The following is a 115,158-nucleotide window of genomic DNA, read 5'->3' on the forward strand; positions in this document are numbered from 1 at the left end:
TGAGGGCCTGTGCGATGTACACAAGGCGGCGAGGGTGGTCTCCGGATCTCAGCGGTTTGCTTCTCAAACTCATGTAGTCAAGGCCTTGTGCCCTGGCTCCCGTGCTGGCCCTGCCCTGCTCTCCACCCACCCCGCCTCTGCTCTTGATTTGTCTGGGTGGACTACAGTTTATCTTGCTCCTTGCAAGTCTTTCTTCCTTTCCAGCTCACTCAGCTGCTCAGCTAGGATTTGAGCCCCTTCCTTGTGTCAGACAGGGGTCAAAAGGCCCATTACTGGGCAAACCAGGTCCTTGCTCCTCCACGGTTTACAGTGTAGTTGGGAGACTGACTAGTGGTAACATCAAAGCCTGATGCGAGTTGCAGTGGGGAAGAACAGAGTGCTAGCTCAGGGGCTGGTTGCAAGGACCCCTAACTTAGTCTGGGGAGTGGGTCCAGGGAACGCTTTTGGAAGAAAATAACTTTTAACGATAGGAAAGTGAGCCTGGCCTTATGAGAGGAAAGGAATGAGAATCAGATGGCTGGAACAGAGGTTTGGGAGATGGTGGATTGAGATGGGAGGAGAGCCATGTAGGCTCATTAAAGATAATGGAGATTATCCTGAGGGTACTAGGAAGCTAATTAGAGGATTTTAAGCAGAGGAGATACATAATAAGATCTGAATTTTAAAAATGGGCATCCTGTGGAGAAAAGATAGATGGTAGGGGAGATAAGAGATAAGACAGAAGCAGGGGCGCCAGTTTGGAGACTGCTGCAATAATGCAGGGGAGAGATGATGATGGTTTGGACTCTGGTGGTATAGAGACGGGGGTATAGAGGTATAGACGTGGTGGACGTGGTATAGAGACAGTGAGCACAGGCTGAATTGCTGCCCTGTCCAAAGGGGGCTCCTTCCCTGGGGCCCCATTTATTTATTTGTTTATTCTCTCAGTCAACAAATATTTGAGCACCACTCTGGGCCAGAAGTTATGCCTAGTCTCCCAAGGAGAGGGGCTGCTGTCTGACCCAGTCAGAGGGTGGGAGGGAAGGGGTGACGGCTGCGGAGAGCTTGGTGCGGACCTCACCGTGACTCCACAACTGCATACCATTTGGACACTGACGAGGGGGTTCCTACATGTTCTTCCTTTCACCAGGGCTTCGCCTCATCTCTGCTGCTCGCCAGCCAGAGATTATTCTTCCTACTTGGCGGATGGAGAAACTGATGCTCAGAGAAGAGACTGACCTGCCCAGGGTCCCTCGCCTGAGCTAGAGGCCGACTGGGAACCTGGGTATCCAGATTCTCCCTGGCTTCTCTTCCTACTGCAGTCTAGCTGCCCACATTTGGCTTGTTTCAGGCTTGGACAGCCCTTCTGCCACTGTCAGGCAGGAGGAGAAGCTGCAGACAGAGGGGCGCCTGCTGCCTGTCTCTCTGAGTCCCACTCCTGCCCCGAGATTGCTGTATTATTAGCAACAGCCACGGCTGCGCAGAGCTGTAAAGCCTCTAGCTTGCCAGGGGACTTTGCATGCACTATCTCATTTGATCCATCTGGCCGCACTAGGAAGTGAAAATTATTATCCCCACTCTACAAGTGAAGAGACTGAGGCTTAAAGACATGAACTATTATGCATCTGTTGAGCTCCATTGAGGTTCAAAGACACACAGCTAATATGTATCCATTGAGCTATGATCCCCTGCTACTGTGCTGGGCTCTGGAAGATGCAAAGATGAATGGGACCTGGGCTCTGCCACAAAGAGGAGACACTCTATAGAGATAGAATGTATATACATTCCCCGCTCTTGTATAAGACCCCAGTGTGTGGGGCTTTGGAGAAGAAGTGTCACGGGCTTAGAGGCAGAAGAAGAAATCACTCCTAGTAGTTCTGGGGATGGGGCTGGCCCAGTGGTGCAGCAGTTAAGTCGCACGTTCCGCTTCGGCGGCCTGGGGTTTGCTGGTTTGGATCCCAGGTATGGACATGGCACCGCTTGGCAAGCCATGCTGTGGTAGGTGTCCCACATATAGGGTAGAGGAGGATGGGCATGGATGTTAGGTCAGGGCCAGTCTTCCTCAGCAAAAAGAGGAGGATTGGCAGCAGATGTTAGCTCAGGGCTAATCTTCCTCAAAAAAAACAAGTTCTGGGAAGCCTTCTGGAAGAGGGAGTGTTTAAGCTGGAGTTGAAGACCACAAATTTGGAAAGGTGGGGATAGGGTGATGGGTCCGTTCTACGTCCTCTCCCAGCATCCTGGGCTCACCTCTCTCATCACATGTCATTATTTGTCTCACCTACGAGCTTTTATGCATTTGTAGGCACTCAATGTTTGAATGAATGAAGGGGTAAATGATGGGCAGAGAGGCAGGATGAGGCCAGTTTGCAGGTGGCCTTCGTGATCAGGAGGGTCTCTTGCAGCCCCATTGTGGAGGGCCACCATCTGGGTCAGAACCCTTAGACACTGAGGACAGAGCGATGGAATATGTCCTTTCCTCCTGGTGCGGCAGGGCTCGGCACACAGCATAAGGGCTCAGTGTTGAGGTTTGGGGGAGAGGGGAGGTGGATAGGACTCCTTAATTGGTGGGACCTTTATCACTGGGGTCACAACCTACTCTCCTGACTTACCGCTCTCAGCCCAAACAGCTTGGCCGGATTTTTGGAATTGTCCCAAAGGGTGCTGGGAACAGAAGGCATCTGTTACCTCCAAGTTCTTGTTGGACCTGAAGGGCACCCTTAATGCCGGGTTATCCAGGTCCCTGTCTCTGTGGAGAGGGGAAAAGATCAGGATCACTGAGGACTGGGGTGGTTCTTCCCATTTGAAAGCATGAGAATGACGACTCTGCGGAGCTCAGTGGCTGCCAAACCTCACAGCTAGTGAGAGGCAGAGGGGCGGGGGAGGGAGTCCATGCCTTCAAAGCAGCCCCCTTCTCCGACCTCCTGCTGCCCTTGAGGAAGCCACTCCTCAGTCTGGCTGTGGGCAGACAGGGTTAGCTGGCTGAGCTTCCCGCAGCAGGTGGTGCAGATGGAAGAGAGGCCCCAGCTGCCTGGCCTGGAAGCCACTGCCTTCCCAGAGCAGCGATCCATCTTGCACTGATTGGGTCCAGCCCAGCAGCTCTGGGATGAGCCATGGGCACCTGGCCAGGCTGCTCAGCACCTTCTTTCCCCATCTCTGTCTCAGGCAGTCTGTCTTCCTGTCTGTCCCTCTGTTGGATCCTTGTCTCTCTCTCTCTCTGTCTGTGTCTCCACCACTGTGTATCTGTCTCTCCACCATTACTCTTTTCTCCTCTGTTCTCTTTGTCTGCCTCAGGGCCTCCTCCCTGGCCTTTCCCCTGCGCCAGGAGTAACGCTAGGCATCTAGTCCCTCAGGAATCCCGGTTGCCCCACTCCGTCTGATGCCTCTCCTCAGCCACCTGCATGACCCAGTGGATAAAAAATGACAAAGCAGGGGAATACCGTGGTCAGGCCCTAATCTGTTCAAGTCCTTGGCTTCCTCTTCCCTCGTTATGAAGCTCGAGAGGCCTGAGTTGTCCCCGTCTTAGAGGTGGAAGGCTGGGCCAGAGATCACAGTTAGGGGAGCAAGATGTGATGGTGGCAGGGCCACTGTGCCAGACAGAACTGAAAGATGTGAAGGTCCAAGCCACTTGGTGCCCTGCCACCACGCTGCTTCTTCCAGACGCCTTGGGCAAACCCCGCCCTTGGGGCTCCAGCCTTGCCCTTTGCCTAAACCGCCGTTTCTGGTTGGCATTCCTGAGGACTTCAGCCCCTGCTTGTAGACTGTCTCCTTCCCAAGGCCCTGCTCATTCTGGGGGATTCCAGCATCCACAGGACACAGCATCTGCCGCCGGAGCCTCTCAGGGGAACCTCCTCAAATTGGGCCTCACCCTAGCCCATGTCTACTCCCCAGAATTTTCTGCGGGTCTTGGTGGGCCTCCCAGAATGATGCCCTACTCTCCTGATCCTCTGGCACCCCCACTTCACTGCACCCCTCTACTGTTCTGCTGTGTCCCCAAGGCCTCCAGCCCCTGCTCCCCTCCTGGCCTCTGTTTCCCCCAGCTCACCTGGTCCTTGGCCAATCCCAGCGCTCATTCCTTTGATATACTGGACTCCCTGTCCCCTGGTTCCTTGGCCATAGCTGACCACTGCCTGCTCTGGGTCGTCTGACTTCAACCTTCTCAGTTCACAGCCCACCCTGCTGAGGGCTGCTGGAGAAAACCACAGGGCCGGGCAGATGGGGGTCCCTGTGTACATGGCCTCCAGGCCCAGCTGGTTCTCAAATGGCTGGCCTTTCCCCAGCTCACTCCCCCACCCTCCCTAGAAGCTCCTTCAAACCTTCCGCCTGTTCGCCAGCCTCCCCCCCTCCTCCTCCCATGACTCAGCAGATGACTTCAGCTTCTCCTCCTCAGAGAAAGAGGTTCCCAGGAACCTCCCTACTCTCCACTCACAAGTCCATCTCGCCCGCCTTGCATCCCAGCTGACCCCTCCTCCAGGGCTCCTGACCTCCCCTACCTCAATTCACCCACGTGTCCCTTCCAGCCCCCATCTTTCCAGCCTCTCTCTCTCCAGACTCTTTCCCCTGAGTATTTAAACAACCCCCAGCCTTTTCCAGACAAATGAAACCCTCCCTTTGCCCTGAGTTGCCAGCAATATCAGCTTCTTCGCCTTTAAATTACTGATGAAAACAGTCTTCTCCAAATCCTAATTTGTCGCCTCTCTACCCCCTGCCATCCTGAACCACTATAGTTGGGCTCCACAAAAATTGCACTTGCCAAGGTCAACAAAGACGCCCTAACTCATGAAAAGGCCTCCTTTTCTGTCCTTACAGGAGTTTTCCAGAGTCATTTGGCACCGTGGAGCACCACGAGCGTTGGATGGTCACTTCCTTCTGTGATCTCTGAGTCACATGGACTCCTGGTTTTCCCAGTGCTTCCTCCAAGTTTCCTTCTGAGCCCATCTTTGCTAGCCCACCTCCACACCTCACCCCCTTCCCATTTATACTCTTCTAAGACCCACGGGGCCGCCTCCCACTGAAAACTCAAATTTCTGTGTCCAGACCCAACCTGGGCACCTCACTTGGATATATCCTTTCACTCTCATTACTTTCCAAACTGAACCCATAATTTTTCCCTTAAACCTGCTCTGTGTAGGAGAATGGGACTGTCCCTGTCCACCAACTTTCTTAGGAGTCATGCTGGGCATCTCCCTCCTCCCCCAGCTACCACTGCTGCCCTAACCCAACCCCCACCACCTCTCCAGGGGCTGTTACAGGAACCTCCCAAATGGTCTCCCTTCCTCTGGTCTCCCCATCCAATCCACCCTCTACTCCAGCTGCAAAAGTGACTGCTCTAAAATGCAGATCTGACCCCGTCTCTCCCTTGCTGACATCCTTCCTAGCTGAAGAATCTAAAGGGCGGCATCTGGTCCATTCTGAGATTCCCAGCCTTGGTGTCTCTCACTACCCATTTTATTTATCCTCCCTTCCCCCATCCCTAGAACCCAGGAAATGCCCATGATGTCACTGATAGCCAGGAAACCCCCCTGATATCATTGAGCACTTCTGATTTGCACAGAATAACTGGAGTTTATATCATTTCAGTGAAGGCCAGAGAATGTGAAGATCTTAGTACTAACCCAAGTGGCTTGTTTTGAGCTGATGGATCATTGTTTCCTCATTTTGCAAAGGAGGAAATTTGTTTAAGTTATTCAGCAAATCACTCATGGAACCAGGCCTCCAGTAGTCTGTTTGCTGTCCCAGGCCCCTGAATCCAGCATGGATGGCCATGGCCTTGGGCGGGACACTTGGAAACTGCTCTGTCCCTCCAGCTTCTCCAGGAGGGCCTTGGCTTTACCTCATCCCCCTAGAGACCACACTCCTTCCCACTCACATGAGTGAGCGGGTCATTCACTTCCTCTCTCTGTCCCCGTCTCTTACCCAGCTTTATCTGCATCCTCCCACAGGAGAGGTTAGAAATAAACCCAGCTGTGTGTAGGGAGTCAGGCCTGCCTTCATTGGCTCTGAAAAGAGGCCAAGAAAGAAGAAGAAATTCCCTCTACTGAGGTGGTGCTTCTGGATGGTGGGATGAGGGATGGGAGACTCATGAACCTCCTTTATGACCTAGCCCTTCCACTTACTAGAGGTGTGACCTGGACAGGTTACTTAACCTCTCTGTGCTTTGGATTCCTCATCCGATGTTTGGCTTCTCTACTGTCTATGGGGGCATGGGGCAAATGCATTTGTCCTGCTGTTGTTTCTCGCTTATTGGCCTTTCCTTGCCATCTGAGTTGTAGAAACCGAGATATGGACTGAGGAGGAGGATAAAGCATTGATTATAGACCCTGAGGCAGCCAGTGATATAGGCATCTAGCCCAGCCTAGGTTGGGGGTGTGTACCCAGGGATTGGAGGCCAAACCTCCACTTGTCATGAAATGCTCCTAGGCCTTATAGAACCCTCTGGGCACATATTTCTGAAGTGGCAGTGGGGGGTGGGAGGGGTGGGGAGGTGGTTTGTCAAGAGCTCAGTAGCGCATATCTTGGCCATCTCTCCATTCCCTCCTGCACCAGGCATTATGGATGGAGAAAAGCACATGCTAAAACCCCCTCTCTGCTCCTGGGGAAGCTTGTCCAACGTGGACACAAAAGGGCTTCGCATGTGCTGGCCTCAAATGGAAAAGGCTGTTGGGGAGAAGAGTTCTGTAATACCAGAAGGTAGAATGAGGAACAAAGGGCAGAAGGGTCTGGGAACGGGGGTGCTGTCCCACAGAGGAAGGGGGACCTCAGGGAATGGTAACTGCCTGTGGCTGGAGGTGTGCTCGCAAGGACTGACACCCAGGAGATGGGGTGCTGCATAAGGGATTCCTCTGCTAGATGCACAGGAGTCCTTCTGCTGTCCCCTCTAAGTACCCGCCCCAAACTCCAAGAAGACAGGGAGGGATTCGGCTGGCTCTGAAACCTGGAAGACAGTGCAGGCCCCATGCTCTTGAGTCATTTTGATTCGCTCAAGGCTTGGCGTGGAGCGGGTGCCTTTTGCCCCTGCCTGTCCCCAGGCTCTGAGCAAGGAGTTGGTGCTGAGTGTCTGTGTCCACCGCTTGTCCCCTGGTGCAGCCTGAGCTCCCGTCTGCCTGCTGTGTCAGCACCAGCGTTCCTATTACATGACCAAGTGGGATTCACACTCTGGAAGCGTTAGAGCTGGGCTCACTCGGCAGAATGGCCAGCAGAAGAAAATGCCAGTTCCCCAGCTCTTCCAGCCAGCTCTCAGAAGGCCTCATGGCCATTCCACTTCCTCTCTAGGCAACCCCACCTAGCCTGCTTCAGAGTTGCTAGAGTCTTTTGAGGTCACCCTGGCAGACCACTGTCGGTGGAAGACTCCTCCAGAGAGCTTTGAAAACATACAGGTTCTTAGACCCCACTGCTGGAGATTCTGACCCAGCATGTTGGTCCTAGGACTCTGTTTTCTAGACAAGCTTTCCTCAGGAACTGGAGGACTGCGACGCACAGCCAAGTTGAGAACCACTGCTCAGCATCGCCTATGAGTAGCTGGTCTTGTGGCCCTTCTTATCTGCTGGTTCCTGACCCCTGATTCCTATCCCATCCCCTCCAGACTCAGTCCATGCCATCCCTGGATAGCTCCGGCTGATGGAGAAATTGCTTCCTTCAAATGAGCTGAAACTGGTGGGCTCTCTGCAGCTTGCACCTACCTCCCTCTTTGTGATCAGCAGGCTGCCACCATCCCCATCACTGGGGGTCTCCCATGAGTCATTTGCTCTGTGTTGGAGTTCAAGCATCAAAACATTGGTTTCAGGGGCCGGTGCGGTGGCGCAGCGGTTAAGCGCACACATTCTGCTTCGGCGACCCAAGGTTCACCGGTTTGGCTCCCAGGTGCAGACATGGCACCGCTCGGCAAGCCATGCTGTGGCAGGCGTCCCACATATAAAATAGAGGAAGGTGGGCATGGATGTTAGCTCAGGGCTAATCTTCCTCAAAAAAAAAAACAAAACAAAAATTTGCTTCAGACCCTTCCTCTACTAAGTCAAAGAATGCATTCATTTCACAGTCCAGTTCAGAGGACAGGGTAGAGATTTTTCTTTAAGATTCAATGGGGAATCCAGTCCAGATTGGGGAAGCAGTTGGCCGCAGTTCACGCAGCTGAGTTTTAAAAGGGAGAAGATTCTAGCCCAGGCTCTTCTGGCCTGCAACGTTGAGTCTCTTGAGAATGGGGATAGTTTTTTTTTTTGTGAGACAATGGCCCATTTTTTATGGTGACAGACATTCCCTTGGTGTGATAAATTTTGAAGTTGGCTCTTTTTCAGGGAATGCAAAACTTATAGTGTAAAGCTGTAGTAGACTTTTCAATCTCTCCCTCTTTCCAGCCCAGTCAGTTTTAGGGAGTCTGAGAGTTAGGCCCTAGATTCAGGGAAGCTGGCTTGGTAGGGGTGGTCAGCCCCAGGTACTCGGAACGGAGAATTTCTGTGGGTCGTCAGCCCCATGTCAACAGGCCCTTCTTTAAAATCCTCTTGAAGGCCATCCTGTGTGGCTGGTCTGTTTACTCCTGGGATTGTGTATAGTTCTGCCTTCCTGAGTTTTCGCCACAACTTGGCCGTGGCTGCTTGTTTTGGGACAAAACCTGTCAAGTCCTCCTCAAGAGGAAAGACCGTCACCAGGTTGATCCTTTCTCGAAGCAGAATCTTTTTCATTGAATAAAACTTCCCTAAGAACTCAGGTGACTCTGATGGATCTCTGTCTTCAAGGAATCCATTTGTAGGACCCTAGGGGAAGACAGACTCATACACACAGGTGCATTAGGAAAGTGTAGACGCCATGCTGTAAGCACGTAGCATGAGAGCGTGTGGGGTGGGGGCACTGAGGGGGAGTGATCAGTTCAATTCACAGTGTCTGAGTCTGAAAGATGACGAGGGCAGTGTTGAATGGGGGTGGGAGTAGGAGTTCCCCGCAGAAGGAACAGCTTTTGAAAAGGCCCAGAGTCGGAAGAGTGGTTGGGAAATGCCAGTTGAATGCCCTGTGTGAGATGCAGCTGGACAGGTAGACTGGAGCCCTCAGGAATGGCCTTGAATTCCAGCCTAAGGAGCAGGGACTTTGGCGCATATATGATGGGAGTGGCATTAATGGCGGACCCAAGGCAAAGGAGGGAGAAGATGGGATGTACATTTGGAAAGATCTTTCACACCTTTTACTGGGGAGGCTGGGAAGACACTGAGGCGGGGCAGTTGAAAGGCTGTTGCTACAAGCTGGAAGATCTTAAGAAGGATATAGCCAATTCTTTTATTTTGTAGATGCACAGTCTGAGGCCCAGAGAGGTAAAGTGACTAACTCAAGGTCACCCAGCAAGATCAATAGCAAAGTCCAGGCTTTAACCTATGGGTCCTACCTCCCAGCAAAGTCTTCCTTCACTGCCCCAGTATCCTCAGGAGGAGAAGCACCCTACTGGGATTTCTCTGTTGTCCTTTGCCTCTGAATCTCTTATGTGCTCTGTCCTACTGCAGCCCAGCCTGCTAGGGCAGTGATGAGGGAGTGTTCCCAGAGGACAGGGTGGGGAGCATTGCTGGTCTGCTTTGGAAGATGCTGCAGTTGCTGCTGCTGCTGCTGCCTCCACACCAATCAGGGAGCTTTCTAGCCGCAGGAGGAAGCCAGGAGCCAGGGGATGGGGCTGCAGTGATTTACGACTGTACAGAAACAGCAGGACACTAATGTGTCTGGCTGGCCTGCTTGTCTGCCAACTCAGCCAGAGAGGATGCATCTAAAGGTCACGTCCTCCATCACTGGAGATGGGGCGGAGGGTTAGCCATACAGGGTGCCTGCCCAGTGCCCTTGTGTGAGGCCAGTCACCAGAGGTCATCTCTTTTCCTGAACAGATGCCAAGGGGTAGATCCTCATAGCCTGGGCTGGAAAGGGTGCCCCAGCTCCTGGGAGTCCGGAAGATCTGCCTGGGTTTGAATTCAGCCTCTATCAGTCACTAGTGTGTGAACTTTAGCTGGTCACACAGCCTCTCTGTGTCTCAGCTTCATGGTCTGAAAAACAGGGACAATTCTGAGCCTCTGAATCCTTGGGACGGAAGCATCTCCCAGGTCTGCAGATACAGATTCCCTGTTTCCACAGCTAAAGAATGCCAGTAACCTTCCATTTCAGAAGATGAACATACTGAATCTAGAACTCTGACTGTCACAGCTGGGCGGACCACTTACTGCTCATTTTGTGTAATTTCTCACTTTAAAGGTGGGGGAATTAAGACCCAGAGAGGGGACAGGCCTTGAACACAGAGCTGGGAGCGAGGCAGAAGCCAGAATGCTGGTTCTCCGCCTCCCTGCTCCAGGTTTCTTTCAGCAGTACCAAGCAGTGGAGGAGGAAGCCAGAATATTAAGCCATTTGCTCTGTGTAATGTCACCATGCCTCTGAAGCAGCCCTCTAAGCAGCCAGGGGCTGCTGGGCAGCTGCAGCTTTAAGCCTAGAGTCTTAAAAAAAACCAAAAAGGGAACGGAGGGCAGGGCCAGCTCTCCCCTGCACCATTGGAGGGGAGCCTCCATGTGGAGACTGCAGGTCAGAGAGGCAGCCTGAAATGTGCCAGGAAGTTCCCGAGATTTAGCATCTGGGGCCTGAATCGTTAACACACTTAATCTACATGTGGACAGCCAGGGTTGGCTGTAAAGGGCTCATTCCCACGGACCCGTGATGCCCAGGCCAGAATGGTTTAAGCCTGGCCTGCAGGGATCAAGAGAAAGGAAGAGGAATGACTTGGCGAACACTCATGTAAGAGACAGAAGGAAGTGGGAGGGTTTATTCACCAGCACGGTTGCATTTGGCTGGGTGGTGTAGTAAGAGAAAAGGGGCTACAGCCTATGTTGGAGGAGGGGGAGAAGATAGCTATTTCTAGACTTTCTCCTCCCTCAGTCCATCTCTTCCTCTCTTGCCAAAGTAGTCTCCCTAAGGTGCATGCATTCATTTGTTTATTTCCATTTCTTTGTTTCATATGTTCTGCATATTTACTGTGTGCCAGGCACTGTCCTAAGCACTGAGGAGGCAATGATGAATGATGATGATGAAGACAAAATGCACATCTCCTCATTTTCTGCCCTGGTTAAAATCTCTCACAGGCTTTCTATTTATTTCAGAAGACTTCACTCCCTTGCCTGCCATTCAGGGCTCCTCATGTTCTGGCTGCAGCCCCATTACACATCCCTTCAGGCAACAAACACATTGGATTCTTTGCCTATCAATAAATATTGATAGGAACCTGCCTCTGAGTCTCGTTGTCTGTGCCCTCTGCTTGCTCTCAAATCCTACACGTCTTTTCAGGGCTGGGCTGGAAATGTCACCAATCTCCCTGGAGAAGCTTTTCAGAACCTCTTCCTATCCAGCCTGAAAGAATTTTAAAAAATACTTAACACGTTCTAAATTCCTCGAGGGCAGGGTTCCGTCCCCTCTTCCCCCAGCACCCAGCGCAGAGCCTGGAATATTCCCTCACAGAAACGCCTTCATTCTGGGTTCTCATACACAGCACTTCATCTCCTTTATTTTTTCACTCCTTATCACTTTCTAACGTACTCGACATATTCACCTTTATCTTGCCTCTTTTCTTGGGTAGGGATTCTTTGTTTTGTTCGCTGCTGTACCCCATTGCTTAGAACATAGGGCTCAATAGATAATTGCCGAATAAATGAAGTAAATAAAATGTGCATTCAAAACTACAGTGTGAGTGAGCTACATGGAACGTCAAAAAGGGAAGCATGTGAGCAAGAATTTGTCAGTCTGACCTCAGTGTGTATGTTCTAAGGCAGAGGAGGGTTGGTCAACCCTCAAATACAACCCAGTGTTAGGCATACGGTAGGCTCCTGATAACTGAATTGAATCTTTAACACTCCACCCTGGAGAGGAAGAAGAGGCTCCCCAGGGGTCAGCCTGCAGGGAGCTACATCCTTTCTGCAAATTAATCAGTACCCCGGTGGTATCTATCCTTTCACGTCCTCAGGTCCAAGAATCTCAAGCTAGGGATGGGGAGCTGGAAGCTTGTATGGGAGGGTGACAGTCCCCCAGGGTTTAGCTCCTTAATTCAACCATCCTGCGGGCGGGCACCACCCTGACAGTTTGGATCTACAGCGGTCGCGCCCCCCTCCCCAATCCCCTCATGGCCTGCTACTATATCTGGGGAAGGGGGTCCAGGGCGGACGCCCAGGCCCCTTCCCCGGGTAATTTCTCAAAGAATATGGGGCGCGGCAGTGAATCAGCACTCGCCCGGACTGACGCAGCCTTGGTCCCCGCCAGGGGTCCCCAGCGGCTGCGAAGTTAGACGCCCCCCGCCCCCCCGCATCCTCCTCCGCCTGCGCGCTATGACCACTGGGAGATGTAGTCTTGACCGCCCCTTTGTCCTTGATCTTTTCAACGTATCACCCCACCCGAGGATGAACTACAACTCCCAAAGGCCCACGCGCCGGGGCCTAGCAGGGTGGGGGTCTGCAGCGGGACAGGTCGGGGGCGCGTCTGGAGAAGCTGGGGCGCAGCCACTGGGATGAAATGAAGAAGGAGAAGTGCTGAGGGGCAGCGGCGGAAGAAGGGACGCCCAGAAGGCGGTGGCGAGCTGTGCTGGGGAGGGGAGGCCGGAGAAGCGGAAGGGCCGGGGCGGGGCCTGGGCGGGGTGCGCAGGCGGGGGGCGGGGCCGGCTGCGTCACGCGGCGTGGGCGGGGCCGCAGGGGGTTGTCCGCCCGCTGCACGCACAGCAGCCGCAGCCGCCTCGCGCACGGTCCCGCGGTCGCAGCTCGAGCCGTAGCCTTCGCGTCCCCGCCGTCGCCTCAGCCGCTCGCTTCGTGGGTCGGTGTCTCCGGCACACGGGCTCCAGCCGCGCCGCAGCTGCCCTCTAAGCCCTTCAGGCCGCCCAGGTCTCCTCGCCCGGCCCGACCCAGCCCGCGAAGATGGTGGACCGCGAGCAACTGGTGCAGAAAGCCCGGCTGGCCGAGCAGGCGGAGCGCTACGACGACATGGCCGCGGCCATGAAGAACGTGAGTCTCTCTTCCCCTCCCCCCGCCTTGCCCCAGCCCCTTCGCGGACGCGGGCCTTCGCTGGGACGGCCCGGGGACGAGTCGCCCGTCGCGACTGCAGGGTGGGCCGCCCTTGCTTACCCACCGAGGGGGCTGGGGAGGATCCCGAGAGCGCTAGAGCCTTTCCCCGAGCGTCCCCCGGGGCGGCGCCGCTGCCGCCTCGGCCCTTCCCGGGCTCGGGCTGGGGCGGGGTCTGGCAGGGCTGGGCTGGGCTCGGGAGCCGGGTCTCCGGCCGCCGCGTCTCCGGGCGTGCCAGGGACCTGAGCGGGGGCCGTGCGCATCCTTTGTGCCCCACTTCCCCTCCTCCCAGCCTGGGCGTGGGGGCGGGGGACCGCATGGATGCGGTTCCTCTTTCTCTCCCTGGTGTCTGGGCGGCGCCTTTCCCATTCACTCAGCAGGTCTCCGGTTTACTAATACTCCCCCCCACCTCCCCATTTTCTTCCCCACTGCCTCTCCTGACAGATCCTTTAGGACCTCCCCGGGAAAAATGTAGGGTCTCCCGAAAACCTGGGCTCAATGGTGCAAAATCGAAACCTCCTCGCTCACGTTTTTCTTAACAAAAGGCTTCCCTTTCTCCGTTCTCCAAAAGAAGTTCTCTTGCTTTTGGAAAGGGGGAACGTTCGTCTCGCTAGCGTTTGCATTGATTGTTCTCAACGTGTCATCCCTATTTTCTCCCCCGTTTTTGTATTGAAAAGGGTAAGGTATTGTCTTTAAAATAAAGGTGGTGAATTTAGCTGACTGGTTCAATTTGTGACATATGCTGTTTCTTTTTAAAATACAGGCACACATCTGTTGAAATTCCTATAAGTTGAAAAAATATTCTCTCTGTTCTGATATTGCAAACAAAGCGGTGGTGGGAGGCAGTATCAAGTCATTCCAGAAGATTCTGCATTTGTCATATTGCAGAGAGCCTAGACTGGGTGGAGGCTGGGAGGAGTTATTTTAAAGGGGCAAAAGTCTTTTTTTTTTTTTTTTAATTTGTTTTGTTAGATACATCTGAGGCTTTAAAGAAAAAAAAAGCTAGCGCATCCTCATTCTGATGAAAAGCGAATACTGATCTCCAGGTGTCGCATTTTGTCCAGGATGCAGATTCCTGCCTGTATTGCACCATTTTGTCAGTAACACTACATTTATCTGATGGGCTGTCAACCAGTTTGATATTCGAGGAGGGGGGACTTTTTGAGCATTATTCAGTTAAACGTGGAAAATTAATTAATGATTTAGGTCTCCCACTATCTTAATATTTAACTTTCTGCCTTATGTAACAAAGGTTTTAAAATGCATCTCCAGTGTGAAGTGGGTGTAGGAGTGTACCTTGCATGTTAAATCTTTTTAATGAAGCAATATAGATGTTTTGTAATTATTAATTGTAGAATAACTTTTTACAAAATAACTAATTACAGAATAACTTGAATAACTTTACTGGTTCCCAAAAGATGATGATGCCGATGCCTTTATATTTAAGCCAGCTACATTAACAAAAAAGGTTTTTATCTCATTAAGGAAGAGAATTGGTTCTGAAATTAGGAGTACTGCTGTATTATCATATTGCCACAGTCACTATCTTTAAGGCTCAAATGATGTAAGTTGCACTTTTAATATCAGTATTGAAAATATCTTTGGTTTGTGTTATTTAGACTATTCTAATTTTTCCATATTTCTAGGTTCACAGGAAAGCGAGTGACCTCGCACCTATAACCATAGCAACCCAGTGATGTCACACACAATGACACAGAGGCTGCAATGCACCTAAGGGCTGGTAGGGAGTATGCAAATGGCATTTGTCCAAGGTAATGCAGAAATTAACAGATTAGCTGGGTGGAATTAAGCGCTTCATCTTCCACCAGATAAGAATTGGTCCAAAAAATAAGAATTGCATTTAACGTTAGACTTGCAAATCAGTGACCTTTAGATATGTCTATTTGCCTTCTTATTTCTAGTTTTCTCACGAAAGTTTATAAGATACATTCCTATTTTTAAGCATTAATCTCACTATTAAAATTGGGCAATGACGGAATAAAGATAGACGTTTTAAATAAGAATGTTGTATGATAGTGCAGGGGTGGGCTGTATGCTTAGGTTTATTGCAAATTGGCAATTTGGCAAGTTTTAATAAAAACCTTTAAAAATTAGGACTTCCTACTTGGTCGTTTTCAGTAAATGTTAGAGAATGAGAATCTGTTACAGAACACTTTAGGTGGGGATTTGGAAAAGGTCTCTTTTGCTATATTTATGCTTCTGCTCCCTGACAGAGTATAGAGGAAAGAACAGTTTATAAAATAAAGCAGACCTTTTTCAAACCTATTTACTGTGACTTTGAGGAGTTAGGCTCCCCTCTGGCCCTCATTATCCTCATCTGTAAAATGGATCAATATCTACTTGAAAAAGTTATGCGGATTAAATAAGAAATGTGTAGGTGCCCCCAAATGGTAACAACTTACAGAACTTTGTTTCTTCCTCTGTTGGAGAATTTCGAAAATACAGGCAGATACAAAGAAAATACTCAGTCCTACCACTCAAGTGAGCTCTTTTCTCAGGCTGAAATCATCCTGATGATAGAGGGATTAAATTTATTTGCATTCAATGAAGTTATCCTAGTAATAACACTGTTGGGACTTGTGCCGGGTGGTAGTTGTATGTGGATGACCAGCATAGAAATAATATGCAGTATTTTGAAAAGGAAGAAAGAGGGAAGTTTAGTCTTTTAAGACAAATATGTCATCTTGCATTTAAGGAGAGAGTGAACACCTAGAGGTCTCCTACTTGTTAAGATAGTACTGTCTTGTCCTTTGGATTTTAATAACCTCTTAAGTTACTATTCTAAGTAGGCTACTGGTACTTGCCATCCGGGGGAAAGGTTCTGGGCTGCTAATTTTGTTGAAGTTACTGGGTTAAGCAATTTAACTGAGGGGTGTATGGGGGGCATTGGTGCCAAAAGGCTATCTTAATTATGTAAAAAAGTCTTTCTAGTGGAATCTATAGACTTTAAAATTCTTGCTATCTTAAATACTCTGTTTTTCCTATTAGCTCTTCCAGGAGGCCAGATCAATAGCCATTATCACTAATGGAGTAATGACACCTCTGTAGACTCTTCAGAGGTGGAGTTCTGCCAGCCATTATTCTGGGTCATGTGGTTTCAATTGTTCTCTTCTCTGGAGTGGAAAGGATACAGATAACAGTTTGCTTTTTGTGTGTTATCTTTTGCAAGAACTGTAGTGACTATTTAAGTGTTTTTTCTAATTATTTAAAAAAAATCTCCTGTGTATCTTTTGAATTACATTGAGATGAAAGATGTTAAATGTGCATCCTCATTACAGTCCTTTGGATTAACTGCAGAGGATTTCATCCCATAGCACTTGGGGGAAGTCTTATTTGTTTATTAAATTAAACTCTAAATTATTGAAGAGTGGAGAAATGATTTTGTTTTTATTGACGTAAAAGTCATATAACGTAAACTAACCATTTTCAAGTGATGATGGTCTGGCTGCAGCTGGCTAGATTTCAAAACCTGATTACTGATTCAGGAATGTGTCAGTAATGAAGTGCCCTACAGCTCACAGCCAATGGGAATCGCTGTCCCTTTGTCTTTGTTTTCTAACATCTGAACCTTTTCAGCATAGATTTAAAAAAGGGATTATTTTAGCTAGGTTTATATTTCCATTTAAAAAGTTATAGAGCTTACAAAACATGATGCTCATCCAAATAAGTAAGAACAATTTACCTGAAACTAGCGGATTATTAACTATTTGGAGATTATGGAAATTTTGCTGGTGTCTGTATTATGACTCGCTTTCCACCCCAAGGCTGACTTTGTTATAAGTGATTTCCCTGCGGTGGCAGCTGTCCCCTGGTGGACACTGCGGCACTGGGTGGTGAGCTATTCAAGCATGACATTCTAAACTGATGGGATTCCCGTAAATAAGATGTGTTAAATACGTTGTTTGGGTTACCAGAGTGCTTCTGAGGCTGCCAGGAGCTGCTGCTCACCTCTGCTATCACCAACCCTAATCCTTTTATCTGGCAGGACGGCTGTTATTCCTGTGTCCTACCACAGTCCAGGGGATGTGGAAGAAAAGCAAAGACCACTTTGTATGTTTAATAGTCAAAGGGAAGAAATCACGTATAGACCACTATCTTTTCTTTTGTCTTGTTTTCTAAGTTGTTTCTTAGTGCTTAACCCAATACTTAAAACTATAGCTTTGGGAAGCTATATTTATTGTCTTCTTAGGTGATAAAGGCTACCACTGCCAGCTGCTTTGTGGCCTTTCCTCTCATTCATTTTCCTGTTGTCTTCCCCAAATTCCATTTTAGAGATCAGCTGTCATTTTGGTTCACCACCAAACTGTATTATCTTTAAACTGGCACTTGTAGAGACCCTTGAAATTTTAACTTTGCTAATTTATGAATTTGAATAGTAGAAAAATAGTTACATGAAAAGTGATCAATAAAAACTCCCAAAAGAAAGCTTTAATTTTAAGATAAGTGGTTAAATAAGTGGTTTGGTCCCATGATTTTGCAGAAACAATAAAAATTGTAAATCTTAAAGACTTTGCATGAGTCTTTTTTCTTCCTTTTTAAAGAACTGGTGAAGTCTAAGCCAAATTTTCATCAGCATTTCACTTGTAAGGGTGTGTCCCACAGAGGGAGATTTTTCTTTACCTAAGTTGACTGCTGTTACTGTGCCACTTAGCATTAATTGGGTTGTGAATTAGTAAATAGAAATGAGAGTGCTCTTACATATACAGATTTTTAACATAATGTTAATAAATAAATTTCTAGATAAACTCGTTGGTCTTGTCCTCTTAACCTTTGGAGCGATATCTTATTTTTGGAGAGCTCTAAAGCCAGACTTAGTGAGTAGGACCCAGTGTAGTGTCAGCTTTCCCCTCTTAATAATTCTGTTAGTAGAACAGTGCTGTCGGAGCTGGGAATGACAGTGACAGCAGCGGGCAGCTGAACGTATAATGACAGTAGCTCCAGAGGAATCCCTTCTCCAGCCTCCCCCACGAGCTGAGTGTGAAGAGCAGCTGCGGTGTGTAGAGAAGTGAGAGAGGGCTGAGAGGTAACGAGACGAAGGCTTTAAAAGTGCAGGTTTATTTTGAAGAGATATTTAAATTTCCTTAGCTTTCTGAAAGGAATTGTTAATATTACGCTTAAGCTGCCATATTTAAATAACCTAGGTGTAGGAAATAAGGTTGCCCATGGTGCCAGGATTTTAAGGACGGAGAAGTAGGCTTTACTTTTTTTTCTTGGCAGGATTGCTTCATTGTTTCACGTTAGTTCAGTACAGTGCTCCTTTTGTGGCAGTCTAACTTGAAGTAGTGAGTGTGTCTGCAGTGAAGACTCAGCATGGGTAGTAGCCATGCAGACAATCCCTGTTCCCTGCCGGTATCCTTTCCATGAGGGCCTGCCGGCATGGGTAGACTAGTGGACAGATGTTTTCGAGTCATCCTCCGCTCGCACGTATGACCTACGTCTGGTCTTCCTAATTACATCTGTGTGATAGAAACAGACTTTAAAGGTTAGACACTAGGGTTTTTTTTACACTAGGTTTTTTTTTTTTTTTTGCGAGGTTGAAAATGTCCCAATCCAGAACGGCAAGAATTAGGATAGGAGGATGAGAACAGCAGAAAAGGACGTTCTGATGCAAGGAAGGCTAGTAGGGACAAGTGAGCAGAGAGGGAATATTCTAGAATATTTTGAGTTTTGGGATGCTGTGATTTGCTAAGAGTCTGGTTTTGGGAAGGCTGAGACTGCTGATGACAAAAATGCCTGGCCTTTCAGAGGCTAGAAAAATTGGGGGGAAAATGACAAAAATCATTGCCATAGTCATTCCCCATGTAGGGATATTTCCATCATGTCTTTTTCTACAGAGTTTAGGCTTTTAACCTTGCCTTTTTCACTTGACATTATTTCAAGGATATTTTCTTCTGTCATTAGTATTTTCAATGGCGGAATAATCCTGTGGCTGTGTCGTAATTTAATTATACTTTTATTTAGCCTTTAGGCTCTTTTCCAAATTTATATTTATAAATAATAGTGTCGTAAATATCTTTGGCTAAAGCTCAAACACAGTTTATACATTAGGACACAGACCCAAAAGTGGAGCTGCTGAAAGAATAGCTAAGAATAAGTTTTAAGGATCTTGAAACTATCACTAGTACTGGGTATTGTCTCTTAAAAGTTTTGAAAAATGTAATTATTTGACTAGGTATTACATAAACATGGTTCAAAATTCAGCATACCGTATTGCCCTTTCTACTCCAAGAAGAAAAACAAAAAGAGGTTGAAATGGGGGAAAGCTTGCCTGTTAGCTTACTTGCGGCAGATGTCCCTTTTGCTGGTTTTCTTGTTGGAATGTTTACCCTAAAACCCAAAAACTGATATGGAGACTTTCAAATATACACAACATAGAGATGAATAGTAAAATAGACCCCCATGTAAGCAGCTTCACCATTTGTCGGCATGTTGACCAACCTTGTATCTGTGTACTTTCCTACTCTTCTGGCCCCTTTGGGATATACTTTCTTGGAAGATGGCTTTTTGTGGACCTAAAATTACCCTTTATTTGCCACAAATGCTCAGATTATGAACAAGATCTCTTTACGTTCAGATTTGGCGACTTTGAAGTGTAGTTTTCTTCCTTAAAGCATTTAATCCAGATGGCAGGTAATTTCATTTTTCTTTGATTTTAAGGGGAGTGCTTATTTTTTTTTTAAGATTGGCACCTAAGCTAACAACTGTTGCCAGTCTTTTTCTTTCTTTCTTTCTGCTTTTTCTGCCCAAATCCCCCCAGTACATAGTTGTATATTTTAGTTGGGGGTCCTTCCAGTTGTGGCACGTGGGACGCTACCTCAGCATGGTCCTATGAGCGGTGTCACGTCCACGCCCAGGATCCAAACCAGCGAAACCATCATGGGCCTGCAAAGCGGAGCGTGTGAACTTAACCATTCGGCCACGGGGCTGGTCCCTGGAGTGCTTTTTTTCAGTTGACATCCACGTGCTGCCTCCCATCAGCCTTTACTCTCATGAGGGCGTGAAAGGCTGGGTGGGTCATGAGTGGGCACAGGAAGGATGATACAGTGTCTGTAGGTTAAGAGACAAGTTGTATCATTACAGGACTGTTTTCGCTTCCTTTTTTACTGCCTTTTTTTCCTGAAAAGGACAACAAAGTTGGATTCTTCTCTCAGTTCTTGTGACTTTTATCACTAATCTGATAGACGAACTAAAAGCCAATTGATTTGTGGAGGACGATGTAAGTAAACAAGTTTTGCTTTTATTGGCTTTGTTGCTTGCCAAACATTTTTTAAAAATGATTTTTGCCTTAAAGTCTGAGTATACTTATACTCTTATACTGCTGAGTGTGTGTATGTACAGATAGGTAGGAAGTATATAAACCAGCCATCTGGGCCTGGACAGCCTGGATCTGAATCCACGCTCAGGAGTGTGCAGCTGACCAGTTTAGCATCAGGAGTTTAGGTGGGGATGCTGCTGTTTCATTTACTTTTTTAACACTTGAAGGGTCTGCAGAAAAGAACTTTAGATTTTTGGAACTGGATCCATTTATTGAGGAAGGGAAAACAATATGGTAAACTTCAAGCTTTAGTAACGGATTGAATTTTATTTAAAACTTGCATAAGATACAGTTCTATTCACATTACTTATTTAGAACTCTGTCTAGCATGTAGATTCTCAAAAATAATTATAACTACTTCTTACTTTGGACTTACGGTACTCATACATTTTGATCCTGTTTTTGTCTGTTAATCTGACTGGATATATATACACATACGCACTCATTTTTTAATAAAGAATGATTAAAGACTAACTTTTTATTTAGCAAGTGTTTCCATCTCTTGTGAAAATCAAGTCAGTACTGTTAGTGAGTTGCAGCGTAGCATTACTGTGCAATGTTAATGAGTTAAACTCAGCATTTGGAACACAATGGAAAACCTAGGCTACTGGTTTTTTTTTTTTTTTTTAGAGATTGGCACCTGAGCTAACGTCTGTTGCCAATCTTTTCTTTTTCCTTTTCTCCAAGCCCCCAAGTACATAGTTGTATATTCTAGTTGTGAGTGCATCTGGTTGTGCTGTGTGGGATGCCACCTCAGCCTGGCTTGATGAGCGGTGCCATGTCCGCGCCCAGGATCCGAACTGGCAAAATCCCGGGCTGCTGAAGCAGAGCGCAGGAACCCAACCACTCTGCCACAGGGCTGGCCCCCCTATGGTGCTTTTTGGTATGACTTTTTTGACATCTGTTTATAGATTTCTGCACTGACAAAAATCTTTTTGGGAAGAGAAGATTTTAAGTTACACACTCTTAGATAAAATATGGAATATAGTTTGACATTTACTGTCATTTGGGAAGCATTTTTCTATACTTTTCTCATTTAATTTCACAGCAGTTTTATTAAGTGATGCTCCCATTTTACAGGTGGAAACGTTTAAGTGATTTGCCTAAGGCTTGAGCTGAAAAGCTAAATCTAAGCTCTCTTATAGGGGCTGGCACCATGATGTAGTGGTTAAAGTTCTGCATGCTCAGATTCAGTAGCCTGGGTTCGTGGGTTTGGATCCCAGGTGCAGACTTACACCGCTCATCAAGCCATGCTGTGGTGGTGACCCACATACAAAATAAAGGAAGATTGGTGCAGATGTTAGGTCAGGGCTGATCTTCCTCAGCAAAAGAAAAAAAAGGAGTAAAGTGTATATCTGGGTACTCTTGATCTTTTTTTTTTTTTTTTTTCCTTTTTCTCCCCAAAGCCCCGTGGTACATAGTTGTATATTTTTAGTTGTGGGTCCTTCTAGTTATGGCATGTGGGACACTGCCTCAGCATGGCCTGATGAGCAGTGCCATGTCCTTGCCCAAGATTTGAACCGGTGAAACCCTGGGCTGCCAAAGGGGAGCCCGTGAACTTAACCACTCGGCCACCGGGCCAGCCTCTGATCTTTTAACTGTTGTCTTATTAATTGATCTATTTTGGCTAGTTTTAGTAAATGTCCCATTGTTTGCAGAAGCACTGAAAATCATTCAGACTACTGCATGTTTAATATTTTCCCACTTAGTTGTCTTTGAGAGGATCATTGTGTAGCCTAGGTTTAAATACAGAACAAATTTCTGTTAGGACAGTCCTAAGATATCTTACCCAATACGAGTGTAATCTGGTTTCTTTTATAAAACATTTGACTCCCGTGATTGTGGTATATTTTATCAAGGGAGAACTTCAGATTTTTAACATCAGGAGGTAAGTACTGTACTTCTGCCATTGGAGTCTTATGGGTATTGCCAAGAGGTGAAAGGATGCCACTCAGAACTGAATGGAAAAGTATACCACGCTTGAAAGAAATAGGGGGAAGCTGTGACCTTTCTGTACATCAAAAATAATGTAGTCTTGTGTGGATTTCACAAACTGGAGTGTGGAAACAGTGTTTTGATGGGATTTGGTTGAAACAAAGGAAGAAAAAAGATGCTCATTTGAATATTTTGTGTACGATCTAGGCAGGTGAAAGAAGTGAATGATACTGATCCACAGTCACAAAGGGAAGATAGAGTTGTGATGGGGTATTATTGAACACTTGTGAGAATATTCATTCCACGCATAAAAATTGAAGTAAGCTCAGTGCTGTGGGATCAAAAGAGGGCACTGATGTCACACTGGGCATGAGGGGAGATTTCCTAGAGAAAGCGATGCTGGAGCAGTGTCTTTGGAGTCTGGAGGGGAGGGAGAACTGTTGGAGGAAGGACTGTCCAGGCAGAAGGAACAGCATGTTTAGCTTCAAGATGTGCAAGGAGCAGAATCTGTTGCCTGGTTCGTTTATTTGCTCACCATTGGCTGTGCTCGGAATGCTGCAGTAGCGTGTGCATTTGAGGGACTAGTTGGAAATGAGTCAAAAGATGGAAATGGGGGCCAGTTCATGAAGGGCCTTGGGAGTTTGGGCTCCTGCATAACCTATGGAGAGTCATTGAAGTATTTTAGGCAGAAGAGGATCATAATCATAATCTGATTTTTGGTCTGGAGAGATCATTGGCAGCAATGTGGAGATTGAATGGGGCAGTGAGGTAGAGGGAGGGACACCGATTAGTAGGGGTCTAGTCTCAAGGGATGAGTACCTGGGCAAGGATAGTGAGGGCAGGTGTGAGAGAGAATTTGAAGGCTGGAGCTAGAGCAAGAAAGGGGAGGAAGGAAAAATGATGGAAGAGATGATTTCAGTTGTGGCGTGCTGAGTTTGAGGAAACATTTAAGTGAAGGTTAATAGAGATGTCATGGTTACAATTTAACATGTGAAAAGCACTTAGAACAGTCCTGGCAGAGTGTAAGCGCTCAGTGTTCCCTATTATTAATTCATTAAGTAAACAAATATTTACTTAGGACCTGCTAAGGGCCAGGGTATGGTCTAAGATCTGGAGAAAGTAATATCCCCTGTCCTCATAGAACTGACCTTCTAGGGGAGTCTTCTATATACCCATGCAAGTTAAAACCAGGCATAGTGAAGTCACCCAGGGAAAATGGAGAGTTGAAGACAAAATGTGAAACCCTGGGAATAGCGCTTATGTGGTAACTGAGGAAGAAAACACTAAGTAGATAGTGATATATGCAGAAAACCGGAAAAGAGTGCTAATAAAAAGAGTGTCAAGAAAGGGAGTGTAGGGGCCAGCTCTGTGGCATGGTGGTTAAGTTTGGTGCGCTTCACTTTGACGGCCTGGGTTTACGGGTTTGGATCCTGGGTGTGGACCTACACCACTCGTCAGCCATGCTGTGGTGGCATGCCACATACAAAATAGAGGAAGATTGGCTCACATGTTACCAGAGGGCTAATCTTTCTTAAGCAAATAAAAAAAGATTGGCAACAGATGTTAGCTCAGGGCAAATCTTCCTCAGCAAAAAAAAAAAAGGGGGGGGTGTAGTCAACAGTGTTAGATTACTTTATGAATTAAGATTTAAGATGAAGACATAAGAGAGCAGTGGATATATGAAATAGGAAGACGTTTACAGCTTTTTAGAGTGGTTAGAGTGGTCTTGGGGTAAAAGAGTGAGTGAAATGTGAAGAAATGGTAACAAATATAAACTTATTTTCAGAAACTTAATTTTGAAGGAAATAAGAAAGATGAGATTAAAAGGCATCATTTATTTATATTAATCCTTTAGTTGGACTGTATGTAGATGGGAAGGAGCAGGAGAGTAGAAGGGAAAATACAGGAAAGAGAACGACTGATGGGAATATATTGAGGGGAAGAAACGCCTTGTTTGGTCTACAGGGAGGAGGCAGTGATGGGTGCCGTTGTTTGTTAAGTAAGGGCCTTGAAATTGGCTCATCTCATGGTCACTTGCTTCTGTAAAGAGGCGGTAGAAGCGAGACTTGCCAGGCAGTGAGTGCCAAGGGCCCAACTGAGGTTAAGAAATGCTTAATTTGTAGTGGCTGTAATCTGTAGTTTTTTGTTAGTGTCTCCCTCTGTCTCTCTCCCTCCTTGCCTAAATTTTGGGTATGAGAGTAGAAAGCCTGGGTAGTTGGCTTGATTGTGCATTTGTGTGTTTTAGAAATGGTGGAGGAGAAGGACAAAACGTAGGACAGTTTATACTAAGGCAGAAATAATTGAAGTGATGAATCTTGACGAACCTTGGAAAGAAGGAATAAAGCCTCCAGGGACAGGGCTGAGAGAAAAAGCATGGGGCTCAAGAGCAAGGCCAGTAGGTGAGAGTGAAGACTGGTAAAATGGGAGGTTATAGGAGTTTGATTTTTTTTTTTTTAAGATTTTATTTTTTCCTTTTTCTTCCCAAAGCCCCCCGGTACATAGTTGTGTATTCTTCGTTGTGGGTCCTTCTAGTTGTGGCATGCGGGACGCTGCCTCAGCATGGTTTGATGAGCAGTGCCGTGTCTGCGCCCAGGATTCGAACCAACGAAACACTGGGCCACTTGGCCACGGGGCCAGCCCCTGTAGGAGTTTGATTTTAAAAGTAAATGGTTCTGAATGAGGTCAAGGTGTGGTTTGGGAATAAGTTGTCAAAATCAAGATAACTGAACTATTTATAATTAATTTGGGGGAATAACCTTGGATAATGGAAGTGGAACCAGAGGTCTGGACCCAGGTAACAATCCCAAAGAAGGTGAACATGACATTGATTCCAGGAGAAATTGTAGAAGCAGAGAAAAGCTGTGGAAGAGGAGATTATTATGAAGGAGTTGATATGGGTTTGTATAAGAACCTGTGTAATTTGAATTTAACTAATTTTTTAGGCTAATAAAGTGTCCTTATTTTTGCTTAAAGTCCTGTACCCTGGCCCCCAAATTCAACTGTTTTTTGTGTTTGGTGCAGATGGCACTTCACAATAGCACATATGGGGAAAAAGAGATACAGGGTTTTAACTGAAAGCTCAGTAGAATTTGAGTATAATTTGATTTTCGTAAGTTAATGTAACACTGCAAATAAGGTTTTTTTTTTTTTTTGAGGAAGAGTAGCCCTGAGCTAACTGCTGCCAATCCTCCTCTTTTTGCTGAGGAACACTGGCCCTGAGCTAGCATCCATGCCCATCTTCCTTTACTTTATATGTGGGACGCCTGCCACAGCATGGCTTTTGCCAAATGGTGCCATGTCCGCACCTGGGATCCGAACCAGCAAACCCCAGGCTGCTGAGAAGCAGAACGTGTGAACTTAACTGCTGCACCACTGGGCCGGCCCCAAGAAAAAATATGGAATAGATGGATACTTTCTTAACATGAGATGTATCTTTTAAACCAAGAGTCAGTATTTAAGAATGAAATGCTGAAAATATTCCGTTAAATTCAAAACAAAACAAAGATGCTCATTATGAGCATTAACATTGTCCTTGTCCAGGCAGTATGATACAAGTGAAAGAAGTATACCTGGGACAGGATAAGTGATGTTTGGAAACTTATGATTATGTTGGGAATAAACTGGAAAAGTATTAGAATTAGTATTTGGTACGATGAAAGAGGGCCGTAATCTATAGTATATATTCTGTATAGCAACTCTAATCTATATAAAGATAAAATGAAAGATTTTTTTACAACTAAAATAAGGGAAAAAAGGCATTCTTGGTATAGTTGGGGTGGTAAGCACAAAGCATCAGATGTGGGTTTGAGTTATTCACATTAGTAAACTTGTTTATGTAAAACTATTCGTCTGGGGCTCTTTTTGAAAACCTGCTTTTCAAAACAGCTTTAAACTTTAATTGTGGATAAGGTTAATGGTAAATTATGGAGAGGATTTGTTTGAATAGGTACTACCGGTAACAGGTACAAATTTGACCACCTCAACATTGAGTACCTCCCAGTCATTCTGTTTTTCAGACCCTTCTAGAAATACACAGAGAATATACAAATTCTTTTTCTCTTTTTTTCTTTTTCTTTCTTTCTTTTTTTTTTTGGCGAGGAAGATTGGCCCTGAGCTAACATCTGTGCCAGTCTTCCTCTATTTATGTGGGATGGTGCCACAGCATGGCTTAATGAGCAGTGTGTAGGCCTGCACCTGGGATCCGAACCTGTGGACCCTAGGCTGCTGAAGCAGAGCATGCAAACTTAACCATTATGCAACTGGGCCGGCCCCTACAAATACTCTTTTAATGGCAATCTAGGATTCCTATTGTATGGATGTATCATAATCTAACCAGTCTCCCATCAAAGACCATTTAGGTGGTTCCAGACTTTAGCTGTTAGAAATAATGCAGTGAATCAATTTCTAAAAATGGAATTGCAGAATCAAAGTTTTTGAGTATTTGTAATTTTGACCGTCATTTCCAAATTGCTCTCCATAAAGGTCCTATCAGTTTAGTTTCCACCGTGGATGAGAGTGCCTGTTTAGCCACACCAGTTTCACAGTGAGTCATCAAATTTGAAGTTTTGCCAGTCTGATTGGAGAAAAATTAACATTTATAACGAATGACGTTGTGTGCTCTACCTATGTTTTCCTTTCCTTCAACCGTCCATTCGTTTTGCTCATTTTTGTTTTTTTTCCCTTTTCCTTCTCCCCAAAGCCCCCAGTACGTAGTTGTATGTTCTAGTTGTAGGTCCTTCTGGTTGAGCTGTGTGGGACGCTGCCTCAGCATGGCCTGACGAGCAGTGCTAGGTCCACACCCAGGATCCTAACCGGCGAAACCCTGGGCTGCTGAAGTAGAGTGCATGGACTTGAGCACTCGGCCACGGGGCTGGCCCCTGCTCCTTTTTCTGTTACTGGTTGATCTTAAATTCTTTTTATGTCGTCTTTATGTATTAGAGAAAGTAGCCATTTCTCTGTGATGTGTGCAATGTTTACATCATCAGAGACTCAGCATGGAAGAAAGAGCACAGAATTTGAAGCCAGAGGGCCCCAGTTTGTGTCCCTACTCTGCTGTATGTTAGTGGTCTGATTTTTGAGAAAAAGTCATTTCATTTCTCTACATCACACCTGTAAAATAAATATAATGTCCACCTTGTAGGGTAGTTGTGAAAAGAACTGGACTTGGGTGGCTGTCAGAAAAACCCAGGTTCTCAGCCAGCTCTCCTCTCATCTCTCAGACCTTGAGTTTGGCCCTGAATATGCCGTGGAAGTTTCATGACTCTTCTGGGATGTTCGTCTTCCTGGCATGTTCCCCTCCTGCACAGTTTTTATCCAGGTGATTGCTGCTGGTTTTTAAAAACCTGCCTAATCTTGTTACTTCCTAGTTAAAGTCTCCTCTAAGCTTCCTGGGCGGTTTTGCTACCTTAAGAACATCTGTGTTACTGATAATGTGAATAAGTTTGTGTTTCCTTCCCGTGAACTAGCACCTTGGGGATGTCTCTCTAAATTTTCTATCATCCATACAGTGTGGTGCAGTGTGGCACATGCTAGATGCTCAGTGAACACTTGACCGAGTGTCTGATGAATGGCCTTTAAGTATATTTTCCTTGTCATTTCGCCTTACGGGACATGTTATAATCCAGTTTTCTAGAGTGAATACGTGTTGGTGGTCCCCAAGACAAACCCCAGGTTCAGTGATTTGCTAGGACTCAGCATATAATTTTACTCATGGCTATAATTTATTACAGTGTAAGAAAGCCACATGAACCAAGGGACAAGTTGCTTGGGCTGAAGGTCTGAGTAGACCAGGCGTAAGCTTCCAAGGGTCCTCGCCCAGGGGACTCTCAGGATGCAAGTGTGCAATGTGGCCTCCCAGAGAGGCTCGTTAGGGACTTGGGGCCCAAGGGTTTTATTGGGGCCTGCTCCTATAGGCACTTTCTGCTTAGCACGTACCAAACTCAAGACTCCTAGAAGGAAAACAGGTGTTTAGCATAAACCACATTGTTTGCACAAACAGTTTGAGGGACACTGAGCCATTCTTAGCTGGGAATGGTGGGAACCCTTCCAAAACCCAAGTTCTCAGATGCCAGCCAAGGGTCAGCTTTGCAAGCAGACCTCTCTAAAGATAGCAGTCTCAAGCTTGTTCTGTTAACTCTTTTCTGCACAGACTATAGTTCAGGTTTAAGGCATTTTTCTCTGATGTGCAAGGCCTAACTTCATATTTAAAAATTGTTTAGTTATTTAGTGGACAGGTCATCTCTAGAATACACGATTAATTATACTCAGGCAGAACAGTGTCACATATATTTGTAGTGGTTTATTCTGTTGCCTGCACTGTATATAGACACCGTCCGTTATGTGGACACTGATGCCCATCTTGCACCTTGTCATCTTATTTCTTATTCTTATGTTTTTGGTGTAGGGTGTTCATATATAGCAATCACTGCATTTTTTTTTTTTTTCATGGCCTCTTGGCCCTTTCAGGTAATAGTATTCCAAACCTAGGAGGACAAAAAATGCATGGTGGGGCCAAATGTTATACTTAATGTCTGCTAGTTTTGTTTTTGTTTTTTGTGTTTTTTTGAGAAAGATTAGCCTTGAGCTAACATCTGCCGCCAATCCTCCTCTTTTTGCTGAGGAAGATTGGCCCTGAGCTAACGTCTGTGCCCATCTTCCTCCATTTTATATGTGGGATGCTGCCTCGGCATGGCTTGACAAGTGGTGCATAAGTCCACGCTCAGGATCCAAACTGGCGAACCCCAGGCCGCTGAAGCAGAGACCGCAAACTTAACCACTACACCACTGGGCCAGCCCCATCTGCTAGTTTTTGTTTGTTTGTTTTTTAATAGACTATTTTTTAGAGCAGTTTTAGGATCATAGCAAAATTGAGCGGAAAGCACAGTTTCCATACACTGCTTGCCCCTACACATGTACAGCCTCCCCCACTATGAATATCCCACAGTGGTACCTTTGTTAGAACAATCGATGGACCTACATTGGCACGTCATTATCACCCAAAGTCCATACTTAATATTAGGGTTCACTTTTGGTGGTGTACATTCTCTGGGTTTTGACAAGTGTGTAATGACAAGTATCCATCATTAGAGTATCCTGGAGTATAATTTCACTGCCCTAAAAATCCTTTTTTCCGCCTATTCATCCCTCTTGTTTTTTGGATGTGAACTTAAATTCTTTGGCGATTTTCAGCTTTCTTAAATCAATGTGTCCTTTGTTCACCACCATAACTGTTACTTTGTAACTTGTACGCAAGATTCTGCAAGATAGAAATACCTTTAAATAAAGTAAACTTAGTTTAAGTTTTATCTTATTTAAGACAATTAAACATTTGAAGTTGCATTCATTACAATTTAAGGTTCTTGATAGATAAGTTGAGGAAATTGTGAATGAGTTGGTACTCCAAGACTTAGGGTCAGAAAGTCACATAAATAGCTCTCCAAGAATCTCAAGGGTTTCTAATCTTAGGTAGGAAGGATTTTTCTCTTCAACTCTTAGGGGAGAGCAGTTGATGCTGGTTAAGATCTGATTCCTTAGCAGCTGGGCTTTGGGGAGTTTTGTTTCTTAACCTGTGGCTGAGAATAACAGATTTTTCTAACCTTTTTTCTAATAGCTCTCTGGCTAAAAGAAATTTGGCCTTGAGCTGTTAGCATAGGAGTTGATTAGTTTTGTTTTTAAGGAGACCACAATGCTAGAGAAGACAAACTACACGTTTTTATTTATATACCTTATAAGTGCAGTGCCGGAGAATACAAACTATACGTTTTCCAACAGACATGACAGTGAATTTGGGGGATTTTATTTGTGAGTGTTGCATTCTTAGAAGCCATTCAGTGACTGTTTTGAAAATGTTCCCTCCCTTCCAAAGTGAGACATTTCTCACATCTTCCCACATTGAATAACCATTCTATCTTGCTTAAATCTTTTTTGGACACTGGAGGAATAATTCTTTTCCTTTTAAAAAATTATCCTTTGACCTTTTAAAACTACTATAGTTGGGATCTCTACTTTATTTTAATGTAAAAATCACAGATTAATTCTTATGCAAGCCATTTTGATCTTAAGGATTTTTAAAAATTCTGATTTACAGTTCTTAGAGAAACCTCACTTTCCTTTGAGCAGACTTTTTAAAGTTTTTCCCTCTAACTTAGTTTTTCGGTGGCAGAGAACATCTGGGTATGTTCCGAATGTGCTTGAGTTACTATATCTAAAGGTGACATTGGCATTTCATAATCTGCAGGTTCCAGTTGGTGTGAGGCAACTAGGCAAACTTTACACGAGCACAGCTTGCTACCTTTGGGCTCTGCCACCGAACTTCTTTTGCAGCGGGAGGAGACCTCACCCTATAGCATACTGGTGAGGTAATTTGAACCTTAAATAGTTGCTGGCTCTTGAAAGAAGGATAACATGATTTAGGGGACAGGCCAGAACTCAGTCTCAGTGGCCTCAGGCACTCTGGCTTCTTGCACTGGAGACAGTTGCCAAGTTGCACCAGAGGCGGCTGTCTTCACTGTCTGCACAGGCAGTGAGTGCGGGCTCCAGTTCTATGGTGTGCGTGCCCAAGGCCTGCAGAGGCCTCAGCTTGTTTGAAAGCCAGTCTGGGGAGTATTTTCAGGCTATATGATACTAAGGCTTATGGAAGGGAAGTGATGTAAGGTAGCTAAGGAAGTTTCAGCGTAGAATAGAGAACAGGATGAAATGGAGAAGAGATACTTGAAATAGGAAGATAAGCTAGTAGATTGTTACTGTAAGAAATTTAGAGGCCTCCTGTGTGAGAATTAAAATGAAGGAAAATTGTTCAAGATATTCTCAAGAGTAATTGCCCACCTCCCTACAGCACTTTACCTTGTCAGGAGTGCTTTATCATTTGTGTGATATATACTTAGAATGTTATGAAAGAGGCAGAGATCTCTGTTTTGCAGATAAGAAAATCAAGACCCAGAGAGATGAACTGGTTTGCCCCCAAGGTTACTTTGCAAATGGTGAGACTGGGGAAACCCCAGTCTTCTGGGTTATTTGAATATACATCAGAAATCAATAGAAGTGACAGCGGTCTCAGGGCTGAGAATAGTGTCTTAAAGCCTAGAATATATGAAAAATTGGCTATGAGATAATAAGCCTCGTTATTTAGGAGAAGCAGTTTCCACAGGGGAGTGGGGTAGGGGGTCATGGAGCAGAAAGCACCTCTGTCCTGGTTTCCTTCTGCTCTGAAGCCCGGCGGTACCAAACCCCCGTTCTGCCACGCTGCAGTCTATTTCACTAGCCTGTGTCTGGTAGAGGTACTGTTGTCCTCTAGCATTATAGTGGGAAATCGGTAAGCATAGTGAAAGGTTAACATAAGAAAAACGACTCATTTAGGAAACTACTAGTTTAGGAGATACTTGACTGTCTATCATTTACTGGCTATTGTGAGCATTAGTAAGCAATGCATGATCAGTTCAAAGACTGAATTGCTTGCAGTAAACTAATAAGTATGATTTGGTTTACATTGTGATTTAATTATTTCTGAGAGATGCTATTTGAATTACACAACCAGTTTCACTAAGTATAACCCTCCTCTTCCCCCTCGATTATAAAAGTGGAGTATAGGGGCCAGCACTGTGGCTGAGTGGTTAAGTTTGTGGGCTCTGCTTTGGTGGCCCGGAGTTCTCCAGTTTGGATCCTGGGGGTGGATCTGTACACCCCTCATCAAACCATGCTGTGGTGGTGTCCCATGTAAGAACTAGAATGACTTAGACTAGGATATACAATTATGTACTGGAGCTTTTGGGGGGAAAAAAAGAAGAGGAAGATTGACAACAGTTGTTACCTGCAAGGCCAATCTTCCTTACCAAAAAAAAAAAAAGTGTTAAAAAAAAAGATCCTTTAGGCTTAAAAAAATGGGGTACGTACTGGATGGAAATGGGGTACTACGTACAGAGTCTCTTGGTATCCTAACCCACCCCAAAAGGGTTTGATATGGTTTGATATGTCTTTTTGGATTATATCTCCGCCTTTCACATCTATAAATAATATAATGTTATGTTGATGCTATGGTTCATCTACACGGGGAGAGTGAGGACTTTAGCCAATTTGACTGGGAGTAGGAGGAGGAGAAATGGGAAAGATTTCATAGAGGACATGAATATTAACTTGGTTTTTGACCAGTGTGAAAGTATTTTCCAGGCAGGAACACTGACACGTATTCTAGGCAGGGGCAGAAGAACAAAGGGCAGAAGTATGCAGTTTTGGCAGTTAACACGTTATGACTGGGTACATGTGGGGATGAGGTGAGGAAGTGTCTAGTCTTATGTAAGACTTAGGAAATAGTGAATGGTCTGGGATTCCCGATGTTGTAACTGAGCCGTGGACTTAGCATACAGCGGCGTGGATATGAGAGTTTACCAGACACGTAAAATTGTGGCCTCACAATAGGAATGAAGAGTCAGAGCTCTTGCCTTCTTGTACAATTTTCTGTTTCCTGTGGTTATCAGACAATGGTATATGACGGATATCACAGAAATCAGGTAAAATAAATCAAATGTAGCGTTGTGATGACTTAATTTCTTTATTATAAGCAGTTGTTTGGTAGTCATAAAAATGTAGAACCTTGGTGTGGTGGTGCTTGTTTCCTCGAGGTGATTAGTCTTTGGGATGATGAAGATAGAAACCTTTAGAAATGCCCTTATTGAAAGAAGGTTAATCCCTGTTGGCTGCCTCAGCTCCGAAGTACTAGCTCATCCCTCCATCTTTTGTATTGCTAATTGTGTTCATTCAGACACTAAGGAATACGAGTTCCCCAAGTGGCGAAAACATCTCAGTGGGCAGACTCAATCCCATGGTCCCAATTTTGACTTTCTTTCTGAGGTTTATAATTCATATGATCAAACACGAGCACAAAAGCCTCCTAGTTTCTTAAAAGTCATCCTGAAGTTGACTCAATATATTCTCACCCAGAAGGAGTGGGACTCAAGCTTAGCAGACAGGGCAAGATTAGAAGGCAACTGTCGTTCTGTTTTCTTAAAAAACTGTTGAGGTTTATAAGCCATCTAGACTTAAAATACCCAGGATTGGTATGTATGTAATGTTACACGATAGAACTGTGGACTTTTTGCCATTTAGATCAAAATTTGATTTCTCATGTAAGAGCTAGACTTGCTAGTTCTTTCATGGGACAGCTATGTGGTAAGCATGTGTCCTCTTCTAGGGAGGAACCAGGGGTTCAGGCACCATTGATCTGGCTGCAGTTTTTTCCTTCTTTGTTGCTTGTTCCACCTCCATCCGCCTTCCATACAACCCCATAGCCTGACTTCTCTATCTGTTAATCACTGTAATCAACTGATAGATCTGTTTGTGTTTTAGTGGCATAAACATGATTAACCCAACTGACATCATCTGTACCGTAACAACTCTTTATTCTGTCTCTAATAGGTGACAGAGCTGAATGAGCCGCTGTCCAATGAAGAAAGAAACCTCCTTTCTGTGGCCTACAAGAATGTGGTTGGGGCACGCCGTTCTTCCTGGAGGGTCATTAGTAGCATTGAGCAGAAGACCTCTGCAGATGGCAATGAGAAGAAGATAGAGATGGTCCGTGCTTACCGTGAAAAAATAGAGAAGGAGTTGGAAGCGGTCTGTCAGGATGTGCTGAGCCTGCTGGATAACTACCTGATCAAGAATTGCAGTGAGACCCAGTATGAGAGCAAAGTGTTTTACCTGAAGATGAAAGGGGACTATTATCGCTACCTGGCTGAAGTAGCCACTGGAGAGAAAAGGGCAACTGTCGTGGAGTCATCTGAGAAGGCCTATAGCGAAGCCCATGAGATCAGCAAGGAGCACATGCAGCCTACTCACCCCATTAGATTAGGCCTGGCTCTTAACTACTCCGTTTTCTACTACGAGATCCAGAATGCCCCAGAGCAAGCATGCCACTTGGCCAAGACCGCTTTCGATGACGCCATCGCTGAGCTCGACACTCTCAACGAGGACTCCTACAAGGACTCCACTCTCATCATGCAGCTCCTCCGTGACAACCTAACGCTCTGGACAAGCGATCAGCAAGACGACGATGGTGGAGAAGGCAACAATTAAGGCCCCCAGGTGGACTGGCAGCGCACGCTGATGCTACTACTGCAGTCTTTATTTTTTTCCCATGAGTTGGGGTCGGGTGGGGGAGGGAAAGGGAGGGCTGACCTTCCTAGGGAGAAACCCACGACCTGTCCTGTCTTTGATCGCCTCTTTGACATTTTTGCCAAAATACCACTAGTGGAAAGTCAGGCTAGCTGTGCTGGTATTGGAATAGCAGCCTCACACTGGCATATGGACTGTTCTGTAGATTCATGCAAGTGGAGCTGTCTGTCTTTAATTTAACTTATTGCTAGGTAATAGGGTTTAAGATGAAAAGAAAACTTAAATGGAATGGCCCTCATTCAATAAGTTCTGTGGTTCCAGTAAGGATTTTTATGTACATATGCTCTTGTCTTAAGTTTTGGGTACTTTCTATCTCATCTGTTTTAGCTGTGCAGTTTTTTTAGGGCGTACTCTACCAGACATGGAATAGTTTAAATCCCAAACTGACAGACTTAGAACATAAGGTGTATTTATCCTTGTGATTTAGGCCTTGCCAGTTTTCTGAAGTCTCTGATTAGTTGACAGTATTAACACTAAATTGCAGTTTACAGTATTTCTACATTACAGCCATATGTAACATCAAGCCATCGATTGTGTATTTTTCTTTGCTAGTTATTTTGGCTTTACATCCTTATTCAGCCTTATCCAGGTTGGTTTTGCTGTTATCTGTCTCCTAGGCCAAAAGGCTTGCCTGAGGAGAATCAGAGCTACTTTAGGTTTTGGTTAATAGGTGCTTGGCAGGTGGCTGTGGGATTTTTGTCCTTCTTTCCTCTCAACTTAAATCACCACAAAAATTAGTAATCACTTTAATAGAAACGTTAAACACCACAAAAATAGAGAAAATTCAGGTCTGTATGTCATTTATTGTGTTGATATTTTCAGAGAAATCCTGATTTTTAAGCTGCCACAGCTCCTTCCTCAGGGATTACGCTGCCATCTCACTCTTCACTTGGGTCTTCCCCACTGTACCTTATGCTGATGGCTCTCAGTTGGGTGTACCTTAAGGTGCCCCACTGTACCTTGTGCTCATGGCTCTCAGAGAAGCTAATGGGTTGTAGAAGCTGGGAGATCATTTTGAGAAAGTTGGTGGTGCAGTGTGTGAAAATTCAGGTGCTAGAAGCTTACTGGTGGAAAAATCCAGAAGGAAGAGCTCTATTCATAAACATTCTGTCCAATTTCGGGAGCCTTGTAAGTGTGTCAGTTTTTCCTCCCTGAAGACACTCCTTCCCCAAGTAATTGTTGTAGGAAGATAAACTAAAATCAGCAGATAATAAATACTTAAGTCCTATTTGACCAAAACTTTTTCTATATGTTTTTTTCTTTTTAATGGAAGCATAGACGTTGGAGATTCATTTGTCTCTTGTGCAGTCAGTGCATATTTTGGAATTGAAGGAAAGAAACTACATTGCTATTTCCACAAATTTGTTTTCAGTTAGCCTTCGTTCTTGTTTTGGATAAATCTGTCTGAAAACATGACCTATTGAGTGTGTTCAGCCGTTTTTATAAGATCAGTAACTGTGAACTCCCGAGATAGGTAACGACACCAGACTTGTTTTGTTTGTTTTATTCAGGCAAGGAGAGATATGAATGATAATTGAGGAAAAACTGACAGTTGCTTTTGCTGATTCTAAAATTGAGCTTACAAGTATGAAGTGAATACATTTAACAGGATCCAGGTGACAGTGAAGATAGAAGAATGATGGTGATACTCTGTAATATTGCACAGTTTACCCAGCATGACTTTCCTTAGAAGGTTCCCTCCACATGCTAGAGCAGAAGTCCCAATTACCTGAACCTACCAGAAGAACTAACAGAGGAAAGCTTACCAGCTTTTGTGCCGTTATCGGGGCCTACAGTCAATGCCATGGATGGGAATAGATTTGGGGGGGTAGGTGGGGCTTTCCTTAACTTCTCTTCATGTCCCGTGAGCAGTGTTGTGTCCTTCCTTGTAGCATTTGGAAATGATTTACTGGAATTACAAAACCTATTTTTCTTTTAAATTTCAGCTTTGGCTCTGGCTGCTTTTTAGAATAATGCAAGATAAAATCATACCTGAGGGCTGAAAATGAAGAGGGAGTGGGAGACTTGATATTTAAGCAGCTTGAATGGTTTCTTTCCTTTCTTTATTTTTAAAGAAATGCACTTGCCTATGATACTGTCTCCCCAGTGAAATGGTTACTCCTCCATTACTCTATTGATACAATATTGTGCATGCTAGTGTTGTATTTCTATACAGTAGCTTGAAATTTATTAACTTATACTGTAGGTGTTATGTATTCCTATGACAAAAAATTAAGTCTTCAAATTTTTTAAAGTTTTTTTAATTTAATTTTTTCTTTTGGGGGTAAAGTTTGCTCTACCAAATAGTGATCGTAACAAATTGATCTGTTTTGGATGTTGCTATAGTGACATGCAGTTATATATTTTGTTTTTAAAGGGTGGGGGGGGAGCAAAAGAAACACCAGTGTTAGCTTAATCTTAATGTCTGGTGTTTGTCATGGTGAAATTATAACTATTACAGTGTAGGAGAACAATGACTATGTTCTCTGAATGAGCCTTTGTGCTTTTTGTCATGTTATGCAGTGAACTATTTTTAAGGTCTAATCAGTGATTATTTTTCCAACTCCGTGTTTCTCTAAGGAATTATTTCACACACGGACCATTCTTAGCAGTTTTCCTCAGTGATGGAATATCATGAATGTGAGTCATTATGTAGCTGTCGTACATTGAGCAAATAAACTTACAGATCTGATGTCAGTGCTACTTAGTTTTATTTAATGACTTTAATTTTTGCTTTGCTTTCACAGTTTCGATTGGACATTGGTATTCCTCCTCCCCCACTCAAAGAATGAGTTTGGATTCGAGGGAAGAAGGGGCAAGACAGTATATATTGGAAAGCACCCGAATCTGGGAACTACACCTGGGTTTACTGACCTGGAAAACTCACTGCCCCTTTTGGGCCTCCAGTCTTTCTCACAGAATGAGCGCTTTCAGCTAGATCTCTGAAGGCCTCTCTGGAGGCCCGAGTTTGAACCATGGCTCCTTTTGGTCCTTGGGCAGATTACTGAGCCTTGGAGGTGTGGGTCTGAATCTGGCTGGGTCCCGTGCCTGCTTTGGCATCTCAGTTAGGTGCGCCGTATTGTTGGAGATCTCACTAAGTCTTAGATGAGCTGGTTCTTTGCACTTAAAAGTGTTCTTAAACAAATTGTCTTGGGTCTTTTAGTCCTTCTGAGGTGGTCAGCAGCCTTAGTTGGGATGGGCCGAGCTCTCAACAGCCTGTCGTTGCGGATGACAGCTGTCAGGATGTGCCCACCTCGTGAACGCCTCCCTAGGTGTGGGGGGTTCTGCCATGACCAGCTGTGAGGAGAGATTTGTCTACAGGAAGGAATGCCTGGACAAAAAGTTTTCCTCCGCCATCAGCTTGGGCATGTTCCAGCAAATGGGAGGGAGCATTGGTTCGCGCAGTAGAAGAGGATGGCTTTTTAATTTGGGGGGTAATTTTAATTCACATTTTAGGAACAACACTTGGTGTGACTAGGTTTTTGCCATGTACTGAATGAATCCGCCTGTGTTGGCTCACTTGTCACTCTGAAGCACCCTAAGCATGCTGCTACAAGTACACCTGTGGAAGTGGAAGTGACAGGTGTGCCTAAGGTCCTGCAGCTCCCTGGGACCCACATCGGAGCCCCAGGCTTCGGTCCTTCTGAGTTTTGCCTGCTCACACCAGGCTGCTTCTGCCCGACTGAGCAGCAGGCAACCTGCAGCCCAAGTGGACTGAGCTGTTTTACTGTGGGTGTTACGGAGGGCACAGAGACAAATCAGATGTCTTGCCAACAGGAAAGTACGGGTATGGGCAAGGTCAGAACAGTCAAGTTTATTTAAAATACAGGCTCACCAGAGCTCTTCAGAGAGAAGGGTAGCTCCTGGAAGTTGCCATGATTACTCTTGTTCCTTGGTGTAACTTCCCATTACGAATGCCTGGAATTTGACATAAGACTGGAATTTGGAGAAAAAAGCTGGGGGCTGGGGTAGCCCCAAGACCAAGTAGTTAAGTTTGGCACACACTGCTTTGGCAGCCCAGATTTGGTTCCTGGGCACAGACCTACACCACTCAGTGGCACCCATGCGGTGGCAGCAGCCCCCATACAAAAGAGAGGGAAATTGGCCCCGATGTTAGGGTGAATCTTCCTCAGCAAAAAAAAAAAAAAAAAAAAAAGGACGACTGGAACTTGCCCAGAGGATTTCCACAGACACTTAAGTTTCTCTTGAGATAAAATGCTGTCGCTGCGTTTCTACCCAGTTTTAAGAGTTCCTGAATGCAGTGGTTCTCAAACTTTTTCATCTCAGGACCCCTTTACACAACTCTTAAAGAGCTTTTGTTTACATGGGGTGTATCAAAAACCAGAAATTAAAAATAGTTGTTTAACTCATTACATGTTAAGATACAGAAGAATTTCATGGAAACTGATTGTTTTCCAAAACAAAAAATAGAAGAGTAGCATTGTTTGACAGTTTTGCAGATCTCTTAGCAGAAATCATCTGGACTCCCATCGCTGCTTCTGCATTCACTTTGTTGTGGTCTGGTGTTTGAGCCGAAGTATTTGAAAAAACATCTGTCATCACAAGGACAGGTAGTTAGGAAAGAATAGCCCTAAAGAGCTGAGGTTAAGGAAGTTGTCTGGGGGCTGGCCCAGTGGCACAGTGGTTAAGTGTGCACATTCCGCTTCGGCGGCCCAGGGTTTCGCTGGTTCAGATCCCAGGTGCGGACATGGCACCGCTTGTCAAGCCATGCTGTGGCAGGCGTCCCGCATATAAACTAGAGGAAGATGGGCACGGATGTTAGCTCAGGGCCAGTCTTCCTCAGCAAAAAGAGGAGGATTGGCAGCAGATGTTAGCTCAGGGCTAATCTTCCTCAAAAAAAAAAAAGTTCTCCTAATTCAGGAACTGAATGGTGCCCTGGATTAGGCACCAATGACAGAGGTCCTCGCCCTCAACGCACTCTAGAACTTAAAAAATAACTGAGTGGAGCAATTAAATAAAGGTGATTGGTAGGGCACGAGAGTAATTATAAAAGAGTGAATAATCCCCTCTGCTCTGGGCATCCACACAGAGCAGAGCTCTCCATTCCTAGCACTTTGTGGGTGGAATCGAATGAGATTTAGTGGCAGGGGACCATCTGTAGCAGATAATGTGCAGTGCAGACAAGTGCAGTTTCCCCTACTCTATTTGTGTGTAATTACCACATGCATTGGCCTCTGCGCTGGTCAGCTGAACCTGCGTGTTGACTCACCAGCTGATCTGATAGCTAAGAATGGCAGCTCCCTCCTGGGTGCACAGTCCTCAAAGCAAGCTTGGAGAAACAACCTGAAAACCGCTGGGTAACACTGTTTTCTGTTTCTAGGAGGTGACATAAGTCGTCACCAGCCTAATCAGAACGTTTGAATGTGGTAGACCAGCTTGCTAATTAGCCTGCTGGTTTGAATTTTCCAGTTCTGGTGTGCATAAATGTGGTTGAAGCTGAATGGCCACAAACCCTGCCCCCAATGAACCAGATACCTGTGGTGGGGCAGGAGTTGTGGCGAGAGTGGCTGGGTCACTGACAAGAGTCCTCAGTACCAGGTCAAGGATTGTTGGTATCTCATCTTCATGCTTAATCTACACCTGGCAAGACAGATGGACCAGGATTTCCCAGTTTAAGTAATATTCTGAAATGGCACTCAATTATCCATAGTATGGGAGAGGAAAATCAATAGGAATAACTTTGGGGAACATTATGATTTTTTGGTTTTTATTTGAGTAGGTAGTGCATGCATGTTAAAAATACAAAAGGGCGGGCCAGCCCTGGTGGCCTAGTGGTTAAGTTCCACGCTCTGTTTCAGCAGCCCAGGTTCAGTTCCCAAGCGTCGACCTACACCAGTAATCTGTCAGTGGTCATGCTGTGGTGGCAGCTCCAAAAAGAGAAAGATTGGCAACAGATGTTAGCTCAGGGTGACTCTACCTCAGCAAAAAAAAAAAATGTGCGAAGAGACACAGTATGGTTGCCCATGAAGCTTAAAATATTTACTCTCTGGCCAGTAGGGTGACCCCCAGTTTCTCAGTTACTCTCTCCCATGCCTGTTTCCCAGCCACCCATTTCCTCTGCCTAGAGGTAACCACAATTCTCTAATTCTTCCTAATCTGGCTCAGTTTTAGACAGTAGACTTGACTCTGGCTTTGAGGTGGAAGGAGTTTTGCTGCTTTTGAGCATAGAATGACTCTTGGATCCTAAGGGATCCAGTCATGATCCTTGTGATTTTAACTATGGATAATGGAAATTTGGTGGTCCCAGTAAGTACCTCTTGAACTAGATTTAACCCTGTTTAAAGGGTGGCTAGGTGGTATTGAGGCACTTTCCCTCCAACGTTTTATTTAGAAAAATATCAAACACAAAAGTTGAAGATAATGGTACAGTGATAATCGAGTACCCGCTGCTTGGTAGGGCAGTTAACCTCTTGTCATATTTTCTTTCTCATTCTCTATGCCTTGTGGAACCTTGAAATTAAGTTCCTGTGTCACGTTTTACTCCGTGTTCATATTTCTCGTAATAATAAGGACATTCTCTTCCATAACCACTACATTGTTATCACACCTAAGGAAATCAACAATAATTTCCTCATAGCCCCATATTCAGATGTCCCCAAATTGTCCCCATGCCTTTGATAGCTCTAACCATCCCCTTGTGATCAAATTAAAATTCATTAATTGGATTTCATTATTAGGTTTCTTTAGCCTCTGTTCCTTCCACCTATTCTCTTTTACGACATTGACTTTTTTCAAGAGACCAGGGTACTTGGTGGTCTGAGACAGAATATCCCTCATTCTGCATTTGTCCAATTGTTTCCTCCTCTATCATTTAATTTGTCCCCATTCCTGTCCCCACCCCACTGTTTTGTCTTGCATAAGGATTTTGCTTTGTCCCTCCATCCAGCCTTTTCAACAGTTCACAGGGAATTGAATGGGGGCTGGCCAGGGCTCTCGCCCAGAATCAGGTCCTCTTAAGCCACAGCTAGCACCAGGGCCTAGTACCTGAGTCTAGAAGGACAAAGATGCAGCTCTGAACAGGCTAGGGGGAGTGCCTGCCACCCACGGGAACCATCTTGATTTCTGACTGGATTCTTCTAGGCTGGGGTGTTTGCCTCCTCACAACCCTCTCCTGCCTCCCCCAGAGAGGCAAAGTACTAGATAGGTGCTCAGTCAGCTCTTGCTCCTATTCAGCAAGCCATTTCATGCATGGCCTCCTGACCCCTGGTGGTCTGCAGCTGTTCTGCCTCTATGCCTGGGGGAGGTGGCAAAACAGGCAGGTGTGTTTGAGGGGCTGCCTTCTTAGTGAATCTGTCTTAGAAGAATGAATCTAGACTTACCACAATCTTGGTGTGAACTGGTTCTTCCCACCATAATGGACAAATTACCCTACTCCTTACTGGGTCTTAAATAGGGGCCAAGAAGAGACATCAAAACTTTGTACCTCTTTGCACTCTCTTGGCAAGCCAGCTTTTACGGATGGGGTTATGGTTGGTCACTTCCTACAAGCCTGATGGAAAGCTCATCATGGATTCCATTAGGTTTGTTATCAAAGCAAATTGCCTTCCAAAAGTCTTTGCCTCCCCAAATACGGAGGTATTATGTTATTACCGTATACAGGTGTTTTTGCCTGCTCAGTTTGGAAACTGCTGTTTTTAAAACATTCCTTATGTGGGCCAGCCCGGTGGCATAGCTCTGCCAGTTCATGTGCTCTGGTTTGGCAGCCCAGGATTTGCAGGTTTGGATCCTGGGCATGGACCTAGTGGCGCTCTTCAAGCCACGCTGTGGAGGGATCCCACATAAAATAGAGGAAGACTGACACAGATGTTAGTTCACGGACAATCTTACTCAAGCAAAAAAAAAAAGAAGATTGGCAACAGATGTTAGCTCAGGGCCAATCTTCCTCACACACACACACAAAACACATTTCTTGTGGGAATGCTGTAGTCCCTCAGTGAAGAGTTCTAGGTTGGAGAGGGTTGGGTAGCGGGCAGATGAAGAATGAAAAACGCATTCTTGCCCTAAATTAGGAGATAACATTTGAAATAGAGACAACATAGATTTAGGAAATTCGGGCTGGGTAACCGGTATAAAGGATGAGCAGCTGTGGCTGGCTGCAAGCATTTTGGGTGAGTCCCTTTCCATGTCATCTGCCTAAATACCGTCCCGAGATCAAACAAACACATACTATGTCCCACTGCTCGGGGAAAGCAAAAAGAGTAATAATAATAATTGCTTCCCGCGGGAAATCAGGATTTATATTTCTCTAGCCTAGTAGTGACAGGGCAAAAATAAACCTAGATAGGAAAACAAAACTGAAAAAACCCCAGGCTTGGCACATCCATCAGGGCTTCAGCACCCAAGAACGCACCAGCGACAACGGGTCAGGCCGCCCCTGTGCCATTACTTGGGTTACCAAATGGTTCGCAGGGCCCTGGGGTGGGGAGAGGGGTCAGCATCCTTCCGGGCCCAGGTCTGGGCCCCGGCCCCACCTAGGGGCTGGCTCCCGTGGCGCCGTCCTCTGCCGCCCCCCGGCGGCGCCGCCCGGCTCTGCAGCTGGTCGGCACGGACGGAGCCCCGCCCGCCCGGCGGCCCCAGGCCCTGCCCCCGAACGGCGGCAGCGCCCTCGAGCCCAGCCCGCCCCCAGCACCAGCCCATCGGGGAGCTCCGTCCTCGGGTTTCTCTCTGGTCGCCTCCCATCCCCAAGTCCCTGGGGTCCCGACCTGCACGGGCTCTACGCGCCCCAGTAAGGCCTGGACGAGACCCTGCTCGGAAGAACTAACTAGGGGCTCTCACGAGCCGGGATCGCGCAGATTCCAACACAGGCCAGACACCCGGATGTGAGCCGAGCGAGCGGGCAGTGGCGAGAGCCAATCACAGGCCAGCCTGCTCCGCCCCTCCAATGGCCGGCCTGTTGCTAGGGCTCGGGTCCCCGCGCCAGCGTCTGCCTGCGCAGCCGCCCGCCGCAGGCATTCTCCTCCCTTCTGTCCCCTCCCCTTTCTCCTCGGTCTCCGCCCTCCGAGCGCGCCGTCGTCACCCGGAGTAACGTGGTCTGGCCTCTGCAGGGCCTTACAACGCTTTAGGGGGCGTTGTCCTTCGCCCCGGTCAGTGGAAGGGGCTGGTTTGGGAGGGCGAGGCCGCAGGCTCCTGCTGGGCCCTTGACCGGTGCCTGCCCCTCAGTTTCCCCGTCTGAGCGACGCCACCTCTGCTGTCCTGTGCAGGTTTGCCATGCTTTCTTACCTCCATGGCTCTCATTCTGAAACCAGCCCCGGGAGGTTGCATTATGCCCACAGCCAAGAGGAAGCCAGGGCTCTGTACAGCTTGCCCGAGCCACGCGACAGTTGGAAGGGCTCAAAGGGGGATGGTGACTTGGGTCTGTCAGGGACCATCACCTCCCACGCTGGCCCCATGGCCGGGCGGTGAGGTAGCGGGCAGACTTGGTGTCCAGAGGACAGTAGGGCCAGCCCCTGCATCTCTTTGGCATTCAAGGCCCTTCACAACCAGGCGCTACCTACCTCTCCAGCCTCACCGGCGCCTGCGCCCTGAGTCGCAGCCCCATCCTCCTCCTGCGCATGTTCTTGTTCCTCCCCCACGCTCCTGCAGAGACACCCCTAACTTTGAAATGAGTGGTGGCCGGCCAAGGCTCTCCCCGAGAAATGTTAGCGAGTGCAGACACCCCAGTCTCTGCCCTTCCCATCTCCCAACTTAGAGCTGAATAATCTGAGGTCCAGGAGGGGAGATGGGTTGCCCAAGGCACAATCACACCAGGATGTAGCAACTGAAGATCAGCTTCAGTGTGGCTACCGTTTAGAAGGTGACATTGCCATCACTCAGCAGTGTCTGTCATTTTCCAAATGAAAGGCTGTCGGTGGCAGAAAGCTTAAGAGCTCAAGATTTGAATTCCCATCCTACCGTGTCCTAGTTATGTGGTGAAACTTCTCTAGTTCTAAGGAACTTTCAGAGGGTTAGTTTCCATGTCTGTGAAATGGGAATAACACAGTCTACCTCGTAAACATGCCTCGCATTGCTTGGGTGCTCCTGGCACTGTTCTGCAGGCTTCACATGTACTCATTCATATAATCAGCTTCATTTTGCCGAGGAAGAAACAGGCTTAGTAACTTGCCCACGGTCCCACGGCTAGTATGGACCCTAGCAGGGATTTGAGACCAGGCAGTTGGACACCAGAGGCTGCCAGTGTCACCGCAATCCTCTGCTGCCTCTCAGCGGTGCCTGGTTGCTATGAGGATTGAATAAGCTAAGGAGTGACTGGCAGCTACAGGTGCCCAGTACATGCCGGTTGTGATTAGTAACAGAAACAGAAACACCTATGGGGCAGGGCGGGGCAGGGGCCGGGGATCCAGGCCTTGGCTGCCAGAGCCTGCAAAGGCAGAGTCAGGGGTAGCCGTCAAAGGAGTGACTCTGGTCCTCCGGGAGGGAACTTCCAGGGGGCTTGAGGGCTTTCGGAGACCAAGGCCCAGAGCAGAGACGAATGTGGCCAAAGGCATGGTAGGTGTGGGGCTGGGGGGTGGCAGTGTTTTCCACGACTGGATCTCCTGCCCCCATTTCTGCTCTGGGCCTGGCAGGACCTGGGCCGAGATTCTCAAAGGTTCTGGGGTGGGTGGTGTCAGGTATCTGGGTGTCTCTGGGAGAGCACCAGGGGGCAGTCACTTACTGTCATATCTGGGCCCAGGGAGAGGGGAGGGGAGGATGGGGAGGCCCAGCCCCAGGGTGCCTGCACGGGCAGTCTCAGCATTGGCACTGCTCCAGCCCCTTCACAGGTGAGGCCAGTACAGCCTGAGGCCTGAGCTGGCAGGCTATGCTGCCTGCTTAGTGGGGACTGAGTGCTCCTCTTTCAGAGCTGCCCTTCCTCCCACCCAGGCTGAGGGATTGGCCTGGGGCGTCCCTCCCGGGGTTCAAGGCTTTCAGGCTGGTGAGGCCTAGAGAAGGGGTCTTCAGGATCTTTAACAAGGCCACTGAGGGCATTGTAAAAGGATAGCTCAGCCACCAGGGCTCAGAGAGAGATGGGGGTGGGGTTCAGAGAGGGAGAGGACAGGAAGAAGCGAGAAAGTGAAGTGGTGGGGGTGGGGGTTTAGAGAAAATGAGAGACCTCTGAGAAAGGAGGAGGTTACCATGTGGGAGAGGGACCTTGGTGTCCAGAGGGGTGCAGTGATGGGGGAGGGCTAAGTCAGGGAGATGGAGGATCAGAGAGGGACAGGGAGACCCAGCATGGAGGATGGGAGCTCAGAAGGGGAGCAGGGCTGAAGGGGTGGGAGAAGTCAGAGGGAGGGGCTGGGTGAGGAGAGGGCTCAGTGACCTCTATGGTCATCCATTCACCTGATTAACTTCTCAATCTCCCTGTCCTATTGTCTCTGTAGCCTGAACACAGGCTCTCCCAGCTGTCCCTAAGGGACTTTTGAAAGGACTTCCCTATACCTCTCTTGTGGAGGGGGATCATGTGGCACAGAAAGGGTTACCCAGACCCACCTGGGGTCAGGGCCAAGGCTGAAGGCCTTCCTCATGCCAGGCCCTTGTTGGTCCTGCAGAGAGCTGTCCTTGTATCCCTGGGCACCCCTGGGACTTTGGCCTTCCTACCATTGTTAGGGGACCCTGGGAAGCTGCCAGTCTTTGTTATTCCCCCTTGGTTCCCATCCTGCATAGGGCCGACAACACCAACAGACAGGGCAGAAAGGGCCTCTGGGGCCACCCAGGCCTCTCAGAATGGACACTGAGCCTAGATCAGGGCTGGACCCCAGGCCATGCCTCCAACAGGGAAAGAGCTGGCCCAGACCCAGAGCTGGCCTCAGCCCAGTGCGTCTTCCAGAACACAGAGCTACTCCTGCCACCTCTATCCGTTCTTTAATCGAAGCCTTCCAGGCACATTCTGCCCTGTTCAGCCCTGAGGCGGGGGTGGGTAGACGTCCTTCCACTGGGGCAGCCCCTGGACCACCGGTGCTGCATCTTGACCCAATCACTGCCACCTTAGCCTGGGCACATTCCCCAGGGCCTCTTCTCTGGGAGAGCAGCAGGAGGGCTAGGCTTGACCCCCATTTCACCCAGTACCAGACTCCGACTCAGACCAGCCCAGGCTCGCCCAGCTGCCCTCACCACGCAGCCTCCTCCCTCTCCTCTGCCTTGGTCCTGAGCTGCCAGCTCAGCTGTTGCTGTGCAAGTCTGGGCCTAGGGCCCAGCCCTAAGCTCGGGGGCTGTCCGAAACTCCCAGGTCCCACTGTGTTCATGTGGGGATGGGGTAGAGTACAGAGGTGCGGTGGGGGGGGGGGGGGGGGTCCAAGGTAAGGCCAGCAGATAGGACCCTCTACAGGCTGATCCCTGTCCTGGGCTCTGCCGGGTGGGGACGAGGGCTTGAGTGGCTGCCAACAGACCAGGGGATCCAGGGTGTAACTGTCAACCCCATGGCCAGGGACTGGGCAGGCTCCAGTTCTGCCTGACTCTCCACTTCTTTCTTCGCTTGGTTGCCCCTCCCCACATCATGAAGGCACTCTGGCCGAGCCCTTTGGACCCAGCACTGGGGTCCTCTGCAGCCATTCTCTGGGCAGCTTTGGCTCCCTGACCTGCACCACGGAGCAGTCTGTGCCAGGCAAACCCTGAGCCGATTCCGTAGCAGGGAAGATGATGGTATCTGGAAACAATTTACTCCCCAGCAGCCAGGGCGTGGGGTCTGCCCAACCTTACAAGAGTGTGAGGTCAGCAAGCCCCAGGCAGGGAGTCACGACCTCAGCAGATCCCCTCCTTCCACCACCACCCTGGACCCCCACTTCCAGTCTGTCCCCCCACACTGCAGAGCCTGCTGCTGCCACATCCTGGCCAGGACCCCCTTTCCCCCTCCCCCTGGTGGGACCTATGCCCACTACACCTCAGCACACTGACCCCTGCCTCTCAGCTGGCCCCTCCCAGCCACTCTCCTCTAAGGTCTGGATCTTGTTTCTAAAGCTTAGAGAAGCTTAAACCCTTTGATGACTTGGTAGCCTGCACTCAGCATGGCCTTCAGTGCCTTCCAAGACGGGGCCCTGCCTGCCTCCCTCACTTGCCCTCTCCTCTTGGAGCTTCTCCAGCCTGAAGGTGCCAGCCTTCCAGCCCTTGCCCATGCGATTCCTCCTCGCCTATCACACAAGGGTCACTTCTGGAAAGCCCTCTTTCCCTCTCCACTGAGACCCCGCAGGATGTCCCAGCCCCTCTCTTATGGCATAATGCTTTGTCACTGAGCTGTTTCCTCCACTTGTCCCCTTGAGAGCAGGGACTTGGACCAACTGGCTGGTTGCTGGGCCCAGAGGAGGTGCCAACAGGAAGGGCAGGTTTCACAACTGGGAGGGAGAGAAAAGGGACACCCAGGGATCAGCCTGGAACTGAGGGTGGCTTGAGTACCCCATGGACCCCTGGGGGAGCTGGAGCTGGTGACAGGTGAGCAGCAGCCACAGGGGCTTGATGTCTTTGAGGGAGCCTTCGTCATCAGCATGGAGCATGGAGCACTGGCCCTCAGACACCCTTCAGCTGAGCAGAGGGGCCCAGATGCTAGATTCATTGAATTAAGGCCAGCGTCTGAGTCTGTAGACCTGAGGGACATCAGAGGCCTTTTGAGGGGGACTCACTGAAAATCAGGGAAAGGCCTGCAGAGGCTTGGAACTGCTCCTACACCACCACAGCGGCGCAGGGACTCATCAGGTCTCCCAGTGCTCACTGCCAGCCCCTCCCAGTGGAGACCTGCAGACCTGAGCCAGCCAGCCCTGTCCACTCTGTCCAGAGGTGCTGCCCCACATCCCATGCCTTCTGAGCTGAGCTCTGGGCATAGGGCCAGCCCACCCTTAGCCTCCCCTCCTGCCGTCTGCACAGGCCAATGAACCACAGGGCATCTGAGTTTCCTTGACTCCTGTTTCAGTTTCTACTGGAGACTGGGGCCTGCTTCCTTTGCAGGGACTGAATTCGTCCCCTCCCACCTAGTCCATGCCCCAGCTGTGTCCCAGATGATGCCTGAGCCCCCAAGACCTCAAAGCTGCTGCCCTTGGACTCCACTCCTGTAGCACCAACTGACCCCTGTCTGCCCCAGGCCACGGCCTTGGACTCTAGGTGTGAGACCTCTGGCAGCTCTTTCCAGGCCATTTGGCAGCCTGTCCCCCTTGAGTGGCCCTGGCCCCCAGGCTCAGCTGTATCCCCGTTGTCCTCCTCCTGAGGCTCTGCCAAGCCTCACTGGGCAGGACTTCAAACTGTGGAGACCCCCTCTCTCTCCCCAGCGCTGTGTGTGAGTTAATCTGCCCTCCCCTGCCCACTTCAGGACCAGCTGTGTGGACCCGGGACCAGAAGTCTCTTCACTTCTCTGAGGCTCCGTGTTCCCAGCTGTTAAGCAGGACTAACGGCACCTCCTGGCAGGGCTGACATGAGGATCACCTGGTCAAAGGCTCAGCACCTCCCCGCAGGGCTGACGAGAGGATCACCTTGTCAAAGGCTCGGGACCAGCTTTCCCACGCTTCAAGGGCACCGGCGAAGGAGCTGGCAGCCTTGCTATGGCTCCCTCTGACTAGGCTGGAGGATGCAGCCACGCCCCTGGAGGCCAGGGCCATCCAGTGGCCAACAGAGCGAGGGTGAGAACTGGACGGGCTGGCTCGAGGTTGTGCCCCCGGGATGTGAGAATGTGTGTGTTGGGGAGAAGGTGACAGATTTAGGAGATGGGAGCTCAGGAAATGAGGGTGGAAGGGCTGGTGGACCGGGCAGCGCCCTGCTTGACAGGCCCAGACCCATGCTGCCAGCTTGTTCCATGTATTTATTTCCCCATTGGCCTCCCTCCAGGTCCGGCGGGGCCTCCGACGGCTGGTGCCTGCTTTAGCTTTACGCCCGCTCCAGATAGTGGTATCCCAACAGGGAGCCCGCACCAGGGAGTGGAAATGGAGAAGCTGGGCACTGAGGGGGGGTAGTGTGTGTGAGTGCTCCAGGCCCTTCCTGCGGGTTGCTGCTCCTCCCAGGGACCTGGGAAAGTAGGGCTGTGGGCTTAGAAAAGAACCGGGGCGTGTCTCACCACAGCCTCAGGTTCTGGGACCTTGTTGATGGTGGCAGGGTGGGGTCTCTCAAAATCCTGGGGACTTGAGACCGGGCTCCAAAGCCCCCGTCTGCTTTCTCCCTCCCCCAGGTCCCTCGGAACCCCTCGTGGGTCAGATGAGAGGGTGCTGGGTAGAAGGAGGGCAGACAAAGGTGGGTGTAACTGTTCCTGCCTGGGCCACTCAAGGCAGCCCTCCTGGAGTGACCACCTTCCTCATTAGGACTTTGCCTGTCTTCCTCCAAAATCAAGGCCACAATGCCCTCACTCTCTGTAGGCCGCCCTCGGCCTGAGAGCCCAGGTCCCACCCTGCAGGCATGGGCATGGGGGAACGGGTCCTTTGACAAGGCCCACCTCCCCTCAGAAACTTCCTTCAGAAAGTCATCCACATGGTCCTGCCCCTCTCTGGAAGGATAATGAAGGCCATAAGGGACTCCAAGCTCCCAGGAAGCTCCCTCCCTCAGCCCTGCTCTGTCCCCCTTCCTGTCACCTGACCCCAGCCTGGGTGCCCCTGAGTGTCAAAGCCTGGGCCAGGCGCCTCTCCTGGTCTCCCTGCTCCCACACCTGGCCCTGTGATGGACACCACTGTAGCCACAGGGCCCAGCTTGGGGCTTGGCACACAGCAGGCCCTCAGCAAAGATGATGAACGTGTGAGCCAGCAAATGGCAGCAACCCCTAGGCCTCCACAAACACCAGGGTCTGAGGCAGGGGCAGGCAGGTGCTTCAAGCTTTATTTGAGAAAAACAGAAGGTAAACGTATCAAAAGAGTATACAGGCTGGCAGGTGGGGATGGTCAGTGGTCGCTACTGAGGGTGGGCAGCAGGGCTAAGGCCTTTACTTGGCTCCAGGCTGTTCCGACTTCCCAGCTTCTGGGCCCCCCAGCTGAGCACGCGCCTCGAAGGTGACAGGGATGGTGATCTCCGCCGACTGGGTGGCTGACTTGGGCATCGGGGCCTCGATGGTCAGAGTGCCCTCGGGGGACAGGGAGGAGGAGACCAGGGTGGGGTCCACACCTGGGGGCAGCCTGGACATGCAGAGAGCAAGGACAGGAGTTACACACCGGTCTGTCACTGCACCCTCCTCCGGCCCCCACCCCACGATCTGGTACTAGGACTCACGAGTATTTTCGGGTGAAGCACCGAGAGATGTAGCCGTGCTCGTCCTGCCTCTCTTCGTGCTTGCCTGGAAGGGGAGGGAGAGCAAAGCTTTCAGGAAGAGGCCGCCTCGCAGGCCCGCCCACCACCAAGCCTGCCCCACCGGGGCGCCGGGATTCCTGGCCCCCGGGATTCATGGAGGAGGAAGACTGCTACGGAATTTGGGGGCCCCAGGACTGTCCTGGGCCCTGAGAAGCTTCTGGAAAGTTCAGGAGGGGGCTGGGGCGCGGCGCCAAGATTGTGCACACGCCCCTTCCGCAGACCCGAGCTAGGGTCAGGGACAGCGCCGGGGATAACGTCCTCTCCACACTGGCCGCAGGCCGGGTGCGCGGGTAGGCCCCAGACCCGATCATTTGGGGGTGGGGCTGAGGGTTCTCCCCGGAAACGGGCGTTTCTTCCCTTAATAGCGCGTTTTTAGGGCCGAAGAGACCTTTAGGAACTACCGCAGACCCCATTCTAGAGCAGGGGGCACAGGCCAGGGGGCAGCGTGCGGAGGCCGGGCCCCCCCCACGGCTCTGGCCAGCAGTCCTTGGCTAAGTTTTCCCGGCCCAGGCCTCTCGCCCACGTCCCACCCCCACCCCGCCAGCTTCGTCCCCGCGGGGCGGGGGGCTCACCAGTGATCTCCACCACGCCGTCCTTGGTCTTGACGGTCAGCTCCTCGGGGGCGAAGTGGTTGACGTCCAGGGACACGCGCCAGCGGTCGGCCGTCTGCCGGATCTCCGAGACGCCGCTGCTCAGCTGCCGGCTGAGCGCGCGGCTGTAGGCGGGCCCGGGCACGGCCACCGCGGCGGGGCCCTCGATCGCCACCCCGGGCAGCGAACGCACGTAGCCAGGCCAGCCGCCGTGCCGGAACCACTCTGCCCACTCTTCAGGCATCCGGGGCAGCCCGAAGGCCTGGTCGAAGAGGCGGCTCTGGGCCGGGTACCAGTCGCGAAAAGGGTCCCAGCTGGGGCTCCGCAGGAGCGAGAAGGGCACGCGGCGCTCCGTCATCCCCGCTCAGGTCTGCGCGTCCGGCTGTGCTGTGGCTCGGAGAAGTGCGCGGCTCCGGGCCCGCGGCGCTTTTATGGGCCTCCAGCCGGGTATTTTTAGCAGGCGGTGTTTCAGGTCTCTATTAAAGGCAATGACGGGCTGGGGGCAGCCCCTCCCCCGCATTCCTCCCCCTGCATACCCCGGCGGGGGCGGGGCGAGGAAGGCCCGGCCCACATCTGGAACCTTCTCTTGCTCAGGAAAACAAATGACTGGAGCACCGATGCTGGTGCAGTGCCCACTGCTGGACGCTCGCAGGCCTGGGCGCTAAAGCGCTGGGCGGCCGACTGTGGACAGTCCCATCCTTTTGTCTAGAAGGACAAAGTGGAGAGACGTTGGGCTACCTATTCCCAGGCCACGCAGCTAGAAAGTGGCAGAGTCAGGATTTGAACCCCAGGTTGTCTGTGAAATAATATGTTAAGGAGCAGGCTGGCATGATTGTTGGGACTGTGGGCTCTGGAGCCAGACTGCCTGAGTTCACATCCTGCTTCTGCCACTAATTGGAGGAACTTGTGCAAGTTAGACACTGGGTGCTTTAGTTTCCCCATCTGGCAAATGGAGACGATGATGGTGATGATAATGCTTACATCTTTGGGTTGGTGTGAGGATTCAGCAACTTCATGCAAGTAAAGACTTCAGTCCAGGGCCTGGTGCATGGTAATTATTGTTTACTGTTAGTATCATCAACCTGAAATGGAAGGCAGGGAGGAGGAGGGAGAATGTGTGTGTGCCCCTGTTGCAATGGCAGTGGGCGTGTGGGTCTGGCCATTTTCTCTGTTCCCTCCAGGGGGGCTGGTGCAGGTGCGAGTCCCGGGGCTCAGTGCTGAGAGAGGTCAGGAGGAGGTTCTCGTCTCCCCATTGTATGTGTCCTTCCTGGAGGAGCCCTGCACTGGGAACTGAAGTGCAGCAACCTTGACTCCAGTCTGGGCTTTGCCATTGACTCCCCCTGTGATGCGGGGCAAGGCCCCTTTTCTCTAGGCCTCAGTTTCCCTTTTTGCAGATTAGGATCTCAAAGCTCCTTTGCTGTTGATGATTGCGGTGGCACAAAGGGAGAGGGGGCTCCAGGTGGTGACCTCCCCTCCTCTCTCTGATCACCTATGGGATCCAGGCCTCTATCTCCCAACTCTGGGAGAGGGCACTGCCCCCAGCTCCCACCATAATCTTGACGTTCTCTCTCTCCTGCCTTCACAGGCATGACCCGGTCGAGCCTTCCTTCTCCCGACTTATGGCCTATGATCCCTCCTTTTTAGATGAGGGAACAGGCTCAAAGAGATTAAGTGACTTGCCCACTGTCTCCACTGGGACACTAGCAGAGTAAGCCTCTTGCCTCTCTAGTGCCCAGGGCTCACACTTCTGGGGTCCAACCGTGCAGTCCCCCAGTTCTTCTCTTTCCGAGACCCACTCTGCTTGCTGTCCCTCTTCCGGGGCTGGGCTGGGCTGGGGCTGACCTCCTGCCAGTTCTGCAGGGGGCCTTGCACTGCCCAGGATACCTGAGGGGCTGGAAGCCAGACTCCAGACCACTCACCTCGATGAGCCAGGGGTAGCAACAAGTCTCATGCCCTCTCTGGGCCTCAGTTTCCTCTTCGAGAGAGAGCTCCTGGATGCTTTTCTTTCTTACCCACCTGCTCCCCATCAGGAAGGAGCTGGGGCTGGCCCATGAATCTGAGGTCACCTCTGGAAAGGCCTCTGAGCTCCTGGGGCTCTGATGGACCAAGGGTGGGAGGCAGACAGGACCCTTGCCCTCTGCCTTACCTCCCTTGCTGGATCATGTCATGAGCCCAGTGGGTCTCAGTTGGGAGCTACTGGCCACTCCCCAAGGGTCTCAGCTTCGGGAAGCCCCAGGTCTTTGCTCCCTGGCACTCCCAGCCCCACCCATGCCCAGCTCTATAAAGTCGAGGTGAGGTCAGGAGCCTGGGGGGCCCTCGTCCGCCCCTTCCTGCCCACCTTGGCCCAGACTGGAGCCCAGGTGCCCCACCCTAGAGGGAGCTGTCAGGTGTGGTCACGGATGCTTTCAAGTGTGGCCCTGCCAGGCCCAGCGACGCTTTGGGTGGGGGCCGGCCTGGCTGGCTGCCAGCACTTTGAGACACAAGCTCCTTTCATAGCTCCCTTCATCTTGCCTGAAACCAGGGTGGGGAGGATCCATTCCTGCTGCCCCAGCCAGGGGAAGTTGTGCAGCCCGGGGTGCAACCCCTCCTGGCACGCTGCCCACAGTGGGTGGGAAGGCAGAACTGAGAATTTGCATCCGTCCTCCACGGGGCAGTTCTTGAGGGACTCTTAGATCACCCTGCCAATCACGAGGTAGGGAACAAGGGTGGCTCTGGTGGTGGTAAGAGGGGGTGGGGGTGGGAGGAACTGGGTTTTGGGGTTAGACAGGCTGGGCTTGAACCTGGGTGCTGGTGTTCACTGGCCTGTGACCTCTCTGAACCCCCAGGTCCCCATCTGCAAAACGTGACTGTTAACACGCTCATCTTGTGGGGTGGTGGTGAATCTCAGATGCAATAATGAGTGTGAAGTGCCCTGTGCTCAGGAAGTGTCCATCATTATTAAGGGAAGAGGGCCTTTCGTTGTGCATGTTGAGACTTAGACTAGTGAGAACTGCCCAGTTGTATGCGCTTTATAGAATGGCCAAGTCTCTCATGAGGCCTCCTGGTCTCTGGGCAGGGGAGAGACTTCCCAGGCAGTCCAGGGAGGGCTGTAGGCTCAGGGCGAGGTGTGCAGCCAAAAGTTGCCTGTCGGGACTGGGAGGATTGGGCCAGGCTCTCTGGGGTCCCTCCAGCCCTGCCCAGGTGCCCTTCTTCCAGGAGATTGCACCCCTGCATCCAGGCACAGGGCTTGGAAAGAGGAGCAAGGGCTGACGTCAGCCCCACCTGCCCACCCCGCCAGGTGTTCTTTAACAATCTTCCACTCTAGCATTCAGGCACTGAGCTGCCAGGCGTAGTTTTTCTGGGATTAAGAGGACAAGTCCACCCCCAGGTATTTCCCAGAAGCCATGGGGGGTGGGGGAAGGTGGGCCCTGCAGGGTCTGGGATTCCTTAATCAAAGGGGCCCTCCCCACAGCCCTAGCCCCAAAGTATGGGGTACTCTGCAGCAGCCCTAAGACCAGCCTCCTCGCCTGGCAGTGTGCCCAAGGCCTTGGCCACATAGCCACACCCTCGGCAGATCTTTGCCAAGTGCGCTGAGCCGGTCCCTGCCTCACTGCCCCACCTCAAAGAAAGTGGGAGAGTCTTCAGGCAACTGCCCCAGCTCCCCGAAGAGGCCTGACAGCTGATGGATTGTACCAGTCGCTGGGCCTGCTGGGAACTAAAAACGTGGGCAGCAGTAATTAGAGCACATGAGGGTGGGGGGGCACCAGGTTTTTCTGGAAGCATCTAGACACTGCCCCTCGGGGGAGTCCATTTCCATCTGCAGTTTGCTTAATCCCCTAGGCCTCTGGCTTCTGGCTGGCCTTGGGATCACCTTGCCTCCATCACCACTGAGGGGGCCAAGGAGGGGCCAGGTGGAAGGGCTGGGGATCCATCCTCCAGCCCCACCTGCCCCACTGTCTGGCAGAAAGAATCTCTCTCGCTTGGGAGTCTAGGGATCTGCATGTCTCTCACTCTGTGACCTTGGCTGGCAGCCGGCCCCCGTGACTCATTTTCTTCATCTGTACAATGAGACCATTGGACTGGATGTTCTCTAAGGCTCCTTCCAGCACCGTGAATCAACAGTTTCTCCTGCACTGTCCTTCCCCCTCCAGGGCCCCTGCACTGCCTGCTCTGCCCGCTAATGCTGCTGGAGCGGGTGTGTATGGTGAGTGGAGGCAGGGCTGAGGGAGGACCTGGAGACGTGGCATCCCCTGTGGTGCTGTGGAGGTGGGAGGCCCTGCGCCTGGAGCACCTCATGTCTTAGGTGTCCTGAGAGCCCTTCTCAGGTGGAGGGGTCCTGGAGGAGGAAGGGCAGGGGCCTGGACTTGGGACCCTTTTGCTGAGTATGCCCTCAGCCAAGAGAGGCCAGTGGGAGGCCGGGGGACTTCCAAGAGCATCTCAGAGATGCAGGGGATGCGGGACGCCAGCTGGGACACCCAAACTGGGCACAGGGCACTTGTGGCTTGCTCCCCTGCGGCTGGGGCCGCAGGAAACCAATTAAGGGAAACAGGACACAGGAAAGCCCTATCCAGCCTTCTGGCTGCTGGGAGGGAAAGGATGGGGGGGTCCTCATGGCCCCCATTGGCGGAGAGACCAGGAGAGGGCCTACTGTACCCCAAAGGCCTACGTCCCGGCAAGGTTCCCCCACCCCCACCCCATCTCCTCCTCCTCACTACCCGATGCAGAATTGCAGTTTCCTGTTTTCCTGCCTGCCTTCCTGGTTGTATTTTTCCCTTTTCCCAAGGTACAGAGCAGAGGCTGAACCCTCAGTCTGTGGGAAGGACAGAGGCCTGGTATCCTCCCCATCCTTCCCCAGGGAGTAGGTGCCGCTTCCCCAAATAGTCAGGGAGGGTGTTGAGGACAAGAGCATCGGGCTTCCAGCCTGAGAGGGACCCTGCCCCTGCAGGGTGCTCTCCTCTCTGTCCAGCCTGTTTCGTGCCTCCTGACAAGCCACCAACCCGCAGTTTTTCCTCTCTCTGTCGCCCTCTAGTGTCTTGCTGTGCCACCATGCCTTGCCTTTGTCCCCATCCTCCCTCAAGGTTTCTGGAACCACTGGAACCCTGGCTCCCTCGTTCACTCGTTTACTCATTCAACAAACATTTAAAGGGTGCCTATTTTGGGGATGCAGAGACCGAGAAGACATGGCCTGGGTTCCAGAAGCTCACAGATTTAGGGAGAGATAGACATGCCAACAAATAACTGGAACAGTAGCTTGGGGCCCTAAAAGCAGGAACAGACCCAGAGCTGGAGGAACCAGAGGCGAGGGTGGCCACTGCAGCTGGGGATCAGGAAGGCTCCTTGGAGTAGGCAGCCCTGAGCTGGGCCTTGAACCAGGAGCTCACCTGAGCCTGTGCAGGTAGAGAGGGGCATGCATGGGGGCCCAGGGAGGAGGGTCAGCTGGACTGAGGTGTACTGGAGATAGGGACAGTGATGGGAGGAGGTTGGAAGGCTAGCAGGAGGAAATGATGGCAGTTCCAGGTGGAGCCATTCGGAATGCCTTCCAAGCCCTAGGAGCTGATGGACTCCGTCACAGGATGCAGGGTCCACAGGGCAGGGAGTCCTATTTCCTTAATTCAATACTGTGTCCTCAGAACCAGGGACTGTGCCTGGCACGTAGAAAGTATGTGTGCAATAATAATATATAATTATATAACATAATAAGTATGTATGGAATGAGCAAATGAATGGTCAGATTTGCATTTTAGATATAGTGGGTTGGTTTGGAGGGGCAAGACCGAGGCTGGCCAGCTAGTGAGGAGGCGGGCATGGGAGGGGACCAGGTGAGGGGTCTGAGGGTTGTTGGGCCAGAAAGGGAAGAAGTGGCACCGGCTGGGGGCAGCCTGGTTGTGGGTGTGGAGCAGAAGGCAGTCAGGCTGGGCAGTTAGGGAACGGAATGGGCCAGTAGAGGGAGCCTCTATGGGCTCACTGTGAGAAAGGCTGAATTTCTATACCCACCTCTGGGTATGTTTCATGCCCCCTGCCCAAGAGGTGGCATCTCCAGAGCAGGGCCAAGTCTGCTCTCCCTGTAGCCCCAACCGCTTGCCTGAGGCCCAGTTTTGCTGAACTTGTATAAAGGGTTAGAGATGAGGGGTGCTTCCTTGAACAGCTCCCTCAGATCAGAAACAGCCACTGGCCAAAGGCTCCCTCAGGTGCCCCTTCCAGTCTGAGGGAAAAGAAACTGGAGTGGGGTCACGTGCTGTCCCCACCAGACCAGACCAAGGACATGTCCTATAGCACAACTCACACAGATCAGAGCCCTGGACATGTCAGCTGCCCCCTCAGCAGAGGTGGACCAGGGTTCTTAACTTGCAGGTCCGTAAAGTCTTCAGGGTTTGAGAGCCAAAATTGCACGCCATATTGTGGGCACGTGCACCTTCTTCTGGGGAACGGGTTCCCAACCTTCATCAGATTCCCTAAGAGCAGTAGATTCAAAACAAGGTTAAAATCTACCACTCTAAACTCTCCCTCTCCTGTCCCCATCCTAGTGCCCAGCCAGGGCCAGACACACGGTGTTTTCCTTAAGTGGCCACTTCTCCAATGCTCCCTCTCTGCCAGTCCCTGAGCCCAGCACTCTCGGGACAGTATTTCCTTTTAGCTTCCTCTAGTCCTGTGTGTCCCACAGCTGGAAGGGTGGGAGCCCGGATTCACAGCCACAGGATGCTCCAAGCTGTGTTCTAGTGGCTCTGGACACCCCACCTGTAGGCAGGGTCCTGTGTTGGCCTGTGCCTCCACTCTCTGCCCCCGCCTCATCCACTGCTGAAGCCGGGCGGGCTGTGGGGGTTGGGGGGTGGGGGTGTTCGAAGCCCACAGGGTCTCCAGGCTGGAAGGAAGTTCTTCTTAGGTCCCTGTTTTCCTCCTCACCGAGCTGCAGGTGCTGCAGACTCAGGCACGGAGGCAGGGCGATGGACTCACTGGGCTCTGGTTCCAGGGTGCCAGCTCTTCTCTCTGCAGTCCTGAGGAGTCTGAGCCCCTCTCATTTCTCGGGGGGGAAGGACCTGAGGACCCCGCACCTTCCCCAACTCTCCAGGTGCCCAAATCCACAGAGGCCTGGTCTCACCACCTGCCATCCGGGCACCGAGTATTTTATTGGAGTCCAATTTTTATCCGCACCGCGGAGAAAGAGGGAGGGGGAGATAGAGAAAGGAACCCGGACAAGACCCCAGACCCCTCCCCCCACCGGAGCCCAGGGCATCTGCCCCGTAGGGCCAAGGAAGACTTCGTGAGATCCCTGAGGGCCCCGGGAGGAGGGGGCTGGGAGCAGCAGAAGAGGGCTAGGGCCACTGCTTCCCTGTTGATGTCCCAGGCCAAGGCCCTCAGTCTAGATCCTACCCTTTCTCCGAAGGGCTGTAGCACCCCTCCCTGGGAAGCCTTGGCTGGCCACCTCCCCACCAAACCCCGAGGAGGAAGTGCTCCCTTGGGCACGCCCTGAAGCACACATTATCCTATGCCTGTGACCCTGTCCTGCCATCTGGCCCACGACCCAGACGCGGGGACACCGGGGCCTGCTGGGTCATCAGACTACATTGCTTTCCCTCTCCTCACAGGCTCCTCTGCCCCTCCTCTCTTCCACCTCCTGACCTGAACCCCTTTTGATCTCAGGGTCAGATGCAGTTGTGGTCTGTGTGTTCCACCTCGTATCACGCAGAAGGCCAGGCTGGTGTGGCCTTGGCCCAGCGCATGGGGTGAGGGCTGGAGGGGAGAGCCTGGCCTGGAGAGGAGAGGTGGGACCAAGAGGGAGCTCCCTGATCCTTCAGGCTGGGGTTTAGGGGCCCACCTAGTCTGGGTACTCCTGGGCCAGGGGAGGCTGTGCGACCAGCCTCCAGCCCTCAGCCAGGGTCCTCCTGCGGCCAGCTCAGAAGGAAGCAGCTCCCCAGCCTGGATGGTGGTGCACCAAGGGTTAGGCCATTCTTCTTTCCGTCTAACTTAGATCCCGCTTGCTGTCCTACCTCCTTGTCTGCCCAATGACAGAGAGGAGCCGAGGACCCTGTGGAGTGGGTATGGGAGGCTCCCAGGTCTGGCACCTTCAGAGGCGTCCCTGGGTCCACTGAGCTGAGGTCTCTGGCCTGGTGAGCTGGCATCAAGCAGGCAGCGGGGACAGGGGATCCCTGTGTTCGTAACGGCTCTTTGTTCCCTGGACACGGTGGGCAGGCAGGAGGTGGGGGTGGGGACCCTCTAGAAGCAGCAGAACTCAGCTCCTCTTTGTCTGCAGGGCACCCACCCTCAAGGTCTTCCCTGGCCCTGGGACCTCTTTGTAGCAGTGGGGAGCAGGCCCCTCTCGGTCCTGGGGCCTGACTCCTCGCCTCTCCATGTGCCAGGGGGCACCAAGCTGTGTGTGTCTGGGCTCAGAAGCCCCCGCTCTCTGAGCTGCTCCGGCTGTGGTAGCTGGGACTGGGGGTCCGGGAGGGGCTGCGAGTGCGGCTGCGGGTCCCACGACTGCGGCTGCTGTAGCTTCCGTGGCTGTGGCTGTGGCCGGGGCTGGGGCTGCGGCTGGGGCTGCGGCTTGAGTAGTCGCTGCTCAGGCAGCTGGAGGAGGATGAGGGGCTGGGCCGGTAGTAGGGGATGGGACGCTTCCGGGCACTGCCGGGAAGGAGAAGCCGATTACAGGTCATCCAGAGCCCTGAGCTCTGCCCGGTGGGCCCTCGCTCAGGCCCCCAGCCCCTCCCCAGCAGTGGCCAGGGCTTCCCTACCTCAGTTTCCCCCGAGCCTTGACCTTGTAGTGCCCATGCCCAAACAAGACTGGACAGTCAGTGGTTATTTGCCAATTTCATGCCGACCATTTTGTTCCTCCTCACTTGTCTGCAGGAAAAGGGGACCAAGTCTCTGCTTGATCTGAGTAGATGCTCAATAAATATTTGTGGTATGAGTGAAACTTTAAACTATTGACAACTCACATTAACCACGCTAAGCAGTAGCTTCTGTGCATGGAAGGGTTTGTGGATAGTGCCCAGCCCTGCTTCTCTGTCCCCCATAGAATCGAGGGTTTGGGTTTTTCAGGTGACTCGGAGGGAACAAGGAGGAGACCCCCGGCCACTGCTGCCCATGCCCACGGCCCGGCCCCCTCTCCTCACTCAGCTACCTCCCGCCGGCCCGGAGTTAGTTTGAAGCCAGGAAGCTGTGACCCGGAGAAAAGAAAAGAGAGTGGTTAAGGGGGCGACAATGCCCCATGGCGTGGGGTTAATTCTGAGGAAGAAAACAGGTGTACGTTAGTGGGAGGAGGAGGCAGCCTGGGAGAGGGGCTGAGGTGGGTGCCAGGTGGAAGGTCTGGGGGTCCGGCTGTCTTAGGACCCCCCCACCGCATACAGGTGGGGTGTGTGACCTGTCTTGGGGGTGGTGTCCCAAGCCTGGGGGTCTGGCCTCTAGCTCTGGGGGTGCCGAGAGGAGGTAATGCCCTCTCCTCCCTTGGTGTTCTGGACCATCAAGGACTAGGAAGGGCTAGTTTGAGAATCAGACCATGTCAGAGCTGAAAAGATGCTCAAGGAGACCTGCTCCTTGTTCGGACATGAGAACCAAGACACAGAGAGGCACATCGATCTCACAAGGCTGTGGCAGAGCTAGGCTCAGAATTTTGCCTGTGGCCCTCTACCCCATGTCATGGGTCTAGGGATTTCAGTGTGATGCAGACTATAATCTCCCTTGGAGACCCAGGCCCAGATCCTCCAGTTCTGGCAGAGATGCTCTGATCATGGCTTCTGCCATGTCAGCCACACTCTGGGCACAGCCCCACTGGATCCTGTGGGGAAAGTGGGAGGGACATTTCTCCCACGCCATGCTAGAGACCAGGCTGCTGGTGCCTCCTCCTCCAAACTCCCCAGGGGGCTGGGAGGTTAGTGAGAAAAGGAGAGGCAGACAGACGGACGGACGGACGGACAGCTGAACAGAGCCAGATCAGCTCACATGGGCATCTCCCCTGCAGCCTGTGGAGAGGGGGTCCACCTGGCCCCCAGGCTGGCCACAGGCTACTCGGCAGGCTGGACCTTGAGATGAAGGAGAAAAGGAGACGTCATTGCCAGGAGATGAATGTGGGGAGGGAAGGAGGGCGGGAGGGGCACCAGGAGGGATGGCTGGAATCGTCCAGAGCTGAACTCCATGCCTGCTGCTGCCCACCCAGACCCAAGTACAGAGCCCCTCGCCTCCATGGGCCTTCAGGCCCCCACGGGGGACCCTTCCCTTCTTGAGGCCTCTCTCCTTCCGCTCGATGAACCTCCGTCCTCCATCTCTGAGACCCACCGGTCCCCAGCACCTCAGTGCTGGCCTGTGTCCTCCCTGGGCCCCCTTCCCTTCACTGAATCCCCCTTCCTCTCCGTCAGCCCCACCCCTCCCTGCACCCCGGGGTCCCTGCGGCCGGCCCAGGCCCCTCCATACCTGGTGATGCGCCGCGGCTCCATGAAGCTGGGCGAGTCCCGGCGCCGCTTGCGGATGGGCGAGTAGCTGCGGGAGCGGCGCCGGGCGCGGGCGGCCTCGGCCTCGGCGTGCCTCGCGCGGCCCTCGCCGTCCTTGTCCCTGCGGGCCCGGCCAAGGTGAGAGAGGCGCCCCGGCCTGCCCCACCGCCGCGCGCGCCAGAGCCCCCGCCAGGCCCCGCCGCCACCCGGGCCCGCACTCACCGGCCCGGCGGTTTCTTGGGCGACGGCGAGCGGCTGGGGCTGCGGGCCCTCTTCTCCGCGGAGCGCGAGCGGGACTTGGAGGGCGAGCGGCTGGAGCTCCACGAGCGGGGGTGCGGGCCCGGGCTGCGCGACGAGCTCTTCTCCTCAGGGCCGCCGTGCCGGCCGTGCGCGCCCGGGGACGGGGAGTTGCTGGCCGGCCGGGCGCGCGGGGGCCTCTCCTTGGGCCTGGAGGAGGGCATGGCGACAGGGGACTCAGCTGGGGAGAAAGGGGGCTTAGTGGGGGGAGAGGGGACCCCGGGAACAGGGAGGGAGCTCAGCTGGGGAGAGAGGGGGTTCAGTGAAGGAGCGGGACAGAGTGGGGAGAGGGGGCCCCGGGGACAGGGAGGGGGCTCAGCTGGGGAGAGAGGGGGCTCAGTGGAGGGGAAGGGATTCAAGAGGGGAAGGGTTCTATGGGAGAAGTTTATGGAGGAAGGGAAGGGTTAGTGAGGGGGTGGAGGTTGTGTGTGAGTGTAACGGGGGAGGAGAGTCAGGAGGAGAAGGATGTTCCTTGGCGGGGATGAGGGGCTGGGGGGCGCGGAGAAGGATCGATCGGGATGAGAAACTCTGTTGGGGCGAGAGTGATCAGCGAGGGGAAGAGAGGGCTCGTTGTGTGTGGGGAGTGATCGATGGTGGGGGAGGGGTCGGTGTAGGGAGGGTGCTTCCTGGAGGTTGGTGGGGGGCGTGATCAGTGGGAGGGGTCGGTGGGGGGAGGGTGTTCCCCGGGGCCGGGACAGTGCTCAGTGCCGGGAGGGGGCCCCATCTCCCAGGGCGGAGCGCGCTCACCGTTTCGCGTGCCCGCCGTGGCCTCGCTCGGAGCCGGGCTCGGGCCCGGGCCCGGGGGCGCCGCCGCCGCCGCCCGAGTCGCTGCTGGAGCGGGCCCTGCTGAGCGAGCGCGACGAACCCCTGGGCGGTGCGGGCCGGGCGCGCCGGCGGCCCCTGCGGCGGGGCGCGGACGCAGAGGACCGCGAGCGCCGCCGCCGCCTCCGCCGCCGCCGCCGCCGCCGCCTGGCCGGCCCGCCCGCCGCGCGGCCTCCTCTGCCCTGCGACGACGGCGCCGAGCGCGGGCTCGGGCTCTCCTTGCCCCGCGCGGGCGGCGTGGCTGCGCCCGCCTCCGCCTGGTCGCGGGCCCTGGGCGAGGGCGAGCTGGGCTTCTGGCGGGGAGAGAGGCAGAGAGGGCACGGAGGGGGCGGCGAGGGAGACAGAGATGGAAGCAGAGACAGAAGAGAGAGGAGATCGCGAATGCAGAGAGAGAGGGAGGAAAGAGACAGAAGTTAGAGAAGCAGCAGACAGAGACAGAGGAAAAGAGGAGAGATGAAGAGAGAGAGAAAGAGGACAGACCAAGAAAAGGAGCAAGAGATGGAGGGGGAGAGAGCGGACGGGTGGGGTGGGGGGAGAGAAAGAGAGGGGGCTTTCACCGGGCCCGGGCCGGGGGCTGCCAGTCCCGGAGCATCGCACACACGGTTCCCCGCGCCTGCCCTGCCTCTGCCTCTCCTGAGTGTCCACCTTCTGGCCTCAACAGTGCAGCTCATGCAAGGTTCTCGGCATGCAAAACACAAGAGGGACGGAGCGGTGGGGGGAGGGGGCAGAAAGGGAGGGGGCTCCAGGACGGGTTCGGGGGCTGGCATTGCCCCCGGATGGGACGGACGATCCCGGCGGAGAGAAGAGAGAGGGCGGGCACGGGGAGGCCAGGCCAGGGCCAGCCCACCAGGCCAGGCCCCCCAGTGCGTGGGGGTGGGTGAGGGATGGAGGGGGCACACGGCACACAGATGGGGGTGGGGGCGGGGCGGGACAACTGAACTCAAAACTGAACGGAAGAAAGGGAGGAAAAACAGAAATAAAAAACAAAATCCACAAATGTCATTAGATACCAAAATCAAAAACAATGTCTGAACTCCTGGGGAACTGACATTTTTCTGTTAACATTTTTCTTTCTTTGTTTTCCGGCCCTGCAGAGACCTGTGGAGCTGTCAGTAGCACCCGACTGTCTTTCTGTTTCTCTCTTTTCTTTTTCTTTCTTTTTTTTTTTTAAGTTCTGATTTTTAAGTCCCTCTTGGTTAACGTCCACTTACCAATAAAGTGGCACTTCCTCCTTTAGTAGGTAAGATGTGTAAGAGAAGGGAAAAGTGTGGTAGCGTAAGTTCATCATTAGATTCACAAAAATGCAAGAGAGATAGAGAGAGAGAGAGAGAAACGCAACCACCCCATTCTAGGCCGAGAGGAGGCCACACCGCCTCTGGAGGAAGGACTGGCAGCGCCCGGCTCGTTGGGCCTGAGCAGGCACCTCTTGGGTGACCACTGGATAGAGAAGTCAAATGTTTTTCCAAAAGCGGAGTTCGAACACAAGGATGGGAGTGGGGGCACAGAAAACCAGAAAGGGTACCTGGTACCGTGGAAAGGGCCCTGGCTGGGAATCAGGGATCTGAGAGCCTGCTGCTACCTCACTGAGTGACCTTGTCCAAGTCACTCTCACATTCAGGCCTCAGTTTTCCCATCCACAAAGTGAGAGAATTCCTGATGGCCCTGCCAGAGCAAATATTCTAGAATTTTCTGCAGGTCCCTTGACCCCCCCCAACCCCCCACCCTCCAGAGAGTTGTTGAGTACACTTGTCTGTTTATAAGTCTGTCCCGTTCCCCCTGCCCCCCCAGTCACCAGCACCAATTTGACTTTGAACATCTCCAGGGCAGATTTGGGGGTGGATTCAGCTCTGTAACCTCAGTTTTTATCACAGAACTTGGCATCTAGTAGGGCCTCAATGCCGTTTGCAGAGGAAGGAGGAATGCCCTCACGAAGGCCAGGGCCAGGGCCAAGCCAGGGAGTCCTCGGGGAGGGGCAGGGTCCGGGATAAGCTCTTTCAGCAGCCTTTTTGGAATGAAAGAACAAAACCAGCTGCCACCCCTCAGGGTACCTTGCTGCCAGGGACTGGAAGGAGGGTGGTTTCCTTGGCACGGACCTGGGTGTTTCCTGCAGGGGGCAGGGTTGTGCCAAGGCCGCTCTGTGCAAGCCTGGCTCCAGCCTGGGTATGGAGGTAGAGTCAAGAAGTCAGCCCCATTGGTGGAAAGGCACAGCCGGCTTTGTGAGCAGTGAGCACCAGCCACAGCTGGTGAGAGCAGCTGGCCAGAGCCAGATGGGCCATGGATACCTCCTGGGAGAGCCTGGTGTTTCCTTTTGGGGCAGAGGCAGGCATGGGTGGGCAGAATGGATATCGCTGGGTACCCACGTGCCGGTCTGAGCACCCAGATCTCCTGATCACCAGCTCACCCCTCCCCCTAGGCTAAGGAGAGATGAAAGCTGGGCTCTTCAGCCATGACCCCTCTGAGATGGCAGTTCCATTCTCAACAGACATCACTAGGAGACCCTTGGGTCCCCTAACACATACCCCCTCCACCCCAGCAGGTGGCCAGTGCCTCACAGCTCCCAAGCCCCCAGCACTGGGTTCTGTCATCCAGCATCTTTTTCCCTCCAGAGGAGGCAAACGACAGAGACGTCTCCAGGTTCCTCAGATTGCCTGTTTCTTTCCTGTCCCCTGGGTTGTCAAAGAGTATAAAGTGGTACCAGGTGGGAAGTGGGGGACCCCTGGAAGCCAATGCGTAGCAACCAAGGAGACGCTGGAGCCCGCCTTCCGGAAGCCTTTGCTTTGGTGGGTGGGGGCAGCGAGGCAAGCGGGCAGAATGCTAAACTGGGGGATCAGGTCCTGGATGTGAATCCTGGCTCCACCCCGGACTCTGGATTGGAGCTAGCTACTTCTGCCTCCAGGGAAGAGGCCAGCAGTGGGGGAAGCAAACCCAGAGCCTTGAGGTTCCTTCCCACAGGCATTGCAGGGCCCTCTCTACTTCCCACTGTAGGGCTGGGAGTGTAAGAAACAAAAAAGGTCTGATTGGGTGGATGCCCACCCATCCTGGTGCGGCCCCCAACCACGGAGGTCCAAGCCGCTGTGTTGATCTAGAGGCTTCCTGCCTGGCATGTCTTGAAGTCCAAGCCCTTCCTCACTTCCCTCTCACCTCCTGCAAGCCAACTGGCTGCCATAGCCCAAGATGATAGTACTTGGCAAAGTGGAACACTCTGGAATCAGCCCTGAGACCTTTAAGGATGTGACCTGACTCTGGGGGCCTCAGTTTCCCCATTGATAAAATGGGGACGACTAGGGTCTTTGCTGGGTGGGCCTGTACGGGGGCTGAGAGGTCTTTTTCAGAGTACAACTCACTGTCCCCTCGCAGACTGACAGGGTCAGAGCAGTGCAGGAAGACCTTGGGCCCCATGGGGCGTCCCCCAAGTGCCAGGAAGGCGGACGTTGGGAGGAAGGCACTGCTGGGCAGGGTGACAGGTAGAACCTCCCTAGGGCCAATCTCACGGCCTTGTCCACCTATCCCTCCAGAAGGCTTCCAGGAAAGGTCCCACGATCCTGCCAGAGGGTGAGCCTCATCCTCTGCTTGGCTGGATCTTAGTCTTCCCAGGAACTGAGGGAGATCCAAGCCCAGGAACTTCATCACCAGACAGGACTGGGGTGGCCAGGGACCGCCAAACATCTCCTCCAAAAGCCTGCTCTTTGTGACTCCTGTCCCTCTTGCCTGGAACTCCTCTCCTCTCCTCCTTCTGCCCCCCCACACCCCGCAGCCTGGCTAATGCCTATCACCTCTACCCTCAGCTCAAGGCCACTGCCTCCAGGAAGCCTCTCTTGAGCCTCGCACTGAGTCAGATGCGCTCCTCTATGAGCCCTCAGACCCTTGTTCCTTCCTTCAGTATGGACTGTGCCAGGCTGTGCTCAGGCTGGGGCTGCCATGACCAGCAAGAGCTTCCCATCCATGGTTCAACTTTGCCCCTCTCAGTCCTCCAGTCTGGCAGGTGGGGCCGTGAGCCCAGGTCTGCCCACCTCTTCCCTGGCACGGACACCCATCATGGGCCCTGGCCCAGGGGCGTGCTCAGCGGATGCTTGCTTAGTGTGTGCGTGAATGAATGAATGAGTGAGTGAGTGAGTGAGTGAGTGAGTGAATGAGGGATTAGCCGGCCCCTGAGCCCTGCTCCCAGGAACCCCTCTGCTCCTTGGTACCACCTGCTACCTGACACCTTTTCTTTTGCTTAGGTAAGAGATTTTTGAGGGGAAAGAATGAGAAGAGAGGAGGAGGTGACAGTGTGCTGGCGGATCCTGGTGTTCTTAAGGACAAGACCAAGTGAGCGTCTGGGACAACCACCCCCTCTATGCAGCACTTGAGGATCCCATTTCTGGGGCCCTGGTCACATCAGGCACTCCTTGAGGGTGGGGCCTCCACTCCCCCCATTAGGCTGGGACACAGTCTCCTCCGTCAGACCAGCAGTGCTTTCTCCCTCCCTGCACAATTTCCTTGTCTGCCCTCCCAGCACTCCCCAGGGCTGAGGAATATTCTGAGGGGGTGAGCTCCCCAGGACCTGCGCCTGGCGTCAATAGGAGGGGAGGGGAGTGTGAAAAGCTGGGCCTTCTCTTTTTAAGGCTGAGGATGGACGCCTCACAGGGTCGGGATGTCAAACTTCTGTAGCTGCTCCCAGATAGGACAGGAAACAGTTTAAAGGGCAAGGCTGGGGAGGCGGGGGTCCCTGAGGACCTACTTCTGACGTGTACCCTTAGTGTGGCTGGAGGAGCACTGGGCTGCAAGCCACAAGTCCAGGGATCTAGGCCTGGTTCTGCCTCGACACCTTGGGGGACCCTGACTCCTACTGACTGTCCCTTCTGGATCATCCGGCACTGAGGGACCACATTAAGCTCAAATTTGGAAGATGGAAGGATGCTGGGGGACTGAGGGAGGCCCCGTCCAGGTTGGGTGGTCCAGGCAGGGGGTAGGTGAGCTGAGATCCTCTCCATCTCCCAGACTGCCCCACAGAGACTTTGCTAAGTAGGCCCTTTAAGTCCACTGCCTGCTCCTAGCCAGCTCACATCCCCCTTGAAGTTCAACTACCATTACACCCCAAAGATGGAGCTGTGAGATTCAGCCCTGGTGCCAGCTGTGGCCCCAGCGCCCACCCTAAAGGTTGGCCTGCTGCAAGGGCAGGACCCACGGGGGCCCAGGAGGCCCCAGAAGGTGGGACGGGGCTCTTTCCTCAGGCCTGACCTCAGCCAGAACTCCCTCCAGCATCTGGAGGCCAAGAGACCCAGCACAGGCCCCTCCACCACTGCTTAGCGCCCAGGTGGGCCCCAGGGGCCAGCAGGGGTGAGGGCCTTAGCAGCTATTCCAGACAACAGATCGGCTCAACCACAGCGAAAGAAACACAAACTTGGAATGCTAAACCACACAAAAATGCATTCAGACAACAAAATGAGAAAGAGAGGAAGTGAAGGAGGTCAGGGGGTAGGGGTGGAGAAGAAGAAGGGGTGGGGAAGGTGGAAAGGAGGGAAGAATGAACCAGAAAAGTTGTCAGGGAAAGTCAAGAAAACCAAACGACAAACCAGGAAACACAGCTTTGTAGCTCATTTGGAGAAAATGCAAGTTACAAATGAGTAGTCACTAAAATAAAGAAAGAAAAGGGAGGGGGAGAAAACCAACCAGAGCAAGATTGAAAGAGAGAGAGAAAGAGAGAGAGAGAGAGAGAGAGAGAGAGAAAACCACATTCAAACCAAGCAGAGTGGCCGGGCTTATCTGAAGATGGGAGCGAGCGAGCGCACAGCTGAGCCGGGTACCTACCTTCTCAGCGGTCAGGGACAGGAATGCAATAATAAAAAAGAAAAGAAGGTCTCCGCATTGGGAATGCAGAATGGGGGAAAGACAGTGACTCTAAGCTGCGCACCCCCTCTGAATTGGCACGAGGGCAGCCAGTGTGGCTTTGGGTCTAGTCCCAGGGATGGGAGGGGGCTCCTGCCCAGCCATTTCGGTTTGCTTTTTAAATTTACCCACAGGCTCCAGTAGCCGAGCTTTCCTTAACTCTTTAAAACACAGAAAACCTCCGGAAGGCATGCAGGAAGCAGCTGATGGAAGCAGAACCACAGGGTGGGCTAAGGAGGGGCTGGCAGCATGGGGAGAGGGGTCCATGTCAGGAGAGGGAGACGGAGAGAGAAAGAGACAGACACATGGAGAAACAGAGAGAGAGAGAGAGAAATAGACAGGGAGAGAGAAACAGAAAGACAGAAGGGAACGGAGAGAGACAGGCAGGGACAGAGAGAAAGGTGGACCCAGACAGAAAGAAGAGAGAAAGCTGTTTAAACAAGGCCAGTCAGAGTGGACGGGGGCAAGGGGGACCCACGCATTTAAAAGGGAAGGCAACCGCGGATTCAATTTGTTGAATTGATCCTGCCTCATTCAACCCCACTCCCTTTCCTTCCGGCTTTGGCATCATTTTAGCAACATTCATCCCTCCTGCCTTCTGGCTTCATCCTGGGAGAAATACCGAGTGGTCCCTTCCTGTCTGCCTGCCTCACTCTCCTTCCTGGAGGTGGGAGCTCTTTCCCCGGGGAGGCCTGGGATGAGGCAGGTCAGGGAGTGCGTTGGGCACCTCTTCTTGGGGTTCCCCAAGGCTGCCCATCTCGTGATGAGATTTGAGCCAGAGCCGGAGAGAGTCCAGGGGCCTTGCCCACGGACCTTCTCTGCCACCCTCACCAAACAGTCGGGCTTCCCTTGACACTTCCAGTGCTAGCAACAGGTGGAGCCAAGGAGTAAGTGGCCTTACTTCTGAGCCTACAAACCCTGCACACCCTTTCTGGCCCACGTGCTGGGGAGAGCAAGGCTAGCACCACTCTGTGCTCCTGGGGGCGGGAGGGAGCCGGGTAAAGGCACCACGTGAGACGGGATGGAAGGCCATGTCCCTTGAGGTCTCAGGCTCAGTATCTTACGCTTCCATCCCACCTCATGTGACCTTGAGCAGCTCCCTTCCCTCTCTGTGCCTCACTATTTATTTCCCCACATGTGTGAGGGCTTAGGGCTCCCTGAGCCACTGAAGCAGCCATCATATAGAGTGGGCTTGCATAATGTGTGCCCACCTCAACCCTGGTCTCTGCGTAGGCAGGTCCCAGCGCTGGGGAGCTCAGAGAGCTGAGAGCATGCTGTAGACATCTGGAGGGGTCCCCAGGGGGAAGGCAGGAGCTGAGACAACTAGCATCTACCTCCCAAGTCCTCCTCCCGCGTTCAGGGCTCCTGGAGTGGGCTTTCCATTGACCACCCTCTCCACATCTTGGCTGTGGCTGGGGGTCTTAGGGTTAGAAGGCTGGGGTCTCCCTTTGGATCTACCTCTAAAAAGCTGTGTTACTTTGAGCTGGTCATTTGACTTCTCTGAGCTGCCCAGAAATCCCTTGGGGGTTCAGTCCTGGCCTGAGATGGAACAACTAAGAGATGTGTTAGGAGCCAGCTGGCCTCAGTATCAAGACCAGGATGGACTTGCCTCTTGCCTCCAGTCCGTTGCCTCAGAGTGTCTGGCTTTGAAGCCCTGACCTGAGTTAAACTCTCTCAAGTGTCTTCAGTTCCCTCCTCCAGGGCCCCCTAAGGATCTGAGGCCTGGCAACGGAAGGTGCTGAGCAGCTTGTCCCCATCATGCCATCTTCTATTAGACAGAACTGAGGAGACACAGGAAGCTCATTGCTCCGGGAAGCTGCCCAAGTGACCTGGGACAAGGTCCTCCCCCTCCCTGGGTCTCCCAGCCTCTCTCCAAGGTTCCTTAAAGACTGAGACTGTGGTCTGCACCCCTTTTGTTAATTTAAAAGCTGCAGCAGCTCCGAGTGTGTGTCTGGGCTGAGGGAGGGCTGGCTGTGGCCACAGAGCTGGCAGGCGCTGTTGGCGTGGGAGGCATTTTTTAGGAGTTACCTTCCCTTTTAAATTCTGATTACAAAGGAAAAAAAAATAAGTATAGAGAGATATGTATATGCTTAATGTTCACTGGAGATTCAAAACCATCTGCCTTAGGAGGAGAGGTTCCCACAGGAACACGCACAAAAGCAAAATTCTAGGACAACACAGAAGAGAGAAAAAACCCCAGAGAGAGAGTTTGCATTTCTGTACATTACAAAAGGCACAAAGAAAAAAGAAAGGAAAAGGAAATACAAACAGAAACAAAATAACAAGAAAAGTTATATAAACTTTCCCACCCTCTCCCCTTGCCGCTAAATGAGAAATGGAATCACAATATTACCACGTTTCAAATGGGAGGCTAAAAAAACAAACAAAAACATAGACGGGGTTAAAAACGGTGAGCTTTGCCTTTGTTCCGTTTGTTTCTCTCTCTGTTTTTTAAAGGTAGCGTCCAAGAATCCCCCTCCCGCCCCTGTATACTTTTTCCCAAAGATGTTTTTGGTGAATGGCAAAGCCTGTGACCCTGGCCCCCATCACCTCCCTGGAGGCGGAGGCGAGCCAGAAGTAGCCTCATTCCGCTCCTCAGAAAGGCCTGGCAGGCAGAGGGGAGCCGGGTGTGGGTGAGCAGCCTGGGATGTTCTCAAGACCCAGAGTCCCAGGGCCCAAAGGGTAGGGGAGGATCCGGGGACCACGCTTTGTGAAAGGAGTGACAAAGTGCTGTCTCCTAGAAAACTCCCAGGGCTGTGCCCAAAGGAGCCCCATTTTGGAGGGAAACAGACTGGGGTGCTGCCCCGAGGCTGGAGGCTGGGCTGCCTCCCCTGACTGCTCTCTCCTGGGGTCTATCTAGTTGCCGTGCCCATTTTTTCTACATATGCCCAGGGTCCTTGGGGGGTATTGCTCTGGCCTTGAGGGCGGGGGAGGGATCCACAAGTGGGAAGGGGTCTCCTTTCTGTCCTGGCTGAGAGAACCTGCGTTTCTGTGTCTCTCGGAAGCTGTGAAGCTTCTATGAGAAGGGGTCTGGGGCACCGTGCCCATGGAGGGGCTGGTGGCGATGCTCCTTTCTGGGTTTGCCCAGGTTGGGCATCATCTCTGGGGCCGATGGCACCAGTCCCTGTCCTGGGCACCCTCAGCTACCGCTGTGAGACTTCTCCCACCCCTGAGACAGATCCAGGGACCTGGTGTGATCTCCACATGGCCCAACCAGGCCCCTGGGAGCTCGGGAGCCTGGAGCTCAGGAGCCTGGCACCCTGTCTGGGTGGGGCAGTCTCTCCAGACAGGTAATGTCCTTAAATAAAAATTAACCTGGAGACCAAGAGACTTGTCAGCTGCCTCTGGTTTTCCTCACTGAGGCGGTGGGAGTAGGGGTGTTTGAGAAAAGAAAGGGAGTGAAAGGAAACAGCCAAAACTCAAAATGGAACTGACCAACACGAACATGTCTGCTGCTGAGACCTGAGGTCTGGGGAGGGGCAGCCCCCTTCCTTCTGAGGCTTCTGGGGCAGCCTGCAGGTCTGTACCCGAAGTCCCCTGTGCCCACCTAGTGCCCCTGCCAGTACTTCAGCCCCCTCTCCCTCCGGGGGCTCTACCCCGCCCTCTAGATCAACAGACAAAAGGGGATGTGGGCTTCCCCTGGGGCCTGGGAGAGCCCCCTTCCTGGCCCAGCCCATCCACCAGGGAAAGGCTGAGAAGCCTGTGTGCTCTGCCAGCTCCTACCATCACCACACACGCCTGTGGGTCTCAAGGAGTCTGTGCCCCTCCTGGAGGATGGGCGGGGACAGTTTTGGGATGGTGTGGGTGTGGAGTCTCTGAGGGAGCGATGGTGCCCTGGGAGGTGCTTTAGGAAGGATGGGCCTTAGGAAGCGGAACCTTCAGGTCTGAGACACCTGTCCGAGCATGGGCAGTGCCTAGGAAATGACAGACTCTCCTGGGGGCAGGGACTTTAGAAATGCAGCTCTGTGGCTGCGAGGGGACTGAGGCGGGTGAGGGATCTGAGAGAGGGGGAGGAGGCTAAGGAAGAGGTTGAGGGAGGCAGGGCACTCAGAGAGGGGGAAAGGGCTTGGTGGGGAGAGGGAGGCTCAGGACCCAAGTGATGCCCAGGGGAGAGCCTGTCTCTTGAATCCTGTTCCTGACTGTAACCCCAACCAATGTCCAGGCCCCCTCCCACCCCAATATGCCTGGGGGGAGGGAGGCAGGAGACCTTGGTTCCTCTCCAGTTCTTTACCAAACTGGCTGAGTGCCCCATGGGCAACCTTCTCTGCCCTTCAGTTTGCCAACATCAAGGGTGGCCCAAGCCTGCAGGCCCCCCACCCCCACCCCCGGCACCCTGACACTAAGGGCCAGGTGGGCGCAACACCCGAGCACTCCTGGCCGCTCTCCGTGCAGGGAGGGCGCATGAAGTGGGGGAAGCGGCCCCGTCCCCGTTACACACTCACTGCCCCCTTCTTGCCCCCTGCCGAGAGGCGACCCTGCCCCGACCCGGCACTGCTGACCCAGCCCGGCGCAGCCCGCGCGGCGCGGGAACCCTCTGCAAAGCGAAGCGTACGTACATGGGGCGGGCTGTGCGCCGAGCCGGGGCGGCCGCCGTGCGCTCCGCTCCGCTGCCTGCCGCCGCCGCCGTTCTGCTGGGGCGACCCCCATCCGCTGCCGCCCGACGGGGAAGGCGACCGGCTCCCACTGGACCGCTGGCTGCCCGTCTTCCGCCCGTCGTCTCGGTGCTTGGGGCTCAGCCTGGGAGGCAGAGGACAGAGGGAAGCCGGCCTGGGACGCCCCCTCTGCAAGCAGCCGCCGCCCGGCGGGAACGGCAGCGCCCCACCCACCCCCTCACTGGGCTGGGAAACCCTTCCACAGAGAGAGCGAGGCGCAGCCCTCACACGGCGGATTTCCGCTTCAGCGTCTGGGGGGCCTTCGGGCAGGGCCGCAGCTCTTCCTCGCCCAGTTCCAGGTGGGCACCAGCACACCCCTGGTAAACTTCTACCCACTGATGAATTGCTATTCTGTCCACCAGCCCGTCTCCAGCCCTTGGGGGTGTTCAATCTGCAAGTCCCTTCCCCCAGCAGAAAGCCCAGCTCAGCCACATCTTGAGCGTTCCTGCCGCCCAGGGCCTACCTGCTGGGTGATCTGGAATCACTGTAGTGGGAGGAGAGTGAGGGGCTGTGGGAGCTGCCGCTGCTGTGGCGATGGGACCTGCGGCCTGGCGACTCCGCGTGTGGCCTGGGAGAGAAATCAGCCCGTACCTAAGTTCTGCCCACCTCCCTGCGGGGGAGCCCTGTGAAGGCCTGAAGGAAACCACTGCTGACCAACCCCTCCCTCCACAGTCTCCTACAGAAGGGGCCCAGCTAGTCCACCTGGGTCATTTGTTGGAATTAGGAAAAGGCGCCCTTTTCTCTAGGCAGCCCCAGGCCCCCACGACCTCACTGCCCCTCAGCTGGTGCTCTTGTGACTGGAGTGGGGGGAGGGACATGGAGGGAGTCACAAGGACTGAGCTTGAAAGGCCCCTGGCCTGGGAGGTGAGAGACCTGGTTCCACCTCTAGCTCTGCCACTGCCTCACAGGGCCCTTGGCTTCCTCTCTGGGTATGAATTTTCCCATCTGGGTGGGAGTGACAAAATGAACTATCTCTAAGGGCCTGATTCTGGGATTCTAGAAGACCAGATTTGCTGGGGGGAGGGGAGGGGGGCGGGGGGGGGGGAGGCTAGAGAGTGGGGAAGGGAGCTCACCTCTTCCTCTCTTTGTTCTTCTCTTTTCTTTTGCTCTTAGGGCTTCGAGATCTGCAGAAAGCAGAGGCTACAGTGACAGCGTGTGACAGCATGGCCTGAGCCAGGGAGGGGCAGGGTGGGGCCTCCCAGCCCTGGAGCCAGGCTGTGCCCAGGTATGGATCTGAGATTCCTTCCTCTCTGGGACCTGAGCCCCCTCCTGGAGTCGACTTGCCCAAGCCACCCCACTGCCTTGGTCCTTTTCACTTGGCCAGGCCTGTTCCTTCCTTCTCCTAAAGTCCTGGCTCCTGGTCACCTCCTGCCTGGGCCCCACCTGCTGCTCCCTCTGGCAGTGCCAAAGGTAATGTGGCCATGGCCCCAGAAGGAAGGGTGCCTTGCTTGTCCTTCTGGAATTGGTCTTGGGACAGGGCCCTCTGATGAGTCACCATGGTGGGAGTGGCCCCTTCACACTTCCTTTGTGTCCTGTGTGCTCCAGGTCCCCTCAGATGGGGCTCTGGCAGAGTGCAGGCTTCCTGCTTCTCTGTCCTCTGAGACTGTGGCCTGCCCCAGGTCAGCTCACCAGGGCTTTAGGAAAGAAATGCTTCCCCTTGGGCACGATCGCCTTGCTTTTGGGGTTACTCCTCTGACTCCCATCCAGGGCTGCCCCAAAGCTGCTCATCCATCCCATCGCATCCCCTCCCATCCAGGTCTCCGGAGTAGGCCCATAGCCCAGCTCCTTCTGCCGCTGACAAAAGAATTGAGAAGTTTCTCATTAAGCCTCGAAGGTCTCACCTCACCCCTGGGCCCTGCAGGGTTCTCAGCCCCACCCTCCCCGATGCCACCAGATTCCAGCTCTAGCATTCTAGGCCTGGACAGATGCCTCCTCTGACCAAATATGAGCTGATGCTAAGAAACAAAGGAATGTATTTTCCTTCTTTTCCTTTTTTTTTTTTTTGAGGAGGATTAGCTCTGAGCTAACATCTGCCAATCCTCTTTTTGCTGAGGAAGACTGACCCTGAGCTAACATCCATGCCCATCTTCTTCTATTTTATATGTGGGAAGCCTGCCACAGCACGGCTTGATAAGCAGTGTGTAGGTCCGCACCGGGGATCTGAACCAGTAAACCCCCAGCCGCTGAAGTGGAATGTGTGAACTTAACTGCTGTGCCACTGGGCCAGCCCCACAGGAATGCATGTCTCACAGGAGCAGAATGGGTGGGGGGCAGGCCGGGAGGTCAAAAGTTTGGGCTCTGGAACCCATGCTGCCTGCTTTGGGCCTCAGTCTCCCGTCGGGGAGCTGGTCTGGCCCTGGCTCACCCCTAGGTCCTTCCCAGGACTGAGGGTAGTTGGTCAGAGGATCTGTGCAAGCTGATGGTGACCACTGGGGGGCAGTAGGGGCCCACACTGGCCCATGAGAACCGGGTGGGGCGGTGGGTGAGGGGTGGGAGGTGGAGAGGAGATGGGAAATTGGGGAAATTGGAGGGCCAGGATTTAGGAGTTTATTTAGGCTCCTCCTTCCCCACTTGGGAAGTGGACATGGGCAAATTCCCACTGCAGGAATGGGACTGAGGGCTCTGCCCCTCCTCAGGGCTGCTGAGAGGGGGTCTGGTTACCATGCCAACAGTGGGGATGCAACTGTCCCCCATCTTCCTTCCCTCTATGCTTAGTTTTCTACTTTCCCCACCCCTGCCCCTGAGTTCCTGCCTTTCTCCTCGTCCTCTCCCCTCCCTCACTCCATCCTGAACAAGTTACTGTCCTGCTCAGGGCCCCATGCTGGCTCCCAGCCTCACTTGGTTGGGGGCCAGCTCCGTAGCCTGGTAGTTGGTCCTCCTGGGGGCTGGCACCTGCCCCCAGAAACCCCACCTCCAGCCACAGCCAGCCCACCCTGTCTCCTACCCACTGAGCCTTTCTTCTGTCTGGCACGCCCTTTCCCTCCGAATTCGGGGTCCTGATGCTTCTGTCTTCCCCACTGACATGTCCACAGACATACCCCTTGGACACCAGAACTACCATGTTTGGAAATTCTTGGGGCGCTCACATCAAGGCTGACTCATGAGGCAGACAAGAGTTGCCAATAATTGGCCTTGCTCCTCCTGCCCCCTCTCTCTGTGCCCTGCCTGGCTCTGGGAAGGAGTCCCTGGAGTGGGAGTATGGAGCAGGGCAGGACCGTCACAAACCCCCTCCCATCATGGCTTCTTTTGGGCCTTGGTCCCTGCAGGGGGCGCTAGCTTCTGTGCACATCTCGCAGGGCACCACTCACCTGTGCCGTCTCTTCCTCCGGGACCCAGAATCAGACCTGTAGGGTCATAAAAGGGTTCTCTTGAGCCCACCTGGGGTGGCCTGGGGGCACGGATGTGCAGAGCCCTGGTCCAGAGCCCCACAGGAGTGAGAGGAAGCCCCAGGGGAGGGAGGGTACCTGTCTCTGCGGTGCTTCCTCACGCTTTTCTTCTTCTTGCGCAGAGGTGAGGCGCTCCCACAGCTGCGGACACAGAAGCTGGGCTCTAGTGATCTGGGGCCCCCGAGAGGGAGGGGCAGCGGGAAATGGCTGGGGAAGCCTGCGTGCCTGGGGCATCGAAGCTGGAAAGGGGATTCCAGGCCATGAAGCCAACTGCCCATTGTACAGAGGGAACCAAGGCCCCAGGGATGGGCAAGGTGCCTAAGGGGATCTTTCAGACGCCTTGGCATTTAAGCAAAGACTGTTTCAAACCCAAAAGTTAGAGGCTCCAAGGGTGGGATTTCTGGCCTCTGTGGGGAAAAGCTGGCACGTTAGCGGTGTCCAGGGTCCAGACCTTGAGGTGGCAGGCCTCCTGCCCTCTGGGGGATGGCCTTGGAGTCTCTCCCACCCGCAGATGTGCCCCCAGCCCCACCAGGTCCCTGCCCGCCTTCATCACTGACCTGCACTCTGAGTCTAGTCTCCTCTTTTTGCTGAGGGCCAGGGGAGAAAGGACAGACAGACAGTTGGACGGGGTTAGTTGGGGCCCCAGACATTCACCAGGGTCTCACTCAGGGAAGGGGAAGAGGGACGGAAAGATGGAGAACCACAGCTGAGACCCAGCCAAACCCCTCCTCCCCAGGCCACTCCCACTCGAGGTGGTGGGTGCCCCACAGATGGTGAGGTGGTGCAGGGGGACTCCTAGCAGGTGGGGTAACACAGGGGCCACATCAGTGTGTCCAGTTCTGGGGCGGATGAGTGTCAATGGGGGGCCTCAATGTGGGGAGGGGGCTTGAGGAAGGGGAGGGGCTGAGTGAGGGGGGAGGAGTGAGGTTGAGTTCTTTTAGGGGAAGGGCACTTCGTGGGGGGCAGCACAGTGAGGGGGACGGATTCAATCAGGGCAGAGCGGCTCAGCGAGGGGCGGAGCCCAGGAATGCCTGAAGAGGGGTGGGCACCTGGGGGCCCCACCGCGCCCCTCCCGCGGCCTCCCGCCGGGTAGGAGGCGCTCACCGGCTTCTCCGGTGGCCGCCTTTCTTTTTCTTCTTCTTCTTTGGAGGCGGCGACACCGAGCTGCTGGACCAGTGCTTGGTCCTGGGTGAAAAGCGCGGGGAGCGGCGGTGAAGTGGGAGGGGCGGCACTGTCCCCAAGGCCCCCCCCCCTCCAACCGCGGGGGGCGCTGACCTGTACCCCCGGTGCCCGCGGTAGCAGGCGGCCGGGCAGTCGCAGTCCACCGGGCCGTCGTCCTCGTCCAAGGGCGCGTACTCCAGGCCCGGCTCGGCGCCCTCGGTCAGCCGCGGGGTCTCCACCACGCTGCCGGCGACAGGGCGGCTCACCACCTGTCCCGGCGGCCCGCCCTCCCCGCCGCCCTTTCCCAGCGCGGCGCCCACAGGTCGAGCGGGGCGGGGAGGGGCTGGCGGCGGCTGGGTCTGCGCCGCGACCCCTCCAGGCTCAGGCGGGGATTTGGGGAACCCAATGGGGAGCCTCTCTTCCAGGTCCCCCAGACTCAACGGCGCCGTATTTTACAAAAGAGAAAAAAGAGCGCCGGCCTCGCTCCTCACTTGGCCCTCACCCCTTCTAAGTTCTCACCCTTCCAGGGAGCCTCCTCCTCCTTAGCGAGGCCCCTCCCTTCACTGAGTCCCCTCCCGGCACTGATTCTTTGTCCCTCCGTCCTGGTCATTGCGCTCCACTCCCCCTCCCCAGCCCCCTTGCCCTCACTGAGCCCCCCTCTCTGAAAGGTGTCTTTCCTTAACCCAGCTGTCCTAGTCCCTGAGCCCCCTGCCCCAGGACATCTCTGAAATATTCATAGCCTTCCTCCTCTCCTCCTTGCAGCCTCCAGAGCTGCTCCTGTCCCGCGGCCCCGCTGTCATGGCCCCGCTGTCATCAATCACTGCCGGGTGGCGGTGTCTCGGGCCTCAGCCCTCTGTCGCCTCCGCTGCGCCCCATCCATCTTGCAGAGCTCTTCCCCTGGCTCAGCAGGGACCGCCACGTCCTGTCCCCACATCCGGCTGGCTCAGGAGCCCCCAGCCATCTCTGCCACAGATGTTTGCTCCCTGCTGGCACTTTGCGGAGTGGTGCTTGTTTCCTAAAAGTGCCTGGGCTTCAGGCAGGAGCTTGAGCTTTGAAGCTGCACATGTGCCCTCATCATGCACTGTCCCTGAGTCACTGTGTGACCTGCTGCCTGCCATGCCCCTCTCTGAGCCTCTTCTCCGAGATGAGAGTGAGGACTGTGTTATAGGGCTGGGGGAGAATTCGCTGAGGTAACAGCGCTGTGCAATTTCTTTTTTTTATTGCACAAGCCCAGAAGTGACCCGCAAAGGCCTAGCTCCAGGGTAACGGCTCCAGGGTGGTGCCCCCCACCCCCATCTTCCATTTTTCATTCCATCTGGCTCACACGGTGCCCCTCCCAGATGGAGCCTCAGCCCTGGTTTCAGCAGAACTGCCCTCGCTGCTGGGTGCTGTTCACCTGGCTGGCGCTTTCCCGGCCCAGAGCCAGGGAGGCCGGGGCGTGGGCGGCGGAGCAGTAAGGATGGGACATGAGCTTTGCAGTCACACAGACAGGTCTGAGTCCAGGCATGACCATGCTCCCTGGTCCTTATCTATCCACGGAGGAAAAGAATATCCTAGCTTTGAGGCCAGGATTAAGGAAGCGTCTGTCTATGAAGCTCCTGACAGGAGGCCTGGCCTGGGACTGTTGTCCCACACATGGTTGCCATCCTTAGACAGAGGGACCTCTGTCAGACTCTCACACACCAACACCTTCTCTTCCTGGGAGAAAGGTGGTTGTGACCCATGAAAGGGAGACGGAGCAAGAAAGGCAGACCACAGCTACAAGGTGACAGTTGTCAGGGACAAATTTCCAGCAGAGACCCACTAATCGGCTCTTTGAAGACTGATTTTGTATTTAAAACAAAAGAGAATGTCCCCCGAATCTGACACGACTGGCCAGCCTTGAGGCCAATCTCAAGAACGCCATTCAATTCTCAGATGCCAGCCTGGCCCTGGCAGCTGGAAGTCGCACAGGTGGCAGGAAGGTTTTTCTGGTGTGATGGAGGCGAGGCTCCTGTCATTCTCCTTGCCCCCAAAGAGCCAAACTCCCCCACATCCCTTCCTTCAAATCTCTCTGCTCTTCCCCACGCTCCTCTTCCTGGAGCCTCCTGCCTCCTGTCTCTGAAATCTCCAACTCCCCGGCCTGTCCAGCCCCCCACCCTCCCCGGGCCGTCACCCCCCACACAGCCCTCAGCCACACAAATGCCTGACACATAAAACACAGTCTTTAGCAAAACTTAAGGGTCCCTCCAACATTGTGTGGGTGAGCCAATGGGTGGAAGGAGCTTCCGTTTATCCTGACACAGAAATGATGGAGGTTATTTACAACATAAAATAGCTTTGTTTGGGCTCCGCCTTCTGCAGGAATCCTTTCTTGCCTCCTAACGACAGAGCTCCCCCTCTGCCCCACCCTCCCTCACTGAGCATCTGGCCTCTGTCACTGTCCAATCCCTTCTGGGAGGTTTACTTGGGATCTTGTCTGCGGGGAGCATTGAAAGACAGGCATAGGGCTCGAGGATCAGGCTCAAGGAGTGGCACAAGGCCTCAGAACCTTCTGGTAAGGCTTGGCCTGGGAGTTCCAGTGGTATAAATGGGCCTAGGGTTAGGGTTAGGGTCTCTTGCTGGTTGTGTGCATAACGGTACCACTACATCTGCTTCGCAGGCTGTCCCAGGGCCAGAACCCTGGGTTCTCCTATCCTGCCCTTCCTGGCTGGTAAGACCACTAACACTAAGGTCCTCTAATGTCTAAATACTCTCCACAGTTGACAAATCCCATTCAGAGTCACTTCCTGACTTAGAGAAATTGCACCCCCCCCTCCCCCATTTTACAGATGAGGAAACTGAGGCCCAGAGAGGGAAAAGAACATCCCTTATGGTTTTAGGACCTTTGAGGAAAAGATGTAAGTTCAGCAATGCGGTTGGCCTTGAAAATTCCTCTGCAAACAGGCCAGCCCTTGAATCAGCTGGGCTTCCCCGCTGTGGGTGTTAGCTCGGCCACCCCTCCCTGCTTTGTAGACAAGGTGAGGCTGTGTGCACTGAAGACTAGGTTTGTTCAATATCTCCTGCTCTTAAGTTTATATCTGTGATGTAGTTTACTCCTCGTCACGTCTGTGGAATAGGCAGGGGAGGCACGACTCCTCTGTGACAGAAGAAACTGAGCCACACAGAGCTGACCAAGGCAGGCCCCAACAGAGTGCACTACAGAGGGACCAAGAACGTCTGGGACACGTGTTGGAGCGGCCACCATGGGCAGAACTCCGACCTGGGTAAAGACCGCCCATCACGTGCTCTTCTTCATGCCCGTGGCTTTGCTAATTAACGGGCTCTGTTTCCCATTAGCCAGGAGCCTAATGGCCAATTGACAGATGAATGAGTCCAGACAGAGGAAGGGCAGGACGCCAGGGACAGGGCTGCCCTCTCTGCTCATCACTCAGCCCTCATGCCAGACCTACCAAGGGCCGGCTGGGGTGGGGGTGGGGTGGTGGCAGGAACAGGGATGCGTCAGGCCTGGGGCCTCTGTCCTAGCTCCTCATGGTGCAGGGTAAAAATATGGCACGGTATGTATGACAATAATAACTAACGCAGGTCTGGGCACTTTCTAAGCACTTTATGTATATTTATCTCATTTAATCGTTTAATGCTCAGAACAAGCCTCTGACATGGGTACTATCATTAATAGTCCCATCTTATACATAAAATAATGAGGCATAGAGAGGTCACACTAAGGATAAAATTAGATGCATAGAAAAAAAAAGACTGGAATTTGCTCACTGTATTAGGAAGTAACTTATGAATATTGTTTTACATGAACCCTCTCTCCCAAACATTGTGTTATATTATGTAACTATGAAAATAATCATTCTTAAAAGTTGTCTGTTAAAGTGGAAAAAAAAAAAGAGAGAACATGGGGCTGGCCCTGTGGCCAAGTGGTTAAGTTCCTGCACTCCGCTGTGGCAGCCCAGGGTTTCGCCGGTTCGGATCCTGGGCACGGACATGGCACCGCTCATCAAGCCATGCTGAGGTGGCATCCCACATGCCACAACTAGAAGGACCCACAACTAAAAATATACAACCATGTACCGGGGGGCTTTGGGGATAAAAAGGAAAAAATAAAATCTTTTTTTTAAAAAAAAGAACAGATAGCAGCCACAAGTAAAGAAAACATTGTATATATGCCAAAGAGGAGAAGATTTTACTTTTGTCCTGGAATATGGGTAAAGTGATTTTTAGAGGCAGCCTTGGATGATGGGGTGTATTTGGATCTGCGCAGAAGGGACTAGGGTGTTTCAGGCTGAGGGCCAGTCTGAGCAAAGGTGTGGAAATGAGAATGTGCAGGGCATAGCTGGGAACTACCAGTGGGTCGGGGTGGCTGCTGTGTGATGCTGGAAGTGAGAGACCAGGCTGGATCTAGAGAGCCTGGAATGCCATCCGGGGAGTCCAGACTTGATTGTATGGATGGTGGGGAACCTCAGGGGGTTTCGGGGGCAAAATAAGACTCTCTACATCAGTCAGTTTCCAAGGACAAAAGCGTGTCTTCTCTCAGTGTCTCTGGGACCTCACTCCTGCTCACTATCACCTCTCCGCCAGATCAGTGTACCAGCTGCCCCACTGTTCTGCAGTTTCACTCATCAGATCCACTTTCCAAAGGGGAAAGTCCCCATCACCTGTCTGACCACATCACACCTCTTGAAAACTTTCCACTGGCTCCTGCCATCTTTGGGATCACATCCAGACACTACAGCAATATGATGTTCTAGTAACCAGGATGGAGGGCAGACTGGAGAGGACTCTGTCATTCAAAATAGCTGATTAACTAAAGGAAAGATGATGCCTGGGGACAAAAAGCCCTGGGAGTGGCCCTGCTTCTGTTGAGACTCTTTCCTGAGTGGGAGGTGTCATGGCTCTTATAGTACATGGAGGGTTAAAATCAGACAACCCCCACCCCCTCCTCCCATGGTGGAGCCATTCAGCTGGCTCTGGTCCTGTCATCTCATTCTAAGAGGGCATTGAATTTCTCCATGTCTCAAAATGCCATTCTATGAGGGGGGTGGGTTTCAGCGCTAAGAAGCCAGAGGCGTGAGCACAGGGGCTGCCCAGTGGTCAGAGGGCTTCAGAGACTCCCAAGAGAACCCTACAGTTGGCAGAGAGGGTGGAGGCAGCCAGGCAGAGGAGTAAGTGAAGATCAGTTTAGCACCATTGCCAGGCAAGTGATCATGAGGATGATGGTTGTTGTGGACTGAATGTTTGTGTTCCCTCCCCGGATTCATATGTTAAAACTTTAATCCCAATGTGATGCCTTTGGAGGTGGGGCCTTTGGGAGGTAATCAGGTCATGCGGTGGAGCCCTCATGAATGGAACTAGTGCCCTTATAAGAAGAGATGTGAGAGCTCACTAGCTTTCCCTCATGTGAGGTTACAAGAGGGTAGTCGTCTGCAACCTGGGAGAGGGCTCTCACCAGAGTCCGACCATGCTGGCACCAGGATCCTGGATTTCCAGCCTCCAGAACTGTGAGAAAGAGATTTCTGTTGTTGATAAGTCACCCAGTCTATGGCACTTTGTTATAGCAGCCCAAGCTGGCTGAGATGGTGGTGGTGCTCATTCAGTAGCGACGTATGCCTGCTGTGCGAGCCACTGTTCCTCACGCTTACATTCACGCCACATTTAATTTCCTCAACAATCCTGTGAGATAGGTGCTGACATCTCCACTTTATAAATGAAGGAGTGGAGGCCCAGAGAAGTCAAGGACCTGCCCAAGTCACACTGCTGGGGTGTGGTGGAGCTGGGATCCAGAGCCCAGGGGTTAACGTTGAACTTAGAGGTTTAGACACGTGGGATGTCTGATGCCAGAGCCCACACCATCCCTCCACTACCCGACACTCTGAGCTAAGAAGTGAAGACCCAGTCAGACGCCAGGTCGACCGGAAGGCACACAACCAGCTGTCGCCAGCCCTCTGTCACCTCTCCGCCTTGGGCCTTGGGTTCAGCACCACAAACAGCTCCTCTTAGCCCGGGAGTAATCCAGGCTGCCTCAGCCTCCTTAGCTTGCCGCGCTGTTGAGAGTGGTATTTTCACATTATTTTAGGCTGCCTGAGCTAGAAGAAGCCTCTGATCCAACCCCTCCCCTGTGTAAAGAAGGAAACTGAGGCTTCAGGGAAAATTAGGCAAGCTGCACTGTTCTAGGCACCAGAAATACGGCAGTAAACAAAAGTGTTACAGATCTTGCCTTCAAGGAGCTAACATTCTAGTGGGACCCCAGGATTCCGCCTGGTCTATAGTGCCCCTGCCTCCAGAGCAGAGCTGGGAGACTGGCCGCCGAGTCTTCCAGACACTGCCTCTTCTAAGGAACTCTTCCTGACTGACCACTCTAGCCTCTCTTTTTCTCTCTCTTCCCCTACTGAACATGGGCAGGGCCTGAAGGATAAACAGTTCAAGTGACTGCGTTGTTTTTTCTTGTTGAGAGCTGCCAGTAATTCCTGGTTTCAGGTTGGAGGTTTGTGGTTCCACCCAGAGAACAGGGGACATGTCTTTCTCTCCTCCTCCCCCTCATAGCACCAGCACAGGGTTAGCACAGGGCACAAACCCTCAAGGACTTTTCTTATGATGATGGACACTGCAACCTCTCCATGGCATATTTCCCAGGGTGTTCTGGTTCTTAAATGCATCATTCATTCATTCAAGGAAAGAGAAGATCATTCAAGATCAAGAGAAGACTACCAGAAAAGACTCGAGAGTCATTCACTAAGAGGAGAGAGTTCCAGCAGGGGAATGGACGAGATCCTCCAGGGAGAAGAGGGGAGGCAAATGTGAGGAAGAGACTTGAGGACACGAGAACCCTGGAGGAACCAACATCTGGGAAGTGGACAGGAATGAGGGAGAGAGCAGAAGCCATCAGAGGGGCGGGAAGAAACTCTGAGAAGTGCATCTTGGAAGCCAGGAGGAAAAGCAGGTTTCCGATGGTGGCATGTACCAGAAAGAGGGCAGGCCTGCAGAGAAGCACGGGGCATGCAAAGTAGGACTCTGGCGGCCATGGGAGAACAGGTCACGGGAGTCGTGGGAGCGGAAGTCAGATCTCCATGGCTTGAGGAAGTGGAGACAATGCGTGCCACACCCTCTACAGAAATTTGCTTGATAAAGGAGAGGAAACTGTGGCCTGGGAGCCAGAGGGGAAAGCAGAGTTGAGGAAGGACAGGAATTAGATGAAGAGGAAGGAGCCTGGGAGAGTGAAAAATGGCAGGCTTGAGCTGGAGTGGGTGGTTCTCGCTGGAAGGGCCCGGAGAAGGGGCAGGTAGAGTCCAGAGGATGGAAGAGGAAAGGGCGGCTGATTTTCCAGAGGAGCTCTGGGGAGGTTTGGTCAGACAGCCAGGACCTCCTGGGTTTGGAGGTGGTGCCGGCAGCAGCGGGAGGATCTGGTTGTCGGAGGTTTGAGAAGGAATAGAGGGGCTGGCCCTGCTCTTGGGGGAACCAGCTGGGCATCACTGAGGGGGAAGGTGCAGGAGTTGCTGAGGAATGCTGTGAGTTCTGGAAGGCTGCAGAGAAGGAGGTGATGGTGGCATCAGCTCTTCCCACCAGGGGGGAGGAGAGAGCAGGCCAGCTGAGCCTGGCTCCCCCAGATCACCCATGAGGCCCCCACACAGCTGGGGCTGCCCTGACTCTGCTTTTGCTCCAACCAGAGCCAGAGGGGAGGTTTAAGTGGGGTAGGGTGGGACTCCCCCACCCTTGGAGCCCCCAGCAGTCCAGACGGTCTGCAGAAAATGCTTCCCTGCTGCCCATCAAGGGCCGTCTTCTCCTACGATGCTGTTTGCCTTAAGACAGCGGCAACAGGAAATCTCTCCAAAGGCGCTGTCTTCATTTTATTTTTGTGCGAGTAAAGGTGACAGGGATTTAGGGCCTCAGCAAGATGCCCGCTCCCCAGACTAGTCCTACTCCGGAGGAAATGACCCGCAATCACCGTAACCTCTCACCCAGCCTCAGTTTCACTTCCAGCTGGAGAAACATGGGATGCCAGAACTGGGCAGGGAAGCAGGCTTAGCAAGGGAAAGGCCTATCTGAGTGGATTCGACAAGGCTCCCTGAGCGCACACTGCCTGCCATCCAGCCAGGCCCAGATGCTCGCACTGACAGGCTGCCCCGCCCTCCCACAGCAGCCTGCTCCACTGTGTGTGGTTTTCAGCAGTTCCCAGTTCTCCTCACTCTGAGACCAAGTCCGTCTCCAGATGACTTCCCTGTCTGATCCAAAGCCCACCGGGGGGGCCACAGCACACGTGCGCTTCCTGTCCGAGGACAGGGCCCAGATGGGACCCTCACAGAGCCCTGCCATCTTTGCCTGACAAGCCTTTGGCCAAGTTACCAATGGCATTTGGTGTGTTGGCTCTTCCTTTCCAGAGTATGTGCTTCCCCTGGAGCCCATTTTACAGGTGGTAATGATGGGGGCAGAGGGACTAGCCTGGGGTCATACTGTCAGCCTGTGACAATGCTGGGGTCAGAACAATTCTGAGTTTCCTGGTTTTCACCTCAGGATTCCCTGAGCTGAGATCTGGGCTGCCTCCCCTGCTGCTGGACCATAGATAGAACATGGGGTGGCAGGGAGTTGGGGTCCTTCAGTGATGCCCGGGCGCCCAGTGGCCCCTGCCTTGTGCCTGAGCCAGGCCAGAGCTTCTGTGGACAGGGCCCATGCCCTCTCCTCCTCTTCCTTGTGCCCTCCAGCCCGCAGAGGGAGCACTTGAAAAGGCCCCTCTGGCACTCTGCTGCTGCCTGAGCCTGCACCCTCTCCCTCCCCTGCCCCTACAAAGGTGAGCACTCACATGTGGCCCCCAGGCCGGTCCTCCCTGGTGAGCATTCCTTCCTTCTCCATCAGCATCTGCCGGAAAGTCCTGACCTTCTGCCGGGTCTCCTCCTCTGAGTACCTGTGGGGGCACAGGGAAGGTGAGGGCTGCTCTCTTGCCTGTGGTTCCCTCTCTGCCTGTCGCCCTCCCGAGGGCACTTTCCAGCTTGCAATGACCTGTCCACAGTTACACCACCGAGCAAGGCTCTCAGCACTGGGGATGCTCAAGACCTACCCATTTTGCACCAAACCAGCCAACCAACCAACTACACAAACAAATGAACAACCAGTCAAACAAACAAATAACCTTTTTCTTTTTAGGAAGAGTTCCCAGAGGTGGGGAAACCTACGAGGGGAGGCTGTGCCCTTCCTCCTGGCCCTCCTCCACCCTCAGGCCGGCCTCTCTCCCACATCCAGGCTGCAGTCACTCTCTGGAGACATTTTAGGGCAGAAGTGGGAATCTTCTGCCCTCCTGGCCTCAGGCACATCTGTTCCCCAATAGCCTTGGGACGTCCTCAGAGTATCCCCACCTCTGCAAGGTCAAGGCTGCCCAGTGGTTGCCCAGGATCATACATAGATCCATTGCCTCCTGGTTTGTGTGTGTGGGGGGGCGGGGTGGGTGGATGAAGTCTGGGCCTTGAGTGGAAGCTCCTGATTTCTCTCCTCCCCTCTCCTTCCCTCCCTGAGCCTGGTCTGGCTCCTCATCCTTGCTCCCACACCCTGGGGTCAATTGTCCTTCTCTCTCACTGCACGACTGTGAGAGCTGCTGCCCAGGCCTCCCAGCTCCTCTGGCGTTTCCCCTCCAGCCTGTGTCCATGCTGCCACCCTGGGTGGGGGGCGGTGTGCGGGGAGGTCTATGCTTGTCCAGCCCCTTGTCCTGTGCCTGGCATGCAGCAGGTGTCCAGTGTCTGACACCGAATGGATCTTAGGCTCCTAGACCCCCTCTTTCCCCTTCCTGGGCTGCAGGTCGGTCATTCTCCTCTACAGAACACATGGTGGCAAAATGGGAACGGGGGTCCCATCATGTCTCTGTCATCCGCTCACCATCCACTCTCTGTCCACACAGCAGCCCAGCCCTCCCCACTCAGCCTGTCCATGAAAATGGTATGTTGTTCCCTCTCAGGGGCCCCATCTCTTGTCTCCCTCCTTTGCGCCTCCCTCATTCCCTCCCCTCCTTCAGCAAGCACTTGCGGATTGACTCAGCCTTTTTGGAGAGCAATTTGGCAATTCTTTTCAAAAGCCTTAAAAAAATCAACACATCCTTTGACTCAGAAATTAACTTCCAGGTTTACCCAGTGGAAATAATCATGGCTGAGCACAAAGATATGACTCACTGCATGTTTACAGCAGGACGGATGCCCCTGACCAGGTGAGGTGCGAACGTGTGTGTTTCCATAGCAACCTGTCCCTCCTGGATCCTGGCAGGTGGTTCATGTGCTAGTCAGTATCTGTTGGCTCCTGTGTATCCTGCGCTGGCCTGGGAGTTCCCTGAAGGCAGGGACCTTATCTGTCTGGATGGCCATTGTGTCCCCAGCATCTGGCACCTTGCCTGCCACATGTGGCATCCAACATTTTTTGACAAATAAGTGACTGGTGATGGAGGGGCAACGAAGAGTTTGAAGGTTGGATTTTCATTTTGGAAAGGTGGGTCTGGTGGCCGCGTGGCTGGAGGAGAGGGACCTGGAGGCAGAGAGGCTGGCATTGGGCTACTGCAGGGGTTCCCGCAGAGATGGTGAAGTCAGAACTAGGACTGGTTGAATATTTCATGGGGTTAGATGAGGAGCACTCCCTGCTCCTTAACCAGGTGTCCCCTGACCCCCCGCTAAGGTCTGTCCCTTTGCAGGTTCAGGCACCGTGTGGCCCACCATAGGGAGGATTGAAACTTGCCCGGCAGGGGGAGGGGCTCATCTCTTCCAACCCCCCACCCTCACCACAGGGGTGGGTATGTGTGTGGCTCAGGCCATGCTGTGCTGACACCTCTAACCCAGTGTCACCAAGCTCTGTGTCTTGGCTCATAAGTGTCCGCCTCAGGCCCTATTTAGCCTCAGGCTCAGGCATTTGGCCAGAGGTCCCTTGATCTTGCTTGTTAGGCAGTGCAGAGCCCTCGGTCAGCTGCGCTGGCCTGGTGCCCAGGAAGAAGGGTTGATGGCCCCTTTCTGAGCAGTGGAGGCACAGAGGAACTGCTCTCATCTCACTTTCTCCCCAGGAGACCAGCTTGTTATTGACATCAGCACAAACAGCACAGGCCCTTCAAGACTGCCCAGCCCCTGACTCCTAGACCCCTGGGAGGGAGACATAGGCTGGCTGGGTCATTGGCATGGGGCCCTGGGCCTGGTGGGGTTGGGGAGGAGACGGCCCAAGACCAAGACTGGGCCAGATCTCCAGATGGGTGGAAGGGCTTCAGGCCAGGCTCCAAGCCCCCATGCCTGGAGTCTTATGGAGCATGAGAGGCTGGGAGGGGAGAGTAAAGCTCAGTTTCATGAAGACCTGGAGCAGGACATGTGCAGGAACTTACGTCTCATCCCAGAGCCGGCAGCTCTAAGGCAAGTTGACTAACTCCAGCATCTGCCATTGGGGGCTGGAGATGCTGGGGTGTACGGTCTCAGAGGCTTGGGGAGGACCCCTCTATGCCCCAGGGCATCTTGCTGGGAGAAAATTGGGACCTAGGGATGACATCTGGTTATTGGGCATAGCAGTCTCAAGTGCGACCACCACCTATGAGTCTCCCCTCCCCTCATATCTCTTGAGGTCAAGCCTCAGCTGAGGTCACATGGGACAGTGATTGTGGGGAGAGGCAGCAGAGCCCAGCAGTTCTGTGTTTGAATCCTGGTACCCCCACATTCCAGCTCTGTGACCTTGGACGAGTCCATACACTTCTCTCAGCCTTAGCCTCTACATCTGTGAAATGGGCTAGTAACCTGCCTTGCACGGTTGTCATAAGGGTTAAGGGAGATGATGCATATAAAGCACTTTGCACATGCCTGGCATACAGTAGGTGCTCAATAAATGGTATTGATGGAGGATTACTTGTCCCAGAGCAGTGGGGACAGAGGATCTAGGCATCCCAGGCTTCCTGCCTTTTTCCACCCCAGATCCCCGCCAGGTGAACGTGGTCCCAGGCCGAGAGTCACCTGCGCCCCTTCTCTCTGCTTTCCCAGGAGGCGAAGTCTGAGACAGAGATGGAGGCTGTAGTGATGGAGGTGGCAGTGCCTGCCAGCTGAAGACCAGGGAGGAGCCTGGCTGGCCAAAAGTCGAGGCCTTGGACGGGAGAGGGGGATAGGGAGGGCAGTGATGTCTGTCTCCGCGCCCCAGACTCCTGGCTCAGATGCTCACCCAGCCAGTCTGGCTCCCTCCTCCCCACTCCGCTCTGTGGGAAGGACGTGCCAAATTCCTTGTTGCTTTGCGGACTTCCTGGCTTGCCCTCTGGGGCTGGGGTAGGGGGAGGCTGCATTTTAAAAGAGGTCCCCAGAGTGGAAAATGTTTAATTCTGCCTGTCTTTGCCCGGACCCAGCACTTCCTAGCTAATTGCTTCCTTGGTTGTTAATTTGAACTTCACCGTAGCTCTGAGCGGGGCGGGGTGGCCTTCCTCTTCCTATTTATTTTACAGGTGAGGAGACGGAGCAGGGAGAGGCTCAGAGCTGCAAGCCCAGCCGTCCCAGAGCCGGGGTGGGAGCTGTCCAGCATCGCGCCCGGCCGGCTGGGGCCTCCGTCCCTGCCCCCACCGTGATTGCCGGCTACACGCAGAGGCTGCCCGGGAAGGTGACTCCAAATGCAGCATCAATCAGCAGTGAATTAGCCGGCCATCCATCAATATTAAGGGAGGGATTGCTTTTTAATGGGGCCAAAGAATGTGTGTTCCTGTGACTAGTGGGAATATTTGTCAAATGCCTCAGAACCTGGTAAATAAATGTGAATGAACCAGTGTTTCTAGAAATGGATATTAATGACTGGATTTTAGAATAGGGCAAGGGTCCCTTGTGTTTGTGGAGCACTTTCTGGGGACTGGCTGGGGGCGGGGGAGCCCTGTATGTGCCTTAGTCCACAGGACTCAGAACAACTCTCTACTTTATAGGCGAGTAACTGTGGCTTGCCCAAGGTCCCAGGCCAGGGCTGGAAGCCTGGATTGTTGGGTTTCAGAGTGGCTGTACCTCCACTGATCAGTCTGCTGCTAAGGGGTAGGGAGGGGAGGGGGATGGTAATTTGTGGGGATTCCAGCCTGAGGACCACCTCCAGCCAGGGCTTGGGTGGGGAAGGGGCCCTGAGTGAACATCTGGAGACCTAGTGGGGCCTTCCCAGAGGCATGGGTCCTTGATGCCGGGGGACTGACACCAAGGACATGGCCATATGCCATCTCCCTCTGCTTGTGGCTGCCCTCATCTGATAATGATCCCCCTGGGAGCAGTGAGGGGCTTCTGGAGGAGGAGGAGATTCAGCCAGGGGGAGGAGGCTTGAGGAGGGAGAGAGGTGCCGTGAGGGAGGGGCCTTAGAGCTTCCCAGAAACCATGGGGCTCTGCAAGGGGGAGGGCTTTCAGAAGGAAGGTTCCTGTGAGGAGGAGAGGGCTCAGTGAGGGGAAGGGGGCTCAGGAAGGGGTGGGGCTCCATCAGGGGAAGGGGGCAGTTTCTGAGAACAAAGCACAGAAGGCTGGCCCTCTTCTCTCCCAGTTATCCCTCCTGTCCCCCAACCACGCCCACCTGCCCACACTCCCTTCACTCCTGGAGTCGCCCAACTCATCAGGATTTGCAGGTATCATTACGGTCTGGGGTTCTCTCTGCAGGAGGACACTCCCCTCTCAGCCCCTACTCAACTCTGCCCCTGGGGATCTCATTTCCTCTGCCCACTTCCACAGCTCATCAAACCTGTTCTCACCACCAGCTGGAGGCCTCCTTTCATCTATCTTCAGCAGCCTTCCATCCATCCATCCTTCTCTGCAGGGACCTCCCCACCCCTACCTGTTCCCCAGCTGGAGGTGAACACCAAGTCCCTGTGCCTTAGTCTTTTTCTTACAAGTGGCCCTGCCTGGCAACCCGTTGGGGGCCCTGGATCCAGGCCTAGCCTTGGCCCTGCCTTCCTGATGGCCTTCAGCAGGTGACTGTCTCTGTCGCGGCCTCAGTGTCTTCCCAGGCTCCACAGGGACTGTGAGCCATGTCTTGGCTGCTTCCTGGGAAGCCCAGGAGGCCTGGAGGGACTGACAAAGGTGCAGCTTGGAAGGACCGCTGTGCACAGGCTGTCTGCCATGATGTGGCTCCAGGCCCCACTGCTCTGGGCATTTCTGATTTCTCAGCTCACTGACAGGGCCAGTCTGATGAGCCAGACCTGCTCCCCACTTTGACTCTCTTAACAGCCAGCCCGCTGGTTTCAGAGTACTCAGGGTAGATGCAAGAAGGAGCCTTGGGACAACCAGCTTTCCTTGGAGCTGCACAAATGGGAAGCCTTTGTTCTTCGTTTCTTTGCCTCCAGCTCCATGTGTGAGAGCTGTCCTGTCTCCTCTGGACTTTCAGGGGAGGTCCCTAAATCCTTACTGACTGAGCAAGACACAACCTTCTCAGCCTGATGAACTCCTACTCACCCTTCAAAGCCCACTCAAATGTCTTCTCTCAGAATCTCTCCTCTGAGCTCCTGAAGCACTTGGCCCTCCCCTGTCCTGTCCTACAACCACGATTCTGATCTGTCTTATGGCGGAGTTGGTCCTTAACATACTCGTTTTCCTTCTGAGATGGGGAGGGAGCAGGGGAGCGGGGGCCGTCTTTGAGGAAGTGACTCCAGTCCGGCTCTGGGGCCCAGCATTGCCCAGCACAGTGTCTGGCACACTTGTGTGCCTCTCTGGCTGGTTCTGAACTAGACAGAGTGAACCTAAGCTCGTGGGTGTGGCTGCCGGCTGGGAGTTCTCTGCTGAAACCACACGCGGCCCTCCCACAGAGCAGGGAGCCACTGTGCTTTCCTGCCTGGCTGCGGCACCTGCTTGGCAGAGACCCGGCAGCCTGAGCCTCTCATTTTATAGAAGGGGAAACTGAGGCCTTGCGCTGTCATTGATGTTGACATGCCTCTCTCCCCCAGAGGACAAGATGTTTCTGGAAGGCATGGACTGTGTCTCCTTGGTTTCTGTGAATCTGAGCTCAGTTCGGAGTTTGACAAAGAGCCGGCGTTCAAGACAGCTTATTGGTTGAATAAACAAAGTTCAGCGGGGCTTGCCATGGTTCTACCCCGCTGGTTCAGACTCTGGCGCTTTGCCTGACTGGCTCCCGGGTCCCAGCGCTCCCGGCCCCGCCCCCGCCGGCCAACCCCGCTTGGCTCACCCCTGCTCCTCCATCATCTCCTGCAGCTCCATGCACTTGAGCTCTACGCGCCGCTTGCGCTCGTGGTCCAGGATCTCGCGGTGCGCACGCTTCACCAGGCCCGGCTCCGCGGCGCGCAGCTCCTCCTCGGCCCGCGGCCAGGTCCCGGAGGAGGCGCCGGGCTGCGGGAAGCCGTTGGCAGCGTCGGGCGGCGACGGCATGCTGGCCGCCCCGTTGTTCACGGTGGAGGACATGGCGGCTGGCCCCGGAGCCGCTGGCCTCGGCCCTGTGGGACAGACATGGACACCAGGCGGGATGGTCACTTCTCGGTCACCTGCTAAGCTCCTCTCTGCGCGGGTTAATCCTGGAGCTTTAAAGGCCCACTCACGGCTCTAATCCGCTTCCTCTCCTGCTGCAGAGGGGCTGCCGGCCCATTCGCACCTTTGGGTCACACCTCAGGGCACGAGGGGGAATTGGACCCTGGGCTTTCCCCATCTGTAAGGTGGGTGGGTGCAGGCTGGACTTGATGGCCCCTGAGGGTGCTTAGCGTCATCTCCAGGGACCTGGTAACCCGCTAGGGCAGCCCTCTCTGCCTGTACCAATTCCCAGGCCTGAGCGCCCAGCCCCTGCTACACAGCTGCTTGCAACTACCGGGCAACCAGATGGGTCTCTGGGACAATTTTTAGTTTTATTTTTCTTTTTCCTACAGGCTCAGTTTAAATGCCTTCTTCCCCCAAACACCCATCATCCTGACTCTGGCCTGTGGGGTCACAGACTCCACATGCTCCTGCCTCTGTGTCTGCTCCCAGGGCAGCCCCCAGAAATGAGAAGATGGAGCCTTCTCTGGGCTCCCGTCCATTCCCACCACAGATGCAGTTTTCGGTTTCCACTTTGATCTGTCCAACTTTTCCAAAGCCAACATTCCAGGGGGGAGCCTGATTCAGACGGAAGCCCACCAGTCTGTCCCCTCCTTTGTTCTGAAACACGGCTTCTGAGGATGTGACCAAAAGTGGCACTGACATTAGCTTTCCAGACAGCCACATCCTCCTGCAGGCTCAGGGTGATGTGGGTGTCAGCACAACCTGGGAGGTAAGAAGCCTTGGCTCCACGCTAGACCCAAATTAGAGCATGTGCTCGCACACGTGTGCACACACACACACACACACCAAGGAACTATCTTAACAGAAGGGAGGCACCTCCTGAGCTATTTCCATTTCCTTTCTCCAAGGCTCTGCCAGTTGCTAAGCAACAGAGAGGCCTCCTTCCCAGGGAGTGGGATTGGAGGGAGGGGAGGGGTGGAGGGAGGTGGGAAGAGAAGAAGGGATGGGCATGTCTGGGCATCCCGGATGGGGCCTTCCCTGCAACGCAGCCCCCTAACAACACTCCCCTCACTCAACACACACTGGCTCAGAGTGATGGGGTGGAGGATGGTCAGAGCCACCAAGACTGGAAGGCAGAGAAGAGAGAGGGGGACCACGAGAGGCACAGGAGGCTCTGAAGGGTACAGAGTGAGAGGCAGTGACAGTGGTGATGAGAACATAAGCTCCTTTCATATGTCCATCCCCCTAAAGCCCAAGTCCCTGGGTTCTAGGCCAGGCTCCTCCACTCTTTGCTGTGTGACCCTGAGGACATCAATGACCCTCCCTGAGCCTCTGATCCCTACCTGTGTCTGGCAGCATCTTCCAGACTCTTCAGGAGAGGAGGGTTTTGGGGGGTTTACAGACCAAAGCTGTCCTAACCTCTCTTTCCACCCGTGAACTCTGCTGGCTTCCCGCCTCTGTCCTAGCCTAGCCCTGCACCTCAGCTCTGGCAGGGCTTCTCCTGGGGTGCCCCACAAGCATCACCCATTCACCAGGCCTCACACAGAGTCTGGGAGCCCTGCTGCCCACCTGCCTTGACCACGGTGCTTGGCTCAGGGGTGGCCCTTCCGGCTGTTGGTCACCTGAGCCCAGGACATGTGTGGAGCTTTAGATGCCTGTTGCCCTGGCCCACTGCAGCTTATCTGTCACCAAGTTTGGCTCCTCATCCCGTCTTCTCAACGTCACTCACATTTATCGGCTTGCTCTCCTCCAGTCACTACCTCAATCCAAGCCCCTCACTCTGGTCTATTGCCTCAGCATCCCGCTGGCCCTCCTGCCCTCTCCGTCCTGCTCCATCAGTAACCTGGGAGATGGATCCAGGAGCAAATCAGACTGTGTCATGCCCTGATTAATAGCCTCTAGTGGCTTCCATCCCCTTGGCTTAAAGTCTTGACGTGGTGTGCCTTCTGGTCTAGCCATACCCCTCCCCACCCCTGACTCCTACACAGATTCTCCATCTCTCTTGCTTCCAGGATTTTCCAATTGCTGCTCTCTTCCCCTGGGACACTCTTCTCCTGCCTCCTATGTGTCCTCAAAGTCACTGCTCGTAGGCATCACCACCTTCTGGAAAACCTCCCTTAGCCCTCTGGCTGGTGCCACCCTCCCAGGGCTCTCACCACTCACTGTGGTCACTGAGGGCTCACAGGTCTGGTTCCCTCTGGGCTGGGGGCAGTTTAGCTTTCAATTCCAAGTGCCAGCAAAATGCCTGAGCAGGTGGGGCTCAATGCATAGGAAGTGAACAAGAGAAGACAATTACAATGGGAGGTAGGATAGAGCACTGCCTGGCACAGTCGTTAATACAGCCTGCAAGACCCCTTTGCATTTTGCCCTAGGCTGTCTTGCAGCTTCATCCCTTGCTACATCTCATCCTTCAACCAACATCCAGCCTCTCAGCCTTGGTCATCTGTACCCAGACACTTCTCACTCCTTTGTGCCTTTGCCCATGAGATGCTCCTATGCTGGAACTCTGTTTTCCCTCTTCTCCACCTAGAGGATTCAGCCCAAATATCACCTCTTCTGGGAAGCTGGGCATGCCTCTGAGGAAGGATGAGTCATTCCCTCCTTGTGCTCCCACAGCTTTTGTCCTCACCTCTTTAGATACTGAGGTTCAACTTGTTGCTTGCATCTTACCCCTGTTTTGGACCATGAACTCTTGGAAGAGAGGAGGGTCCCTTCATTCTGGCTCCCCAGAGCCTACCCAGCACCTGGCAATGCAGGAGGCATGCTGACAGTGTGGGGAGAAGGTGCTCAGGCCCCAGCAAGGGCCCATGGGGCCAGGACTTGAGTGATGCTGCTCTGCATGCTACCCCTCTGACACCAGCAAGGCTCCCAGCCTAGAACTTGGCCTGAGGTCCTTGAGGGCAAGGGAGGGGAAGCTGGTGGGAGCAGTTCTGAGCGCACTCAGATCTCCAGACCCTGAGAAATTCTATCCCCAGCACTCGGAGAATGCCTGGGTAAGATTGCTAGGCTGCTGAGGACCATCCTTCAGGATTGACTGAGGAGGAAGGGAGGGAGTGAGAGGGCGCAGGGGACAGATGCAGTATGGATTCACTGGGATAGCTGGTGGGATCTACCAGCTTCACCTGGTGACTTGGACAGCACCAGGCAGGAACCTGAGGCAGATTATTAAAAAGATGACCCCTGAACCCCTAGAGGAGGGGCCGGGCTCCTAAGAACGAGTCATTGCACACCATTCCCACTTCTGTCCAAGTTGGGGTGGCTGGGCCAGCAGACTGGGGAGTTACTGCGGGCACAGGGCCTCCCTGCAAGGCATCCGACGTTGTCTTTTACAGAATCCTTGTGAGATTTCAGAGGGAGAGAGAGACACTGTGCTGGGGAACTAGTTCTGCATGGTTGTGATTAGTGGATAGGTTGGCCTATGCTGGAAGGGAGCTGATTAATGGGTTAATGTCACGTTAGATGGAGGTGTTGAGTGGAGGACCATAGGGCACTCTCCTCACCCATGTCTGATCCAACATGTTCACCTTGACCGATGGAACGTTGATCACCTGATGACCAGATTCACTGAGGATGGCACCTTGGAAGGCTCATAAATAGAGTCAGAATCTAAAAGGGCTGAATTGACTGGAAAGATGGAATCTAAGAAGGTGAAACAGGATGGTGAGAAATGTCTCATTCTGAAGCTGAGTCCCAAACTAACTTTCTAAAATTGGAAGGGATAGACATAGTTCAGAAGCAGCATATTTAGGAAGGACTTAGGAGTTTTCAATGGTCACAGACTCAATTGGAGTCAGTATCATAATGTGGCTGCCAAAAGTGCATGTTATCTTAGGCTCCATCAACAAAAATACAATATCTAGAATGGGGAGATGATAAGAATATACAGACATTCAGAATCCCTATCTTCAAATACTTGAAGGATTGTCGAGGGTTTAGGCCAAACCTAGCTGAATCTGCTAGGAAGCTTGTTAGAAGTAGGTAGCGTTGCCAGATTTGGCAAATAAAAATACAGGATGCATAGTTAAATTAAATTTGAATTTCATGAATTTCGTATTTAGGACATCCTTATACTAAAAAAAATTCATTGTTTATCTGAAATTCAAATTTAACTGGGTGTCTTATATTTTCTATGTCAATCCTACCTGAGACCCACCCCAGACCTACTAAATCCAAGATCTCTGGGGGTGAAATTGTTATTATTCCCTGAGTGATCCTGATACAGACTATCCACGGACAAGCAATTGGGAGCTGGTGTCTAGAGCAGCAGTTCTCAAGTTTTATTAGGCATCAGTGTCATCTGGAGGGCTTGTTAAAACACAGATGACTCTGCTCAACCCCCAGAGTTTCTGATTCAGTAGATCTGGGGTGGCGTCTGAGAATTTGCATTTCTAAGAAGTTCCCAAGTGACCCCGATGCTGCTGGTCCTTGGACCACACTGAGAGGAGCAAGGACCTAGCCAATCTGAGTGGTTCCAGAAGAAAGCCAGGACCTCTGCAGGGAAGTTGTCTAGAGTGGACTTCAGTGAAGCCCAAGAAAGGATTTTTCCCCCAGCAATCAAAACTTAAAAAAAACCCCAAACACTTCAGTTCATCCCAGAAGGAGGGAATTCCCCATTATAAGAACTGTTCCAACAGGAGAGAGACACTATATTCACTCAACAAACACCCAGCATCTATTCTGGGCTCCACCCTATGAAAGGCTGGGGATTTGGAGATGGAGAAGACCCCGTTTGGCCCTCTAGGAGCTCACACGCTGCTCTGGGAGACCAAAAGGTATCAGAGTGTAGTGTGAGAAAAGAGAACTTGAGAAAGGTCTGCAGCTCTGCCTGGTCGATCAGGGCAGGTTCCCCAGAAGGGGTGGGAAGGGGCCAGAGATGGGGACACCAGAGCAGGTGATGCCTGGACCACGATTCAAGAACTAAATGGACAGGCTTGGCAGGACTGTGACTGACTGGTTGTGGGGGTGGCAGCGGGGGGCGGGGGAAGTATGTTGGATGACGTTGGGTTTCTCCCTGGCTTGGGTGACCAGGTGGATGGTGCAGCCATTTACCGTGATGGAGAACATGGAGGGCACTGTGGAGGTACGTTGAGAGTGGGGAGCTTGCTGGGGTCAAGCAGGCAATGGACTCTAGAGTCCTAACCCTGACCTTAACTTTTTTTTTTCTTAAAGATTGGCACCTGAGCTAACAACTGTTGCCAATCTTTTTTTTTCTGCTTTTTCTCCCCAAATCCGCCCTGTACATAGTTGTATATTTTTTAGTTGTGGGTCCTTCTGATTGTGGCATGTGGGACGCCGCCCCAGTGTGACCTGACGAGCGGTGCCATGCCCATGCCCAGGATCCGAACTGGTGAGACCTTGGGCCGCCGCGGTGGAGTGTGCGAACCTAACCACTCGGCCATGGGGCCGGCCCCCTGACCTTAATTTTTAAAGTCTTTGGGGCCATTGACCCTTCATGAGCAGCAATGAGAGCAGAAAATTTCTCTACTGCTGATTGGCTGTGAGACCCTGAGAAAGTCTCTCCTCATCTCTGGATGCTTATTTCTCCACTGGACAATGAGGGGGTTGGACTCAAAGATGCTACATGTCCTTTCCTATTCTGGAAATCTAGGTAATACTAACTACATATATATACTACCAAGCCTTCAGCCCGCCCCCTTCCTGCTGACTTAGTCGGTGGCTGGACCCACACCAGCCACCCCCAGAGCTCAGCCCTGAGGCTGTCCCCAGCACTGGGTCAGGTCCCAAGGGTAGGCCCAGATGCTGAGCTGGCCAAAGCCATGTGCAGATTAAGTCACGAAGCTCTAATTTAGCCAGCAGACAGGGGAGCATCTCCTCTTCTGCCAGCCAGGAAGTGGCTAAAGGACCAGAGCCCTGACTTCCAAGCCTCATGGCTGAGTCCCTGGGTTTGCCTCCCTCTCCCAGACTCAAGTGCGAGTCCTCTAAGGAGCCCCGGCCAAGGGCAGGATGGAGCACAGTCTGGCTGCTGGAACTGCAAGTCCAGCCCTGCAGGTAGAGATTAATTGAAGGTGAAACAGCCCATCTGTACAGCAGGGTCCAGTCTGCTGACAGGTACAGAGGCCTCTCAGCTAATGAGATCGTCACTCACCCTGGGGCACAGAGGGGTAGGATGCTCAGGCCAGTAGTGATCTGGCTAGGTCTGGGGAGAGGGAGATGTGGACCACATATATGTCTGAGGGGGAGGCTGGGCCCTGTCTGGGGAACCCTGGTTTGACGGCGACACAGCACCACGCTCTTCGGGAACTCATGAGCTGTGTGACTTTTGTCATGAGACTTAAACGCTGTGCCTCAATTTTTTTTGCCTGTAAAATGGGACTAATAATAGCACCCTCCTTATAGGTTTGTTGTAAAGAACTAATACATGTGAAATGCTACCACAGGACCCAGCATGCAATGAAGGTCTCATCAGTGGTACCGGTGGTCGTTATTATTATTATATCGGTGGTGACTGTCCTCTTTTGGAAGTGGTGGGTGCAAAGAGTCCCTAGACATCCAGGGGAAGATGTCCAGGAATCCTTAGATCATGGGTCTGGTGCTCAGGAGGCTGAGATTTGGGAGTTGCCATTATGTAGCTGGCGACTGAAACCTGAGAGTGAACAAGGTTGTTGACTGTGGAGGGAGAAGGAGAGGGCAGAGGCCAGAGCCCAGGGCATGGGGTGGGTGTCATTCCACCCCAGGGATGGAGGGATGACCTGGGCCACTTTCCCCTCGCCTCCCCGGCAAACTCCGCCCCTCCCCATCTCTCACGGCGCCTCGGCCTCCAGCACCATGGACAGCACCCACGGCGCCAACCCGTGGCCCCGTTTGCTGCCGGTTCAGAAGCCTTTCTCGCGCGGGGGGCAGCACCCATTCCCCTGAGGGCTCCTTCCCTGCCCTGCCTGCCAGACACTCATTCCCCCAGTGACAACGCCAGGACTCAGGGCCTGCACACCCTCAAAGGTACAGATCCCCACAGCTTCAAGTAACCCCTCAATCCACAGTCACACACAATTTAACTACCTTCTTGCCACTAAAGTCTTTCTGCTGTCTCCTACTGGCCCAGGAAAGTGGAGGGTGAACAAAGAGCAGTGAATTTGGAGCCAGAAGACTTGAGCTTGAATTAGGCTTCACCACTTCTGCCTGGGTGACCAGAGAAACTTATTAAACCTCCCTGAGCCTCTATTTTCTCTTCTGTAAAATGGAGACAATACTCCCTACCTCATAGCATGGTGGGGTCGTTCATTCTTTCAGTGACAAGCTTGTTATGAGTACAGATCTTGAATTCCAACCCCTGCCCAGTTCCGGGGGTGGGGGGGGGGAGGCATAAAAGAGACCAGAGAGGGTCTACTTTCACCTGCAGTGGTCAGGGAAAGCTTCACAAAGGCAATGGTGTTTGAATTGGCCCTTTGAAGGATGAGTCTTCTCTATGTAAGGAAGGAGGAGTCCAGGCACAGACAGCACAGGCTGAGAGGAAGGGCATGGCAGGGTCCAGGGACCGGGGACTAAGAGGGCCAGGGTGGTGTGGGATGCTTCCCATGAGGGTGGGGGCTGCAAACACAGAGTGAGTCTTTCCAGAGAAAAAGCCGAGTGTGAGGAGAGGGGGTGGGGAGGGATGTGCCTCCTGAGTTTCCTGGAGGAAAAAAAATCTTTGTAACTGTCAGAAACGTGATGAAACTGACAAACACACATGAAACCAGGTACTTAGGTTGTGAAACTAAGTCTGGGTTTTGTAGAACGAGTATACAACAACAAAGGTTTGAAAAGACATTTTATCAAGCTGGAAAAGAAAACCTATCTCCACTGTGTACAAGGAATCTAGGCATGCCCCCACCCCGCCCCAGTCCTGGGCAGTGAAGCCAGCCTGCATCTACGGCACCGACGTGTCCTCTGGAGCACTGTAGGGAGGGGGCTCTCTTGTCAACCCTTCCCTTCCTTGTGGGGGCCCTTCTTCAGACCTCCAGCCTGTGAGCAAGAGCATGGAGAGGGGGCAAAGGTAATCAAGCAGTAGCTAGAACAAACTGGAAGCCCTCCCGATGCTCCCTGACCAAGAAGGTGGGGCTGAGGGGTAGGGACCACAGGACCGGGAGATAGCCCCTCAGCTTTAGGGGTGGGTCACTCATTCATATCAGTTAGTCAGTGAGTGGTCACTCTGGGGCACACCAGAAGACGAGAGAATGCAGGGGGAGAAGGACTGATACCAGCAAAGTAGCAAGATAAGGGCTGGGATGGGGGACATGGTAGAGACCTCAACTAACTTGGTGTGTGTGGAGGGGAGCATAGCTGGGAGGTCTTCCTGGAGGAAAGATTTTTTTTTTTATTTAAAGATTTATTTTTCCTTTTTCTCCCCAAAGCCCCCTGGTACATAGTTGTGTATTTTTAGTTGTGGGTCCTTCTAGTTGTGGCATGTGGCATGGCGCCTCAGCATGGCTTGATGAGCGGTGCAGTGTCCGCACCCGGGATCTGAACTGGTGAAACCCTGGGCTGCCAAAGCAGAGCACACGAACTTAACCACTCGGCCACGGGGCTGGCCCCTGGAAGGAAGATCTTGAAGTGTATGTAGGAGCTGGTGGGATAAAGAAAGGGAGCAAGGATGTCTTGGGCACAGTGTGGAGCATGTGGGAAGCTGATGAAAGCACAAGGGCTCCTCTGATTTCACTCTAGGGTCAGCCACAGAGATGAGGCTGAGAGATGAGGGAAGAGAGACGGAAGAGCGTGGGCTTGTGCACAGCTGAGCACCATGGGACAGGAGGGGACTGGGGAGCTAGGGCTGGAATCTGCAGGCAATAGGGAACCAGTGAAGGCCGAGGAGCTGGGAAGTCACAGTCAGATTCGCATTTTGGAAAGAGTTCTCTTGCTGCCTCGGGCCCTCACTTTTGGTGGCCCCTGCCCTTTGGAGAGAGGTCTGACCTTAAGGGACAGGCTAGTCCACATTAAGCAGGACAGACTTGTACAGATCGGCAAGTGGCAGAAGAGCCAGCCCGGGTTCAAATCACTTCCTATGTGCCCTTAAGTGACTTAACCTCTGTGCTCAGTTTCCTCATTTGTAAAATGGGGTTAAAATAAGTAACCCCTGAGGGGTGAAGGCATTAACATATGTACAGTGCAGCGCCCGGTAGTAAGTTCTATGTATAAGTGTTAACCGTCAGTATTACCCACAAACACTGCCAACCAGGCTAAACCACATGAGTTCATCAGTAAGAAACATAAATCAGCGTCCATCAGAACGGATCCGGTAGACAGTGTGCATTCCAAATCAGTACCAACTGGTGAAGACTCGTAGGTCATTTTTCACAGATACCATCCCACGAGGACCAGTAGAGACCAGTACTTGCTGGGAGAAAGGCACTGGGGCAGCCAGCAGTGAGAGAGTTAGCAGAGGGAGCTTCTTCCCTGCCTCCTTGGAGTCTCTCTCGGGAGGCCTGGCACGGCTGTTTGTTACCCAACCCTCGAGAAGACGCTGCAGGGAGGCAGGGAGGAGGTTGAAAGCCTTCTTTTCAATTATTCAGCAGCCCAGCTTCCTGCCGCCCCTGCTGGAGCCAGAGGAAGGCCGTGACCAGAACCCCCAGGCTGGGTCTGGCTGGGTTGAGGCGAGGAGGCCTGCGCCACAGCCCTCGCGGGCCCGCTCCTGCCCTCAGCCATCCGGCCCTGCGCTGGGCCCAGCTGTCCCTGGAGAGGGCTGCGAGCTGTCCCCTTCCTTGCACTCTCAGCCTGTGGTTGCAGCGGAGGCCGTGGGGCTGGACAAGTTCCCAGGGCCAAGATGGGGTGTCCAGGCAGGCCAGGGAGGGAGGGCAAACCCACTGTCCGTGGGAGAAAGCCCAGGCAGCTTAGCTGGCACCTGGGTCCTGGAAGCCTGTCCAGACCGCTCTGCATCTCGAACACATGGCACTCTGCTCCGCCCGAGAACACACTGGCCCATGCTGCTCCCTGCGCCTAGAAGGCCCTTCCTCTCCATTCATCCTGCAAGACTCTGTTCAAGCATCACCTCCTCCGTGAAGCCTTCCCTGACCTCTGGGGGACACATCTCCGCTGTGCTCCCAGAGCCTGACCCTCTGGTTACCATTCTCACTGCCTACCTTATTCTATTGCGACTGTGCGCTCCCTGGCCTAGTGAGGGCTCTCCACGGGCAGTGACTGGGTTGCGTGCATTTTTGTGTCCCTTGTGCCCAGCACAGAGCTTGGCACAAAGCAGCCATCTGCGAACGCGTGTTGAAATTCAGCCTGTGTTTGAGCTGATTGAAAGCTCACTACTTGTTTTTCACTAGCTCCAGCCCTGAGGACCTCAGTGGACAAGGTCCCTAGTTACCACTCTCAGTACGTCTAGACCATGTGCGTGTTGACACCTGTGTGGGTCACACTGTCATATACTTTGTAAGCCCTGGAGTGCAGCTCTGTCTTTGAAGGGATAGGAAGGACTCGCCTGGCACCCAGGGCCCGTGTCCCTGTTCCTGTTGGCTCTGATTTGGATTCCCAGAGCAGAGGCTAGGATCTGGGTGGCAGCTCCCCAGGACAAGGAGGCCTCAGCTGTCTGCTCCCTACAGAGGGGCCCACAGATCAGGCAATATAGGCTGGGGAAGATCAGTGCAGACTGATGAAGCTCAGGACAGGCCACGGAGAGCCTGAACCAGGACTTCAGACTGGATCCAGCAACAGAGGACAGTGGGAACCCACAGACCGATGCAGACCAGTATCATAGGCCAGTGGAATAGGGTAGAACATGCAGGACTGCTCACAGTTCAACCCAGTAGGCAGACCTGTATAGACCAGTACTGATACCAAACTAACACGTGGTCTCCTCTTCCTACACTGCAGTGGAACAAAGGAACCCTTGCCACACCAGCCCGCTCTGCTTCTCCATGGGGCCCTCGCTGGCCCGGGAGCTGCAGCTTTTCAGCCTTTCACCCTGTGGCTGCCTGAGCTGGAGTGGAGAACTGGGGAGTGGGGAGCCTGAGAAAGAACCTTTTCATGGCTGAGCTGTCACTTATGGCATGGGCTGCTAGGGAGGTGGTGATCTCTGTGTCCTGGGGAGGGTCCCAGCCAGATGGCCTTGGCAAAGTGTCCTAGGGAGAGCGACCTGTGTGTCAGGACTCCATGCTCTCCCAGGTCTGTCCCAAGCTGGCCTCTGAGGCTGACCCTAGAGTGAAATCAGAGGAGCCCTTGTGCTTTCATCAGCTTCCCTCACCCCTTCACCTCCTTCTCCCTGCCAGGAGCAGACCCTCTCAGGCTCACAGCTGGCAGTGGGGCTGAGGAAGGGTGAGATGGGCTAGAAACCGTCTGACTAGATCTCTTTTCCTTTTGGGGCTTCAGTTTCCCTATCTGGATGAAGTGTCCGAAGGCTGGGGCCAGGATAGGGCTAGGCTCTGGGTCCCTGGCAGTCCAAGACTGAGAAGAATCAAACTTGGGTGGTGATGTGCCTCCCCAGCCCCTATCAGCAGGAAGGGTATGTTCTGGACAGACAGATAAGCCCCTTCCACCCACTGGGGAGAGTGATGGGAGAAGCCAGGGGCGGCTGCCTCCACTGCCCACACAATCTCATTATGGAAAATTCCCTCTATTGACTCAGCTCTAATCAGGCAGCTGCCCTGGGCATCCCCCCCAGGTTTCTGCTGGGCCGGGTGAGATCAAAGAGAGAGCCGGGCTGGGGGCTGGAACCTCAACTGCCATTCCCATCGATCCAGATGCGCCTCTCGTTGCTAGGCAACAGCCTCCAGTCTCTTCTGGTCCTTCCTCCCCCAGGGGCTGCAGGATTGGGCAGGAAAGGGAGAGACCCCACATTCATTCTTCAGCCTTCTCTTACTAAGCTAGAGCTCTCTGTCACCAAAGTGGGAGCCTCTCCTCCTGTGCAGGAGGTGCCCCTCATTCTGGGAGCTTTACTTTCCCCCCAATGGACCCCTTTTCCTCCCTCACATTTGTATTCATCTCCAGAATACTTGAAATCCACACCTGCTCTGCCCCATGTAAGCACTCTCTCAGGAAGACAGGCCAGGGAGTCACCAGAGAAGGGAAGGGATCTTCAGGGGGTCAGAGAAAAAGTCAGGATGAGACCAGGCTACCAAACTTCCAGCCCAGCTTTGGACGAGATGTGGGAGCCATTTAGTCTCGGGAGAATGGCTCTGAAGACAAATTCACACTCCCAGTTTTGAGTGGGTTGGCTTTTTTTTTTCTTTTTCCAAAACGTAGGATGCGTTTCATAGTAGTTTTTTCTTTTTTGTTTCAAGTGCTATAATTTAAAACTGTAAGTTGTGTTTTGAAACAGGCATAAAAATGTACTGTGGATTTTGGGGGCTGTAATTGACTAAATAATGCAAATTGATCATTTCATCACAGTTTAATATTTTGCATATTTTATCTACCCTATACTGCTCATCCTCCCCCCACGCTCCCCCCTTTTTTAAACTGAATATGTGTGCTTCATCCTAGCGGTTGTTACGTGGTGACCTACTTATATCATGGCTGGTTTAGGATTTTAAGGTCTCTCCCCTCCAAGGTCTTCACAGCTCTTGGGGATGGAAAGTCGCTGGTCCCTCTGGGCCCCCATCAGACCTTTTTTTAAGCAACTAAGGGAGAGAAAGGGGTGATACGCTTCCCAAAGTGTGAAGAGCCAGAACTCAGGGGTCCAAGGGCCCAGCCCGCAGCACCGCCAGGAGGGGCACAGTCCCTGGGCAGCAGTCCTGGGGCTCCTGGTCCTGCCACTGCCTGCCACCTGCTCCCCCAGCTCCACAGCACAGTGACAGCTCCTCCCCGCCTCCCCTGCCCAGCTCCAGTCACACACTTCAACTCTGAGAGGCACAGCTTTGTAGGGTCCTTGACAAATGGTAGCCAATTAATGTCAATTAATCTGATTAGCCTAAATAGTTAATTAAGCAGTTAATTAACAACATCATTGACAATAACCTACGGCTCCTCGGGGATTGTGGGTGCGAGGCAGGAATGGCAGTGGGGGTGCCCTCCTTGCTCTGGGAAGTGGCAAGCCCCTTAAGGTCAGATTGGGTTCGGTTGCTGCTCATGCAGCTGTGGCCTCTCTGAGCCTTCACCTTGCTCTGCCATCAGCCCCAGAATCGCCATCAGGGCGTCCAGTCCAACCCCAGCCACAAGCCCTCCGCAAGACCATGTCCAGGGGTGAGAGGGTCTGAATTCTGTGGGAGAAGCGGAACCTCAGCACAGCAGAGAAGAGAGAAAGGCCTCCTGTCTGGGAAACTGTTCCCCACTAAGATCCCAGAGAGGAGCTCCTGCCTCCACTGCCACCGTCCCCACCCCAGACCGTGCACCTCACAGCTTACAGCGCCCATCAGGGCCATGGGCTTCCCCAAGCTGCAGAGCAGCCCTGGAAAGAACTGTCACCCTTAAGCCAATCTGACAGATGTGGAAACCGAGCACCTCCCATATGCCAGGCCCTGTGCTTGCAGTGGGACCTGCAACAACGAATAACATGGGGTCCCTGCCCTCAAAGAGCTCCTCGTCTAGGGCATCACAGAACAGTGCAGCTTCTGTGGTTCTACCACGTCTTAGCTGAGCGATGCTGGTGACGTTATTAAGCTCTCTGTGCCTCAGTATCCTCTGCTGTGACCTGGCTCCTTCATAGGATGTGTGCGACTGAATGAGTTGGTACACTTGCAGCCCTCAGAGCAGTGCCCAGCATGGGGGAAATGCCAGGTGAGTTCCTGAGGATTACTGGGGGAGAGAGCGGGTAAACGACCGGGCAGGATAGAGTGTAAACGGTGCTGAGATGGGGCAGCACAGGGCACTTGGAGGAACGTGGAGGGAGGAGAGAGCAAGACGTTGCACAGAAGAGGCGAGCAGAGGCTGAAGCTCAAGGAGAGAGAGGATGAGGGACAAAGGGCATGTGCAAAGCCACAAGGCACTAGTTCTCAGCTCTAGCATGGACAGACCCTCAGGCCCTACACTCAGACTCTGAATGGGTGGGTCCCAGGAATTTACTTTTCATAGACTCTTCTGGAAATACCAAGGCAGGTACTCTGCCCCTAGAGACCACAGCTGCAGTGGTTCTGGGTGTCCCAGGTTGGGAGGAGCAGAGCCCCAGTGGGAGAGGCCCCAGGCCATATGACCCGTGTCCTGAAAGCACCCCACAGGCCCCCCTGTTCTCTCCATCTGTCCAAGTCATGCTCGCCCTTTGGGGGTGACCTTCCTGAAACAGCTCTGGCCGGTGCTTACCTGCTGGAAACATCCTTTGGTTTCTCTGCTGCCCACAGAAGGCCAGCCTCTCTCGACTGGCACCAAGGCCCCTTATGAGGCCTGACTCTCCAGCTTGGTCCTCTGCCCCTTGGCTCAGGCCCCAGCTCTCCAGCCACACTTTCTCCAAGTGCCCAGAGCTCTCTCCTCCTCCCTATCTCTGCTCATGCTGTTCCCTCTCCCAGAAATGCCCTTCCTCTTTTTCTTCCCCCTGCAAGCCTGCACTCATCCTATAAGGTCCATCTGTGAAGCTGGCTCCAAAGTCAACCAGGGAGGCAACCCCACCCCCCACCCTCCCAGTGCTCAGCAGCCCTCAGGATGCTCCCACATAACCCACATCCCAACCCCAAACATCCACCAGTGTGTGGGCCTCGCTCCCCACCAGGCTGAGGGCAGCTCCTCCCTCTCCCCAGTGCCCAGCACAGGGCTTGGGGATCACAAGGATAACTGAGCGTTTCAGTTCAGAAGAGCTGCTGAGCAAATATTTGATGAATGAAAGAATGACCATCTCTGCTTTCTGATGTCTGAGAAGCAGGGGACAGAGGAAGAGAGAATTCGGGAGGCAGAGAAGGGAGGCGTCCTGGGGACAAAAATGAATGGATCACAAGGACCCAAAAGCATATGTCAAACTGCGCCAGACAGGGAAGGGAGACAGGACTGCCTGGAGGCAGGACCTGCCAAGAGTCCCAGCTTCCCTACCATCCCAGGAGCCCCCTCTGGCACCCTTTTTGGAGAAGGGGTGGCTGGGTTCCTCTGCCAGTCCTGAAGCCCACTCCCCCAACCTGGGGTCTCTCTGATACTGAGGGCTGTGTCAGCAGCTAGGATGGACACGGAGGGCAGGCTGCCCCATCTCTCATCCTGCCCTTGCCCCTCCCCACGGGTCTTCCTTTCTCCCTGGGTGAACCTAGCCTGGAGCACGTGCACAGACACCCCTGTCAAATCACCCTGAGGCATGTCTCCGGTACCTGTGTCCCCTCTTCCACGGTGCCATCGCCTCCTCCCTGGTCTCTTCCATGACTCCCATTGTTTCCCAAATAAATTCCCGGCTCTTACAGTGGTTTTCAAGGTCCTTCAAGACCTGACCCGGCCCTCCACTCCCCCTGGGCTGCCCTCTGTTCCCAGGCACGCCCCTGTGCTGTGGCGATGTCAGATCATTCATCATCCCCTTAGGTCACAGGATGTGTCATTGCCCACACTATTCTCTAGAGTGCCATGCCTCTGCCTTCTGTCTGGCACCTTCCCTGTCATTCTCCAAGGCCCAACTTAAATGTCTCTCTTCCAGAAGCCTCCTCTGGCTGCCCACATGGCTGTGGGCATCTTAATCCCAGCAGAACCTCAACAGGATGTCACTGTCAGTTCCCTCACACCTCCCCTCCCGCTAGTCTGGGAGCTCCTCAAGGTCAGGGTCGGTGTCTGATTCCCCTTAGAGTCCTCACTGTTCACACTCTGCCTGGAAAACAGGAGGCGCTCAGTAGATGTTGACTCTGTGGTCTCAAACACTCAAATGGCAGCCCTCTCTGGGAGTGCACTGGGTTTTATCCTCGCTCAGTGCTTTCAGCCCCATTCCCTGAGTCACTTCTCATAGCACACCTGGAGACAGGTGTTATTACGCCCCCTTTGCAGAGGAGGAAAGAGACCTGACTGTGGAAGTTGGGGCCTAGATGTGATTGGAGCCCAGGAGATTGGCAGTGGCTTGATTCCCAGTTCTGAGCTCTTTCTTCTCAGGTCCTGCTGGATCCACATTCTCGCCCTCCCAGCGGGCAGATGACTCTCTCATGCTCCCCCTCCCCTGGCAGCTTTGGCCCTCCCCACCTCTGTCCCTGGCAGAGGGTTGTGCGGAGGAAGCAGGCCCACCTCAGTCCCTGGTTTACCCTGTCACGGGCCCCAAAGCCATCCTCTCCAAGGGAAATCCACAGCCAGCAGACCCCAAAGGTGTGCCTCACCCAAGAGGGCAGGGGAGGGGCAAGGTTCTCCCCACAGCTCTCACTGGCTCCCTGGGAGCAGTTCCACCAGTATGGCCATTAAAAGGATGGCTTTTGAAGAATCTCCAAAGACATTAGAGAATTCTCACAATAGGGGGAAAAAATAGGATGCCAACTTCCCCCGACAGCATATTCGCAGCTATTTAATGCTGGGCGTCTACGAACACATGGACAAAACCCCGGGCGGAAATACCCTCGCCGTGTTCACAGCAGCTATCTCTGGGCGGTGGGACTACAGACGATTTTTATTTTCTCCTCAGTTTCTCTATTTCCCAAGTCTTATACAATGAAGATGTGCCATTCTTCAAATCCAAAGGATTCAATGAAACTTACTTTTACCTGTCTCTATGCTGGGGAGTCCTGGGGAGTGGTGGTGGGAATGGGGCTCAGTGTGAGGAGGGGTCTCAGAGCAACAGGCCATGCTCAAAGCTGGAAATGGGCAGGCCCAGAGCTCCCAGCTCCGCAAGCTGCCCCTACCCCAGGGTCCGGTTCACTGGGCCCAGGCCGCCTCATAGCCCTGCCAGGCCCCGGCAGGATGCTGAGGGAGCTGTGGCACTGCCCGCCGGCTCCAGCTGGCACAGCAGACTCTGCAGTGGGCAGGAGGCCAGGCGGGGGCGGCAGGAGGCTGAGGCCAGGCTGGCTGCCGAGGAAGCAGCATCGCAGACGGTGGGCTGGCGGCTTTGGGCTATGGGGTGGGGGAGTCCCTGAGGGCTGGGGGCTGCTCCGGAGCCAAGGCACACAAGGTCACCTAGGCCTTTCTCCCAGGCCAGTAGTCAGTCTGGACAGCCTGAACCTCGTTCACCTGCCCAGGCCCCCTCAGAGCCCTGTTCTGGATGACATGAGTCAATGGGCCTTGGCCTCTGGGGATGGGCTGTCACCCTCCCGTGCTCATCACCCGGAAGAAGGTGAAGGGGCAGGAACCCAGAGGTGTCAGCAGGCACTGAGCCACGGTGAAGACCTAGGCTGGGCCAGGCTGGGGTCTGTCATTGTTGCTAACGAGTCCCTCCCTGTCACAGGTGCCTGTGCTCTTCTGGGCCTCCCGCCCTCTCACAGATCAATCTCTCCCCTCACTGAGCACTCTCTCCCCAACCCGCTTCCTCTCTGCCCCCCCCCCCCCCCCCACTGAGTGCTCCTCATGGATCCTTTCTCTCTTCATTCAGCCCTTCCACCTCTCTGAGCTCCCCACCCTTTCCCTGAGCCCAGGTATTGGAATTGAGAAGGAACTTCTCCATTTCTCGTCTGGCTGCTCCTCCTTGGCAAGCCTGGACCAGTCGCCATACCAACCCACTCCCTCTGCAGGGCCCTGTGTCCTCTCTTCAGAGCGTAAGCTACAAAATCCCTCCGTCTCCCCAGGACTCCATGAATAAGCCTCCACCACCACACCTCTGCTAGGGCGCACAGCGTGGGATAGGGCACCCGCGCACGTGTGTCCTGGGGGCCTCCTGGACTGTGGTGAACAACTCTGGGAGGTGTGTGGAGGGCATCTTCAGTTTCCTGCAGGTTGCCTCAAATCCTGAGCCACCAAAGAGCCCCAGGATCTCCACGTGAGCTTGTCCTGGAGGCCTCTCCATGTCTTATTTTCCCCCTTGAGTTAAGACCCCAAGTTTGAAGGTGGGAAGGATGGGTGAATTTTAAACCTCAGCTCCAAATAATAAATCACACCTTGAAACATTGGAGGTGACTTCTACCTCTGTCAATGGAACCACAGGCTTCCTGACACACAGATTTATAAAGCAGAGCGATCTTAAAGTCTTGGTGCTGGCAAGGCCTTTGGGGGGTCATCCAGTCAAACCCCATCAGTTTATGATTGAGGACACCGAGGCCCAAAGACAGGAAGGGAGTTGCTCAAGGTCACACAAGGAGCCAGAGTCAGAGCCGGGCCCAGAAAGAAAGGCCTTGGATTCTCGTCCCAGAGCCCTTTAGTTACCTCCACCACATGCCACTCCACAGCCCCCACTGGCCCACAGAGCCCTGAGTGACCTCCCTCATGAGAGCCTGGAGGATTGAGCATGGAGTGGTGCTGTGGAAGCCACGCTGGGCCCCTGAGGCAGTGGGCTAGGTTTGCACCCAGACCTTGCTCTGTGACCTTGGGAAAGTCACCTCACTTCCAGGCCTCGTTTTGCTCCTCTGTGAAAGGGAGACAGCAGCACCTTTGGCACAAGTTTCCGTGAGGATGAAATGAGATACTGGAAGTGAAGGTCCACGGCAGGGCTCAGAGTGTGCGCAGGAGCTGAGGAAGAGAGGTTGGGCTCCCACCAGCCTTCTCAGCAGAGCCCCCAGCTGGCGGCTGAGGCAGGAGGAGCCACGATTCCGCCCCTGTGGGCAGTAAGCAGTGGGCAGAGGAAGAGAAAAGTGAGCAGGAGAGGCTGACCCCAGCAATGCTGGCAGTTGCTTGTGACCATGGCCCCATCTCAGGGGCTGAGGGCTAACTGCTGAGAAAGGAACAGGCAGTCACCGGCTTGCTGAGGTCAGCAAGAGGCTGGCAGGCAGACCAGGTGAGAAGTGGGTGCAGCCGTGAGCAGATGGGCCTGCAAGACCCAGACTCCCCCTCTGGCATGCGGGACAGTGGTGGGGGTGGGTTACAGTGGGGGCACCGAGCTGGCCAGTTCAAAGCACATTCTACCTCCAAATATCCCAGTGACCTTGGCGGAGTCAGCTCCTCACTGCACTGCTCACCGTCACCCATATGCCTCAGGCTTCCCACCTGGACAGCTGGCATCATGAATCAAGAAACTGGCATTTGACTGGGCCTTGATATCAAGGGGCTGAGACAGGTCATCGGCTCCACTCCTGCCCCAGGGAAGACAGCTTGGATGGCTTCATGACCTTGGGAAAGTCACTCAAGTCTTGTTTCTCAGCTGTGAAATAGGGACAATGATGGCTTCCCTGTGAAGTTTTTGTGAGGACTAACTGAGCTAGCTATAGCATTGTGCCTAGCACGGAGCCTGGTAGGAGGCCCTCAGCCAATGTCCACCACCTCTGGGAAGACAAAGATGCGCTTCAAACAATGCTGAAAACTTTCCCACCTTTATCCAGCTCCTCCTTAAGAAACTCTTACTGACATACAATTTACTAACACTTGCCCAGTATTTTATAGTTTCAAAGTAGTTTCCTATCCATTATCTGGATTACTTCTTTGAACAGCAAAGTAGATGCTGTTAGCCCTGTGCCTGTTGTACAGATTGGGAAACAGGCTCAGAAAGGTTGAGTGTCTTACCCAAAGTCACATAGCTTAGATTTGAACCTGAGTCTCTCAGACTTCAGAGTCCACAACTCCTTACTCCACCCACCATCACCTCTTAAAATCCAGTCAACTCTATTCATTCTTCAAGAATTCCTCCTCCACCCCTCACAGGAGAGTGGGATGGGGCACAAAGTTAAGAAATCAAAAACTGGTATTGTGTGGGAGCAATTTCTTAGCCAGCTTGATCCTATTTCTGGTAGGGGAAGAATCTGGCACATGCCGGGGCCATGACCTTAAGGTGGCCCCTGGATGGAGAAATTCTCCAGCCCCTGCCCTGCTTTCCATCAAAGCATTTGCCTTTTCTCTTGACACAGGACAAAAGACCAGCCCAGGCCCCCTGATGCCAGAAGTGGGTGAGTGAGTAAGGGGAGTAAGAAGTTATGGCTGGGATGGAGCACAGGCATTGGAGTACCAGGACGGACCTGGGTGCCCTTCTCTTGCTCTACCCCAAATCCATCCCCACAGTGGACCTGCTGCCAGGAGCAGGAACTGCAGGAGGCTTCAACTGTCCAGGCAGGAGCCCTGGGGGGGGTGGGGGGGGGGAGGAGGATGCAAGGCAGAGGCTGCGTCTCTTCTTTCATTTCTCCTTTTTACCAGGAATTTGCTCTGGGGCTGGGCCCACTCTGAGCTCCAGAAACTCTCCCTGGGCATCCAGAGAGGCCACAGAAAAGCCCCCTAAACTCCTAGTGGCTATTTTCTCTTCTGTGTCCTCTATCGTCTTCCTAGTGTGAGAGTAAATGCCATCCTGTGTGAGACCCAGTTCTCATTGCCAGCTCCTGCCTCCCAGGGGCACTTGGGCAGCTGGAAAAGGGGCCAGACTGTCCCCTGTGCTGCCACCTCCTGCTGGACAGACGCCCAGCATTCAGGAGGGGGCCTCTTCCCTCCACCCCTCCGAGTGAGCAGCATCTCCACAGGGTCCCTGCATTGGTCTCTCCCTTCCCTAGGGAGCAAGTCCTTCTCCTCAGTTGGGGGAGGGCAATTGGACTGCAGTTGGGGGCCTCCCTTGCATCCTCATGGGCCAGGCCATGGTCATTTTACCCAGGGCAGTCCTGCCCATGATCCGGCAGGGTTCTCACTTTCTCCATCCCTCTCAGCAAAATGAACAACGTTCCTAATCTCTGTTCCCTAGGTGACTCGCACCCTCTACCATACACTGTAGCAGTCCCCTAACACCTAACCTCTGCTCCGGGCTCTGTGAACCCTGGGCCCTGGCCCGGCTGGGGAGGCCCAAGGTTCAACCCAGCCCCAGCCCCTCTGGGAAATGCCCCCGCCCCACCGGGGGCTCTCACCTCGCCGCTGATCGCCGCACTCCGATGGGCGCTGGAGCCAGGCCCTCCGGCCCCGCTTGTCCGGGCCGCCTCCGGGCCGCCTCCTCGGCTCTGCTCGGCAGGGCAGCTCCGCGGCCCCCGCGGCCCCGCGCCCTCCGTCTCCCCGCGGGCGCCGCCGCCGCCGATTGCTGAAATGCTGGACAGCGCACCACCATGGAGGCGCCTCCCAGCCCGCCCGCCGGCCAGAGCGGCTCGGCGCCCACAGCGCCCTCCGCAGGCGTGGAGGTCCCCACCGCGAGCGGAGGCAGGGGACCCACGCGTCGCGGAAGGGCTCTCCACCGCAGCGACATTTGTTCCACGCCTTGCGGGTGGGGCCACGCCAGTCCCAGGAGGCTCCTGGGGCGAGGGAGCTTATTAATCTGCAGCTGGGAGTGGAACTCGGTATCCTGAGTCGTCGCCAGGACACTGTCCGGGCAGCGGGTGTTTAAGAGGGCCAGATACTGCTGGGAGACACGCCCAGGACGTCCCTTTCATCGTGCCTCTTGGTGGCCGGACCGAGGCTAGGCGAGGTGGTGGGGGACAGCCCAACGGCGAGAGATTTTGAGAATGGACTCGCTGGACCTTTGGTGACTCCGGATTCGGTGTCCGGAGTCCTGAGTTCAAGTCACCCTTGGATTACTCTTTTTGTGACCTTGGGTGGTCTGTCCCTCCTGTAACTCCTGCCTCCCTTCCCTTGACTGAACAGTGAATGGGTTGTGTGGAGGAAACTCAGGGGTGGGGGCAGGCTCTAGAAGGGGCTTTGGAAGCCCAGAGACCTTTCTGTAGTGGAAGCCAGGAACATGGAGGCCTTTGCTTGGAGCCACCAGTGGTGTCCACGTGGGTGTCTCAGGAAGCGAGCGGGACTGGAAGTGCCAGAGGAGGCCTGAGCTGGGCCAGGAGTAGAGTGAGGCAAGTGAGGTGCCCGGAGCACAGATTTTAAGAAGACATTTGTGTGATCCTGAGAGTCATCCGTGGATCAAGTATATGTTTGATGTCAGTCTGTGCGGGTTTATGTGTGTGTGTGTCCATCTGTATATATGTGCATCTATGTGCATCTGTTTCTGTATCCGTGTCTGGAATCTGTGTCTGTGTGTGCTCTCCTCCCCTCCCTTTCCCTCTCTTTCCCCCCAAATTTCTTCACCTATGTGTGCCTTTGGAGTGTTGGTATAGTGTGTGTGTGTGTGTGTG

General features: G+C 53.1%; 3 protein-coding genes across 3 annotated transcripts; 1 reads left to right on the forward strand and 2 right to left on the reverse strand.

Moving 5' to 3' along the window:
- The first annotated feature begins 12,608 nt into the window (after positions 1-12,608).
- YWHAG (tyrosine 3-monooxygenase/tryptophan 5-monooxygenase activation protein gamma) lies at positions 12,609-37,144 on the forward strand. The gene is made up of 2 exons (XM_014853903.3): positions 12,609-12,962; positions 33,697-37,144. The coding sequence occupies exons 1-2, from the start codon at positions 12,876-12,878 to the stop codon at positions 34,351-34,353; spliced, it is 744 nt and encodes a 247-aa protein (XP_014709389.1). The 5' UTR covers positions 12,609-12,875; the 3' UTR covers positions 34,354-37,144.
- Positions 37,145-50,203: 13,059 nt separating this feature from the next.
- On the reverse strand, positions 50,204-52,924 carry HSPB1 (heat shock protein family B (small) member 1). Its single transcript, XM_014853902.3, has 3 exons — positions 51,261-52,924; positions 50,611-50,674; positions 50,204-50,516 (listed from the first exon to the last, which is right to left on the reverse strand). The coding sequence occupies exons 1-3, from the start codon at positions 51,634-51,636 to the stop codon at positions 50,327-50,329; spliced, it is 630 nt and encodes a 209-aa protein (XP_014709388.1). The 5' UTR covers positions 51,637-52,924; the 3' UTR covers positions 50,204-50,326.
- A 150-nt stretch (positions 52,925-53,074) lies between these two features.
- On the reverse strand, positions 53,075-114,085 carry SRRM3 (serine/arginine repetitive matrix 3). The gene is given in 17 exon segments (XM_070483938.1): positions 53,075-59,873; positions 61,191-61,223; positions 61,225-61,270; positions 61,659-61,796; positions 61,898-62,122; positions 62,720-63,087; positions 73,219-73,399; positions 73,778-73,882; positions 74,388-74,438; positions 76,623-76,658; positions 76,779-76,841; positions 77,258-77,287; positions 77,805-77,885; positions 77,976-78,104; positions 86,641-86,742; positions 92,955-93,219; positions 113,953-114,085. Coding segments are annotated over 16 exon segments (2,178 nt in total). The 5' UTR covers positions 93,188-93,219; positions 113,953-114,085; the 3' UTR covers positions 53,075-59,516.
- Between the last annotated feature and the right edge of the window lie 1,073 nt (positions 114,086-115,158).

This window comes from Equus asinus, chromosome 14, assembly GCF_041296235.1.
Source record: "Equus asinus isolate D_3611 breed Donkey chromosome 14, EquAss-T2T_v2, whole genome shotgun sequence".
In the NCBI taxonomy this organism is placed as follows: domain Eukaryota; kingdom Metazoa; phylum Chordata; class Mammalia; order Perissodactyla; family Equidae; genus Equus; species Equus asinus.

Bases quoted from the DNA above. Each gene is read 5' to 3' on its own strand.
- YWHAG (XM_014853903.3), top strand. From the start codon at position 12,876: ATGGTGGACCGCGAGCAACTGGTGCAGAAAGCCCGGCTGGCCGAGCAG. The intron at 12,963-33,696 runs GTGAGTCTCTCT...TGTCTCTAATAG, and splicing joins TGGCCGCGGCCATGAAGAAC to GTGACAGAGCTGAATGAGCC.
- HSPB1 (XM_014853902.3), bottom strand. From the start codon at position 51,636: ATGACGGAGCGCCGCGTGCCCTTCTCGCTCCTGCGGAGCCCCAGCTGG. The intron at 50,675-51,260 runs GTGAGCCCCCCG...CTCCCCTTCCAG, and splicing joins CGGCGTGGTGGAGATCACTG to GCAAGCACGAAGAGAGGCAG. The intron at 50,517-50,610 runs GTGAGTCCTAGT...CTGCATGTCCAG, and splicing joins TGCTTCACCCGAAAATACTC to GCTGCCCCCAGGTGTGGACC.